Source organism: Sorex araneus, chromosome 2 (genome assembly GCF_027595985.1).
Source record: "Sorex araneus isolate mSorAra2 chromosome 2, mSorAra2.pri, whole genome shotgun sequence".
In the NCBI taxonomy this organism is placed as follows: Eukaryota; Metazoa; Chordata; class Mammalia; order Eulipotyphla; family Soricidae; genus Sorex; species Sorex araneus.
The window spans coordinates 74,993,066-75,114,961 of NC_073303.1; the positions used below are offsets into that span (position 1 = coordinate 74,993,066).

The 121,896-nt window shown below is 43.5% G+C and overlaps 2 protein-coding genes and 1 non-coding gene across 4 annotated transcripts; 1 reads left to right on the plus strand and 2 right to left on the minus strand.

Moving 5' to 3' along the window:
* The first annotated feature begins 53,259 nt into the window (after positions 1 to 53,259).
* SBSPON (somatomedin B and thrombospondin type 1 domain containing) lies at positions 53,260 to 83,056 on the plus strand. Its single transcript, XM_012936086.2, has 5 exons — positions 53,260 to 53,558; positions 64,695 to 64,889; positions 77,448 to 77,538; positions 79,127 to 79,303; positions 81,583 to 83,056. The coding sequence occupies exons 1-5, from the start codon at positions 53,342 to 53,344 to the stop codon at positions 81,698 to 81,700; spliced, it is 798 nt and encodes a 265-aa protein (XP_012791540.2). The 5' UTR covers positions 53,260 to 53,341; the 3' UTR covers positions 81,701 to 83,056.
* Positions 83,057 to 86,848: 3,792 nt separating this feature from the next.
* Positions 86,849 to 119,419, minus strand: TERF1 (telomeric repeat binding factor 1). 2 transcript variants are annotated; one of them, XM_055129478.1, is made up of 10 exons: positions 118,930 to 119,417; positions 115,817 to 115,912; positions 113,987 to 114,108; positions 111,016 to 111,102; positions 108,787 to 108,936; positions 105,613 to 105,725; positions 102,935 to 102,994; positions 100,103 to 100,182; positions 97,049 to 97,146; positions 86,849 to 87,311 (listed from the first exon to the last, which is right to left on the minus strand). In XM_055129478.1, exons 1-10 carry the CDS (start codon positions 119,234 to 119,236, stop codon positions 87,135 to 87,137), a joined length of 1,290 nt encoding a protein of 429 aa, XP_054985453.1. In that variant the 5' UTR covers positions 119,237 to 119,417; the 3' UTR covers positions 86,849 to 87,134. The 2 variants fall into 2 exon arrangements, with proteins under 2 accessions (XP_054985453.1, XP_054985454.1); XM_055129479.1 differs by lacking the exon at positions 102,935 to 102,994 and having other exon boundaries at positions 118,930 to 119,419.
* LOC129402930 (small nucleolar RNA SNORA71) lies at positions 107,723 to 107,853 on the minus strand. The gene has a single exon (XR_008628944.1). It is a non-coding gene; the product is annotated as a small nucleolar RNA SNORA71 (small nucleolar RNA).
* Positions 119,420 to 121,896: the final 2,477 nt, after the last annotated feature.

A 121,896-nucleotide genomic window follows, 5' to 3' on the forward strand; every position in this document is an offset into this window, starting at 1 on the left:
AGGAAATTATTTTACTTAGCTTAACAGCCCCAAGATTTATGTTATTGAAAATGGCAGGACTTCCTCTTATGGCTGCTAGTACCTAGTGTGCATGTGTGTGAGTGTTTGCGTGTGTGTGTGTGCATATGTGTGTGTGTATGGAATAATTACAATAATTTCTGAGTGGTTGACAGGGTAGTGCTTCTCAAGCTTTTGTATTGAACATCTGGCCAATTGTTGGGGAAAAAACAAGAAAAAGAACCCTTGTTCTTATTATTGAAGAAGCAAAAATACTACTTTTTCCCAAAAAAATTCCCACACTCACATGTGTGCTGTTAGTGATTTAGAATTTTAATTTTAATGCAAGCAAGCTATATTTCTTTACATTTTTTTCTTTTTGGGTCACATCTGGTGATGCACAGGGGTTACTCCTGGCTCATGTACTCAGGAATTACTCCTGGCAGTGTTCAGGGACAATATGGGATGCTGGGAATCGAACCCGGGTCGGCTGCATGCAAGGCAAATACCCTACTCACTGTGCTATCGCTCCAGCCCCAGCAAGCTATGTTTCTTTGCTTGCATATTTCCACTCTGGAGAAGCTGATTCTCTCATAAACACATTTTCCCTCTTTCTTTCCTCTCATATCTTCCTAAGCAACTTTCATTCAATAAAAACTACCTTACTTCACTTAAAAAAATAAAATAAAATAAAGGAAAGAAGGAAGGAAGGATGGAAGGAAGGAATGATGAAAAAAAGAATGAAAGAAAATGCTGCTGCTTCCCACCTGACTACTTCCTAGGATGATTCCAAATAGTCGCTCCTGAATTTAGAATAATTGCATGTATATAGCTACATTTTTTTTGTATCTTATATAAATTTTATTGAATCACCATGTGGAGGGTTACATAGTTCTCTCAGGATTATGTCAGTTATACAATACTCAAACACCCTTCCCTTCACCATATAACTACATTTTTATTCCTTCTCCCAAACGAACACTCAGGTTGTCCCTACACCCTGGTTGCTTTCACTAATGTTGAAATGCTACAATAATTATGAAGGTTTACAAATCTAGTGATGTTATAAGCAGAATTAGTGGATCATATGGCCATTCTACTTTAAGTGTTTGAGGAATCTCTTTGTTGTTTTCACCTGAAACCTTATTTCTTATCACTAAACACTTCCATTTCTTTTTTTCACTTTCCTGGCTGGACAAGGGGTTGCTGGTCATTTTCCTCTCTTCTCTTGCATTTGGTTCTGCCTTCACAAGTCTCATCAGAAGTGGCCCCTCCTGGTCAGGTCCCCAGGCATCTTCCGGTTTCCTGTGAGAAGTGTTTTCAAGTAAAGGAAATTGAAGAGATCGTCAGGAAGAAGCAAATACAGGGCTATGAAACTGCCATTTCTGACCCAGAAGTCCTAACTGAATGCCAGGTCTTGTGGGTCAGGAAAGCAGTTTAACTTTTCTCAAAATGATCCTCAAAGATACAATCACAAGCATAACGGATATTAGTTCTGTCAACTTCCCCACTTTCCTGCCTGCCTTCCTTCCTTTTATCTAAATGTCATAGTTTTGTTATTGTTATCGCTGTGTTTGGGGAGACCCACTGTTGGTGCTCAGGGCTCATTCCTGGCTCTGTGCTCAGGAATCACTCTTGGTTCTGTGTTCAGGGCTCACTGCTGCCAAGGCTCGGAGGACCACGTGGGTGGGGCTCTGGGGATGGAGATCCTGAAGGCTGTACTGTCAGCGCCAAGCGTCCCTGTTTCTGACAGTGACATCATGGAGCCATTACTCTGAACTGTCTCAGCCTGTGCTTTGCCCACATGTCTAATTCCTGTCATCTGACAGGATGAGAACTGATCATGGGGTCAGGAGATTTATTGTAGAGAAGCCCAGGGTAGGCGCTGGGCAGTGTGACCCAGCTTGCGCTGGCCGGGATCTGCACTTCAGCAAGAGGGCCCTGTGCTCTGCCCTGCTGCCCTGCACTGTCTCCACCGGGGGGCGCTATCTGCTGTATTCACTGCTCTGACTTTGATACTCATTGACTCGAAAAAGTGAGTAAAAGATATTCCCCAATTCTTTTTTTTTTTTTTTTTTGCTTTCTTGGGTCACACCCAGAGATGCTCAGGGGTTACTCCTGGCTTTGCACTCAGGAATTACTCCTGGCAGTGCTTGGGGGACCATATGGGATGCCGGGGATCGAACCCGGGTCTGCCGCGTGCAAGGCAAACGCCCCGCTGTGCTATCACTCCGGCCCCTTCCCCAATTCTTGACTGAGCCAGATTATTGGATTTTTCTTTGATTACTTGAAGAGGTTTATTGTATTATTTAACTGTAATTCTCCTTGCTTCCCCCCGCCCCACCCCCTGACTCCCATAATCCTTCGGGAGAACCGTTGCATGTTGCAAAGGAGCAGAAATCAGAAGTTGCAGCTGTTAACACCAGCTTTTCATGAATTGTGCTGTCCTGTCCAGTCCGTCTCGCCTCTGTGGTATGAGGGTGGTGCAAAATGCAAACGGAGAAAAATTGACAGCGGAGGCTTCCGGTCTCCCCTGCTTGTCCCCAGCATCCCACAAAGGCTGACAGATGCGTCTCACAGCTTCTTTGCCAACCGTTTGCAGGTCAGTGGGGTGGCTGGGGAGAGAACACAAAGAGCTGGCGCCCATGTCTGGCACATATGAGGCCTTGAGTTTGACTCCTGGCGCTATTATGCACCTCCTCCCCCAAGCACTGCTGGAGGTAACTTTGGTGCACTCCTCCCAACCCCAAGCATCACTGGGTGTAGCTCTCGAGGGCGCCTAAACACTGCCAGGGTGGCCCCTGCTAGGATAGAGCAGCGTGTCACCCGCCAGAGCACGGAGCCCTCTGACAGCCAGGCCAATCAGCGCGGAGAACAACTCCTAGGACCCCCCTGGGGCATTGCCCCTCCAAGTAAAAATGAGCAAAAATAACAAAACCCTGCAGGATCTAGGGTCAAGAGAGTTGCAGCGATTCTGTTTGGTCCTTTATCTACTTTCAGTGGCAGGAACGTCCTTGGCTAGTGGAGATGACTGGGAGTTGTTGTAATGATGGCTTAACCAAGCACACTGAGGCCATCTACGGCAGGGAAACAAGGGGGTCTTGACTAGATAGGCTGATCAGTGGATCTAGGCTAGGCAAGTGCCTGAAGCCTTAGACCAAGCTCAGGGGTCCAAGAGTCTGCTTTCATAGGGTGTGACTGCAAACTCACTATCACTTTGCTTCATGCTCAAGCAATGTGGGGGTACACACTCGCTCGATGGCATCTTACCAGTACGGTGACAGAGAGTCTCCTAAAATCAGCTTATTTTTGTCAGCATGAAACAGGGAAGTTCATCCCAAGTGCAGACAGGGAGGGCATCTTTTTAAAAACTTTTCACCCGCAAGCCAAATCATCACTTCAAGGTATATGCTATAAATCAATTACAAAATTTAAAAAATGCATATTATAAATAACAGACTAAGACATGGTGACTAAGGACCTTAAATCTAGTTCGCCTCCTCTCCAGAGCTAATCTTCTCTTGGCTTTCTCTTCTGTTTGTTCGCTTACTCTGCACACAGAGCTTTGTCTTCTTTATCCCCCAAACGTCCCTCCTGTTCCTCTTACACCCATATGCCCCCCGAGGCTGTGTACCTAAGGGGTGTCCAACTCTTCCCACACTCTAACACCCAGTTCAAGATCTCCCCATCCCCAAATTTTCCTGAAATCACGAACCCCACCCAACCCACAGTCTATCACCTCATTATTTTCACACCAAACTGCAAGACTGAATATCCAGCTTCATGTAGTTCTGTAATGACGTTTCTTAGGCTTCTTTCCCCTCCAGTGAAAATGACTGGAGCATGGTCTGTGCTCCGCACCCTTGTTTCCCTCTGTGCTCATACTCTCCTGGTTCCTGTTTTAATGTCCAATAAACACTTGATTGGTCAGTGATGTTGCTTCTTGTTCTGTCAGTGTGTTGACCACCTGGATACTACTTAGTTGACAATTTTTGGTAGACTTGAGGAATAAGGTGATGTCCTTTTTTTTAGACATAACTGCCTCAGTTCTCTGCATAATTCCAAATGCAGCTCATCTTCTGTAGGATAGCATTGGTTTGTCCTTTCTGCCTTGCCACAGGGAGCTTAGGTTTATTGGGTTACTCCCATCACAGTGTTCCAGTTCCTCTGTGTTTATTTGTAACCTCTTTCTTTGTGCTCTGCTTTCCCAACTGGTCAACCCACTTTATCTCCTAATCATGCTCTGTTAACTTGTAAATATTGCTTTTCTCTTCTCCTTAAATCCTTTGCGTAGTTAATTCAGAGCAATGTCCTTTTATGTATAGACATAAGAAGACAGTTAATGCTATGCTTTTGTAACTTGGGAGTTAATTAACTTCGAATGATAATCACTCCTGGGCATCTGTTCTCTGGACTTAAACATCAGTTGCCCTTACTTCCTAGTACCCCCAAAACAGGGTCCCGACAAGAGACTGGATGGACCCAGGGGTCTTCCACCTGTAGTGACTAGCATTGCCTACAGGGAAGTGTGTTTTCTGACCATCACATGGAGAAGTATTCTTTTTTTTTCCAGTTTCTATTTTTTTTATTAAATCACTGTGAGATACAGTTACAAAGCTTTCATGTTTGAGTTTCAATCATACAATGATCAAACACCCATCCTTCCACTAGTGCACATTCTCCACCACCAATTTCCCCAGTATACCCCTTCTTTCCAATCCTCCCCTGCCTCCATGGCAGACAGTTTCCCCCATACGTTCTCTCTACTTTGGGGTATTATGGTTTACAATACAGATACTGAGAGGGTATCACGTTTGGTCCTTTATCTACTTTCAGCACACAGGAGAAGTGTTCTTGTTCTGTAGTTAATTCAAAAATTCTTTTCTGCTTGTGTACTGTCTCTTTTGATGTACTTTAAGAACCTCAAGTTATTGGAACCAGAAATTGTGTTGTGTTCTCTCTCTCTCTCTCTCTCTCTCTCTCTCTCTCTCTGTGTGTGTGTGTGTGTGTGTGTGTTTCAGCCATGCTCAGTGCTCAGTGATGCTCAGGGGTTACTCCTGTTCTGCACTCAGGAATTATTTCCTGGCAGTGTTTGGGAGACCATCTAGGATGTCAGGGAGTGAACCCAGGTGGGCCATGTGCAAGGCAAGTCCCTTACCTGATGGACTATCTCTCCAGCCTTGGAACCAAAGATTTTTGTCTATGGACCTGAGCTTGTGTGGTGAGGGGAGTGGGTGGGAGGGATCCTTGGTACACTGTCTCAGGAGGCAGGATCTCTGGTGATGGTGTGATATTAGAATGATAAATGGAGGGAAAGTATGATTAACTATTGTAAATCCTGGCACCTCAATAAAAATGGTTAAAAAATAATAAATGACCCTTAAGTGCATTATGAATTTTCTAAATGTGTTCTGGCCTGTGAATCCTAACACCTAGAAGTTTGAGTATTTTTATTATTAATTAGTTAAAAACTAGTTAGGCAGCATCAATGAATGCTTTACTATGAAATTATCTTCTAGTTTCTCAAATCTCCCTTCCAGATATTGTGACAATTATTTTTATTCCAGTTAGGCAGAGTTAATAACACTTCTATCAATTTTGCAATCCAAAATATCCCATGATATCAGTCAGAGTTTTATATTTAGATGGAGCTCAACAATAGTACCTTTATTATAGCTTCATCATTTCTGTGTTCTTTATTTTGATTTATCTTTTTGATACCCAGATTTCATTTCATCAAAAATCAGTACTTGGGGGCCAGAGTAGTGTAGCAGGCTGGGGTTTGAATCCTGGCATCTCACATCGTCCCTTGGGCTCAGGCAGGTGTGATTCCTGAGTGAAGAGCAACAGAGTCATCCCTGAGCACTGTTGAGTATGATCCCCCAACAAACAGCAACAGAAGAAAAAATCAGAGCCAGAAAAATAGCACAGCATGTAAGGCACTTCTCTTGCATGGGGCCAACCTGGGTTTGATCCTCAGCATCCCATATGGTCCCCTGAGTATCACAGGAGTGATTCCTGAGTACAGAACCAGGAGTGACCTCTAATTTTTGCCGGTGTGGCTCAACAACATCAACAAATTTCCTTGTTTGGATGTGTGTGTGCGTGTGTGTGTGCACCTGCACCCACTCCTGCTAGTGGTTTTGTGGGGCAAGTTCCAACTTGTTGCTCTAGCGTGAGTCACTCTTAGCAGTGCTTGAGGGAGATATGGTCTCTGGGGAGGGAACCAGGGTTTCTTACAGGCAAGGCCCATGCTCCAGCTGGCAGAATCATGGTTGTAAACCTTTTAAAAAGATTTTTTAAAAGAGAATTTAGTCAAACAATATAAGCTTAGTTGTTTTACATTGGGATTTTTTCCTTGCCTTTATTCTCCTTTAAAAAATACTTTAGCACCATTTTAGGACCAGAAAGATGGTTGAAAAGGCCAAGGTAGATGTGCTTGTGGGAATTTTAATTCGCAACAATTCATGGCCCCGCTGGACATTGTTGGCTGTGACCTGCCCCCAGATATAGAAATAATTATTTTATTGTGATATGGCATTATACTTGCTTTAATATAATTATTTCGTTATATTAGTTGTAGCATAATGAATCAATGCTTGTATGCATTGAAAATGACGACCACAAGAAACCTACTTAACCATCAAATCCACTTAATATCCATTGCCACAGAGAGTGAGGGTTATTTTTCTTACGATGAGATTTTTATTTCGATTTCATCAGCAAGAAGCCGGTCGATGACAGGGAGTCCCTATTATATTTTTTCTGCCATTAACAGAAATACCTACACCAACAACTGAATTCAATGCAGCCTCCTGATTGAGTTTTAACCTAACCTGCCACTGAACTCAGGCTGGCCTGGCCAGGGAAGGCAGCTGACCGTGAAACTGTGGGTGGTGGTTGCGGCGGAAACATAGGGCAGGGCTGGAGTGATAGCACAGCAGGTAGGGCGTTTGCCTTGCACGCGGCCGACCCGGGTTCGATTCCCAGCATCCCATATGGTCCTCTGAGTACCGCCAGGGGTAATTCCTGAGTGCATGAGTCAGGAGTGACCCCTATGCATCGCCAGGTGTGACCCAAAAAGCAAATAATAATAATAATAATAATAATAATAATAATAATAAATCCTTACGTTTATAATGATAATTTAAAAAAAAACAGGGCAGGGGAGTTTGGAGCGCGGTCAGCAGTGCTGCAGGCCTGGACGGCCAAGAGAACGGGCCTCAGCTGCAAACTTCCAAGGTATCCTGGGAGAGAGGGTGGGGTACCCTGAGCACCAGGTTTCCCAGAGATCCTGTTCTGTTTTCGCCTCCACTCACCGAGAAGGCAGTGACTTGAGAACTGGAAGCTTGAGTTGGAAGCAGCACCGGGTATTGTGTCTATTGCCACTGGAGACTTGGCTGGGGGCTGCCATTCCTGAGGTGAGCCACACCTAGCCTGAGTCAATAGCGGAGCACACTGGCTTTTGATGGACACTTGCTTCGCGGAGCCAACAGACCCTGCCCACCCCGCCCACGGGTGACGGCTAACAAGGAGCTAAGTCTTCCAAAGCATTTCCAGCAAATAAAACGCCAAGTTGCCTACAGAGACATTCAACTCCAGAGGGCAAGTGTGGGACATGGCTAAGTCCGGGTCACCTTACAACTTACCTACCCACACACAGACCTCTGCAAACACAGGGTGTAAAGGGGAATACCAGACTCTGGTGATATAAAGCCCCAATTGCTACCCAGACCCTCCCAATATGAGTGCTCAAGTACAATGGGCTGTGTGAGACTGGAGCCTAGACCTGCCCGCGTGTGCATAATCACAGTCCCTAGTCCAGATTTGGCTTCATTTCTGCTTGCCAAACACCAGAACTCTGGGCCAGCCAGATTTGGGAACTGTAGCTGCTATATTGCGTGCAGCCGACCCGGGTTCGATTCCTCCTCCGTCCCTCTCGGAGAGCCCGGCAAGCTACCAAGAATATCCCGTCCAGATGGCAGAGCCTGACAAGCTACCCATGGCGTATTCAATACGCCAAAAACAGTAACAACAAGTCTCACGATGGAGACGTTACTGGTGCCCGCTCAAGCAAATCGATGAACAGCAGGATGAGAGTGCTACAGTATATTGTACTTTTGAGCACAAATTAATTTACAACAAAGGAATGAGATGCAGTAAGTGGAAGAAGGAACTTTTCTTCCCCGAAAAACGAATGGAAGGAAGGAAGAAGGATGGAGGAAGTGAGGGAGATGGGAAAGACAAGAAAGAAAGAAAGAAAGAAAGAAAGAAAGAAAGAAAGAAAGAAAGAAAGAAAGAAAGAAAGAAAGAAAGAAAGAAAGAAAGAAAGAAAGAAAGAAAGAAAGAAAGAGAGAGAGAGAAAGAAAGAAAGAAAGAAAGAAAGAAAGAAAGAAAGAAAGAAAGAAAGAAAGAAAGAAAGAAAGAAAGAAAGAAAGAAAGAAAGAGAGAAAGAGAGAAAAAGAAAGAAAAGAAAGAAAGAAAGAGAGAAAGAGAAAGAGAGAGAAAGCGAGAGAAAGAGAGAGAAAGAAAGAAAGAGAAAGAGAGAGAAAGAAAGAAAGAAAGAAAGAAAGAGAGAAAGAGAGAGAGAGAAAGAAAGAGAAAGAAAGAAAGAAAGAAAGAAAGAAAGAAAGAAAGAAAGAAAGAAAGAAAGAAAGAAAGAAAGAAAGAAAGAAAGAAAGAAGCTGTGAGATGGGAAGGAAGTAAGGATGAAAGAAAGAAAGAAAGAAAGAAAGAAAGAAAGAAAGAAAGAAAGAAAGAAAGAAAGAAAGAAGCTGTGAGATGGGAAGGAAGGAAGGAAGCAAGGAAGAAAGGAAGAAAGGAAGGAAAGAAAATGAAGCTCTATCAAATACCATACATAAAAATGGATTAAAGAGTCAGAGAAATAAAACTTCAATGGGCTGGAGTGCATGCTTTGCTTGTAGGATCCCTGAATTCAGTCCCTGGCACTGCATGGCCTCCCATGAATCACCAGGAGTGACCGGAGCACAGACTGAGGAGTAGTCCCTGAACTTAGCTTAACGTAGCCCAAATGCAGAAAAGCTAAGAAAAGAATTTAATCTATTTATATTATACTGGAATCTCTAAAATACATTAAGAAAAACATAACAGAATTCTTTGTGACGTGTCACAAAAATGACTTGAGACGCATCATCAAAAATTGGTCTCCACTGGCAAAGATAATAAAGGCAAACATAAACAAGGGGGACACAACAAATTAAAAAGTTTCTACACACAAAAGAAACTACAGCTCAATGCAAAGACACTATGCTGAAGGAAAGAAAATGCTCATGCACCATGTATCAAAGGACTACATCCAAGATACAGAAAATGCCCCAAAAAACCCATAAAACACAGATACCTATTCAAAGACAACATACACATGACCAACAAATAGAAACATGAACAGCTTCATCAGCAATAATTATTAAGGAAATGAAACTCAAAATGAGAATGATATCAGCTCAATAGTGAGTAGCAAATGTCAAAAAAAGTCCAGAAAAAAAACAATGCTGTGGAGTGCGGTGGGGGAAGTGGTGAGAACAGAACCCTCATGTTGGTAGGGCTGTCATTGGCTGTGGAGATTCTCCAAAATTTAACATAGAACTTCCATATATAAATGCAGCTATTTCATGCCTTGTATCTACACCAGAGACACAAAATCATAAATTGATAAAAATATGTGCACACCTGGTGCTGGGGCAATAGCACAGAGGGTAGGGTATTTGCCTTGCATGCAGCCAACCCAGGTTCGATTCCCAGGATTCCATATGGTCCCCTGAGCATCGCCAGGAGTAATTCCTGAGTGTAGAACCAGGAGTAATCCCTGTGCATTTTTGGGTTTGACCCCAAAAAAGCAAAAAAAAAAAAAGTGCACACCTATGTTCCTGCAGTGCTCTTTCTAAAGCCAAGATCTGGTAACAACTCAAGAGTCCAGCTAGCTGAGTGCACAGAGAAGTTGTGGTGTATATACGTAATGGATTCCTACTCAGCTGGAAGAAAAAGATGAGATCTTGCCTTTTGTTGTAACTTGGATGGAACTAGAGGGTGTTAGGTTAGGTGAAATTAGTCAGAGGGAAAGGACAGAAGCCAGATGATCTCATTCATCTATAATATATAAAGGAACAAAGCAAAGAATGGACAGTATCCAATAAAAACAAACCTCGTACGTTGACAATAGAACTGAGGTTACCAAGTGGGGTGCAGGGGAGAGGGCCACACCTGGCAGTGCTCACAGTCTCCAAGGTTACACCCAGTGATGTGTGAGCAACCTTGCAGTACCCGGGGCCCAACGGGGTTGGATTTGGATGCATGCATTGCCTCTAATTCCTAGGCTGTCTCCCTGGCCCCTAGATGAGTTTGGGCTTTGATATTCTAATGCGTGAGGCTTGGGGGGACCTAGGATGGGGGTGATACATCCTGAATAGGCTGGTCATGGATCTTTGGGGGACACAGGGTAGACTCTGGCCTGAAAAATTATTCCCTTACCAAGATATCTACACTGTAATTTCTGGAACTTTTGTCAGTGTCACAAGGTACAGCCTAGAGAATTAAGGTTGCAAATTTAAGCAAGGTCCTTCAATAGCTGACTTTGAGATGAGAGACTCACAGGTTATCTGGGCGGGTCCAATCTCATCACACTTGTGAGAGAAGTAGGATGGGAGATGGAAAAAGCACTAGACCAAGTGCTCCTGGCTTAGGGAATGGAGGGAAGGGGCCATGAGCCAAGGAACGTCAACAGCCTATAGCAGAAGAAAGAGCAGGGGAACGGTCTCTTCCATTGAAAATCCAGGAATAAATGCAGCATTGACTTTGCTAGTGGAGGTCCGACGATACCACCCAGTGGCACCTGAATCAGACTTATTTTTTTTAATTTTTTTTATCTTATTGAATCACCATGTGGAAAATTACAATGCTTTCAGGTTTAAGTCTCAGTTGTACAGTGCTGAAAGAACCATCCCTTCACCAGTGCCCATATTCCACCACCAAAAAAAAAAAAAAACCCACTAAAAACCCAGTATACCTCCCATCCTACCCACCCTCCCCAACTGATAAATTTCACTTTACTTTCTCTTTGCTTTGGTTACATTCAATGTTTCAACAAAAACCTCACTATTATTGTTAGGAGTTCCCCACTAGAGTCAGACCTGTTGTGAAGAGATATATCGCGGCTGCGCGATTTTGGATTTCTGTATTTTAGCAACTAAGCCCAGGGAAATTTCTTCCAGATATTGGATCATTGCAAGCTTGTAACTCTCATCTGTGGTTCTCATAATATGGCGATCGCCACGCCCTTCACCCCCGGCAAGGAAAAGGCGCGCGAGAGAAATACCTTTCCCCTCCTGGGCAGGCATGGGGCCGCGGCTTAGTTCTCAGTCTGGAGACATTCTGCAAGGAGCTGCCCTGACCTACGGAATCCCAAACTTATGTTTTTTGTTTTGTTCTCTGGCTCCCCCCAACAGTGCTCAGGGCTTACTCCTGGCTCTGAGCTCAGGAATCACTTCCATTTTTTTTTCTTTTCGTGTCACACCCAGAAATGCTCAGGGGTTACTCCTGGCTCTGCACTCAGGAATTACTCCTGGTGGTGTGCTCAGTGGCCATATGTGTTGCTAGGAATCAAATCAAAGGGTTGTCCTTGTGCGAGGCAAACGCCCTACCTGCTGTGCTATTGCTCCAGCCCCTCAGAGATGACTTCTGTTGATGCTCAGTGGACCATGTGTGGTCTGGGGTTCGCAGATACAAACAGGGGTCTGCCATGTGCAAGCAACTTAACTCCTGGAGTATCTTTTTAGCCTCTTTGTTGTTGTTCTGAGTCACTAAGTTTGAGGTAATTTGCTGCAACAGTGATAGAAAGGGGATATTTTGCTTATATTAGAAAACCTGGAAGCTTACTAAAATATAGACAGCTGAACCTCATCTCTTAAACTTTCCAACTCTGGTATCTTGTTTGGAACCTGAGAAGCTGCTCTCTTGACAAGTGCTCAGGACTGCTGTACCCATTGGGGAACCACATTTCGGCAACCTGTGCTTTCTCTCACTGAAGCCCTAGGTGGCAGCAGGTGCTTTGGCTCCCATCAAACCCCATTGTCCCGAACCATCTGACTCATCTGTGTCTATGGAATGACATGACAAGGGAATAGAAGGCGTTGAAGGTGAGCAAGCCCTTGGCCCTAGATTGCAGACTGAGATGGAAAAGCCAGGGCAGTAAGAAGAGATGCTCTGGAGGTAACACAGGCAGCAGGGCCCGGGACATGGAACATATTGCTGGGGTGGAAGCAAGGTGTCTGTATACTTATAAACTACGGCGAGAGCCAACACTAGTGTAGAGACCCAAACTACAAGAAACTTGCACGTGTGCCTGTTAAGAAGGTGGGTTAGGGGCCTTGGGAGAGGGAACCTGGTGATATCCATGGACGGATGCTGATACTGGTGATGGCACTGGAGTTGGAACATTGCATGCGTGAAACTGTTATCGATAGCCTTTAAATTGTGGTGCTTAAATAAATAATGTCATCACTGTCATCATCATCACTGTCATCCCATTGATTATCAATTTGCTCGAACGGGCGCCAGTAACATCTCCATTTGTCCTAGCCCTGAGATTTTATTAATTTATTTTTTTAAGTTTTTATTTTATTGAATCACCGTGAAAAAAATTACAAAGCTTTCAGGTTTAAGTCTCAGTCATATACTGATTAAACCCCCATCCCTTCACCAGTGCACATGTACCACCACCAAGAACCCCAATATACTCCCCTCCCACCCACCCCCACCTAAGTAGCTAATGTTCTTCACTTTATTCTCTCTATACTTTGAATACAGTCAATATTTCAATAGAGAACTCACTATTATTGTTTGGAATTTTCCCCCAACAATCAGGCCTGCTGAAAAGGCATCATTTAATAATTTCTTTTCATTGCTGAGAGTGAAGACTCTGAGTTCAGAGTCTGTCGCGGCTGCGTGGTTTTGGGCTTCTGATATTTTAGCTCAGTTCACAGTCTAGATGCATTTCTGTAAGAAGCTGCTCTGGGTGCCAAAATGGGTTAGAAGACCTCTTGATCATAGTCTTTAGGAGAAGAGGGTCCGTTTCTCGCGCCGCAGCTCCATATCTTATCTGGGCGGAAGGTGTGCTGGTAAAGCCCTGAGATTTTAACAGCCTTTCTTTACTCATTCTTTCCAGTGGTGCTGCATTGAAGGCTCTTTCAGGATAAGGGGAATGAGACCCATCATTGTTGCTGTATTTGGCATATCGAATATGCAACGGAGAGCTTGCCAGGCTATGCTGTGAGGGCAGAATGCTCTTGGTACCTTGCCAGGCTCTCCGAGAGGGAGAACTCAGCTATAAGAGGTCGAGCGCTTCCAGGAGTGTTGTTTTATAGTCTCTGGATCTTGGCAATTGAGCCAGGGGAAGTTTGTGGATGTGGCTGCCAAGGTAGCTGCAAAATGGGGGATCTGGGTGGAGGAGGTCCCATTCCCATCTGAGCAGGCTTGGAGATCTCAGCCCCGGGTCCCGCACAACTGGGTTCTTCTGCAGGTTCCTTCATATGTGAGGCTCGTCCGAATGTGTGGAGAGGGGCCTTGAGCATGGCTGTGGCTGGGTTCCGGAGGTCTCTTGTCTCTGTGCCTGGCTGTCTTCACTGGGGCCCTCGGAGCAGGGCAGGTTGAGTTTCCCTCCCTGTCCTGAGCAGAGCCCCGGAGATAGCCGAAATAAATAATAAAATGTGATATAGTCTATTCCAGTCATTTATATTCTTTGATCTAAGAAATACAGAAATGGAGACTGGATAGACAGTATAGAGGTTAAGATACTTGCAGAGGACCCCCCCAGGACGACCAGGAATGATCCCTGAGCACAGAGCTAGAGTAAGCCCTGATCACAGTAGGGTGGGACTTCCCTCAAAGCAAGAAAGAAAGGGAGTAAGAGAGGAAGCAAGCAAGAAAGCAAGAAAGCAAGAAAGAAAAAGAAAGAAAGAAAGAAAGAAAGAAAGAAAGAAAGAAAGAAAGAAAGAAAGAAAGAAAGAAAGAAAGAAAGAAAGAAAGAAAGAAAGAAAGAAAGAAAGAAAGAAAGAAAGAAAGAAAACCCATTTGGCATTTGGGTATCATAAGACCGTTTGCACCCCAGCACACACACACACACACACACACACACGGCCGTTTGTAGAAGTCACCGAAGGCCCTGGCAAGCTTAAGTGTGGGTCAGGCCCCCCGTTCGAGAGCTTGATAGCGGCCCGTTCGAGGAGGTAATTAGAGATAACAACATCTGTCTGTGTTATGCTGCTCACAGCACAGACCCGCAGCCAATGGCCTCATCACTCAGCACGACAGTCATCCCTGGCACGGAGCAAAACGGAGCAGTGACTCCAGAATGACAACATTGATCTTGAGACCGAACTGATCTGGGAGCGGCGCTGTTCTCGGGTTTCACTGCATGCCTGGATTTGCACACATTCTTCAGGGTTCCCTGCTCTAAGTGGGCTTCTTTTAAAACGCGAAAATAGCTTCATATCCTGATGGAGCCTCTGACCCAATGCCAGGCCAACGCCCGGGGGACCGGCTGGATTTCTTGTTGTGGCCGGTGGGCTGTCCCAGGAAGGAGAATCGGCCATTGTCCTCCGTATTAATTTTCAAAGCACATTCAGAGCTTTCATCTCATCCGATCTGTCATAGACGGTAATGACAGAGCCAGGAAGAGAGCCCAGGTTCTCTGACCCGAGCCTCCCCTGTCCTCAGCATCACGTGATGATCTTCCACATATATGGAGGGCGAGAGACAGAGAGACAGAGAGACAGAGACAGACAGAGAGACAGACAGAGAGCAGGAGTTCATAAAAAGAATGAAACAAAAACAGGAAGGGTAAAAAGAAAAGGAAGCAAAAGTAACATAAAGAAGAAATCGACTCCAGGGACCTGTAAGATAATACAGCGGAAAGGGTTTCAACCTTGCAGATCCGACCCTGGTTAGACTCCTGGCACCCACATCTGGTCCCTGTATGACCCCTGAGCACAGGACAAGGAATAGCTCCTAAGCACTATGGATGGCCCCCGCACTCTCCTCACCCCCGCCAAAAAAAAAAAAAAAATCAAAAAATGGCATCGAGTGCCTGGAAAGATAGTACAGTGTCTAAGGCTCTTGCCTTCCATACATACAGCTGACTTGGATTTGATCCTGAATATTGTATATGATCTGCAGAGCCCAAGCAGAAGTGACCCCGAAGAACAGAGCCAGGAGTAAACCCTGAGCACTACTTGAGTAGTGTACAAACCTAGAACAAAAGGAAACAAAGAAATGGACTCTGAAATCCCCAAAGCAGTATTTCTCTACCAACATCCATATGTGTGTGTATATATATATATATATATATATATATATGTATATATATATACCCCAAGGGAGAGACATAGGTAAAAATTATATAAATAGGCCCAGAAATACGTTACAGCAGACAATACACATGCCTTGCCTGGCATGTGGTCATCCCAGTTTGATGCTTGGCACCATATATGGTTCCCCAAGCACTGCCAGGGCTCACTTCTTTTTTTTTCCTTTTTGGTTCACATCCAGCGATGCACAGGGGTCACTCCTGGCTCATGCACTCAGGAATCACTTCTGCGGACCATATGGGATGCTGGGAATCGAACCCAGGTCGGCCTCGTGCAAGGCAAATGTCCTACCCGCTGTACTATTGCTCCAGCTCCCCCAGGGCTCACTTCTGAGCAGAATAAGACCTGAGCACCACTGGATGGGATCCGTCCCCCTCCCTGTCCCACCACCACCAAAAGAAAAAACATATTGCCAATATCTACATCTAGAAGTTTTTTTCTTAAAGATTTATGGTAAATTTGTCAGTGACTTATAAATATGCTATTTTTTTAATCTTCTGTACAAATTCCAATGTTTAGTTTATTTATTTTGTTTTGGGATCACACCTCACCAGCACTCAGGCCTGCTTCTGTCCCTGCACTCAAGATTGCTCCGGTTGGGGCTCAGGGATCATGTGGGGGACATTGGGATCAAACCCATGGCTGCATGCAAGGTAAGTGCTTTATCTGCTTTAATAATGCTCTGGCCCAAGATATTTTTAATATTTTAACATTCTTATTAAAGTTGATTTCAACAATACAATCTGAAACCTAACCTGGTGACCATTACCAGTGTCACTTATCACTTCATGACTTATAACTGAAAGGACATGTTTTTTGACACTTCCAGAAAACTAAACTACTTCAAACAGAGCAAATACAGCTATGGCTCCAGCCCCCAATATTTATTACTATGTTTTTGTTTGGGACCATAACCAGTGACACTTAGGAGTTACTACTGGCTCTGCACTCAGAAATTACTCCTGATGAATATTAAATGCCTGTAACAAACCATTCCGAACAACTTCATAAACCACAGTGTTTCTATAAAGTGTAGGGGGAATTTACACAAGGACTTACCTATTCCCTGTAAATGCCAAAATACATTAACACATAAATGCTTTAAAAGTTTATTAATGACAGGTGAGACATGATAATTACCATAATGAGATCCATGCATAAAATAAAACTTAATATAATATACGTTAGATTCCAGAGTTGAAAACTTACATATGTAAATGAGAATAGGCATTTTATTATATTGTATTAAATGGCTTAATTTTGTTATTTAAATGGGTCAAAATCATATAATAACAACAAATTGGTTCCTATGGATATATTTTCTGATCATTCTACTGGCCATTTCTAAAGTTTTGTTGGAATAAACATTATAAAGCAGATTTGTTATGTGTCTAAGGGGGCAGTTTGGGATTGGGAGGGAAACTGGGGAGACTGGTGAAGTGAAGGTCACACTGGTGGTGTTGGAACTCTAAATACTTAAAGCAACTGTATAATGAACAACTTTATAAATCACGGTGCTTTTAATTCAGATGAATTCTTTTTTTAATGTAATAAATTACTCTTCATGGTGTTTGGGGGACCATATGGGATGTTGAGAACTGAACAAGGATGGGTGCACGCAAGGCAAGGAGCCTGTCCGATGTATGACCTCTCCAGGCTCTGTTATTTAGCCACAGCAGTTTGCAGGAATTCTTTTTTTGCTTGTTTATTTGAGCTTATTTTATTTTAAATGTATTCATTTTTTAATTAAATCACAGTGAGATACACAGTACAGTTACAAAGTTGTTCATAAAGTTTCAGTCATAAAATTCTCCAACACTCATCCCTTCACCAGTGTACATTTCCCACAACCAATGTCCCCAGTTTCTCTTCCACCCCCCCCCATGGTAGGCTCTCTCTCTCTCTCTCTCTCTCTCTCTCTCTCTCTCTCTCTCTCTCCCCTCCCCGCCTTTTGGCCACTATTGTTTGCAGTACAGATACTGAAAGGTCACTAGGTATATCCCTTTACCTACTTTCAACACCCAGTTCCTGTCCAAAGTGATTATTTCCAGTTATTATTATTATGTTGGTCTTTTCTCTATACTAATTGCCCCTCACCCCACACACATTAGGGCAAGCTTTTGCAGGAATTTATTATTATTATTTTTTGCTTCTTTTTGGGTCATGTCTGGCGATGCTCAGGGCTTATTCCTGACTTTGAACTCAGGAATTACTCCTGGCGGTGCTCAGGGGGCCATATGGGATGCTGGGAATCAAGCCCGGGTCGGCCGCGTGCAAGGCAAATGCCCTCCCCACTGTGCTATCACTCCAGCCCCCTGGTAGGACTTCTTAACCTGAATCCTTGGGTGCACAGCTGGAGGCTCGTGAATTTCTTGCAATTGTGTGCCAAATGGAAATGCTACAACACCCACAGGTGTGCTGCACACATATGTCTATAGCTTTTATCAGATTCTTTTCCTAGTTCATGATCCAATAAAGTTACAGAACTCTTGGCCCAGAGTGATGAGAGTAATACTTTGCACTCAGCTCAGAGGTGCCTGTGTGAAAACTTTCCCTATGCTTCCAAATTTTAAACTTCTCAAACTTTTATTCCTAAATTCCCATAGTTATGTGACTCCACACGTACATTTTTAAAAATTCAACATATTTACCGTAAGAGCAATGAGAAAACAGTAGCCTGAAAGACTTGTTAAAGCAAGAATGAAATACTGCCTCCATAGCAGTAAAACAAGAAAAAAAAAAGCCCAGAAGTGGACTCAAATATGTAGATATTCAGGGAACCTTTACAAACACAGCTAGAATCTTTATTTTGTTCTTCTTTCTCTAAAGGTTTTATGTTTGATTTTTTTTTTTTTTTTGCTTTATGGGTCACAGCTGGCAATGCACAGGGGTTACTCCTGGTTCTACACTCAGGAATCACCCCTGGTGGTGCTCAGAGGACCATATTGGATACTGGGAATCGAACCCGGGTCAGCCTTGTGCAAGACAAATGCCCTATCCGCTGTACTATTGCTCCAGCCCCTTATGTTTGATTCTTGAATCTGCCAGTTCTCTTTCACTTTTAAAATGATTTTTACTTATAACTTAGATAACACAGTTAATGCAGTGTTAACATGTATGCAAAAAAGCGTGTGAAATTACTGCATCCCAGCACCAGGAAAGCAGTACAACGGAAAGCAGTCATGCCTTTGGTTATCTGCCCTCTTCCTTCCTCGGTTAAAAAGAAGTTCTGAAAACTAAAGCTAGAAGGAAGCCAAGTGTCCCTCATGACGGACAAGCTTTCTTACACCCAAGTCAGGCGAGGGGCTGGGCTGGCAGGTTTTGCTAGACCCTCAGACACGGACACTCGGTTCCTGCTCATCTCGATTCTACAGGTCAGCGAGCTCCATCTGAACATCTCTTTTCGGCTTAGCGACTCACAACACGATTAACTGTTTAAACAAATTCCAGAAAGCACATCAATTATTACTAATGAATTCCAAATCAAATCATCCAGAACTACAAAGGGACGCCAGATGTTCCAGACATGGACAAGAGAGGGGGTAGGAGGCGCAGGGAGAGGGAGGATTTTTTCCCACCGCCCTATTAACTAGGATCTGAAAGCTATAATTTATCAGGCCCCCAACCTCCATCGACCTCACACACATTGAAAAATGGTTTCTTAGAGACGGCTCCAACATTGATTTCGTTGTGGAATATTGCCTTGTTTCGATACCAGACCTGGCACAAATTTCTCAGACCTCATCTGCATACAGATCTCATTTTTCTGCCAGGGGGAGAAAATCAGGGTTCTGACTGTATTCCATTTTTCCAGAGGAGCAAATTACAGCCAACAGAGGATTGTTTGTGTTTTGGAAGGGCAGTGCTGTCGCTTCAAAGCCAGATGTTCTGAGAGTATTGTTGACACTGTCATTTCAAACAACCATTGAGCTACGACATGTGAAAACTTTCCGAGGAATCAGACCCCCAGTCCCATATGAAAGAAAGTTGCCCAATGGGTTAATTTAAGGTACGTATCTGACTGAGCTACAAGTCAGACAAGGGATGCACGGGGGCAGGGGTGGGGGGTGGGGTGTGAGCCTAAAGTTCAAAGGGAGGAAGGGGGGTGACCACGGGCAGTGGAGGGTCCCCAGTGGCAAAGTTCCCTGGTAGGGGGACAAGGAGTGGAGCCTCTTGAGGCCTCAGGATGCCATCAGCAGAGACGTGGGAAAGTTTTTGCATCCTGCATCAACTGTTGTGCTCAGCAGCGGCACAGCTGGTCCCTGAGCTGCTCAGCTTCCCCCAGAAGCTATTCTGTCCTCAAGGAGAATGCAGATTCCACTCTAAAACCAACCCCCTTCAAAAGGCTGTGGCATCGGCATTATGCCAAATATCCGTGACTTCTGTGTGGACTTGGGAATGAGAAGTGGGAATCCATGGTATGTGATACCTGTAAGAGAGCAAAGAGAAGTGTGTGTGTGTGTGTGTGTGTGTGTGTGTGTGTGTGTGTGTGTGTTGGCGGTGGTGGGGGAGGGGGAGAGAGGGAGCAGCCAATACCACAAGTAAGAGACTTGGGTACCAAGAAAGTAAGCAATTCACCAAGGGCACACACATTCTTTCAGATAGGGAGGGATCCAATGTCAGTGAAGTCAGTGAATTGTTTCCTGCTGATACTTTTATTCTAAAGTTTATGGATCTTTTAACTATTCCTATACCAGATGGCTTTAAATATTTCAAACATGTACACAAAAGTTGGAATGATAATGAATAATAATAATAATGAATAATAATTAGGTTAATTTCTGTCTCTCCCACTACAGATTGGTTCGAATAATCACATTTTCCTCAAGGGTAAGGAGAAAAATTCAAATAATAATAGAGTAAATATTATTTACTATACAAATTTACTATACAAATAATAATACGGTAAATAGTAAATCTCTCAAAGGGGTCCAAAAGTGACAGAGTCACTAAAGGCAAAGTCTTGATAGCTACACGTTGTTTTCACTGTGCAAAGACTGCTGAGTAAGACTGAACTTTTGTTTGTGAGTGCATTTCATGCTGCATTCCATGCTACAATACATCTCATTTATAGACTCCAAAAAGAAGACATAGTTAGAGAAAGATGTGGGCTTGGTCAGAGGGAAAGTAATGGAATAAACAATCTCTTGCACTCATTAACATTCCAAAAATCATTTTTCCAAGGTCATTATTTAAGCCAAGGACAACAAAAATCATTTTCTTTCATTTGCACCTCATGGATAAATATAAAACTGAGAAAATCCCAACTTAGTCAAGATGTATTTTTTTTGTTTGTAACTTTCCAAAGATTAACTTTCTAACCATGCGTTTGTTTTGGAAATAATGGGGTGATTGAACAAATAAAACAGAACTTTGCCAGGCAGGAGCAATAGTAGGATGGGTAGGGCGCTTGCCTTGCATACTGCCAACACGGGTTCTTTTCCTATCTATGTAACATATATGTCCCCCTGACCCACACCAGGGGTGATTCCTGAGCACAGAGCCAGAAGTAAGCCCTGAGCAGTGCCAGGGGTAGCTTGGAAACCAAAACAACAAAAACTTGCTTCTTTCCTTTTTCTTCTTCTCTTCTTTATTGAATTTTAAAAGTTACATACATATTTATCTTTGTTTGGTTTTGGTTTTGGGGGCCACACCCAGCTGTGCTCAAGGTTTACACCTGACTCTGCACTCAGGGTGATCGATCGATCGATCGATCGATCGATCGATCACTCCTGAGACTCAGGGACCTTCTGAGGTGCCAAGAATTGAATGCAGGTCAGCTGCTTGCAAAGCAAGCACCTACCAGCTGTTCTATCGCTCTGACCCAACTTAAGTTTTAAAATTGTAAAACCAAGATAGACTTTAAATTATTTTTTTGACATTTAAAGTATTGAACTTGCAGAAGTTTTTGAAAGAAGTACATCAAAATGTAAAGAAAAGGCAATCTCTATCAAATTCTGTTCCGACAAATACCATAGGTCTCTTCGCCTCTACTGGGGCCAGTGGTCAAGTATTACGCTTGAAGAAACCCAAGTCTGATACTTCTGTAGTGTCATGACTTTGAAAGATTGTGCCAACTCGCCTGCAAAACACAAGTGCTGAGTGAGGGCACCAATCAGGCTTTCTGAAAAACCTAAACCTGGTGCCTACTTCCAAAAGGGCAGTCATTCAACAAACATTTTTTGAAGTGTCAGGCAGGAGCAAGTATGAGACACGTTTCCTGTTTAGTGGAAGGGTTCAGTCCCAGAGGGATGGAAGGATGGTCTCAGCCAGGAGAGATCAGATAAATGGACATGATAGCTTCACACTGTAACAAGAAAATTAAGAAATCTGGGAATAATATTTACCATGTATGGAGGCTTATCAAGTACATAGCATTGGACTGATAATATTCATGGTGATAAAAAAATATCATGTAGCCTGATATCAGATATCATGTAGCCTGTTTCTCCCTCTGGGAGAAACTGGCAATCTTCTGATAGTTTCCTGCCCACATGGGACAGCCTTGAAAGCTTCCCATGTTGTATTCATATGCAAAATCTAGTAACAAGCTGGATCTCATTCCCCTGACCCTGAAGAGCCCCCAGTGCAACATCGTTAGGAGGGCCGAGTCGAGATGGATTGCTAAGATCTCAGGGAAAGAACGAAATGTGATGTTACTGAGCCCACCCAAGAAATCGGTGATTAACGGGAATTTTGTGATTCGTGAAAAAAAAATAGAGAGAGAATGGGCAAGAATAGTTAGGAAAATAGAGCACTTGTATCTATGAAAGTTAACGGAAGAAATGTTAAATAGAATAGGAAGCAAGGGTAACATTTTAATGGATTTAATGGCACCAAGTATTTTCATTCTCTCAAATAACTAGTGTTTCCATTTTTTGGGGGGGAGTGCATGCCTAGTGATGCTCAAGAGTCATTCCTGGATCTGTGCTCAGGCATCACTCCTGGTGTGCTCAGGGAACCGTGTGTGAGATAGGGGGATGAAACTGAGTCACCCACACTCAAGACAAGTGTCTTAACTCCTGTCCATCTCTCCAGCCTCACCGGGATATTTCTGAGAGAAATGAGCATCTGGAATGGACCAAAATGTCATTGGTTGAGCCAAACACTGGCCTGTGTAATGTCCTTTTTCATCCACCACAAAATGTTCCAGATCAAAATGGCTCTGGAATCACACGGCTCTTGAGTCTAGAATTACATGGCTATTAATCAGTCACATTTTAAAATGACATTTCTTTAAACTCTATAGAATTGGGTTCTAAATCCCAGATAAGCTCTCTAGCATAAATTTTCTAACCCTCCTCTTTTTTCCAGTCTGCAACCCAGTGGGGTCTACCTAGCATATGATCCTCAGAATCTGCACATAACCATACATAGTTGTTTTCTGTTCACTCTTTGAGCTCTAGAGAACACCCCAACATCCTGACAACTAGTACCCACCCAGACTTTCTGATCCCTAAGTTCACTCTGTGTGTGTGTGTGTGTGTGTGTGTGTGTGTGTGTGTGTGTGTGTGTCCTGGCATGGAGCCCAAGGAAAAGGAAACAACGAAGTGAATGCAGTTTCTCAATTTGGCACTATTGGAATCTGGATGATTTTTTTTTTGTTGGGGCACTCTAGCATGTATCTAGCATCCCATCCTTTACCCACTATGTTCAAGTAGCACCCCCACCTTAATTATTGTAACTTAGATATTTCCAAAGATTTCCATATATCCCCTAGTGAACATATCTCCCTCATCTCCTTGAGAACCCTGGCTCTATCCAGTGAGCTCGCCCACCTCTTAATGCAAGTCAAATAAACTCTGAATGATGATTTACTGAACCTAGGTGGGTCAACACTGTGTTAAAGTCTTTCTGAGTAAAAACAAAAATAACCCAAAAAAAAATCAAAAAACAAAACCTTCAAACATCTTGCAGTACTAGGTCCAGGCTTTCTCTCACACTCAGTAGCTCAGAGCACCTATTTTTTGAGGTCAAGTGTTGCTTCCAGAATAATTCCAAGCTTTGTGATTCAACTGTAACTCTTCACAAGTCAGTTCTCCTTCCTGCACTGTGTGCAATGGCATTGCCATGCTCTCATTTCCCCGAGCAGACACACTCTTGACCTCTTTCTTATTCCTCAGGATGTTCCTGTTCTCCAGCCCCCCTTTCCCCCCACCTCCCCTTCCCCCGCCCGCCCCAGCTGAAAGAGTCACCCACATCCTTCCTGCCCCATCACTTGTCTCTTGCTCACAGAACCTTTTCCAAACCATACTCCTTGGGGACAGCTGTTGTGTGGGTCTAGCAGTTTCTCTTCCCTCCAGCAACTTTCCCAGTGATTATATGTATCTATCCTTGGATGGAACAGACTCACACCTGAAAAGACCATTTGATCACATGACTAGCAGAGTAACAGGAAGTCTCGTGAAGTACAAGAAAAAATATTTGCTGTTCTCAGCCTCCATCAGAGCTGGGTTTGTGAAATAACACTTGCGAATTTGTCTTTGTCCTTTGGCCAGTGACTTCCTTTTTCATATACAGATTTCAATACAGATGATTGACTATTTTAACAAAGTCCTTTGAATATCAGGTAAGCTACAGAATCAAATCAACACCTGAGGAATTTTGCTTTGTTTCTGTTTAATTTATTTGTGCTAATTTGCTTTCTTCTCTGCTCCCAATCAATTTTATTTTCCGAAATCTTTCCTTCTTTTCTCACATTTAGTTTATAATAGTCTCATACACCTCAAATGTTTAATTCTTAAAAATTTTAATTTCTTATTTTTCCCCTCTGAGCCACACCTGGCTATGCTCATGATTTACTCCTAGCTTTGTGTTTAGGGATCACTCCTAATAGGGCTTGGGGGATCAAATGTGGTGTCAGGGATCTGAACCCATGTCAGCTACGTGCAAGGCAAATACCTTACCCACTCACCTTCTCTCCATGCTCACTTCAATTACTTTAGCACTCTATGAAATTATTTTTTCAATTTTTAAATTTATTTTATTTTATTTTACCTTTAAAAGTTGTTCACAATTGAGGCTGGAGCGATAGCACAGCGGGTAGGGCGTTTGCCTTGCACGCCGCCGACCTGGCTTCAATCCCCAGCATCCCATACGGTCCCCCAAGCACCACCAGGAATAATTGCTAAGTGCAGAGACAGGAGTAACCCCTGTGAAACGCCTGGTGTGACCCAAAAAGAAAAAAAAAGAATAGAAAAGAAAAAAGAAAAAAGTTGTTCACAATAATTTGTAACATTTAACATTCCAGCACTAATCCCACCACTGTTACACCTACTCATCACCATATTTTGAATGTTTCCACTCCGATCTTCAAACCCTGCTCCTAAAGCAGGACCTAAATAATTTGTTCTGTATTACTTGTTATAAGTTATCTGCTAAAAATGATCTAAGAAATTTTTAATGATGGAAGAAGCCTTAAAAGAAAGGAAGAGTGGGCAAGAAGAAATAGATAGCTCAGCAATAGTGCACTTGACTTGCGTGTGTGAGGTTTCATCCAAGAAAGAAAAGAAAAGGAAAAAAGGGGGGAAGGAAGGGAAAGAAAGGATAGAGACAAGATAAAAGGGGATATAAGTAGATGGAACAATAGAGACTTAGGGATAACAGTAACTCTTGCTCATGACTCACGTATGTTAAAGCATATAATGTTTTCAGTTTTGTTAAGGCATTTCACTGAGCCCATAACATCTTCAAAGGCAAATTAATATAGTATCATCAGGAAGAAGTTTGGACATATCCTGTACTTAATGATTCAGATAGGTTTTTTTTTTTAAGTTACTCAAGTTCTATTCATAGCAGTCTATCTTCCTGTTCTAATCGTTACTGGAGGTATGAGTTTAACCTGCTCTGAAAGCCAGATTTTAGATACAGTTAACAGAGAAAAACTTGGAAAGAAAATGGTTGTCTCCCTTGTCAAATTTTTCCAATATGCACTTGAGGTACTTTATGATAGTACCCTCTGGTGCTTGCATCAGAGAATCTGAAATATCAAGCTAGGCAGTAATTAAAAAAAAATTTTTTTAAGGATGGTACTGGGGGGTAGGATTGTAGAGCACTTTCCTTTCCTGTGTGAGGTGATAAGTTCCATCCCTGACACTGCAAATGAAATAAATCAAAAGAGAGGTTAGCCTGGGTGAGAGTTGGGCCTTCCGCTCATTTTATCAAGGTCAAGGCTATAAACAGCTCCCGTAGAAAAGAATTGATTTCAGAAGCGTTTGTTAGCTAATGCAAATTTACCTCTTCTCTGCCAACTTAGAACCTCTGAGATTTGGGGGATCTGTCGATTCAGCCATAAAAAGCCTGTTGACAGCCCAAGTTCCCGTGTTACTCCTATTTCCCACCATGTCCTGTTTCCAGCTCTGTGTCAGTTCAGCTTAGCTGCCTTTGATATTGCCTCAAGCTCCCTATTGCTGCTCTGTATCACTTCCAATTTCCTACCTCCCGGCTTTGCTTGTTACCCAGTTTTTATGACTCCACTTGCCCAAATGATGGCTAAGTGTTCTCATCTTTATCATTTATTCAACTCACTGTATCACTTATTTACTGTATCACTGTCATTCCGTTGCTCATCGATTTGCTCAAGTGGGTACCAGTAACGTCTTTATTGTGAGACTTGTTGTTACTGCTTTTGGCATATCGGATACGCCACAGGTAGCTTGCCAGGCTCTGCTGTGTGGGCGAGATACTCTTGATAGCTTGCCGGGCTCTCTGAGAGGGGCAGAGGAATTGAACCCGGGTCAGCCGCATGCAAGGCAAACGCCCTACCCACTATGCTCCAGTCCAGTCTTCTCTCTCTTCTCTCTCTCTCTCTCTCTCTCTCTCTCTCTCTCTCTCTCTCTCTCTCCCCCACTCCTCCCCCCCTTTTCCTCCCCTGCCCTTCCCTTTCCTTTTGGCCATTATGTTGTGCAATAGAGATACTGAAAGGTTTATCAGATATATCCCTTTATCTACTTTCAACACAGTACTTTTCTAATTTAATTTTGAGCTATTACTATTAAATTTTTTAAGTTAATTAAATAATGAGAATGCTATTCGGGTATTCCAAAGAGGGATCAAAAGAGATATGCTAGGAATATCACATTTCACTCAAGTGAGAGAAGGAATCCGGAGTTCCGACCTCCATCGACGGTCAAGAATCAGGGACGCTGTCTTGTTTGCCAAGGCGTCAAAAATCAGATGGGCCGGACATGTAATGCAATTCAGAGATGACCACTGGACTAGAGCTGTTACTGGCTGGATTCCACGGGACATCAGGAGACTGCGTGGCTGGCCACCAAGGAGATGGTCAGACTTCTTTGTCAAAACCCTGAATGAATGGTTTGAGGCTCTTCCTGTTCCTGGAGGGAACAGATACCATTGGGCTACATTAGCAACAGGGACGAATGGAGATGTTACTGGTGCCCACTCAAGCAAATCAAAGATCAACGGGATGACAAGCGATTCAAGTGAAGAAATTAAAAAAATAATAATACCCGCTTCTTTGTTTTATATTTAATTCGGACTGAGTGCCAACATTCTTGGCCAGAAAAGAGGAAGAGGATGGAATTGAGAAGGCTCCTGTGGAGCCCATGAGACCCTGCAGGACCCTGGCTAGCAGACTGGTGCCAGGGAAGGTGCCAGGAGAAGAGAGATGGGGTGTGGGGATTACTTGGGAAGCTGTCTCTGCTGAAACACAACCCTGGAATGCAAATTCCTTCCAAGGTGTGTGCAGCTCCCAGTCAGCTATAAGAGTATTAAGGTTTAAGACCAAGGAGGCAGCTTAGCAGTAGTGCCCAGTATGTGCAAGATGAAAGACCAAGGTAGTAAGACCTCCCCGAAGCACTAAACGTATTTCTGCACGATGGGGTACGGCTTAGCCGCCCCATCATCACCAGTTGGGCTCTTCTCAGAGAGGACCTGGGCTTTGCCAGACAGATGCTCAAAGGATATTGTGTCTATCTTTTTTTCCTGCCTTCAAGACTTAATTCTCGACCAGAGTGATCATTTCTAACTAGTATTGTCATAGGGAATCCTCCTCTATCTTAACTATCACCCATCTCCCACACCATTGGAAAACCATTGATCACTCCTCCTGGCCCATTTTCTCTGGCTTTGAGTATTAGTGTCCTACTGTGTCCTTTTTATTTTAATATCCCACAAATAAGTGCAGTCATTGTATATCAGTCCCTCTCCTTCTGACTCATTTCACTCAGCATAATAATCTCTAGGCCACCTATAGGCAAATTTCATGACCTCATTTTTTCTAGCAGCTGTATAGTATTCCATGGTGTAGATGTACCATAGTTTCTTTACCCATTCATCTGTCCTTTTGAAATGTTTGCTAGCTCACTAAGAGACATGCAGGGCTCCACTATCCTCTATAGCCTAAAGCTTTGTGTTAATCCTGTCTTAGAGGTTCCTTAGATAAAGCACTGGTCCCTTTCTTGCTGCTCTTTGGGAGAATGTTCTGACTAGCTCTAGAGTCGCCCTTTCTGTTGTGGTTCTCCATAGCCCAGTCCCACTGAGCCACGGGACTAAATCACAAAAGTCAAAGACATGTTTTTTGTTTGTTTATTGTTTTCATAGAAATATATAGAAAAAATTGATTAAACATAAGAACTTGGGTAATGCGAAACTCAAAATAGCTTATTAAAAATTTTTTTGTTTTTGTTTTTGTTTTTGGGCCACACTAGTGAGTGCTCTGGACTTAGTCCTGGCTCTGAGCTCAGGGATCACTTCTGGCTGGCTCAGGGGGCCGTGTGGATGCTGGCAACTGAATCTGGGACTGATTTGAATAAGGGAAGCACCTTACCTGCTGTACTATTCTTCCAACCCAAAAAATAGTTTAATTTTTTAAATCCAATTGCTGTCTTAAAACATATATGATCTGTGTTAGTGCGATAGCACAGTGGGTAAGGCACATGTCTTACAAGCATCCGACCGGGATCCGACCCAGCACCCCATTTGGTCCCCTCGATCCCTGCCAGATTTAATTCCTGAGTACAGAGCCAGGAGTAAGCCCTGAGCACTGCCAAGTACGGCCCCAAAACCGAAAAATAAAACACTCTAACCTGGAGACAGGCCCTTGCATGCGTAGGGCCTTAGGTTCTATCTCTAAACACCTCAAAACCAAAACCCAAACTCCCTGAAACCTCCTTTCCGTGACCTTTGGGATAGTTCCCGCTTTTAAAAATACAGATCCAAATTATTTAAAAAGAAATAGGAAGTCTCTTATCCAAATAAATGAGCTCTATTATTTTTATTGAGAGTTTCTCCAACGAAATAGCTCATTAAGCTAAGTACCTTTCCCTGCACCTCCCCCCCAAATGAGAGTCTCTAACGTAGTGATCTTCAAAATACGTCTCATGCTCACCTCCAAAGGACATTGACAGACGTCATAACCCTCATTTCTGAAAGTGTTTGCACAGGGGCAGCGAGGCAGCACGAACGGCTGGGGCACTGGCTGGCTTTGTGCACAGGAAGCCTGGGGTGGGTCTCTAGGCCCAGGCTTTTTCTTCTGGGAAGCAGCCCAGGTTCGTCTTGAACACTACCCCTCACACCCCTCACATTAAAAAAAATAAATTTCTTTTCATGTTTTCTAATTTTCATCTATTTAGTTATTTTTGCATTATACCCAGCGATGCACAGGGGTTACTCTTGGCTCTGCACTCAGGAATCACTCCTGGTGGTGCTCGGGGGACTATATGGGTTGCTGGGAATAGAACATGGGTTAGCCACATGCAGGCAAACTCCTCACCCACTCTGCTATCACTTCAGCCCCCTATAAATTTCTTTTTAAAAACAAGACAGGGCCTGAGTGAGAGTACAACAGGTGGGACCCTTACCTTGAATGCAGCCCAACCAGGTTTAATCCCCAGTACCTCACATGGTCTCTGAGTACCAACAGGAATGATCCCTGAGCCAGGAGTAATCCCTGAGACCGCTGGGTGTGGCCAAAAATAAATATAATTAATGGATTAATATAACCAGACACACACACACACACACACACAAACCCAAAGCAATCTCTCACCCTACGTGGTTTCCTGAGCACTGCAGGAGACCCTGGTGTGTGGCTCAAAAAACAAAAAAATTCTGACATTTAAAATTATTTATCATTGATGTAATTTGGTACACAGGACCAAGTTTCATGGTAATGTATGGATATTAGTAATTAAAAAAATAGCATTAGGGCCCAGAGAAATAGCATAGGAAGCAGGTAAGTGCCTTACCTCCTTGCTATTTCTCTGGCACCAATGTGCATGCAAATTTAAATGTTTAGATTTTTTATGTCTCCAAGACTGTACGTGTTTTAAAAAACTGAAGTGGAGAGAGTTTTCAAATATAAGGATTTGCTTTACCAAGAAAACATGCACATTGGTCTTGTTTGTAGCTATTATCATTGGAAATACAGTTCAGAGAGTTTCTTGCTTCTTCCCCCATGTCTTCTAACCATACTGGTGGCAAGGCAAACTTCAAGAGAGCTTCTTTCCCTTTAAAATGGAACTGGGTGGAGCCAGCATGGAAAAATCCCTGACTTGGGCCCCAAAACCTGCATCTCAGACCTGTCCCAATTGTTCTCGCTTCTAAAGGTCATTTCATTTCCTTTCGTCTGTTTCCCATCTTTGTAAAGTCGAGACAAAGTGCTTCCTGTGCAGAGTTGTAGAAAGGGTCACCAAAAAGAATGTCAAGATGCCTTGTATGCATTAAAAACAAAATGCAATTGTTAATTACTGTTAGTAAAAGGGAGAAAGGCCTTTTCAGAAATGTTAGCCTCTGAATCCCAGAATTTAAATTTTGATGTGATGCGGGGTGGGGGATGTGATGCGAGGTGGGGGGAGGGGGGAGGTATACTGTGATTCTTGGTGGTGAAATATGTGCACTGGTGAAGGGATGGGTGTTTGAGCATTGTTTAACTGAGACTTAAACCTGAAAGCTTTGTAACTTTCCACATGGTGATTCAATAAAAGAATAAATTAAAAAAATTTTGATGTGATAATTATAAGGCTGGTTTAATAGGCTCTGTCTGATATCACCTTAGACTCCCCGGTATACCCAATAAAATAAAGTAACTTTCACATCTCCCATCCGGAGCAATACCTCCAACCATCATTGACTCACTGGTCCCTTCTCTATCCCAACAGCCTTCTCTCCCAGCACACAAGGCAGGCTTCCAACCATGGAGCAATCTGACTAAGGACCAAACATGATGGCCTCTCAGTATGTGTATTGCAAACCATAATGCTCAAAAGTAGACAGAGAGTAAGAAGGAAAGTATCTGTCAGAGGTGCAGGGTATGGGGTGAGGTAGGGGTGGTGGGAGGAATACTGGGGACATCGGTGGTGGAAAATGTACAATGGTGGAGAGATGGGTGTTCAGTTATTGTATGACTGGTGCTCAATTATGAAAGCTTTGTGACTGTATCTCACAATTACTCAATTACAAAAAAATGTTCAAAAGAAGAATATGTCTTTCAGGAATCCTTGTAGTAATTTTAAAAATTAAAAAAGAAGAGAATTCCTATAAGTCTAAATAATTCAATGCTCTAGCTCAGTCCCCACTAGGACCTGGACACCACCAATTGTCCAACCAAAAGGGAAGTTGTGAGTGGCTGAGTGACCCTCCCTGCGCATGTGAGCAGGCAGCGTCTGCTCTAAGGACTTTTCCTCTTAGACTCTTAGGTTTTAAAAAGGGAGAGGGGGCGGGGGTAGGAGCTATAAAGGGTAAACAGACACAAGAAAACGCACAAACGGGAGAAGGGAAACTAAAATACAAAAATGTAGCCTATTTGAGGTCTCCCCATCTTGATCCCATCAGCGGGTCCCCTGGGGCGTGTTTGTGCCGGGGCGGGTGGCCCCGCGGAGGTGGAGGTGAGGAGGTGCCCGCGCTCCACCCCTAGATCCTCCGGCTTCGCTCTGCTTTGAAGTTGACCTGAACAATCCTTTCATCGAGTTTTCAATATCACTGTGGCTATAATTTAAACTTGAAACAGGAACAAAGTGTTTCTACTGTTAAATAAGTCCTCTGTTAGAAGAGCAGCTCTCCCCCCGCGGACGGGTCCTCTCCTCTCTTCTTGGTGGCGGTGCATTTGGCCGACACACTTCAACACAAAGTCTGGGAATCACTCTGTAGAGCAAGTAAGCACAAAGCACATCAGGACTGACCATGGAGTCTAAATCCCCAAAGCACCATTTCTGGATCCAGAGAGAGTACAATGGGTAAGGCAGCACGCAGCCCACTGGGGTATCCACCCAGCACCCCATATGGTCCCCTGACATTGCCAGAAGTGATCCTTGAGCACAGAGCCAGGAGCAAATCTAGAGCACAGCCAAGCGTGGCCCAACAACAAAAGCAAAAAAAGCACAATTTCTAAATCCTTCCTTCTTTCATTCCCTCCTCTCCCTCCTTTTTTCCTCCTTCTTTCTCCTTCCTTCTTTCCTTTTTTTATCCATTATTGTTTCATTTTTCTTAGAAAGCATTTTATTTTGCTCTTGCATAGCACAAATACAATAATTCTACAAATGTAGCGATCATTATAAAACATGAAGAAAAAAAACACAGGTGATGGGGCCAGAAGGATAGTACAGTGGGTAGGGTGCTTGCCTTGTACGCAGATGATGCAGGTTCGATCCCCAGCATCCCATATGGTTCCCTGAGCATCAGCAAGAGTAATTCCTGAGTGCAGAGCCAGGAGTAACCCCTGAGCACTAATGAGTGGGGCCCACAAAGACAAAAACAGCTCTCCCCACCCCCAATACGTGTGAACATACACAAAAGATGAATAGCTTTCTGAACAAATGATCTCAATTAATAGTGTAATGGAAAATTTTCCTGACCATCTACCTATCTCCCTTTTTAGTTTACCTATGTATGTTTAGATCTGAATGTGTTATGTATGACTACATAGAGGAAGAGCTGTCACTGTCACTGTCACTGTCATCCCGTTGCTCATTGATTTGCTCGAGCAGGGACCAGTAGCATCTCCAAGTGAGACTTGTTGTTACTGTTTTTGGCATATTGAATATGACACAGTTAGCTTGCCAGGCTCTGCCATGCAGGTGAGATACTCTCGGTAGCTTGCCAGGCTCTCCGAGAGGGATGGAGGAATCAAACTTTGGTCGGCCACATGCAAGGCAAACGCCCTACCCGCTGTGCTATTGATCTAGCTCCAGTAGGAAGAGCTACTCTCCTAGAAATAAATTTTCCTGACAATGAAAAGATGATAACTTTCATTTCCCTAAATCTGATCCAATTCTGAATAAGGTATTATATTTATTTTCCTCAGCAGAAATACTTTAATTTTAAGGAACTAACTCTTGGAACATGTGATGCAATCCGATGTTCAGATCAGGGTTATCTGAGAATATCAGTATTGCAGTTTTTGTTTGTGAGAGTTTGGTGTTGATATTTAAATGGGACCCAGTAGGGGCTGAAGCCAAAGCTTTCAGAGCAGGTGTGCCTGACTCTGACCTTGTGTAGGATGACAGAAATATCCTCCCCACCCCACAACATGTCCATCAAGAAGAACCTCCTCTCCCAGCCTCTGGTCTCTATGCTTAAGGACACTTTAAAAAAAAAATTTGGTCATAGAGGGTGTCACACCTGGCCGTTCTTGGGGCTTACTCTTGACTCTATGCTTAGGGATCAATCTTGGTAGTGCTCAGGGAACATTATGGGGTGCCAGGGCTGGCTGCATGCATGCGAGTGCCCTACCCACTGTACCATCACTCCAGTATCAAGAACACATGGTTCTTTGTACTATAGAGGCTCTGCAATACACTCAAGTGGAAAGAAGTCTGTTGACAGCTGTTCCACCAAACCCTCACCAGGCATCCCATGATATTCTAATTCAGAGCAGGGCAGCAGTGTCTGGGAAGAGAGGGAGAGGTCAGAGCGGAGAAGATGAGGGAGAACAGAAAGTTAAAGAAAGTTAGGAGAGGAAATTATGATCCCCAGCCCAGGATCTTCCTCCAATGTGATGAATATTCTGATAGTAAAGAACAGAAACCCACCCAACACACACACAGAGACACCACTACATACAAGAATAGAAGGAGAGTTTTATTGGAAATATCCAGTCTTACTGGAAATAATGGGAGTATGAAATGAAGGACTGCAGGTCTTGGGTAAATTGCCAAAAAAGAAAGTCAGAAACTGCAGTACCTCTTCTTCTTTGCCTCTCTTGTTCCTCTGCCCCTCAAGCAAGGACTTGGAATTTCTCTCTTGAAGTTTGGCCCCAAGTGGTCTCGGGTCCCCTCAACCCAATATCCGATACAGTGCCCCCACGCCAGACAATTGTTCTGTTTCTCGTCATTCAAATGACCTAGAGCAGGACTCTCAAATCTATTTGCTGGCTGAAATTCCTTGAGGATTTAAAAATACATATACAGATTCTTGAGGCTCCGTCCCAAAGAATGGAATCATAATCTCTGTTTGGGCACATATGACATGGCCACTGATTGGTTGCCCTGGAGGCCAGCCGAGGACACTGGGTGGGTGGGCTTCGAGGGGTTCATGCGGGCACCTCAGGATTGTGATCAGGGAAAACAAACACTCGGAACGCATTTATCACAGTGCTCCTTCCAATACAGCCTGTAGTTATGTCTAGGGAGAGAAAAACATTTTAATACATGACTTTTTCCACACTGAAGAAGGCTTTTGTTCGTCTTGAACATGCAGCTCACCTCCCAACCCTTCCCTGGGATTTCTTGGAGTAAATTTCTCTAAATAAGACTGTTTCACTTCCATTGCCGCACCCCAACTTTAATACATACTATATGGTCAGATGATGCTCATTCTGACTTCAGATGACTCTATCTTTTTCGCTTTAGGAATGTGGGCCACGCTGGTTGGTGTTCAGGGAATATTCCAGGCTCTGTGCTGAGGAATCATGGCTGGCAGTGCTCAGGGAATTGGACAGAGATCAGCAGTACGCAATGCAAGAGTCTGACGCCCTGTACTATCTCTTCAGCCCAATTTTCTGTATTTTAAGATAGAACTGTAACACTGTATTCCCGTTGCTCATCTATTTGCTTGAGCAAGCACCAGTAACGTCTCCATCGCGAGACTTGTTACTGTTTTTGGCATATAGAATACACCATGGGGAGCTTGTCAGGCTCTGTCATGCAGGTGGGATACTCTTGGTAGCTTGCTGGGCTCTCCAAGTGGGACAGAGGAATCAAACCCAGGTCGGCCACGTGCAAGGCAAATGCCCTACCCGCTATAGTATTTAAAGATAAAAATCAAAATCATTTACGTGGTACACAGAAGAGAGTGAGAGAGCTCTGAGGGCTGCAACAGGAAAAACTAAATCAGCAGAAGGGCGGTGGGGGGGTGGTTAGAAACAAATCTTAGGATCTAGGGACCTGGACTCTGGTTTGGCAACTGTACGTGTTAGTCCTGTAACTCTGCCTCTGACTTCACCGAAGAAGTTTGCATCTGGACAGGATGAGCTCCAACTCTCTCAGCTCTCGCATCCCAAGGGCGCGAATCTGCGCCACTATCCAAGCACAAACTGCCATTCCAGGGAAGCAATGAAGGCCGGCTAGGAGCACCTGGGTCCTTCTCCTCAGCATCTGGGTCCTTCACCGCGTGTTCATTGACAAGATGTGACTGAGAAAGGACTGGCAGAAGAGGGTCCCGTGTGGAAGACCCTGGCTGAATAAATTCTGCGTCATAGACCACATGACACCCACCGCCTCCACCCCGCCCCCCCACCCCCACACACTCACACATGCATTGTACAAACCTGTTTCTACTCTCTCAGGACACACACACACAAAAAAAATTCAAGTGAGCATTGCAATTCTGAGACGGTTTTTCCTTTGAAAAATATGATTTTTCTTTTTATTTCTCCTTTCTTTCCTCCTTTGCTGTGATGATGGTGACCTGGTGCACACCTTTGACTTGGCGCTTGCTAAGGGTCACACGCTGGGCTGCAGTGCTCACCGGTTGCCTGCGGGTGTGACCCTGGGCCTCTCGGATAAAGCAGCTGCGGATGGAGCGTGGGGCAGTGCCGGGAGTGGACTCGAGGGACAGGGCAGGGGCGCGGGGGGGGGTCCACTACTGAGTGCTCCCGGGGCCCCCTCTGAGCCTCATCTTTCAGAGGATGAATTCTAATGCCCGCCCACGCGTTTCCACCAGGGCTCAGCTCCGTGAGTATAAGGCGAGTGCTGAAATAATTCTGTCCCAAACACACTGAGAATGGATGCAGGAGGAAATGATGTGAAACTAACTACCAGGAGAAAATGAAAAGTTTCTCTGGATGATTGGACACACGGCGGCTCCGAACAGTCCTGAGTAGAGAAGATGAAGTAGCGTGTCAACAATTCATTGGTTGGATGATTATAATGACTCTTGTAAGTGGATGAAGAGGCTGAAATTGCAGTTTTAAAAAAGCAAGTTCAGAGATACTTTATTTCTACTACACAAAGGGCGTGTCCTTGAAGTCAAAGATAACACCCATCACTTTAATGTACTTGGGTCGTTCATGAATTCAAATGAATCCATAGCAGCAGCTTCTGCTTGGATGGAATGGAAGATGGAATGATTGGATGGAAGGCTGCAAAAAATAGCCTCTCATTTGGCACCCCAATTGTGTCTCTGCCTACCTCCAGCTAACCACACACTTCTCTGCTGCAGGCAAGTCTTTCTCACCCTTCAACTTACTAATAAATCATACCTTTAGGTAGAATTGGTGTTGGAATATTGAATGTCTGTAACAAATCATCGTGGACAACTTTGAAAACCACGGTGTTTAAGTAAAGTGGGGAAAAGGATAAAAAAGAAAAAAATAAAGAAATTATACCTTCACCAAAAATAATGTCCTTTATTTGATGGGTCCGGGCTGATGACTCCTAAATAATTATTCCTTTTCTGTGCTACCATAGTATCTTATAAATGTCACGGTGATTTAAAGACTTACAGTATTAGTTATGTCTGCCTAATTTTCTCTGATTTTGGTTTTGCGGCCATGTCAGGCAGGGATATGTTTCTGGCTCAGTGTTGGGAGTCATTCTTGGTGGTGCTCAGGGGACTGAGCTGAGCGGGGATTAAACGTGGGCCTCCTGTGCAAAGAGCATGTGCTCAGCCCATTGAGCTATCTCTCTGGCCTCAAGGCCATATGTTTCAATAGAGCAGATATTATGACTCCTCCTCCTCCTCCTCTTTTTGGGTCACAGTTGGTGATGCACAGGGGTTAGTCCTGGCTTTACACTCAGAAATTACTCCTGGCAGTGCTCAAGGGACCAGGTGGGATGCTGGGAGTCGAACCCTGGTTGTCCGCATGCAAAGCAATTGCCCTACCTCTTGTACTATAGCTCCAGCCCAGGTAGTTTATTTTCTTATAAGGACTTTGATTTTAATTTATTTTCAACTGTTAACACTACACATTGACAATGAAAATATAGGAGAACACAGTACAGTGAATATTAATGATTGACACCGCTATGTATAAAATTCGTGTTTTGAATGTCAGTGGTTAAGAAAATTTTTTTTAAATAAAATAAACTAGTTCAAATTGAAGAGAGTGAGAAAGAGAGTTCTACAGTGATTTTATGCGTCACTTATACTTGTAACAAATCCTAGTTTTCTTTCTTTCTGTTTGTCTGTCTGTTTTCTTTATCTCCCTCCCTCCCTCCTCCCTCTTCTTCCTTCCTTCCTTCCTTCCTTCCTTCCTTCCTTCCTTCCTTCCTTCCTTCCTTCCTTCCTTCCTTCCTTCCTTCCTTCCTTCCTTCCTTCCTTCCTTCCTTCCTTCCTTCCTTCCTACCTTCCATGACGCTGTGGATCCAAGCCAGGGCTTCACATATGCAAAGCAAGTATTCCCAGTAACATTTCAAAGCACATGGACTCCATTGCCTTAGACAGGCTCATTTTTATAAATTCCCATTATATATAGGACAATTTATAGACTGATAGGGCAGAAAAGGAAAGGGTAGATGAGAGAATGAGAACAAAAGGCTGCTTTGAGATATGTATGCCAGTTGTAAGGAGAGAAAAGAGTTATTATGGGTTGAATGGTGGAACCACCCCCAGTTTATGTTTAATTTATAGGCTCTCACTCAGAATGTGCCCTATTTGAATATCACAGCACTGTGGATGCAATTGGTCCTTAAAGGGTGCCCTAATCCAATGCAACTGATGTCCCCATAAAATGGGGGGAGGGGCTGGAGAGATAGTACAGCAGGTAGGGCTCTTGCCTTGCATGTGCCCAACCCAGCTTGGATCCCCAGTACCACATATGGTCCCCCAAGCCCTGGTAGGAGTGATCCCTGAGCTCAGAGCCCATGCCACAGATGTGACCCCAAAACAAAAAAAGGCGGGGAGTGATGAGGCAAAATTTGGACAGAGACACACAGCCAGGAAGAACACCACGTGGACAAGAAGACAATAATCTCCAAGCCAAGGAAGAGCAGGTCTGCAACAGATCTTTGTCTCCCAGTCCTCAGGGAATCAACCTGCTAACACTTTGGTTTCACATCCAGGACCATAAAACCATAAAATTTCTGTTTAGGTCACCAGCTTGTGGTACTTTGTTATGAAAGCGTTAAAAAACTTTTAAGGAAAAATAAGAGTTTTTGTATATATAAAAAGAACAATTTCAGTCGGGCCCGTGCTCGGCTCCGGCCGGCCGGGTTTTCGGCCCGGGCGCCCATGCCCCTGCAGAGCCGGTGGATGTGGAACAAGCGGGAACCAGAGACAGCTTTAGGAATTGGTTTCTGGCAGAATTTTCCCAGGACTTTATACAGAAATCCAAAACCGCGTGGACGCTGCCACGTCCGCGCGACTTAACATTTATAATTGTCATCAATGTGAAAGGGTTCCATTTGAACAGGTCAGACTTGGGGGGGAAACTCCAAATAATAACAGTAAGTTTTTGTTGAAATATTGAAGGTTCTTAATGTAACAGCCACCTCTGGACTATGAGCTAAGCAAAAGCCCCACGCTGGCCAACGTGGCGTGGAGTACACCATACTATGAGGCGCAGGAAGGGGGATGAGGGGGAAAAATTAAAAAAAAAAATGGAAAAGGAAAAAGAGAAAAAAAAAGAGAGAGAGAGAGTTATGTCAACTATAGTGAGTTTTGTGTTGAATTATGGAATGTAATCAAGGTAAAGAAAAAATGAAGTGAAATTCATTAGTTATACAGTAGGGGGTAGGGGGTGGGGGCGGGGGGTAAACTGGGGTTTCTGGTGGTGGAATTTGGGCACTGGTGAAGGGATGGCTGTTTGAATATTGTATAACTGACATATAAACCTGAGAACTTTGTAACTTTCCACATGGTGATTTAATAAAAATTTAAAAAAAAAAAAAAAAAAAGAACAATTTCCAGGGTTGGAATGAACTGAATTTCAAAACACAGGTATGAGGCGTGGGAAAGGACTCGGAGTCAATTCACAGAGAGGCCAGCAGGTGGCGGTGTTGATTGGCACCTCGCGGGTGAGAGGAGGAACCAGTTTGTCTTTGAGTTTAACACCTGCCCTTGGAGGAGCCCAGATGTGGCAGGAGCTGCAAAGATGTGTGACAACTGCTAGGCTGAGTCCAGCATCCTCTGTGTTTCTGAAGGCTGCAATAGGAGCTCAAAGAAAACTGCTCTGGTGGTTACAATGAAATTTAAACCTTTGCTACATCCGACAGCAATGGAGCTTTAGAGAGTTTGTGATGTGCTGTGCCAGTTACCACGGGCTGTGCCTTTTCCCAGCATCGCAACTAACACAGCATTAAAATGTGATTCTTCTTGACGACAGTGATTTTATTATTTTAAGTTTGCTCAAAGGAAATATATCCTTTTTTCTTAAAATTTACATTGTTAAGCCAATAATAATGTATTTGTGTTCACAACTTGTGTTTAAATCTTTGAGACATTGTTTTGTTTACTTATAATATTATCTGACTACTTATTACTTATTACTTATAATATTATCTCATTTGCCAAGGCATCGAAAATCAGATGGGCCGGACACGTAATGCAATTTAGAGACGACCGTTGGACTAGAGCTATTACTGACTAGGCTGTTATGGGATGTCAAAAGACCATGTGGCCGCCCACCTATGAGATGGTCAGACTTCTTCCTCAAAACCCTGAATGAACGGTTTGAGGCTCTTCGTGTTCCTGGAGCAAGCAGATACCATTGGGCTACACTAGCACATGACAGGAACGAATGGAGACATTACTGGCGCCCGCTCGAGCAAATCGAAGATCAACAGAATCACAAGTGTTGACAAGTGAAGTGATAATATTATCTGATAGTATCTCAATAGAAAATTGTGTATGTACACACACTCACATATACTATAAAGAAGATCATGTATAAGGCTGGTATGATAGCATCTCAGGTAGGGTGCTTGCCTTACATTCAGCTGACCCAAGTTCAATCCCCAGCATCCCATATGGTCCCCAGAATCCACCAGGAGTGATCCCTGAGTGCAGAGACAGGAGTAAGCCCCAAGCAGAGCAGGGTGTGGCCCCAAACATCATGTATATAAAAATATAGGAATATATATAAACAATCCAACCGTGACCAAGAGATAACAGTGTTTACCAAGTGCTTCCCATGAGAACCCCATGGCGTTTATCAGGGTTGGTCTCGCTGCCCTAGTTCACAGATGAAGAAAAACTACTAGTTTAAGCAAGCACATGTAGAATGTAGCAAAAACAAAGCCAGAATTTTTTTCTTTAAACACTCTCACCCTCAATTCAATTCTCCCTCTTCTTAACTAAATGTTTAATAATTTACAAAACTATTGGAGCTGGAGCGATAGCACAGCGGTTGGACGTTCGCCTTTCACGTGGCGGACCCGAGTTCGATTCCTCCGCCCCTCTCGGAGAGCCCGGCAAGCTACCGAGAGTATCGAGCCCGCGCGGCAGAGCCTGGCAAGCTACCCATGTATATTGGATATGCCAAAAGCAGTAACAATTAGTCTCTCAATGAGAGACGTTACTGGTGCCTGCTCGAACAAATCAAAGAGCAACAGGATAACAGTGACAGTGACAAAACTATCAAAGATGAGTGGGTGGAGTGATAGTACAGCGGGCAGGGCAATTGCCTCGCATGCAATGACCTGGGTTCAATTCCTGGCATCCCATGAGGTCCCTCCAGCACCTCCAGGAGCAATTTCTGAGTGCAGAGCCAGGAGTAACCCCCGAATATGGCCAGGTGTGACCCAAAAAGCATAATTAAAATAAAATAAAATATTGAAATGTTTCTGAGACAAGTTTTAAAAAAACATGATTTTTGTATGACTGAAACTCAAACATGAAAGTTTTGTAACTGTATCTCATGGCAATTCAATAAAAAAAAGTGACTTAATATTTTTAGATTCTCAGTGGATTCTACCCTATTGTTATAGATATTTATCTTAAGAAGCCTGTGAAATTTTACACCATGATAGAAATGCATCAACGGGCTGAGCAGATGCTTTGCATGCAGGAGGCCCAGGATTGGGGGGGTTTATTGGGGTAGGGGTGGAGAGTGTCACTCCCAGCTGTGCTCAGGGCTTACTCCTGACTCTGAACTTAGGGATCACTAGTAGAGGTGCTCAGGGGACCATGTGGGGTTCCGGGGATAGAACCTGGGTCAGATGCGTGCAAGGCAAGCACCCTCCCCACTGTATTATCACGCCAGTCCAGAAGGCCCTTTTTAATTTTTCCTTTTCTTTCTTTCTTTCTTTTTTTTTTTTTGGTTGAATCACTGTGAGATACAGTTACAAAGCTTTCATGTTTGAGTTTCAGTCATAAAATGATCACACGCCCATCCTTCTATTAGTGCATATTTTCCACCACCAGTGCTCCCAGTTTACCGCCCCTTGCCAATCCCTGCCTCCATGGCAGGCAATTTCCCCCATACTCTCTCTCTACTTTTGCGCATTATGGTTTGCAATACAGATCCTGAGAGGTTATCACGTTTAGTCCTTCATCTACTTTCAGCACACATCTCCCACCCCAAACAATTCCCCCAACCAGCATTGTCTTAGTGATCCAGGAGGGCCCATTTTAATCCCGGTCACTGCATCTGGTTCATTAAGCACTTCCTAGAGCAGCTCCCAAATTGAGAAAAAGCATCCTCAGCATTGCCAGTGTGGTGTCCCCTCCGTTCCCCACCCCTGCCATCCAAATCCTATGAAATGTTAATAGAACTCATGTTCTCTGAGTAGAAAAATAAAATGTAGCCTCTTGAAATTGCAAATCAAGGGTTTGAAAACCTCTAGTTTGGGTGAATTGTTAATGTCATCAAACTTCTTTTTTTTTAATTGTCAAAAATTAAATAGTAATGTTGGCTTCATAAACCTCCACAAAAATAAGATGCTTTAAGTATGTAATGTCATAACTGGTACAACCGGGTCTGTTTAAATGGTAGCCCCATTGTTCCCCCAGAGTGAAAAACCATCTGAAGGCTTAGCGTGCAAAGAACATGTTTTTGCTCTAGCAAATGTCTAAGATCAAGGTCAAAGTCATAATATGCAGCCTCGGGCTGCTTTCACGCCCACACAGGGCTGCCGGCACGTCAGCAAGCAACTCACTTCCCACTTTCTGCCTAGGACTACCCAGAGTAGGAACATTCCTCTCCCTTGAAGGGGCACATTTCTCTCTGGTTGGTCGTGCGGGAGCCAGTTCTTAGGGCTCTGTGCCCTTCTCTGACAGTGGGAGTTCTGCATGTAGGAAGAAAGAACAATTTGCTATAAAGATCCCTGCTGTGCATCAGAGAAGGCGATTTTACCGTAAAAGGAGGAAATTACACGACTACTTTAATGTCATCCAGATGATTTTTCCTTTCTATTTTTTACGCTTTGCTTACAATTCCGTGGCATTTTCCTAGCAGCACAGGCTGAATTTGGCACCAGCTGAAATTGCACCCGTCATACACAAATTTTGCAGGGCATGAGTTTTCTGGTTGGGCCTTTTACATTTCAGAATTCCGTCTGTTATGCATTTCTTACTGAGAAGTAAGATGCTTACCCAGCCACAGCCATCCTCAAGGCTACTCTCCACATATTCGGATGAGCCTCACGCCTAAAGGAACCTGCAGAGTAACCCAGGTGTGCAGGACCTGGGGCTGAGATCTCCAAGCCTGCTCAGATCGGGACTGGGCCTCCTCCACCCAGATCCCCCATTTCCCAGTAGCTTGGTAGCCACACCCACAAACTGCCCCCGGCGCCGTGTAATTCCAGCAATGGCAACGATCCAGAGACTATAAAGCAGAGACTATAAAACAAAGTTCCCTTATAGCCTAGTTCTCCCTCTTGGAGAACCTGGCAATGTACCAAGAGCATCCTGCCTGTACGGCAGAGCCTGGCAAGCTCTTTGTGGTGCATTTGATATGCCAAATACAGTAACAATTATGGTTCTCATTCCGCTTACCCTGAAAGAGCATCCAATGTGGCATCACTGGGAAGAACGAGTAAAGAGAGGCTGCTAAAATCTCAGGACTAGGATGAATGGAGACATTACTGGCGCCCGCTCAAGCAAATCGATGATCAACAGGATGACAGTGATACAGTGATACAGTGATGCATTTCTTACACATGGATGAAAGCTATGTCGATGACAAAGTGTTTGGTGTACACTGCCTCACAGTTTTAGAAATATGCACTGATGAGGAGTCAGTCAGATATCTTCTCCTTTAAGATCCAGGTAATAAATATTTTAGGCATTGCCAGTTCTGGAGTTTGCACCTACAGCAAGTGGACAGCTCTGATCATGGAGCATGGAAGCAGCCACAGGCAAAGGTAAACAAATGGACAAAGTTATGTGCCAATCAAAGTTTATTTATAGGATGGGGAGATAACTCAAAGAGCTGGAACACTTGCTTTGCCAGCAGGAGGTCCACATTCAATCCCCTGCATAATCCGGGCTGGAGAAATAGCACAAGGGTTAAGACACTTGCCTTTCATGCAGCCAATCTTGGTTCAATCCCTGGCTCTACCTGCCACTAGAATCAGCATTGTCAGGGAGAACTCCTGAGCACAAAAGTAGGAGGAGCCCTCAGCACCATTTGGTGTAGTACAGCTCCCTAATTAATTAATTACAAAACTTTCCAGGCTGAGAGATAATCCATAGATTAAGGCATATGTATGCATCTGACCCGGGTTTGATCGTCCATGGTGGTCCCTCAAGCATTGCCAAATGCAGCCCTGGAATCCTTTGAGCATTACCTGTTGTGACCCTAGGCCCCAATAGCCCTGGTCATTTCTGGAACATTCTCAGGGTGTTGCGTAGAGCTGCTGTCCCAGAAGTTTAAGCCTCCTGAGCACCACTATTGAAGAACCTCCCCAGATTCTCTGCACTGCAAGTTCCTACCAGGACTGATGTCTGAGCACTGAGGAAGGAATAATATCTAAACACTACCTCGTGTGGTTCAAACAAAGTTTATTTATGAACACTAAAATTTTTCTAATTTTCACATTACGTAGAATAATATTTTAGAAATGTTTTCCCTTAGTTCACAGTTTGTACAGAAATTAGGCATGATTTGCTTATCCATGAACTTAAAGGTTGTGGTCATAGAATCAGAATTTAATCTCTGTAAAGCTCACTGAACTTCTCAAGGCCCTTCATTAGTGAACTGCAATTTGGAGCATAGAGAAATTAAGTGCTTTGCTCAACATCATAGAGCTAGTCAGCTATGAAGCCGAAACTTATAGGCCCTACATCCTGCTTCCTAGATCAGATTATTTTAAGCCATGCAATCAATAATCTCTATGCAAGCATCTGGGATGAAACTGAAGTTAATCTGTGACTATGACTATGCTTCCAAACTAGTTATTCTGGGGCTGCAGAGAGAGCTCAAAGATCTAGGCTGATTGCTTTGTGCACTGGAATTGGTCCCCTGCATCATGCTTGCCTGTGGTCATCCAAAGTGACCGACAACATGAAGCCGGAAGTGGCCTCTGAGCACCACTAGGACTGATCCTAACCCCATTCCCCAGTGAATAAATAAATAAAACTCAAATTCGTTATTTCGACCTTTTCATAGAGAGGTTTGAACTCTGCAAATTGACTTCCTCAGCTATATGACTTGAAGACTACTAGGTCAAAGAAAACATGTGAGATCATTCATGACCTAAAATGCTACTGAAGTTGAATATTAAGAGTTTTAAATTTAAAGAGTCTATGGAGATTTTTCTTGGCTCACACCATTAAATTATATGAGGGAAATTGAGGTCCCGAGTACCAAAATGAACTGCCCACGATCACTCCTTGGCAGGACCTGGGAGCCAGGTCTTTGAACTCCTAGTTCCAGAGCTGTTTGAATTGCACCATAGAGCCTGACACAATCGTTTATAAAAAGGCATCTCATTACTCATAATTAAGGCATGCCTTTGTGTTCAAGTTCAGAGAACAAATATAATAATTGCCATTAATAATCAACTCATTCTCATATATCCATATATAGGAACTATACTAGACCTACCTACAGAAACACAATGCAATCCTTTTTGTGCATATTTTCATCTTACAGATGGGGAAGTGGAGGTTGAAGAGCTGACAATAATTTATCTCATGGTCACATAGCTATTGAATGACAGAATTTAAAGTAGTTCAAATCTACTTTAAAATCTGAGTTCTTCACTTTCCAGGGCACTTCTGTTGATTGACAATGCTAAGTCACAGAGATCACTATTGCAAAACTGGCATAAATTGGAAAAAGAATGTATTGGGACAGATAGTTGAAAGGTGGGAGTGTGACTTCATGTGTTATTCAATCAAGGTTTGCGATGCCTACTTCGGTGGCCTGATACCCAAAATCTCAGACTGGATTCACATTGGTCACGTGCATCCTCATGCTCTTCCAGGAATGGCAAAGGTAAAATGGAATCACCAATTGAGATAATTGGTCCTGATTGGCCCGATCCTTGAATTCCACAACTGACTCATGATGAAATTAATTCTCAGAGTTCATCCCTAGAGTTCGGCGTTAGAATAATCCACCCAAAGATGTGAACTTCTGTTACATCATTGAGAAAGGGGTGCCTCCTTTGGAAGGAAATCTTGGGGGGACGGTACAATGGGAAGTTAGAAAAAGAAGGGCAGAATAAATGCTGATAGGGAACCAATGAATTGGCTTTACCATCTCCATAGCCATACAACATTTACCTAACAAAGAAGTGAAAGACAGTACTGGTATCATAATCCTGAGCTCTGGCATCCTTGACTGCAGAATATAAGGTAATAGCAAAAGACTTGCTCAAAGTCTATTATACGTCAATCTTCCCCTTTCCTATTTGCTGCTGTGTTGAGTCCAGGGTCACACATGTGGTTGGTTGTGGTGCTCACATACTTGGTTATGGTGCTGTTGCATGCTTGCACCTGTGCTCAGTGGGGTTGCACTCACATAGTACATGCATATTCTGGTTGTGGGGCTCACCAGGGACTGCAGTGCACAAATATTTGCTTGTGAGGGATCCCAACGTCTGGTCATTAATGTTTGCCGGAAGTCCACACTCTAGTCAAGATCCTTGCACACACTCAGCCAATCAGCTGTGTGCTGGAGGTTAAACACTCTGTGATGCTGGGGTCCCAGACAGCAGAACCATCGGGACTGTATTTGATGCAAGTGAGTAGCAGTAAGGATCAAACTCATGGTCTTATGCTTGCAAGGCAGGAAATTCTAGCCTCTTCCCCTCCACCAATCTTTTCTTTTGGAAAAGAAGGGCAAAGGGGAAGTGTTGGGACACACTCAGCAGTGCTCAGGGATTACTCCTGGCTCTATACCCAGGGATCGATCCTAGCAACCCTCATGGGATTGAACTGGGATTGGTCATGTGCAATGTAAATGACTAAACTCCTTTACTATATCTATGGTCTCTTTATGCCACATTTTGTTATTGTTTGTTTGTTTGGGGCTTTTGTTTTTGTGGTCACATTGGCAATGCACAGGAGTTATTCAGGAATCGCTGCTAGCGATGCTCAGGGGACCACATGGGATGCCGGGGATAGAAGCTGGGTTGGTCACATGCAAGGTACATGCCTTAACTACTGTACTATCTCTCTGGCCCCAGTGCTACAAATGCTAAATGAATATATTTGGATATTTGTCTGCATTTTTTTAGCACTACTTAATGACTAGGGACCAGCCGATATCAAGGCAGGACCTGCTCACAAGTTATGCTAGATCTTCTTAGAGTTTCAATCTGCACTTTACAGGGAGAAACAAAAAGAGTTAAGAGTGAGGGGGCTGGAGCAATAGCACAGCAGGTAGGGCATTTGCCTTGCATACAGCCAACCCAGGTTCAATTCCCAGCATCCCATATGGTCCCCTGAGCACTTTCAGGGGTAATTCCTGAGTGCAGAGCCAGAAGTAACCCCTGTGCATCGCCTGGTGTGATCCAAAAAGGGAAAAAAAAGAATTAAGAGTGATCTGATCCCTGTCTTTATAAACCAAGTTCAGTCTCCTCTTGTCTTCCCAACTCCACTATCAGACACTTCAGTCTCTTTAGTGAAGAACATTTTACCATTGTGCTTTTTGCCTTGAGACTACATGCAGCAGAGATCAGGAGTGCTCTTGTTCAACAACCCAAGGTTATCCTGGAGGCACTCGGACGACCAGATAGAACCCAGACCTCCTGCCTGGAAAGCATAATATCAATCCTTTGAGCTCTCTGTCCAGCCCATGAGGAGTTTTTTGGGGGGAGGAAAGAGTCACACCCAGATGTACTCAGGGCTTACTTCTCTCTCTGTGCTCATGGGCTACTCCTGGCAGTGCTCAGGGAATATATGTGGTGCCCAGGATCAATCCAGGACTGGCGCAGTGTCAGAATTAAACTCTGACCACCACTGGGTGTAGTCCCAAACCAAACAATTGCAGGGTGGGGGGCAGGATTGGTTGCATGCAAGGCAAATATCATACCCCTGTAGAATATCTACTCTCCAGGCCCAGAAACTGTTTTTTCATTTGTTTATTTTGTTTTTCAAACCCATTTTTGGTCCTCAGTTTAGAGTAGCCCCTCACCCACAGGACATGAACAGCTACAACCCAAAGAAGCAGTAAATACAAGCTAAAAGATAGGACTGGGTTTGAACCCATGGAATACTACTAACTAGGGAAGTTACTTAGCCCTGGTAAACCAATCCTTCCTCAAATCAAAACAAATCAAAACAAAACCCAATATCAACTGCATAGAATTTTCCCAAAAACATAATCTAAAATGTAGTGATGAAAATGCTATCTTTCTATTTATTATTAATTCTAAGATTCACGTTTTCTCTTATTTTAACACCTCTGAAGCTGAGATCTACTTTTGGAATGAACTAAATTTTACATCTCCCCAGTTTCAGATATTGAAAACAAATGCCAAAAGGTATCGGAACTGACTCTAAAGAAATTAAGAGCGAATGGGGCTAGAGATACAGCTCAATGGGCTGAGCATGAGCTTCCCAAGAGGGAGGCCCAGTTTCATGCTCCCCAGCATTGCATATGGTGTCCCCGGCGTGACAGGAACAGTGCCCCGACAGAGCCCAGAGCAGTGCCTAAGCACTAGCGATTGTGGTCAAGACAATTTTTTTTAAAGAAAAAGAAATAAACTAAGCTGGATTCAAAACTTAAAACCAGAACCAGGCAGCGGATGTTGGGAATCTATAGAATGTTCCCCTTATCTTAACCTTCAGATAGCATGCAGGCTGAGCCCTTAGTCAGAAATCCTTGTTTTGAGTTCCAGATTCAATGGATTATGTCTCAGGAAACCAGCACACAGAGGAATTTCTTTGCCATCCTGGTGCCCACCAGCTTGCACCCCACCCCTTCTAAAAACACCCCCTCCTTTCCTATTAAAAATGCTTCCTGTTGGTCATGGAGAGTATCATGTTAAGTGAAATGAGTCAGAAAGAGAGGGACAAAGAATGGCTGAACTCGTTTGTGGAATATAAAATATCATAATATGAGACTAACACCCAAGGATAGTAGAGACAAGGGCCAGGAAGATTGCTCCATGGTTGGGAAGCTGCTTTCCAAGAAGGCAGCTGGGATAGAGAAGAGATCACTAAGGCAATGATGGTTGGAGGGATCGCTCAGGATAGAAGATGTGTGCTGAAAGTAGATAAAGGATCAAACATGATGGCCTCTCACTATCTGTATTGCAAACCATAATACCCATAGGTAGAGCGAGAATAAGTGAGAAATTGTCTGGCAAAGAGGCAGGGGGAGGGTTGGGGTGGGAGGAGGGATATGGGGAACATTGGTGCTAGAAAATATACACTGGTGGAGGGACGGCTGTTCGATCATTGTATGACTGAAACTCAAACATAAAAGCTTTGTCACTGTAGCTCACGGTGATTCAATTATAAATAAATAAATAAATAAATAAATAAAAATGCTTCCTGTGACTCAGCAAATAAGATGGTTCTCAGTGAAGTGAATCAACCACCCTCCAACCTACTCCCATAAACAAAACTCTTCTTGCTCATATCCTTTGGTTTTTTTTGTTTGTTAGGGGGCCATACCTGGTGGTGCTCAGGGATTACTTTTGGCTCTGTACACAGGAATTACTCCCAGTAGTGCTCAGAAGACGATATGGCCATATGGGATGCCTGGGATTGAACCTGGGTGGGTTAGCCACTGGCGGGGCAAATGTACCATCACCTCGGCCTTTTGACCATATTCTCCTGCTTCATTGAGTGCCACCCTCCCCCCCACCCCCTCCCCCCCACCCACCATGAGAAAGTGAACTTCTGCTGCTTAGCGTATGAAGAAGTGGGATCTTTTGGAGGAATTTAGGTTATGAGGATGGAGTCCTCATGAATGAAATAAACGTTTCTGTGAAAAAGCCGTCTCTTGTAAGGTTAGTCCTAGAAGGCATAAGGTCCAGAAAGCCAGTCCTCACCAAATACACAGCTTCTAAGCACTTTGATCTTAGACTTCCCAGCCTCCCAAATTGTGAGAACTGAATTTCTATTCTTTAGAAATCATCTAATTTATAATATTTGTTGTACAGAAGCTCTAACAGACTGTCAGCCTGAAATCTATTTATCAGTATACACCATGTGTTCACAGCACTTTTTATTATGTTTTGTGCACTGTATTATGCTATTATAGAAAATAATAGTGAACTTACAATCAATATATTTGATAAAAATTATTTTTATCAACACCTCTCAGCATTTTGTCTCTACACAGGTCCCAGAATCTGCCTCAAAATCAATTGCTCAGTCAAACTCATGGGACTTTTGGGAGTCAGCAATGTAATGTGAGTATGAGGCTGCTTGCTTGCCTTTTTTCCTTCTTCCTTCTTCCTCCCTTTTTCCCTCTCTCCCTTGATCCCCCCTTCCTTCTTTCCCCTCCCTTCCTTCCTCCCTCCCCCCCTCTCTATTTCTTTCTGTGTTTTTTTTTGTTTGTTTAGTTTTGGTTTTGAGGTCACACCCGGCAATGCACAGGGGTTACTCCTGGCTCTGCACTCAGGAATTACTCCTGGCGGTGCTCAGGGAACCATATGGAATTCTGGGAATCGAACCCCGGTCGGCCACATGCAAGGCAAATGCCCTAACCATTGTGCTATCGCTCCAGCCCTCCTATTTCTTTCTTATTTTCTTTAATTCTTTCTCTCTCTCTTTTTTCTTTCATTCATCATTCTCTTTTCTTCTTTTATTCCTCTTTTATTTTCTCTTTCCCTCCCTCCCTCCCTCCCTCCCTCCCTTCCTTCCTTCCTTCCTTCCTTCCTTCCTTCCTTCCTTCCTTCCTTCCTTCCTTCCTTCCTTCCTTCCTTCCTTCCTTCCTTCCTTCTTCTCTTCCCTTTCTCCTTCTTTCTTTCTCTCTCTTTCTTCCTTTTTTTCTATCTTTCATTTAGGGGCCATAGCCAGCAGTGCTCAGGATTTATTCTGGCTCTGTGCTCAGGGATGACTCCTGGCAATGCTTGGGGAACCACACACGGTGCTGGGGCTGGGGATAGAACCAGAGTTGGCTGTTGCAAATCAAGTGCCATATTCACTGTATTGCCCCTGCCCTCCATCTTTCATTTTAAATGTGTTCAAACCTTTTTGGAAATTACCTGCTTTTTTTTCTTTTTATTTCTATATGTACTTGTTAGCACTTACCCTGACATGTCTTTATTTTCCATTACCCTCTCACCACCATAATCAGGCTTTAAGTAATGGGAAGAACTTTGCAGAATTTTGGCAAGACTAACTTGTTTTAATTCTATGTTTTTTTTTTTTACTAATTAGCTACATGCCTAATCTCCGTCATCTGCAAAATGGGGATGTCAATATTTTCCTCGCGGTTATGCAAGTTGAATGAGATCATATATGTGGATATCCTTTAAAACTGCCATGTTCTGGAATGTGATGAACAGAAGACCTCCATGCCCCTCTGTAATTCGCCAGTCCTGGATGGTCTCCAAAGGCAACACGTAAGAAGAAAGGGTGTCTTTTCAGATGCACTTGATTACTTCCTATCTTCGACCACAGACTCACTAAGATGATTTTTGTTCTCCCAACAGCCATAGGACATGGAAAACACAGTGACTGATTGTTGTGTTTGACTGCACCCAGTCCTAGACAGGATGGGGACTCCATTACCTTAAGTAAATGTTAGTGTCCCCTGGCTTTGTCTGGTCCTGCAGGGACTACTTCCTTTGCTAGGGCCCGCAGGGGAGTCTTATCTTGATATTTCAAGACGATACAAGCTTAAACTCGAGACTGTGAGTTTCTTTCAATATTTTATACAGGAGGCAAGCTTTTATGTTCTGACATTAAAGTAGTAGGCATTTGTTTGTGATAGTCTTTCCCACCCCTCCTCCTCCTCCTCCTCCTCCTCCTCCTCCTCCACCTCCTCCTCCTCCTCCTTCTCCTCCTCCATTGTGTTTTCCTCTGTTTTTGCCAGCTGTTAAAACTCGTGTATGTCTCTTGCTTGGTTTCAGGCTTCCTTCATGGAGTGTGAGTAGGGGACCACGCCAGGACACTAACAGAGATGCAACACCTGCTTTGTGCTCATCACACGTGCTGTGACTGCCTTGCTCCCAACAATCTAGGAAAGACTTACAACCTGTGTTTGACGGCCTGTGTCATCAAAGAATCAGAGCTGATTTCTGAGCACTTCCAGAGCACAGAAATCCAACATCTTGCTTTTGAATTTTTGATTTTAGCTTTATCCAGGTACAAGGAAAAGGGCGAATGAGTGGAAAACAGTATTTGAGCAGGCAAAGGGCATTACATTTTTAATTCCCTGAAACTGAAGGTCATCTTTCACTGTAACTTAGTTTCACGTGTTATACTTAAAAATCAATAGATACATAGATCCTTTTCCTTGATATTTTTTCTAGAATAATACCAGATTCTTATGGCATTATAGAATAAGTTTCTAGCTTAAGGCATTCCATAAATCAGACAACCTTAGGGAAGGAGTAGGGCGTAAATTACCTGAATGAGTTAGTACAAAGCTCATAAAACCTAGAATACAGGTAAAAGACAGAGTGTATAATTTGCTGACAACACTATTTAGTATCAATGACTAAGAAGTAGAGATCTAAAAATAAAGTATATGTTATTTAAATTGCAAAAGTGATTTACTTAAGGAGGAAAAAATGATTCCAACCCCAAAATTTATTTGTGTGAATAATCATGTCTTTTCCCCAGGACAATAAAAAAAGAGAATCCATTCTACAACTGATCAGACTTAGTTATTAAAGATCATAAGTTGTAATTTTTTTTCCTTTTTGGTTTGTGAGCCATACACCACAGCTCAAGGGTTACTCATGGATTCACCGGGGGTTGTTCCTGGCAGTGCCAGGGGACCAAGACCCTGGTTGGTGCCAAGGCCAACCTTCGCGTGCCTTCTTCATGCAAAGCATAAGTTGCTTCCAGGTAGTAATTCTTAGGCATTTCAATCGTTTTATTTCACAAGTTCCTGGTTTACTTCCTATTTGATTATTGTGTTTGGGGGTTTTTGTTTGTTTGTTTTGCTTTTTTGCTTTGCATTTATGACTTTTATGGTAAAATATTTTTAAACTTTAAAAAAAATTTCTGAAGAATACAGGACAGTTTTCTGTAAGTCGTTAGAGAAAAAGGGGGGGAGATCATATTTGAAACTAATTAGATCTCTTAGATTCACAGAGAGTGTTTTCTGTGCCTGGTTTCCCACAAGGATCAATGGTTTAAATGATTTAAGGATATAAGATAAAATAAAACTTCCAGGATAATTTTTGGCTAACAAAAAAGTGTTGCGGGGGGCGGAAAAATCTATTTGGAGAGGAGGAGAGAAGAAAAAATACGTGTGTGTGTGTGTGTGTGTGTGTGTGTGTGTGTGTTTTATATACACAGACACATACCAACTTAGGCAAGCACTTTATTAAAGCGGATGTTATTTCGTTTACAATTAAGCTGGATTTCTTTTGGGAAATGTACTTTAGAGCAGAGCACTGTTCCTATACTATTTATCTTTGCCTTCGCAATCATTAATTGCCTCTTAAAGTGAAGCAGAGAGCAGTTTTCCCGGGGCAGGGAGAAAAGGGGGCGCTTTGGGCCATGTGTGCTGCTCTCTGGGCTGCTTCTGGGCTCCCCGGGACCCGGCTTTAGGGGTATAGTCAGGGTGACCTGGACACTGGCTGCCCATCAGATGTCCTCGCTCGGGCGACCGTGCCCTCCGCTAAAGAAACCCTCGACGTCAGGAAGCAGGAAACGGGGTGTCCCCGGAGTGGCAGCTGACCGGCCCCGCGGCTGCCCGCGCCGCTGGGACGCCCCCGCCCCCGCCCAGCACCTGCTTCTCTGCACCCTCCCGGGGACACCGGGCGGGCTTGGGGGGCGTCGGGGGCGCGCGGACTCCCCGAGGGGAGGGCTCAGGGGTCCAGAGCGCCGATCGCCGGGCGCCCCGAGCCCCCCACGCGGGGCAGGGGCCTCCGCCGCACCCACCCGCCTGGGTGGGGAGGGGCGGCGCGGAGGGCGGGGGCCGGCGCGGGGCAGGGCCGGGCGGGCTGCACGTCGCCGGCCGCTGGCGCTCGGGCCGCCGCTCTGTGCCGCGCTCCGCACTCGGCCCGCAGCTGTGCAGTGCCCGGTGCGGACTGGCCATGGGCGGCCTGTGGATGGCGCTGCTGTGCGCGCTGGCAGGGCTGGTGCCCGGGGCCCGGGGCGGCTGCTTGGAGAGGGGACGCTGCTGCCCCGGCCGTGACCCCACCTGCTTCGTCCAGGGCTGGAGGCAGGACAGGGTCTTCGGGAAGTGCTACTGCGACCAGGAGTGCCACCTCATCGGGGACTGCTGCTTCGACTACGACAGGGCGTGCCCAGGTGGGTGGCGGGGCCCGGGGTGGAGCACTTACCTTGAGCCCGAGGTCAGGGGGTGGGGGATCCCCGCAACCCAGTGCTGCAACCTATCTGGTGCCAGGGGTTCTTCAACCTGGCCTGTCCAACCTCCTATCCGACCCACCCTTTCTCCAAGCCCCTCGCCCAGTTACGCATGACTCTTGCATTCTAGAACCTTGCAGTCCTTTCCATTAGCGGACAACCAGCTCCCTTATACGAAGGCCCTCCAGACCTCAATGATACAGATACCCCATCCTAGGGTCCTAACCTCGCCGTCCTGGTATCCCCAACTCCGTCTATCCTGAAGCCTTCCAGCGCCTTCTGTCCAGATGAAACCCAGATCTTCCATCCTCGGGCGCCTGGCCCCTTCATCTATCTGGGGGTCTCCAAGCCTCTCCATCTAGACACAGAGCCGGGGTGGAGGGGCTGAAACCCTCATCCCCCTCCACCTGTGCTAGATGAACTCTACCTTAGAGAATTCTGTCTTAGGGCCGGAGGCTGCTTACCCCGCTGGGTGAGTGCTTTGAAAGCTGGAAGTTGGGGCGGCAACATCCTTGGCACCATGAGGACTGACCCCCTAGCTCTGAGCTGGGAGAAGGCCCTCAGTCTGTGGCCCCCAAACCAAGTCTAGCTAATAACTAAGGTCCTCAAGCCAACGACCCCTGGAGACAGGAACTGACACCTGCGGGGCAGTACCCACATGTCAGCCTCCACTGCTGTCATTCAGAGGGATTTTTAGAATCTGGTAAGGGTAGATGCGGGGGAGAAGGAGCCCTTTTCGCACTTGGTGCCTAGAACTTGTTCTGGGAGGCTACTTTCTCCTTGGAGAAAGAGTTCTTTGAGACGGTGTAGTCTTCTTCTCGGGACACCAGCATTGAGCATCTCTCAAAGGGAGGTGTCTGTCTTCTTGGAATTCAAAATATCTCTCGTGCCCCCTGGGGTATGTGGGGAGAGGGCATTGGGCAGGCCGGGAGGTATCAAATTACGTAGCCTGGGGAGGTAGCATGCCCTATAGACACTCTGATTTCAGGGACCCCCCATTATGTCTTCATCATGCTGACCCCTTAAGGCCAGTCTTTTCCGTGTTTAAATTTCTCATAGTCCCTGGTAAGGGCTCCATAGATGGTGTGATTAAATCAAAAGATATAGGAAGAAATGATGCGTGTAGTCGTGAGGAATGATGGGTGCTGATGGGTGCATGAGGGAAATAGAAGTGACCCCGAGCACAGGGTCAATCACATCACTCCAAACCCCACACATAGGAGAGGGGTTGGCCTCAAGTTCTGAGTGGGACTCTCAGTATGTTCTGGGTAAGCTGCTTGGGGGGGCCTGAACAAAGGAGCCCTCCCTGCTTCTCTGTTGCTGAAAGAGGCCGCCAATACCACTGAAAGAACACAGTTGGAAAACATTAAGAATTTTTGATGCTGGACAAAAGCTAATCATTTACTTGTGAATACTGATCTTTTGGATAAAGTTCCTTTCTGTTTGTTTTTTTTTTCTTCAAGGGCAGGGTGTTTCCTACTAAAACAAGGCAAAGAGTAAGTTAGGAAATGCAGCAACCTGGGGTCTGGGGTCCTCTCCCTACCAACAACCTCCCCCCACCCCCCAACACACACCGCCCCATCTAAGTGTCTGTGTAGGCCAGAGACATTGTTTGATGCATAAGGCACTCACTTTGCAAGGTGGTTGGCCTGGTTCAGTCTCCAGCACTGCCCAAGGCCCCCCCAGCATAGGGTACCACTGGATGTGAGCCAAATCCCAAACCACCTCCCTCTTCCTACAGAAAAACGAAATGCCTGTTTGTCTATTACCTATTTCTTTCCGACAAAGCTTCACTATGGCGGAATCTCTGTCCAGTCAGGGTTTGCTTGCATTTTATTATTGGGTGGAGGGGGACTCCCAAGCAGTGCTCAGCCATGGGTGTGTGTGGGGGGGGGCCTCCCAGTGATACTTCATCAACTAGACTGGATGCTTCAAAGCTCAGACAAAGCGCTGCTCAGGCCCAAGGTGTCGGGGACCTCCAGGCACCATGGGAGGTGCTGGGGATTCATCAAACTCCCCCAGCACGTGCACCGGCCCCCAGAACTATCTCACAGGCCCTGATATCCTCTAGAGGCAAACACAGATCTCCCGAGTCCAGAGCCTGTGAGTCACTGTGCACAGAGATTCAAAGGTGAGCATGGAGTGTGAGTCCTGGAGGATTACAGTTGAGCAGGAAAGCACACGCAGACTCCAGTGCAACAGGCTTAGTGCCCAAATAAGGGAGGCAGGAGGCCAGAGAAGGGAACACTCAGAGCACCCAGAGAACGCATGAAGATTTCCCCAAGGAAGTGAAGGGAATGGGTGAGTGTTCTCGGAGTGGGGGGGCATGAGAGTGTTTCTGACAGAAAAGTGAAGCCAGTAAAGTTCAGAGTCACCTACAGGTGTTAATTTATTTTTTATTTTTTATTATTATTATTTTTTTTGCATGTCAGATATTAGGCTAAGCCCAGAGGTGCCACCAGGGAGTTGAACAATGACATTCTTAGCTGTGGAGTTCCCACCCAGGAAAGAGATAGAGGGAAAAACAGGCAAGTGTCATGAGAGGAAGTAGCTTTCTAGAGGGGCCATCTGTGTTGGAAGGAGGCTCAAAATCTTCAGGGTCCTTTTGGGTCAAAAACACCCCTTGTTTTCAATCCAGGAGGTAGAAATACTGAGACAAAAAGTCTCTCATTTCAGAGTGCAAATGTATCAGGGAAGGAGAGAAGCTTTCCAGCTCAGGGAAGAACTCAAGCAAAATAACAGTAACCTGGTACCTGGGAATGGCAAACAAAGGGAGCCCTGCCAGAAAAAGACTGGGCGTCCGTCCGGGAGAGTTTTACAAGGAGCCTGAGGTGCCTTTCCCTGGGGATGGAGTGGGACACACAGGCCTCGGTGGGAACAGAGGCTCCTTCCTGGTACGGAGTTTCTCAGGAGGGCACACTCAGAGGCAATTGGAAGTTGACCACTTGACCAGAGGGTGCCTCTTCTCACCTCAGCAGAGGGTGGACGTGAAAGGCAGAAGAGAGAGACGCCTCGTCTCCTCAGCCTGTGCTGAGTCTGGAGTCTGGGAGAAGGTGTGCGGGGCTGGTGTTAGGGTTTGACTCAGTGGGCTGTCATTGCTCAAGTCGGCTGAATGTGAGCTCACTCCGAGCCACAGCTGCTGGCCTCCAGCTCTGCAGCCGCGAGCACTGTGCCAGGCTATTATTTATTCGGAGATAAGTCAAGGTTCAGCCGCTTAGAGCCTCAGGTCACTCGTTATAAATAGAATCATTCGGCCTCTTGGCCTCTGTTCCTTCCCCATTGCTGTGCTAGATGTTGATACCACCTTTCAAAGGCCTTTGATTTTATTTTTCAAGGGCCCTCAATGTGAATGAAAACTATAACTGTGTAAAATGAACAGAATATGACTGTGTACACCTTACTTCTTTCTGATCTTTTTCATCTTGATAAACAACTTCTGTATTTTTCTGCTGTGGCTAAGAGAAAAAATACAACTTTCTCTTTCTAAGTAGATACCATTTTTTTTTATTTATTTTTAACTCACTGAAAATGAAAATTAGTTAGAATGGCTAGACTGTTCCATGAAAGTCTGTTCTGAAATGAATTCTCCGGGAGATCTTGAGATAATTAGTATGGGGCTCAGTGCCAGGAATTTATCTTCATCTTGATCTTCATCATCATCATCATCATCATCATCATCATCATCATCATCATCACCACTACCATCACCACCACCCAAAAATGAACAGAATTTTTTTCATTGGTTGTGCCAGGGGTCTGGAAAGGTAAAGCTGAGGGACAGATCCAAGTGATCCAGCTCTAGAAGAACTTCTTTGAAGTCTTGCCTAGAGCATTTGCTTTGCATGTGATCCAGGTTTGATCCCTGACATTTTATATGGTCCCCTAAGCCCTACCAGGAGTGATCCCTGAGTGCCGAGCAGGAGTAAGCCCTGAGCACCACTGGGTGTGGCCCCCAAACAAAAACAATAGAAGTCTTGCTGAGCAAACTTATAACAGCGAATTCCTCCACTAGTACCTAGAATGTGCTTTCTAACATCATGGAAATACAGCAGTAGATCTTTGATGAGCAACTTATGAAAGAAAACTTCAACCTAAGTGAACTAGGACGGAATCAAGCTGGTCTCTTCTCCAAGATCTATAGGAACTCTAAGAAATAAACTGGCCCAAATCTGCAGGCATCTTATATGGAAGAAGGGGCACGGAGTGCAATGCTTGAAAAGAGGGACTTCAAAACCCCTCCAGAAGAAGGATATCACAAACAGTGCTGAAGTAGAGAGCTGAGGCTTTGTTGGTATCAGAGTGCCCAGGGGTGACAGCATGTGGCTTCTCGGCCTTTGTCTCATCAGCAAAATGGAGCTGGTGCCAGTTTCAACCTGACTTGACTTCTCAGGATTTGGTTGCAGCCTTGGGTGTGCCATCCAGAGGGGACACTTGTCAAGACTTCCTTAGCACTTGCTCAGTGCCAGGCCCTTGCCTATGGCACAGTTCTTTTTATTTATTATTATTATTATTAATGAATCACCATTACAGATTTACATATTTTCGTGCTTGTGTTTCAGTCATACAATGCTCGAGTACCCATCCCTCCACCAGTGCCCATTCTCCTCCACTGATGATCCCAGTATCCCTCCCAAACCCCCCATCCCATTTCCCTCACCCCACCCCACCTCTGTGGCAGGGTATTCCCTTTTGTTCTCTCTCTCTTTTTGGGTGTTGTGTTTTGCAATGAAGGTATTGGGTGGCCATCATGTTCAATCTATAGTCTACTTTCAGCATGCCTCTCCCATCCCGAGTGGGTCCTCCAACCACACTTTAGTTGGTGTTCCCTTCTCTCTCTGTGCTGCCTTTTCCCCCAGCATGTGAGGCTGGCTTCCCGCAGAATGTGAGGCTGGCTTCCAAGCACAGTTCTAACCTAACTACACTCTCATGATATCCTGACTTTGATCTTGATTCACAGATAAAGTAACCAGGACAGTGAGAGGCTAGGCAAGTTGTCCAAAATCATGCTATCAATAGAGATGCTGCAAGATTTGAATCCCAGCACTCCATACCTCAGCCTACACATCAGAACAAGATTGCTTTTACTGCTCTAGACAAATTAGGGCTAATGAAAGTAGGTCCTAGAGAAATGTTCATAGAGTGAGCACATTCCCTGTTTGTTTCTCAAGGACCAAAAATGTGTCTTGGGATCAGAGATAAAGTACAGGAGTAAAGTGCTTGTCTTGCATGAGGCAGACCTCAGTTTGATCCCTTACAACATCTCTGGAGTACCACCAAGAGTGATCCCTAAACACAAAGCCAGGAGTAAGCCCTGAGCTCCACTCAGTGTACCTCAAACATCACCCCACCCCCCAAAAAAGGGTGTCCTGTTCCTCTTTGGAATCTCAATGGGTGTCTGGTACTGCTTGATAACATTTGTCAAAACATGAGCAGTCAGATCACCTCAGGATGTTATCTGTGGCTTCATCTGTGGCTTCAAAGGGCACTGTCATCTGGGGTGTATTCATAATTCATTTTAAAAATAACATTTTCCTTCCCTGTCCATAAAATGTGCGTGTTGCAAAATATAGAAATACGCGTAAGAAGATAACAACACACCATCCAGGAAAATCAATATTATCTTTTTGATCTGCCTGGCTTTTGTGTGTGGAGTAGGGGTGGGGGTCCCGCAGTCATGCTCGGGAGTTTATTCCGGTGATATTTAGCCAGGTTTGCTGCTCCAGTTCTTGGCTCAGTGGTGCCTAGGGCCTCTGATTGGAGGAGGCAGGAAATGCGGGATCAAACTTCAGGTCTTGCGCGAGGCATGTGCTCCCAGCCCTATGAGCCACCCCCCACTGTATTCCTTTTATTTTCTGGGTTTATAGGGTGCTTAAAATTCTCATTTCCTAAGGAAGCAGACCATGCTATTGTTTTGCTAACATTTCATGAGTATATCCAGTTAATGTCTCAAAAGAAAAAAAAACCCTCTATTATGGTTCTAATCACATGGTTTCTGAAGAGGGAAAAATGAGTTGACCGTTTTATTGGAGCTCTTTGAAGGATAAATTGGCACTTGGACATTGTGGTCACATTCAACTTCTAAATCTGTTCCAAGTTTCCTAAAAAAATAAAAAATTTACACGTGGATAGAGAAAAAAAGAAAGATGACATGAAAATGTGTCAATGTGTGTGTGTGTTTGTGTGTGCGTGTGTGTATAAAGGTGTTGGTTTTTCCCCCCTCCTCCATGGAATGTCAAAAAACACAGTTATGCATAAATAGTTCTGCTGTGAGTAAAGTGTAAAAGAATATAACTTCAGAATGAGTACGACTCTCTGAGCTTAACAACCTGAGAGAGAAAGCCCTTGATCGTGGGTGGTCTTCAAGTTTTAGGTGGCAGAGAGCCAAACAGACAGGCCCAGATTTCAACGGCTTGGGGGATGGTCTTCACTCTGTGATTAACCAAGGAGATTCTACTACCAGAGAATAAGGGCAAGACCTTACAGGAGGAAGAAAACATCCCAAGTACTCTTCGGAAAGAAAATCTCTGACAGTCAGCAAGGGGTGGTGCTCTTGGTGTTGTTGATGATATGTGTGTGTGGTGGCATCATCAAAAATAAACTGTCCTAAAGATGAGGATGGTATGCCTGGTGCTAGGTGCCCCAACTCACTGAGGCTGTGACTGGGCCTGGAGAAAACCTGTGACTTCTCTGAAGGGAAAGTGCCCAGAGGAGCGAGGGAAGGGAACAGTAAGCCCACGACAAAGAGAGATAAAAAACAAGCAGATTTTATGTCACCATCTTCTCAAATTCTTTTTTCCAGCCATGCCTGGTAGTGCTCAGGGCTCCTTCTGGCACGCACACGGTGTTGGAGACCAAACAAATGCCTTAACCCCTATAGTATTTCTTTAACCTTTAAATTTTGTTTTGTTTTGGAGGGCCACATGTGGTGTTGCTCAGGGCTAGCTCCAGGTGAGAGTGAGAGTGAAGGTGTAGACACAGGTCTGGCCACAAAGGACCCTAAGGATGGATACCAGCAGAAAGTTTGAACTTTATTCTGTTGATGAAAAACCACTGTTTTTTTTTTTTTTAAAGAGTTTTAAGGTCAGGGACAGAGTGTAAAGGGCAGATGCATCCCGTGCATGCAGGAGGCCTGGGTTCACTCCCCAGCAATGCATGATCCTCCAAGCACAGCCAAGGAGTGATGTCTACTCATCATACTGGGAGCAGCCCCTGGCCTTTTCACTCCTCCTTGGGCTGGAGAGATAGTACAGGGCTTAAGGCTCTTGTCTTGAATGCAGCCAACCTCAGTTCAATTCCTGGTTCAGAACTGAGCACAGAAGTAACCCTTGAGTACAGAGCCAGAAGTAAGCCCTGAGCCTTGCCAGGAGTGATCCCAAAAACAAAAATAAAAGATTTAAGGAAAATAACCACCCCTTTTTTTAAATCAGTGGTACATTTTTAAAGGTAATTGCAGTAAGTTCTGCCTGTTAGGGCGTGTGAAAATGTGCCCTACCCTTTGCCTAGTTTTATAATTGCAGCACCGAATGTACCTTCCTGTTCTGTCCCATTTGTCTTGTGATCATGGTGGGAACATCTGAGGAAGGGGAGAGTGGCTGGCACATCAGTGATCTGATCGTTCCCATCACACTGGCACCATCCATGAGCTCACTCACTCCTCAGTGAGCTGAGAGCCAGAAGGTCAAACTTAGGGGTCTAATTTATCTCTCCTCTATGTCTTCTCCTGACCCTCTCCTCCAATCCTTTACTTGGCTCTTGGTACCAACTTCCAAAAGACTTGCTAGCATTCAAACCCATTTTTTCAGGATTCAACTGCTGTGGAAACAACTTGAATATCATTTTGAATTTAAACAAAGAATAAGGCTAAAGAAAAAGCTTGTTTAGCTTCTTGGTGCTCTTTAAATCTAGATCTCTCTTCCCTAAAAGAGTTTTTATAGGGTCATGAGGTTTAGGTTTTTTGTTGTTTGACTTGGAGGCCACACAGAGTACTGTTCAGTGGCTACTCCTGGCTCTGTGCTCAGGAATCACCCCCTGGGGTGATCAGGGGATCATGTGGTGCTGGATATCAAACTTAGATCCCCTGCATGCTCTTCCCTCTGAGCCATCTCTCTCACCCCAAGAAAGAATAGTTTGATATGCTGTATACAGACGCAAAGGTGAACTCTAGAAGGAAGACAGTAGAATATTAATGGAATAGTTCAAAGGAAATGTGTGTCAAGCGGTGAATATATGACTTGTGGTAATAAATCTGCCAGAAGTTCCTGTACTTTCCCTAGCCTCCATATCCAAAAATCTCTTGTGAATCTACAAGAAATTATAATTCAAATATAATCAGAAGTTCATAGTTAATCAAGAATAGAATCATTCATATAGCATAGAATAACTAACTCAGAATATTTTGTGCAGTGTCTTTTTACATGTAAAATTCTAGTGAACTATTTATTTTTGTCTTCAAATAAGACAATAAGATGACATTGTTCAGAACATTTTGCTTGTCCTTATGGGGTGTTAAAAATCATAACTTGGAAAAACAGAATATAGGATTTTACCAAGGTCAAATCTTTTTTTTTTGTTTTTGTTTTTGGGTCACACCCGGCAATGCACAGGGGTTACTCCTGGCTCTTCACTCAGGAATTACCCCTGGCGGTGCTCAGGGGACCATATGGGATGCTGGGATTCGAACCCGGGTCGGCCGCGTGCAAGGCAAACGCCCTACCCGCTGTGCTATCGCTCCAGCCCCCAAGGTCAAATCTTGACCAATAGGAATCACAACTGATTAATTGAGTCTGTAATTTAAGGACTTTATAGATCAAACCAATTAAAAGAATTAAAGCTTGGACATAAGTGATACATGCTAAGGAAAAAACTAAGAGAAAAAATATAGTCATAGAACTATAAAATTAAAATTGAGTTATAAAAATGTGTGAAATTTGTTTTTTTTATCTTTTTGGGTCACACCTGGCAGTGCACAGGGGTTACTCCTGGCTCTGCACTCAGGAATCACCCCTGGTGGTGCTCAGGGGACCATATGGGATGCTGGGAATCAAACTCTGGTCGGCCTCGTGCAAGGCAAACACCCTACCCGCTGTGATATTGCTCCAGCTCCAAAAATGTGTGAAATTTGGGACCAGACTGATAGTACAGCAGTTGCCTTGTTTGTGGCCGGCTTATATTTGGTTCCCGGCATCCTGTATGGTATATATTTGGGTTCTGTCTTTCCCTCATGTTAACTTTTACCAATCCAAAGTTCAGGCCAAATTTCATTTCATATAACATTAACCTTTGATGTTGGTAGCACTCAGAGCTTTGTCCTGGCTATGTGCTCAGAGATTACTCCAGCTCAGGTGTGTGATACCAAAGGGTTGAACCTCGGTCAGCTGCATGCAAGACTACACCTTACCCACTGCACTATCTTTCCAGGCCCCAAGTGTAATACTAAAGTGTTATTCTAGTGCAACTCATCAGGACAAGGCTAGTTATACTCAAGGACAAAGAGATATTGGGGAAGCATTAAAGACAGAAGGAGTCTTTCTCAATCAGCTCCCAGCCTGCCCTTCTCTTTAAATGCTTTTGGATCTGTGGGCCAATTAAATCCTGGGATCACGAAAACCAAAAAGAAGGAGTCAGCATGTGCAGCCGGAAATGACCCGTGATGGGTTTCCAAAAGACGTGTGCGTGACAGATACCGGGAGCAAATGCAAATGTGGTTCATTCTTGCTTCTTAGGCTTTAACTCCAGACTTAATAATGGAGTTTGTAGATGATTGATAAAAGGATGCTTTAACACAGTTGGCAATTTTTGCACCACGGACAGATGTTCATGTTGCATGTGACCCTTTCCACGGCAGGAGTAGCCTTGTGCTGCTAAGATGTTTTCCCAAAGCATGAACCCTAAACTAGTAAGCTCTGGAAACTGGGAGCTTTCAAGCACAGAGAGAAGGCAGACAGGTCAGGAGAAGTTAAACTGCGCTCTTGGTGAAGACCGTGGAAAACAAAGCATGTGAATGATAGGAAAGAGACATTCGAGCTTTCCCCCATCTTGTTTTTCACCTGGACAGGGTTTTCACATTGTGGGAAAGGCTTAGTGTCTCCTTTCAAGGTCCATCTCCTGTTATATTCTTTCCTCATATTCAATGTCTCACCTTGAGATAATTTGATTTTAGAATTTATTATAGGTGGTGTCAGGAAGTGAACTTCATGCTTCATGCAAGAAAAATGCCTTACCACTTGGACTACCTCTCTGACCCTATTAGAGTCCTAAAAGACTTCTTATGTCTATTCTCCCCCTACTTCCCCACAATTGTGGAGGGGGGACACCTCCAAATGGTGCACTTGGTGGGGGAGAAGTCACTCCTGGGGTGGGATGTGCAGTGCCAGGGATCACAACCAGGTTGCCCGCATGCAAAGCCCGCATTCAGTTCTTTGAGCTATCTCTGTGTCCTCTTTGGGTCTTTAATGGGGAAGTGAAACCCATTAACTTCACCACTTTTACAGTGATGGCCAGGAAATGGGCTCGAGCCATTGGCCTGACCTTGGCCTGACTCTGGTACCTAGGTGCAGTCCCTACCGCTGCTGGCTCGGGCTGGCCCACCTCTAGCTCCAGTTCCAATAGTTCATGATTGTGGACACGGTAGAGAAGAAGAGAATATTCTAGAGAAGCCTAAACTAGCAGGTCCTTCCCGTGCCCTCCTAGATTCCCATTTGCTGGGATGTGGTGATCCAGGTAGGTGATAGGATTTGAGGTGGGGGCGATTTCCTCTCCAGTATCCTTCCCCCCCCTTCCCAAAGTCTGCAGTGCAGGATGGACGACTGCGACCCGAGTACCTGGGCTAGGCTGGGGAGGATCAAGTTAACATCAAGGAAGCAAAAGACCTGATCTCAGCCCGCGAGTATGAGGAAGTTCCCTGCAGGCACGGTCTCTGACTAACGCCCGTTTCTGGCTCAAACTAAACTAAGCCCAGGATCCTGGAAAATCCTCCCTTCCACCCCTTGCCACGGGTTATCAGTTGCCCATCAGGGCGGGGGAGGCGAGTGGCCCCCGGCCGCCTGACTCAGGCTGCGCGCCCTGGGTGCTGTTTTGCAGCTCGCCCGTGCGTCGTGGGAGAGTGGAGCCCCTGGAGCGGCTGCGCGGACCGGTGCAAGCCGTCGACCCGCGTCCGCAGGCGCGAGGTGCGGCAGGAGCCCCAGAACGGCGGCGAGCCCTGCCCGGCCCTGGAGGAGAGAGCCAGCTGCCTGGAGTACACGTCGCCCCAGGGCCAGGAGTGCGGGACCGTCTTTGGTACTGAGGTTTCGGGGACGGCTGCCTTGGGGGATGACTTTCCACCCCTTGGTCCCAGAAGGGGCGGGCTCGGGGTGGGGAGGGTGGTTGCGGGGGCGGGGAGGGAAAGTTCCTGGCGCTGCAGGGAGTGGGGTGGGCCGGGCTGCCCCGTGCAGATAGGGAGCTCGGGAAATGCTTGGTAAAGGAATCAGCGGCGCCCAGCTGTACAAATGTCCCCCGCCCCACCCTCTCCCGGGTGTTTCGTAACCGAGGCCCCTGCTCACTGCGCCCTGCTGGCTCCGGAGGGCTCCTGCAGCGGCTGCTCGCCCCTGCGGCGGCCCCCGAGGACTTGGGGTAAGGCGACAGTATTCCACACGGATGCAGAGTGCCCTGTAAGCTGGGCTCTGTGCCACTGCCGCTCGTCGCTACGGCGTGGAGAGGCTCCTGCATCTTGGAATGTCAGACTGAAAACACCTGCCTCCTCTTTCTCCTTTTCTGCCTCTTCCTTCTTTCTTTTTCCTTTCCCCCCTTTTTTCTTTTTTCCTTCTCCTTCTTTCTTTCCCTTTCTCCTTCTTTCCTCTCCTTCCTTAGTCTCTGTCTCTCTGTCTCCTTGCAGTGCTTCTGTGCAGTGCCTGGGACCCAACTGAGCCACTGAGCTATGTCCCCACTCCCCACTGCTCCTATTTTCTTTTCTTTTCCATTTAAAACGTTTTCTTTTATTTTATGAGGTGGTTCACAATATTTGATTACAATTAATATCCAAACACCAATCACATCACCATTACATCTTCCCACCACCCAATTTGAGATGTTTCTATTCCAAGCCCCAATCCCTGTCTCAAAGCACAACTGAAACAGTATATTTTGTATTATCCGTTATGGAAGACCATCTTATGATGTGGCACACAGCCGTCTTGGTCCAGGAGTAGTTCATGTGGATGTGAGGCTCAGGCCGAGTGTGTGGGGAATAGGCTGGATGCTGGCGGTGGTTGGGTTCTAGAGGTTTTTGCCTGCTAGGGCTGGGTCCCTTGGGGCAAGGACGGCTCTCACCACCACCCTTGCCTCTGTGGCGCCCCAACAAAACAGCCTGACTGCCCCTATTTTCAACTCAACTGGATTGGAGCAGGTGTGATCAGATTTATAATTTGAAAAAAAAAAAACGGGCCAGAGAGATAGCACAGTGGGTAGAGTACTTGCCTTGCATGCAGCGAACCTGGGTTCAATCCCAGCACCCCCTACGGTTCCCTAAGCACCGCCGGAAGTATCACTGGATGCGGCCAAACCACCACCACCACCACAATAGAAAAGATACATAATTTGAGAAAATCATTTTGGATATGGGGTGGCCAGTGAAGAGCCAGGCTCCTGAGTGAGCCGAGAGCCATACGAATGAGCAGAAGGCCAATGCCCCATGTTGATAAAGATGGAACTTGATAGGAAGACATTCTGACTTCTCAAGATCACAAAGTCCTGTGCTCTTCATAAGAACATGGAAATTCACACCAGCATGACATACCATTTTGTCCTTGCTCCTTTAAGAAATTCCACATATACACATTTCCTTAAAATCAACTTGATGCCAGGCACTATAGGGTCACAAAGACCTGCTATCACATAAATCACAAAAAAATCCAGTTGCCATTTGACATAGCTGGTAGCAAATAATGGGAGGTCTGTGGAATTTGGGGTGTGTAGAATTAGCAGATTTCCCCTAATTTGGAGGCAGGGGAAGAGCTGGATTGGGAAGAGGGAGCCAAGGATCTCAAGGATACAGGGAGGCAGGGGTGGGCTGAGAAATGTCACACTCGCAGGCAGAAACCAGCAGAGACACTGGGAGGGGAAGCTAAGAGGTCTGGGGGCTGACCTGGAACAAGCATAAGTTCAGGGAGCACGTTAGCTTTATTAAATGGCATTACCTGAACGGCAAGCAGGGGCTGGCCCAGAGGCTTAGGCTGTGCAAGGAAAACCCCGGGAAGACGAGGGCGAGGCCAAGGCGCTTACAGAAGACAAGGAAGAAGTAGCTAAAGATGGGACTGACATTTTTGTTAGTTTTGGTTTTGCTTAAGGGCCGCATGTGGCAGTGCTCAGGGCTTACTCCTGGCAGGGCTTGGGGGACCACATGTGGTGCCGAGGATTGAATGAAGTTGCCTCATGCAAAGCAAATGCCTCAGCTCCTGTACTTTTTCTCCAGTTTTGATTTTAGTGATAGCACAGTAGGTAGGGCGTTTGCCTTGCAGGCAGCTGACCTGGGTTTGACTCCTCCATCCCTCTCGGAGAGCCCAGCAAGCTACCAAGCATATCCTGCCCGCACGGCAGAGCCTGGCAAGCTCCCCGTGGCATATTCGATATGCCAAAAACAGTAACAAACAAGTCTCACAATGGAGTTGTTACTGGTGCCCACTCGAGCACATCTCTGAACAACGGGACAATAGTGCTACAATGCTTAAAACCTACTCTTGATCTTCCAGAAAAGGGATGTTGCCCTTAGTGACAAGAGATTCAGCTCTGGAACATCAGCCTTCAGAGCCTCATCCTTCTTAGGCAACGGCACATCCTTCTACCAACCTTCCCTTACCACTCTTTAAAACAGTACAAGGCAGTTTGCCGGAAAGGAGGGGGGAGGGCAAGAAAATCAATGTAGATACTACAGGGTGGGGTCAAGAGCAAGCAGGGGGCATTGAAACCACCAGGGCCCCAAGGGCCTCATCTCCATTTGACGAGGCCATTCCCTAATCCTCTGACTGGGCCAAGTCTCCAAGCTACACGCTGCCACATATCCTGACATTCACAGCTACCCCTCACCTACGCCTCCTCCTAAGCTGCAGAAGAGAATTTTATCTGATTGATTTCTCAAGAGGTATTAGCGACCGTGACTCAACACCAACAGGAGAGATTGTGCTCAGGAGTTACTCTAGGTGGTGTGCAGGGGGCCATCTGTAGTGCCAGGAATCTAACGGGGGGCGGGGTCATCCCACCTGTGCTGAGGGCCTCCTTCTCTGATGACAGACAGAATCTCCTCATCTGAAAGGCCACAGCTCCACGTGGCATTTACAGCTCTCATTTGCATCCCAAGCTTGACCTTTTTGTAGGTAAAGGAATGATGACCCCTGTCCCAAGTTTGTAAGGAAGGACAGGACTCCTTGAATACCCCAGTCTTGTGGTCCTTAAACTGAGTCCTCAGAATTCGACAGCAGCCTCCGGCTCCCCTGGGAACTTATTAGCAATGTAAGTTCCTTTGCCCCCACTTGCACCCCATCAAATCAGCCCCACAGCGTCCCAGGTCCCCACTGTGGTCCGAGCCTGGGTACCTCTCAGCTCCCTGCATCATCATTTGCTGGTTCAAGCGGCATTTTCCAGAATGTTCAACACCCCTTCCCCCCACCCACCAAAAAAAGACTGGGGGAGGGTTACTCAGGAAAATGTGGAATAATTCAGCTTAGTTTCTTTTCTTTACCAAACACTTTTTTTTCGGAAGCTCCCTGTTCATGAGTATTCCCATTCTATAAGGGGGCAGGTAGGAAATGGAGTGTTGGAGTGTTTTCCCGCTTTATTAGACTACCTGGCCCTTTTCTCCCCAGGGCTTCTTTGCCAAATTGCTCTGTGAAGTGATAGGAAACGAGGGGGAAACAAGAAGAAATGAGCAAGAATGATATGAAAATCCAAACTAATGGATTCTCCATGCCTCCGCCCTCCATCCCGTTTTACCAGCGATCCTGTGCCTTCAGTGATTTATTAAAGACACAATGAGGGGCTGGAGCAATAGTACAGTGGGTAGGGCGTTTGCCTTGCACGCGGCTGACCCGGGTTCGATTCCCAGCATCCCATATGGTCCTCTGAGCACCGCCAGGGGTGATTCTTGAGTGCAGAGCCAGGAATAACTCCTCTGCATTGCCAGGTGTGACCCATAAAGAAAAAAAAAGACTGAGCAGCCACTGCACGCCAGCACGATGCACGTTTGGGAATTGCAAACTTAAGCAACACACATAGCAAGCTGTAAGTCTTGATGATGGCAGAGCCTCGTGCAGTGTGTAAGTTGGCGGAGCATAGATGAGGGGCACCCACCTAGAATCTCTCAGTCCTGCCACTTGGTGTGCCCACTGTCTCTCCCACTGCACAGAGGAGGGCCTTTGTTGCACTCCTGTGCCAAACACCTACAAGCGCTGGGCTCTCAAAAAAGAAACTTTCCCAGTCACACGTCAAGGGAGCTATTAAGATCAGTGGACCAGCTGCTTTCCCCACGGTGAGGCTGAGCCTCTGCGCCCCGATGGGCTGGCCCTGCCACTTCCCCAAATGTGGGAAACGCCACAGAGTTGTCTGTGGAAGTGGGGAGCTGCGTTAGCGCTCTCTGCTGGCTGGGGTGGAAAGGAAATAGACATTTCCAAGAGGCCAGGGGAGGGGACTTATAAAGGACAATAGAACCTTATGGAAGGCTGAACAAGGGGACTCGTGAGCTGGAGAGATTGAACAAGAGTTAAGGTGTTCCTCTTGCACACTGCCAAAGATTCACTTCCATCCCCTGAGCACTGCCAGGGGTGACCCCTGAGCACACAGCCAAAAGTAAGCCCTGAGCACTGCTGGATGTGGCCCAAGAAAAATTAAAAAAGAAGGAGGTGGGGGCGTGGGCGGGGTTGTGTCTGCAGCACAGGACATGCTACCCGGGAAGGTGGGTTGACTCCCCCAGCAAACCTGATTAAAGGTTTGAAGCTCTCTAGGAAGTGACTGGGAAACAGCTGTCCAATCAGGCAGCTCTGCTCCATTGCCAGGAGATGCCCCAGAGCTGCCACTGGCCAGCTGATCTGCGCATGCCTGCGCGGGGGTCCGCAGCAGCCCTGCAGGTGGCGCATGCTCAGTGGAGATCAGGGGCACATGGACTGAGATTTGCTCTCTACCGCCTTCTGTCAAGGCCTTACAGCTGGCAGATTGCGAAAGAGCCTGCGATGGAAAGCCTCCCTGCTTTATCGATTAATTAAAAAAAAAAGATCAGCTTGCCCGGAAGAATTTGCAGTCTGAGCCACATTTTGCAGGGTCAAATCCAGTCCTCACTGTGTCTCAATATGAATCCTTAACATTTGCATGGCAGAGCTTCTGATGAGTTATTGATTCTAGTCTTGTTAGCAGCTCTCTTGTCACTTGTCACTTGTCATCCCATTGCTCATCGATTTGCTTGAGCGGGCACCAATAACGTCTCCATTGTGAGACTCGTTGTTACTGTTTTTGGTATATCAAATATGCCACGGGTACCTTGCCAGGCTCTGCCTTGTGGGCAAGATACTCTTGGTAGCTTGCCGGGCTCTCGGAGAGGGACGGAAGAATGGAACCTGGGTCGTCCACGTGCAAGGCAAACGTCCTACCCGCTGTGCTATTGCTCCAGCCCTAGCAACTCTCTTTTCTGTGGCTGCTTAACAACTCACCACAGACTTCGTGGTTTGAAAGAGTCCAGATGTATGGGGACAGAGAGCTCGCTGGACTGGCTCGGTGTCTGCTTCCTTGCGGGAGGCCTGGGTGTAGTCCCTGGTACCATATGGTTCCCCAGTACCACTGGGTCTGGCAAAATAAAAAAATAAATAAAAGGCAGCACAAATGTCTTATCTTTCTGTCCCTGTAAGACTTTCAACACAGTCTTGTAAGTTTAGAATTGATGTGAGCAATCCAGGTTTCTTGTAGTGCTAGCAGCCTAAGAAGGTAGCAGACTTGTCCCCAAAAGATACCTCATCTGCACAGACAGAAGAAGCAGCTTTTAGGGCCAGAGCAATAGGTAGGGCATTTGCCTTGCACGTGGCCAACCCCGGTTTAATTTTCAGTACCCTGAGCCTTTCCAGCAGTGATCCTTGTGTGTGGAGCCAGGAGTAATCCTGCACACTGATGGGGGTGACCCTAAAATAAAGCAAAAATTTTAAAAATAAGCAGTTCTTATAGAGAAAGATCTGGGATGCACATTTTTATCAAGGGCGGGCTTCAGGCTGGTGGATGCCACAGTAATGAATAAATTCCCTCGAACTCTCTTGAAGCATATTTCATCGGATCTGTAAACCTAAGCCAACGTTTTTGAGTAAGGCATCAACCTGCCCTTATCTAGGGCTTTTGGGGGAAGGATAAGGCAAGGAAAATCGTTCCTGCCCAGAAGAGCTTGTTAGTTTCTTCATTTTGATTTCAGCTCTGTACTTGGGGCATTAGGGGAGGTTGCAGTTTCAATCTGTGCAAAAATCAAGGGGTTACCAGGCTCTTTTATTGTGTGCTGGGGGTAGCAGGGGCAGAATCTCTGTCCTTGACTTTTCGTGGGAGAAAATGGATCTTGGCTGTCTAAGAGTGGAAACTTTACATGGGGAAAGTAAACCTTATAAAGAATGAATGAGCACACATATTTAGCGGATATTTCCAAGTTAAGTGTTGAAGGCTGGTCTGGCTTCTCGCTGCTGCTTATAGTAAAATGAGAGTGTAAAGAATTAGATGGAGGGAAGAACAGTTAATCCAAACAGATCTGATGAGTTCTGTTAAAGTGCCAAAGGTTGCTAAAATTAAGGCAGTCACTCTCCAGAAAGCATGTTCTGGAAGGTGGGTGGGGCATGGGGGAACCCTAAACCCCATCCACACTATGGCTGCAGGATCTTTTGTCAGTAACTCCTGAGGTTAGAGTTAATAGATGAACTCAAACTTCTTAACCCAACGCGTTGTCTTAGCTCCACACCTAGAGTGAGAAATGGACCTCAGAGGGATGGACTCAGGGGAGGGCGGGGCTGCATTCCTTCCTGGAGGCTCTGGGGGAGAACATGCTTCTGGGCAGTTGTCACTGTCCCGTGACTGTCCCTGCCTTTTTGCTCCGTGCCCACAGTCAGCAGCGTTGCTTTTCTCTGCTCCTTCCTTCCCTCCACACCCCTTCTTCTGATCCTCCTCTGCAGCCACGCTCAGCCCACCCGGATAATCCAGAATTATCTCATCACCTGCCCCTGCCGCAGTCAGCTACAGAGCTACCTTGGATGCCATTTGCAACCTTATCTCCCTTTGCCGCATTCCCCACTGCAGTCACAGGTTCTGGCATGGGGGACATGGACCGTTATTCTCCACAGCCCGGGTGGGAGGCAACACGGCTGTCCCTGAGTGACGCGAGGGCATTAGAGGTGTCAGGGGGTGATGGCGTCTGTGAAGGTTCCTGGCACTTCAACCTGGATCTTGTGGCTGCAGCTACGGTCCCCAATCCCTCAACCCCCAACCACAACCCATCAGTGTTATGCTGCTGTCAAAAGGCAAAAATTGCTATTATAGATCCTAAAAACTAAGTGGTACGAGAGCTCATGAGGCCACACTCCTGAAGTGCTCTCGTGAGTGGCATTTCTCTGTTGCGTTTCAAGCACAGCAAGCATGACTGTATTTTTATTGTCAAAACAGGTCTAGAAAGTCACATTGTTAGGTTTTGTCACACATTTGATGATCTCCATGCCTATTCCTTCTGAAAGGACTTCAACCTGTTTTATAAACCAAATAAATGCTTCCAAGCTGGCATGAGTGATCAAATGTGCATTCTCTCCTCCCCTCTGCTATCTCTACTGGCCTGTGATCTTGTTGTTGTTCTGTTTTGGGGTCACACCCGGTGACTCGCAGGATTTACTCTTGGCTCTGCACTCAGGGATCACTCCTGGAGGGGCTCAGGGGACCAAAGGGGTGCTGGGGATTGAACCCTGGTTGGTCACATGAAAGGCAAGTACTGTGCTATCACTCGGGGCCCAGGCCCGTGATTTTAAGCCTGTGTTTGTGACACCCCATTGTGTCACAGAATTTATGAAATTAATTTACTTTCATGTTCAAAGAAATTGTGTGTGGTGCCACACCGTTTGAAGTGGAACTTTTGTAAAGTGAAACAATGGGTGGTGGCGAATAGGATGCCAGGAGAGCTGGCAAGCAGCCTGCCAACAAAGAGTCTATTTCATTTGAATATTGTTGCCAGGAAGAGAATCAAGCTTTTATGGTGAGCCCGTGTCCCGGGGCGCTGGCTCCATGCTTTCACACATATGCAGAAGTGAACCTGTAGGCAAAAATCATTTCCAAATTATGACTCTTCATAAAAAAGAAACAAATTATGACTCTTCAGTAATGAAAATTTGAAATTATGGGGAATATTAAAAAGAGGTGCTGGTTCAGAGAGCCACAGGCAATCTGGCTTCTGGTCTCATTTCTGAAAATGAGAGGGCAGAGAAAGGAGAGAGGGAGGGAGAGGGAGAGGAAGAGAGAGAGGGAGAGTGAAAGGGAAAGAGAAGAGAGAAAGAAAGGAGAGAGAGAAAGAGAGAGAAGAGAAAGAGAGAGAGGAGAGAGAGAGAGAGAGAGAGAGAGAGAGAGAGAGAGAGAGAGAGAGAGAGAGAGAGCACTTCAAAAGAACCTGCTGCGGAAGCAGGCCAGCCTGGGGTTGGGCCAGCCAGAATGTAGGGGAGACAGCTTCCAAGAACACACCCTTGCTTTTTTTCTATATGTACATTTAATTAATCATTTAAAATTTATTTTAATGAATCATCATGAGATACAGTTGCAGACTTACAAACTTTCATGATCACATTTCAGTCATATAATGTTGAAGTACCCATGCCTCCACGAGTGTCCATTCCCCACCGCCAATGTCCTCAGTATCCCTCCCGCCACCCCACTCCCTTGGGTGGGAGACAGCCTTGCTTTTATGACAGGTCCTAGCCGGGCTTGGCCCCGAACATGGAGAGTCAGTTGGTCTGAAACAGAAGCTTTCTTCTTCGTTGATTCTTGCTTCGCTGTGGACCCTTTCGCCTTCATCTTACCTCGTAGAGCCTAATGTTTTCTGATGAGCAAAACTGTCCCAGTAGCTTTCCAAAACTCTGCCCTAGTTTTCATTGTGGGGGCCACATCCTGAAGTGCTTGGGTTGTTCTTGTTTGGTTTGGGGCCACACCCAGTCGTGCTTGGGGCTTACTCCTGAGTCTGTTCTCAGTGATCTCTCCTGATGTGTGGTGAGATACTAAACCCGGGTTGGCCGTGTGCAAGGCAACCAACTTAGCTGCAGCACTGCCTCTCTGGCCTTTGGCCAAGTATCTGTATAAAGTTTGGGGGGCGGGGTGAAGGTGAAGCACTGTGACGTGAGGTAAGCAAGGCTGCCGGCATGCAAGCTGCCCTGTCCTGCTCCCCAGGAGTGTCCCTCACCCTCACCCGCGCCACGTGCCCCAGCCCCAGCACCTCATGTCTCTGCATCACCAACCTCTCAGGCCTGTCTGACAGGACTGGCCACCACACGTCCCCATCACCTCAGGCTGGGGCTCTTCATGAGATTTTTTTTCTATTTTAAAAAATGTTTCTTATTGAAGTTTCTTATCATTTCTTTATATCTGAACACTTTTTTTTTGTGTGTGTGAGTGTGTGTGTGAAAAGTTTAATTTTGGTCACATCTGACTATGCTCAGGACTTATTTCTTGTTCTGAGTTCCGTAATCACTCCTGGGGGTAATCGGGACCAAATGGGGTGCTGGGAATCGCACTTGTGTGAACTGCATGCAAGGCAAGCACCCTACCTGCTATACTGTCACTCTGGCTCAGCAAACCAAGTGTCTTCTCCCCTTCAGTATCTCTCTGGCCCTGTTTTGTACTTCTTTCATTTTTTCTTTTTTTGCTTTTTTGGGGCTGGAGCGATAGCACAGCGGTTGGGCTTTCGCCTTTCACGCGGCCGACCCGAGTTTGATTCCTCCCCCCCTCTCGGAGAGCCCGGCAAGCTACGGAGAGTATCGAGCCCGCTCGGCAGAGCCTGGCAAGCTACCCGTGCGTATTGGATATGCCAAAACCAGTAACAATAAGTCTCTCAATGAGAGACGTTACTGGTGCCTCAAACAAATCGATGAGCAACGGGATGACAGTGACAGTGACTTGCTTTTTGGGTCACACCTGGCGATGCACAGGGGTTACTCCCGGCTTTGCACTCAGGAATTACTCTGGCAGTGCTCAGGGGACCATATGGGATGCTGGGAATTGAACCCAGGTCGGCCATGTGCAAGGCAAATGCCCTACCTGTTGTGCTATCGCTCCAGCCCTGCTGTTCTGTATTTCTTAACTAAAAATTTTCCCCTGACCTATCTGACAACTCCTTTGAACTTTTATAATAACATATGTAAAACAAAAACAAATTAGGGATCAAAAATGTTTGGGCTACATAAACACTTTTCAACAATTTTAAAGTTTATAAATGTATATAATTATAAAGTTTAAAATTTTTAAATGTGACGCGGACTTAGCAGTAGATATACTTTTTTCACAGTGTGACTTAGGCACATAAATGCATCAAAGCAGCAGAAATGGAAACAATATGTGAGAAAATAAAAATCTTTAAGCCATTTGTGTTTCTGATAATTAGGGCTCAAAGACAGAGAAAAAGATCTGAACACAAATGCACTCACTGGTTCATTTTTATTCTGTCAGTGGATTTGGGAAGTTCAAAAGCTACAGTCCCATTTAGAAAGCCTGACATGTTTTCTTTGGAAACAAACATATTAGTGCAACCAAACCGCGCCACACAGCTGGGTCCAAGGCTGGCTCTAGATGGGGATAACGCTCATGCTGGAGAGATTAGGAGCCCAAGCAGTTGAGATAAATAAGCACGGTACCGCTAACTCTTGGGAACAAGTGGCTACCAGCTGCGGGGCAGCTCCAAGCCTCTGGTAATGACTCGTTAAGAAACGTTACACGAGAACCAGGGCTGCCACCTAGTGGCAGTAAGTGGGCAGTGATTTACATTTACATGCCGTACCTTTGCTCCAACTCCACACCTTTGAAGCCTGCTACCAGCACCCTCAAACCATTTTGTTGTGTTGCTGACCTTGGATTCCCATACACCAACATAAGCTGGTTTCCAACACTCCAGTTTCTGAGAGGAAAGATTAGGAACCTGGACCATCTCAACTGAAGTACTCAGTATAGGAACAGGAGACAGCGGGGAAATTGAGCTTGAGTGTCATTCATTCATTCATAGATGCATTCATTGCATTCATAGCTGAGTGCATAAATGTGTGAGGATGGCAACGATGAAAGGGCCAGGATCCCTGAGCCTTCTCCTAGCTCCATACAGTGACGGCTGCCTCTCAAGCCGTAGAGATGAAAGGAGTCACGGAAATGAACCACAACCACACAGGGATGACAGGTGTAAGACTTGTTCTTCTTTTCTTCTTCCCTTTCTCCTTTCTTCTCTCCTTCCTTTTTTCTTTGTCTTCCTCCCTCCCCCCCTCTTCATTTTATTGAGGGAGAATTTTTTTTCTAAGGAGAATGTGAAATTCTACATCAGAGGAAAAGATGAAAGGCTGAAGTCAAGGCAATTCATGTCCTTAAAGAAGACCCCGGGCACCTCACCCCCCACTGGAGTTCTGGCCCCTTTCCTGCCCTCCCACCCTGAGTACCAGGGTTTGGAGAGGGAGGAGGAGAGGATGAAGAATGGGTCACTTTGCATTTTCATCCAAGACTGGCGTGGGGTGAAATAAGTGCTGGCTGGTTATATCTAGGCTATGAAATTGGTCTGGAAACTTCTAGCGTTCTGGGAGACCAGCTTTTCATGGGAGGAGTCCTCCTGGCTTCCTTTGATTTGATTTGTCCATTTTCCCCCTCCCTTATCTCCTCTTTCTGGATATATCCATATAGCTCATTGACCTACCTATTCAGTATATGTACGTACATATATATACATATAAATATATACATATATACATACATACATGTATACACACATCCATATATACACTCATATAAAATTATAATAAAATGTTATGTGTAATGTTATGTCATAAACATATAAACACACATGTACACATAAATGTTATATTTATATATACATACGGGTAGGGCGTTTGCCTTGCATGCAGCTGACCTGGGTTTGATTCCTCTGCCCTTTTTTGGAGAGCCCGGCAAGCTACCAAGAGTATCCCGCCCACACAGCAGAGCCTGGCAAGCTACCCATGTCGTATTCAATATGCCAAAAACAGTAACAACTAGTCTCACAATGAGGTGTTACTGGTGCCCACTCAAGTAAATCGATGAGCAAAGGGATGACAGTGATACAGTGGTATAATGAAATATATATATATATATATATATCCATTTCCTTTTCTCTTTTGCCTTCCCTTTTTCCCTTTTCCCCTTTGGCTACCTTACTCTTCCTACCTTTCCTTTTCCTTTCCTATTTTTTCTTATGAACCAACTCTCTTTATAGTTTCTATCACCTCCCTCCCTCCCCATTATTTCTAAAGCTTCTTATCATTTCCTCTTGGGTGTCCTTCGTGTTCTTACCCAGTGATACGTGTTACCATGCACAAGCGTGCTGCCAAGCGTCTGTGCGTCCTCCCTGATATTCAGAACTGCTTATGGGGACGTGACCCGACCTCACTTCACTCAATGGTGAGCACAGACTTCTGGTTTTAAAGATGAAGTTTATTTTTACTTTTTTTGTGGCACCAGTGGTCAAACCTAGATGCTCATATAGGCAAGGCAAGTGCTGTACCACTGAGCAACACTGCCTGCCCTAGAAGGAGGTCTTCAGTGGGAGTGAAATCCCATGGAAACCAGGAATGTGCATCTCCAATGCTGTTCTCCATTTTCCAGTCCCCGCCCTTATAACTACCTCTGCATTCAACAAGGAGAGGATGAGAAAAATCCCATCTCCAAACTGGTCTTCACAGCAAGAAGCTCCTGGGTAATTTAATGTTTTTCTTGCTTTTATTTTGTTTAATTAACTTCTTGCATTCGTTTAATTTACTTCTTGCATGTGGTCAAATCAATAGATAGGGTTTCTTCGGTTGCTTTGATTATAACATGATTCTTCAACACACAGTTGGAAAAGTCTCCTGCTTGTCTGGTAGGGACAGAAAAAATTTTCTGTCTCTGAGGTCTGCTCTCCAATAAGAAAAACAGAGTATAAAAAGAAATTAATTCAAAGTAAAAAAAATAATTATCACCCATTCTAAGGATGTTCTTCTTTACAAGTCTTTACATGACCAAAGAAAGTTTAATACACCATGATCTGCTTTGTAGATGCAGAGAAAGCTTTTGATATTCGTTCCTGTGGAAAACCCTCCACATTATACATGAACTTCTCTCAGTATCGTGCAGATTATGTACAACAAACTCACAGCTAACATTATCCTTAACAGGAAAACTGAAAACTTGCCCTCTAAGATCAGGCCCCATATACGAATGCCCATTCTTACTACTATTATTCAACATAGCATTAAATAATCTTGCCACAGCAGTTAGGCAAGAGGTGGACAAGGGATAATGATGGAAGTTCTTGGGCATTTTGGTGGTGGTGGTGGTAAAATAACTTCATTCATCAAGATCATAAAAACTGGAGCTGGAGCGATAGTACAGTGGAAAGGACATTTGCCTTGCACACGGCGGACCCAGGTTTGATTCCCAGCACCCCATATGGTCCCCCAAGCACTGCCAGGAGTAATTCCTGAGTGCAAAGCCAGAAAGAAGCCCTGTGCGTCACCTGGTGTGATGCAAAAAGCAAAAAAAAAAAATCATAAAAACTAACACTATTATGACCATGTCACTTAAATTACAATAAAAATTGTAAAAAAAAAAGTAATAAAAAAATTCGCCCATGTCAGGATGCTGCCCCTGGACCTTCAGAATCCATGGTTCAGAGCTCAGCTTCCTTTAGCTCAATGTGTATGAGGAAAACTAGCTGCTGTCATAGAAAAACTTCTCTCAGCTTCCTGTTTCCTTTTAACACTGATGCCCAGCATAACCTGGATGCTTGACTTCAAGTCCACATGAGTTTTCTTGTACCAGGTCGTGCCAGGGAGCTGGATGAGAGAGTAGGGGACATTTACGGGGGAGAATAACATGGTGCTGGTGTGGGGTGTCACAGACCCTCTCCTGGGACTTGTATGCTCTCAGGCCTGAACAAGTACTTGTTCAATCTCTAAGATAGCAATAAAGTTATCAGGGGTGTCTGCCCTTGCAAAAGGTGCTTTTACATGCAATTTGGTAGACTAGACAGACTATTTCTATAAATTCATATGGACTAGATGAATCAGGAGCTGAAAAAACAAAAACAAAAACAAACAGAAAAAGGCTGCAAGGCTGCCTGCAAATATTAGTGAGACACCGTTGGGATTGAGAAAGTTGCAAGTTTCCCAGCCTGCCTGGGACCGAGAGGTTCACTGTAGCAGCGCTGCCTTCTCTGGAGTCAGGCATGCTTGGGAGTCGTCATCCTGACTCCGCAATATCGTCTAAACACAGCCAGTGATTTGTTCCATTCTGGTTTGCTTTAGCTACTGTATGGAGTTCAGGACAGAATCATACACATCTCACTGCAGTATGGAAAACCGACCCCTGACTCGATGGATGCAGTATATCCGGGAGGGGTACACAGTCTGTGTTGACTGCCAACGCCCTGCTATGAATGCTGTGAGCCACCGTTGCTCTGGAGACGGCCTGGACTCCGACGGGTAAGGGAGAACGTGGCTGAAGAGCTTTTCTTGTTATTATGTTTTGGGCCACCCTGGGCTGTGCTCAGGCCACCATATGGGATGCTGGGGATGGAACCCAGGTCATCCATGTGCAAGGCAAGTGCCCTACCCACTGTGCTATCACTGTGGCCTTCTTGTTGTTCTTTTAGACTCATCCTCTCTGTGTGCTGGAGAGTGATCTGTGCACTGATCTGTGGGAGGGATCTGGGGAGTAAGATGGTAGAGTCCGGACAAGTGGACAGGTCCAGTTCACTCTGTGGGACTCCTACTTTCTACCAGAGACTAGCGAGTAAAGCTAGTTACTGGGATCCAGACCCATCTCTCAAATGATCACCTAATCGTACCAAACCAGTGTTAGGTTTTGTTTGTTCTGTGGTGCCAGGAATCAAACCCAGGTCTCGTGCATGCAAGGCCTAAGCTTTACCACTGAGCCCTGACCCTAGAAGCAATGATTTAAAATTTCCTGAGACCCACTTAAGACTAACAGAATCAGAATTTTTTTTTGGGGGGGTCACACCTGGCGATGCACAGGGCTTACTCCTGGCTTTGCACTCAGGAATTACTCTTGGTGGTACTTGGGGGACCACATAGGATGCTGGGAATCGAACCAGGGTTGGCCGTGTGCAAGGCAAACTTCCTACCCACTGTACTACTGTTCCAGCCCCCAGAATCAGAATCTTTGAGGGTAAATTTTTAACAATCTTCTAGAGCAGAGGACTGCATATAGTAAAAACATTTTAAAATTTCTATTTTTATTTTTAATCAGGGCGTTACAAAAATAAGGTGGGCTGGATTTGAGCTGGGGGTCCTACTTTGCTGAACCCTGCCCAGATGATTCATACTCACAAAAGTTTCAGAGCCTCTGCCCAATGGGGTAGTTGGGAAAGAATGGCCAGGATGGGAGTCCGCTGAGCCTTGTGTGACTCTTCAAAGGGTCACAAATCTATAGTTGTCAAAGGAATTGAACCTGAACGTATTTTATTATGGAAATCTGTCCCAGTCCTGTACTCATTTATTCAGTTAAATCAGTAAGACTTCATAACTAAGTAGCAGATCTCATACTGGGCAGTTATTGGACAAAGGTCATTTGGAGTCACACATGGATTATGGTTTATTTCTTTTTTAAAAAAGAATTTAATTGAATCACCGTGAGAAAGTTTATGGTTTTATGGTGAGATACAAGATTATAGTTTTAAGTATGTCAGATGAAATTGGTAAAGGCTCAGGTTAGAAAATAAGGACCTTTCCTGTCAACCATTATCCCCCTGGTATATTTTAATATTTAATGATCTAAATTTATATTAGTCTATAGTGCTTAGGTGTTGAGTACATAATTTGAACAGCCGAGTTGGTAATTCATATCAAGTAGAAACTTAATATTTACTTAATATTTTTTTTCTGAATGCCTTATTCGTATTTTAAGGTGTTTTTTTTTAATTGAATCAGAGATACACAGTCACAAAGTTGTTCATGATTCGGTTTCAGTCATACAATATTTCAACACCCATCCCTTTACCAATGTCCATTTCCCACCACCAATGTCCCTAGTTTCCCTATTTTGAGTTTAAATGAATTTATAATTTAAGTTGTATCCGTAAGTTGTCTTGAGCCTTGAATGAGGTACCAGTGCTTTTATTTATTTATTGCCTTTTTGTGTGTGAGTATGGGGGGCGTCACACCCAGTGATGCCTTAGGGGTCACTTATCTGACCTACAATGTTTACTCCTGGCTCTGCACTCAGGAATTATTTCCGGTGCTGCTTGGGGGACCATATGGATGCTGGGGATGGAACTCAGGTTGGCCGCATGCAAGACAAATGCTCTACCGGCCGTACTATTGCTTTTTAAAGGAATAATTTCAATGATCTGACTGTTCTTTCTAGTCCCATTTTTCATTATGGAATCTAGTGAAAAGGATTACAAAAGATCATTTGATAAAGACCCTTATTTAATTTAAATATACATGAAGTAAGTCTTTTCCTTGACACAGCTATTCATATATTGAGACCGAGAGGAAAACAAATATAATCTCAAATTACTCTTTCAATGTGAGGAGATACTCAAGAATGGATGCACTGGCACCTTGCTTTAATAGAACCCCAAGAAGAGAGGCAGATTCTTTTACCAAAGCTTTTAGTGCACTTCAAAATCCATGCGTGATTACCTATTTTTTTAAACTTCAGTGATACTATTGTAAATTAGAATTTTCTTTGGTTTTTGCTTTCAATGGTAGCTAACATTTTCAAAATATCATTTCAGAAGTCAAACTCTCCACTGGCAAGCTATTGGCAATCCTCGATGTCAAGGAACTTGGAAAAAAGTTCGACGAGTTGACCACTGTTCTTGTCCAGAGGTCCACAGTTTCATTTTTATATAGAGTGTCACGTAAATATTTCAAAATGTTTGCAAACATGCTCTACAGATGTTGTCAAGTTATATTCAACACTTCAAAAACCTGCCCAAAACTGTTCAACCCAGGTGGTTGAATGTGTCACTTTCCCCCTTTGAAATGGAGAAGGAAAATATAGGGCCTGGTTCCCAAGACACACAGTACCTTAATTGTTATTTTTATGTTTATTGACTTGAGGACCCTGCTGAAAGCTTCTTGTCCCCTTTGTGGCTTGTGTTCCCCTTCTTCCCCTGGTGAGTTCCCATTCACTAGCCCACACAGATGCAGAGTATTTGTCTATTTGCACTAAAATTACCATAATATCCTTTTTTTAAGTTGGTAATTTATTGTTTAAGTCATTGGTGCTTTAAATCTTAATTCTCTAATTTCTAAAAATATTTTCTTTTAAATACATAGATATATCCACAGTTTTATGCGTCCCCATGTTACTCCATAAATTCTAAAATAATGATTTTAAGAAAACTGCCACAAACTATTTCCAAAAGGGAGGTTAAGACTAAAAGCATTAGAGTTACAAAAACTAAGAGGTGAAAAATATGTATTCTGAATAAAGACTTTTCAATTAAAAAGATCAATATTTATTCAAGTTTGCTTAGCTGTTATAATTTTTATAAAGAGCAATTTTGGCTGCAAAGAATAAAACAATTGTTTTAATTGTGATAATTCCATCAGCAGTATCACCTAAGTTTATTTTCAAGGTTTAGAGCCAGAGGAGCAATATTTTCACTGTGTCTTCATTTAAATGTCAAAGTTGCTTTTGTGATAAATTTAACTCCTCAGAAATTAATAAACATTTTGAGTCTCATCAATGTTAGGGACTTCAAGTTTACTATTAACATTTTAAGGTCATATTAAACTTTTTGGGGGGTTAGGGCAGGGGTCCATTCCCAGTGATGCTCAGGGCTTACTACTGGCAGTGCTCAAGGAGACCATATGAGGTTCTGGGAAGCTGTAGGCAAAGCAAGTACCATAACTTGGTACTCTCTCCAGCCCATATTAGAAATATTGTTAAGCAATTTTGAAGATACAGCTGAAAATTTCCAATGTAACCTAAGTCTTGTTATAATAAATAATTTTTTATAATTCACATGTTAGAAGCTTTGTGTTTTTGCTATAAAAATGAAAAAAAAATGAATACCATTCCAAATGAATACCAGTGGAATAGATGAATACCAAACAGGATGAGTAACATTTCACCAAAAAAAATAAAAAGCCAAAAAACCCTTCAGACTTGACAGGCTTAGATTTGAAAACTAAAAGATACAAATATTTATGGTTCTAATATGTTATCACATTTAACATATTTGACTTGCATAAAACCAATTTTTACTTTAGTTGTCTAGCTTTTAGTGAATGGCCATCAATGTTAAAGTCTATTTTTGTTATTTATGTTCTTCAGAAGAATTTTGTAGGCTAAAAAGTCTTGACTACTAAATAATGATTTTGAAAGCTTGTTATTAATTCCAGCAAAACCTGAGGAAACAGTTCAGACTTGAAACATATTGTCCAAGTGATTAATGAAGAAATCGAAAGTTTTTTTCTGTTCAAAGTTAAAGATCAAAGAATTTAAGACTGCTTTGGTATTCTTTTTTATTCTACTTTAATGAGTACCTTAGAGTTCGGGGCCTTCCTCTGGGCAGTCTACAATGATTTACGAATCCCCAAATTACTTAACAGACTTTCAAAAGTCCATATGGAAAGTAATTTGAACAAAAAAAAAATAATAAAATAAATGTTCCCATTCAGAAAAGAAGGGGAGGGAAATTAGTATGGTAAGAAAAGAGGAAATGGGTAGAAAACAAACCAGGCAAATTATAATCACGTGATCCCCTTTTCAGGGCCTTGTTTATTCGTTCGTGTTTGGGACACACTCAGTGGTGTGCTGCCAATGGAAGTCCCTGGGTTTTGCATATTACCTTGGCACCAACCTTTTGGAGCTACCTATATCCCAGGTTCCTGTGCTCTAGCCTTTTGGGCTAGCTAGCTACCTTCCTAGTCCCCTTTTGGGTATTTCCTAGGAATTTATTTTTATTCAAGAGTTTTGGAATTTAGTGGAAATAGCACTGGCAAAATTTAAGTTGCTTTTGATGCAAAATAAAACTGGTTCTGCCATCCAAGTTTATTATTGTTAAAGGTTCACATGCAAGATTGTTAGCTGACTGATTAAAAAAAAAAAACCCTGCAAATTCTGAAGTCTAAGCAATCAGGTAATGAGCATACTGAAAGGAAAGTGAAACTTCTAGGTCAAATGCCTGATGAAAGCACATATTTGTCAACCTTCTCTCCTTCCTCCAAACCCATGGAGATGCAACATTTACAAAAGAAAAGGTTCATAACAGAAAAGGAGGTGAAGCAGCAGAAACCAACCTAAGAGTTAAAATAATGCTTTTGAAGAAAAAAGCAAATGGGTTACTACTGGTGGATAAGCCAGACTGGAGACCATACCCTTAGGAACATGTAGAAAAGGTGGCATCAAAGGTAAGTATTGTTCCAGGGGTGAGGAGGTCCCACTGGGTACCAAATATAAATTTTCCAATTCCTACCTTAGAAAAATACTTTTGTGTGTTTGGGGGCATGGACTGAGTTTTAGGGTCACACCAGGCAGTGCTCAGGACTTACTTCTGGCCATCTGCTCAGGGATCACTCCTAGCAAAGTTCAGGGGACCATATGGGGTAGTGGGGATTGAACCAGGGTGGGTGTGTACAAAGTGCTTTAACCTCTGTATTATGTCCCTGGCCCAGTTTGTGGAGTTTTATATCAATAAAGAAAAGATATAGAGCTAGGGATGACTCCTGGCAGTGCTCGGAAACCCTAGGTGGTACCAGGTATCAAATCACGGTTGGTCTCATGCACATCAAGTGCCTTAATCCCTGTGTTCTCTCTGACCACTGGTTTGATGTTTTGTTTGCTCTGTTTTGAGGTCACACCTCAGGGGATGCTCAGGGGTTCCTCCAGGATCTACACTCAGAAATTAATCCTGTCAGTGCTTGGGGAAACATACAGGATGCTGGGAATCAAACCTGGGTCAATAGCATATAAGGCAAAAACCTGACCTGCTGTATTATCACTTCTGGCCCTGTTTTAAGTTTTTAATTAGATTCCAGAATTCCAAAAAGTCGATTCTAAGTTTTGACCAGCTTAATGCTTGTATTAGTAGAAAAATACTTGGAGCTTTTAAAAGAATACTTACAAATAGTTACATATTAAATCGGTGGTTGCCAAGGAATGAAGGAAGGAAAGAAGGGCAGCATGAAATATCTGGAGCAAGGTATTCAGTATCTTGCCTGTGAATACATAAGACCACATAAGTGATGTTTTAGAACAAAGCAGGCATCAGAAGCACTATAAAACTGGGGAAACTTGAGGAAGATTGGTGGCTTTTTATCATTTTCAATATTCTCAAATGACATGCTATTATAGCTTTCCACAGATACTTTTCTGGCCACAGCCAGCAGCGCTGTGTTCAGCAATCACTCCTGACAATGATTAGACCATATGCACTCCAGCAATCCAATCTGGCTGGCCAGGTGCAAAGAAGCACCCTTCCCCGACACATACCTTTTCCAGAGATCTAGAGAAAACAAGACCCTTACCATTTCTTACAACTGCATGTAGCCCTATAGAAATAAGAATTTCAAATTTAAAAATTAATTCAAAGATTCAGACTTCAGAGGAGGCAATTTTAAGGATGATTCAATTTTTTTATAGAGGCCTCCTCAGCAGGATTTGGGGCTATGTGGCGCATGAATAGACCTTAAGGCCTAATACACTCAAGGTTTGTACTCCACCCATTTGTGCTATTCTAATTCATGCCTGACCCAATTTGTTTTAACAGTCCTCCTAATGAGAACATTTAAGAACACTATACTAGAATCACTATTTTTTTTCTGCAGAACCAGAAAGCAAACCCAGGGTCTCATGCAAGCAGTGCAAAAGCTTTATCATTGGGCTATATCCCTGGCCCAGAGACAGTGAATTTTGGGGCTGGAGTGTGTTGAGGGGAGAGACTGGGGATTGGGTCAGATGCTGCAGTACTCCGAGTTAACTCCTGACTCTGTGCTTAGAGAACACTTCCGGTGATGCTTGCCCTCACAGGGTACTGATGACCAAAACTGGGTCAGCCACGTGCAAGGCAAGTGTCCTGCCCACAGTACTGTATTTTGGAATCTTACAGTGATTTTTTTTAAGTCATAAAATCATTTGAGTATTTACTGTTAATAACTTAGATTTAATGATTTATGGTAAATGGTATAAAGACTTTCAAGGCATTTGGTAAGCTTTTTTACTACTAGTCTACATCGTAACTAGTGACAAAACAATAGTCTGAGCCGGGAAAGACAGTAAATACGCACGTTTCTGTTTATCGTGACAATTGCAGGAAACAAATCCATAAACAAATAATGTATAAAACTTTAAATGGAAACTAAATACATATTATGAAATACAGCCGCTTAATTTCTTACACAAATACTTCATTACTTCAGAATTTTCAATTCTAAGGCAAACGTAACTTGAAATGAGAATTAATTCTACTGGCTAAATCTTTTCTTTGATAAAATCCTCTAAAGAACAAAATGTTAGAAAAAATGGTGAAACTGTCCAGAATGGTATCTGTGCCCAATTATCATAGATACAAAAATGATCATAGTTAATATCAACTCAAGCATTTCAAGAATATCATTTAAGTCCAATGTTTATATACAAAATAAAAATAATTTTTAAGAAGACCCTTGATATCCCAGATTATACTTTATGAAAAACCAATTTTATCAAAGTTTAACACTGAAGAAAAGTCTAATGAACTGAGACATGATGCTATTCTTCGTAATTCAATTTTGTGCTACTGTGTGTGTATGTGGGGGGGGAGATTACAAATTCTTTCTATTATATGAAGCTACTGAAGATCATTAACACATATTCTGTACATTTATCATTCTATAAACAAGTCTTAGTAATATACTTAGCAATATGTTGAATTCATAAGTCAAGTCAAATATATTTAGTAATATTCTAAATTCATAAATTAAGTTACTATTTACCATGTCAAAGGCATAGTATCCACTAATTTAGAAACTTCCTTTTTCATGTACTATTGAGTTGAAGTCAGACACAAGTGAAAAGAAAAATAATTTTTTAATCTTACAAGATTTTCAACTTTTAATTGGAACAGGATTTGGAGGTACGAGTACTGCAACATCAAGGTTCAACATATTCATATTTTATAAAGGTGTTCATAAATACAATGATGACAGACAATCTTACTCATATACAAATTCACATTAAATGACTGTAAATGCTTTTAACAAAAAATTTGAAATATATTAATGATCACCAAATCTCAAACAAAATAGGATAGACAAATAGTTAACTGTCCCTTTATCAAGTGTTTGCAAATACATTTCAGCATTCATTGTCTACAGAAACCAGTTTTAGTTTCTTCATAGTTCTCCATCGGTCCTTTAACATGACACTTGTCCGGTTGTTGAATTTATAATGTGACAGTATTTTAGACCAATTTCCTTCGCCATACTTCTTCACGCCATATCTCAGATTCTTATCTTCTTCCCAAATCCATGCCTTTTGATAAAATGTAGAAGTTATTCACAGAAAAAACTCTGTAAACAGTGTTTTACCCACATAAATGCAGTTGCTTTAAAAAAAAAAAACCCTAAACATTAGATTTTAAGGGTAAATTATTTCCGCATTTCTTAGATTTCTTTTAAGATCTTTTACTTACCACAAGATTTGTTTTGTTTTCATGCCACACTTAGCAATGCTCAATGTTGTACTATCGGTCTGGCCCGTATCATAAGATTTTTTTAAATTGAATCACCATGTGAAGAGTTACAAAGCTTTCAGGTTTAAGTCTCAGTCATACAATGATCAAACACCCATCCCTTCACCAGTGCACATGTTTCACCACCAAAAACTCCAGTATACCTCACATCCCACCCCTACCCCCCCGCCTGTGTGGCTGATGATCTTCACTTTACTTTCTCTTTACTTTGATTACATTCAATATTTCAACAGAAACTCACTATTATTATTTGGAATTTCCCCCCAACAATCACACTTGCTGAAAAGGCATCATCTGAGAATGAAGAGCATATGAGGTTGCGTAGCCGCTGTCAAGGCCATGTGGTTTTGGATACCTGGTATTTTAGTAATTAAGTCCAGAGAAATTTCTGCCAGAAGTCGCATCACTGCAAGTTCGTACCTCTTAGTGGGCCTTATAAGAGAGCAGTTGCCACACCACTGCTAAAAGGAAAGGCCGAGAGAGAAAAACCTTTCCCCTCCCGAGGCGGCATGGGGCCACAGCTTAGTTCACAGTCTAGAGGCATTTCTCCAAGAAGCCGCTGGGTGCTGAAAGTAGTTAGTGGGCCTCCAGGATCATGGGCATTCAGGAACTTGAGGAGCCATTTGTGTGCGCCCGCTTTTTTTGCTTTTTGGGTCACACCCGGCGATGCACAGGGGTTACTCCTGTATGTGCTCGGGGGACCATATGGGATGCTGGGAATCAAACCTGGGTCGGCTGCATGCAAGGCAAAAGCCCTACCCGCTGTACTATTGCTCCAGTCCCTGACTTTAATCCACATTATCTCTTAGAACATTTTTCCTACAACCTTAACAGATGGTATTTCTTAAGCCAACATCTTTAGACAGATCTAATGAACAGTTATTTAACATTTCATGAACTCAATAAGAATCCCACTCTTCCTATGATGGTGGAGTGTGTATATATACATATAAAATACAGGAGCTCGAGAGATGGTACAGTAGGTAGGTGCTTGCCTTGCATACTACTGACCTGGGATTGGTCCACGGCACTCCACAAGGAGTAATTCCTGAGTGTAGTGCCAGGAGTAACTCCTGAGCACAGAGACAAGGCCAGGTGTGGCCCAAACTCACCATCCAACTCCTGCTAGGATGGGGGTGGGGAAAATTCACCTTCATCATGAGTCACAAGAGACACCATATAATTTCGTTAATATAAGGTGTTTATTGTAGTCAGGTATAGAAACAAAGCAGAGTGTGCTTGCCAGGGGCAAGGGAGGGGTAAAATAAGAAATAAGTTGTTTAATGGCTACAGTTGCCAGAAGATTAAGTTCTGTGGATTGGCTGCACAGCAGTGTGAAATGAGCTTAATGCCACTCAATGATACACTTAAAAATAAGTGTTATATGTTATCTACAAAAATTATTTTAGGGCCAGGGATATAGGAATTGAGGTGCTTACCTTGCATGTGGCCAACCCTGGTTTGAATACCCAGTATCCATAGAGTTCCAAGCACCATGGAGTATGGCCCATCCACTAAATTTTTATAAACTTAGAAAAATTTTTAAGAGAAAAACATATGGGTAGGCATAAACAAACAAAAAAAGGCGACGGAGGCTTGGCCAGAGCAATGGTATGGCAGATATCTTGCCTTGCACGCAGTTGACCCAGGTTTGATCCCCGGCACTCTATATGGTTCCCTGAGCACTCCCAGGAGTAAGCCCTGAACACTGCTGGTTGTTGCCTAAAAACTAAAAAACAAACAAAAACCTCACAAAATACACAAATGGGTAATAAACACATGAAGTGGGGTTCAATATCACTATTCTTTAGGGAAATACAAGTCAAAACTACATGGAGATACTTCTTATGCACATAAGAATGTCGACTACAAAAAAATAAAAGCAAAACATAATAAATGTTGGCAACTGGAAGAAACTAGAACACTTATGCACTGCTGATGGGAATCTAAAGTGGTATATAGCAGCCTGGAAAACAATATGATGGGTCTTTTAGAATCCTAGTGGACATTTGGTATGCCTTATGCCTGATTCCTTGCTATTTCCTCTGGTTTGGGACGTGAATCCAAGACATCTGTTATTACACCTGCCTGTGTGTAATGCATCTATCGCAATTTCCAGCCTACAAGAACACACACTCAATCTCCGGGGACTGATCATCTTCTACTGTCTTAAAAGGTCCTGATCAACCAAGAACGCTTCCCTCTCCAGCCACTGCCCACGAAGTCTCACTACATTGGTTTGTCAATAATGGATATAAAACCAAGAGAACAAATTTTGTGAGGAGTAAGATGAAGGGTTACAAAAGAAGGAAGGTGAACTCATGATTAAAACAGGAGGATGGGGACGGTAGAATGACAGCACTGTGGGTAAGGCATTCGCCTTGCATGTGGCCAACACAGATTTGATCCCTAAAGAGTTGGGTGTGCCCACAACTTCCACCTCCCAAAATAAAGTTGAAGTGGGTTAGTAGTTTTTAATTGAATAAAACATACTTAGAAAGATGTAAGATAGGGGGAGGAAAAACGAGAGAGAACATGACCTTGAAAGAGCAAACAAGCCAAGAGATGTAGAGAGATACGTGTTCAAGGAGAACACGGGCTTAAAGAGCAAGCCTGAACTTCCCTTTAAAACAATAATGGTTTCGGGCTGGCGCCCGTACCTGGGTAAGACATTTGCCTCATACGCAGCTGACCTGCTTTCGATGCCAGGGACCACAGATGGTCCTCCAAGACCGCCAAGAGTGATCCCTAACCACAGAGCTAGAAGCAGGCACTGAGCATTGCTGGGTGTAGCCCCCAAACCAGAAGATGATAAGATTAAAAAAAAAAAAAGTTTCCACTGTCCCCAACTTAAGCATCACCGCTGGATGAAAAATTGTCACACATTTACTCAGGTTTAAATTTGTAAACATTTGTAGACAGTATTTTCTTTCTTGTTTTAATTTTTAACTGGACTATTTTAAATATTTAATACAATACAAAAACTCATTTTCCTAAAAATAAATAAAGCTTTCTGCTTGAATCCTCTTTAGTTTCTATGTACTGATAAGTAAAAAAGTTTAAACAATGTTTTCCAGTGGATCATAGACATTACAAGTAGGAAACCTTCTGCCAAAATGCAGCCCTAAGCTGCTTGCATGACCCAGGAACAGTGTGTATGTGTGTGTATGTGTGTGTGTATACATATACACCCTATTTTAGGTATACCTGAAATTTAACTAAAAGTAGATCTTACTTTATAAAAAATTTTTTTTTCTTCTTTGGGTCACATGTGGCTGTGCTCAGAGCTCACTCCTGATTCTGTACTCAGAGGTCTCTCCTGGCAGTACTCGGGAGTGGAGTGGCGAGGATTAACCCTGGTCAGCTGCATGCAAGGCAAGTGCCCACGCTAACGTTTCCTCATCCCCCCAGAGCAGGCATCATAACCCTCTGAGGTATCTCCCCAGCCCTGTATGCTCTGCATGTGGCAGCCCTAAGTTAAATGCCTGGCACCTCACGGTCCCGAGCAGTCAGGAGCAGCCTCTAAGCAATGAGCCAGAAGTCCCTGAGCACTGGCAGGGACCATCGCTCACTTCAATCCCCTCGCCAAAGAATCACAGAAACCCAAAGCCATGCCCACAACATAAAAGATACCAATACTAGAGCATATAGTAATTTAAAATGCACCAACCCTTTTCTTTCCTAACGGTAAAAATTTATATGACTCATACCAGAAAATTGCATGGCATGTCTAGTGACGTTTAAAAGAAAAGCAATCCTTTAAAATGATACCATTCAGGTGCAAGAGAGAGAGAGACAACGCAAAGGGACAGCACACAGGCCTTACATTAAAGATAAACAAACGGGACTAGATCAACTAAAAAAGTTTCTGCACTGGGGCTGGAGTGATAGCCCAGTGGGTAGGGCGTTTGCCTTGCACGCGGCCGACCCAGGTTCGAATCCCAGCATCCCATATGGTCCCCTGAGCACCGCCAGGAGTAATTCCTGAGTGCAGAGCCAGGAATGACCCCTATTCATTGCTGGGTGTGACCCAAAAAGCAAAAAAAAAAAAAAAAAAAAAAAAAAAAAAGTTTCTGCACTGCAAAAGAAACAGTGACTAAATTAAAAAGATGCCCCCACCTGGCCAGACTGGGACGAAGTATTTGTCCACCACTCATATGATAAAGGGTTAATATTTAAGGTATATAAAGCACTGGTAGAACTGAACATCAAAACGAAACAAAACAAAAAACCCAAGGAACCCCATCAAAAAGTGGGGGAAGAGATGAACAAAAACTTCCTCAAAGAAACATACAGATAGCCAAAAGATGTTTAAAAAAAAAAAAGCTCTGCATTACTTATCATCAGGGAAATGGAAATCAAACAACAATGAGTTATCACCTCACACCAGTAAGATTAGCACACATCACAAAGAACAAAAACTACCAGTGCTGGCATGGATGTGGGGGCATAGGGGCCATCATTCACAGCTGGTAGAAATGTGGATTGGTCTAGTGTCTTTTGAAAATACGGACACTTTTCAACAAACCAGGTACTGAGTTTCCACATGACCCAGAAATTCCACCTCTTGGCACTACCCCAAGGGCTCCAAAACTGTTCTAAAAAGACACTTGTACTCCTATGCTCCCTGCATTATTTGCAATAATGCAAATCTGAAAACAACTCGAGTCCAAGAACAGATGACTGGATAAAGAAACTATGGCACAGACACACAATGCAATACTACTCAGCTTTAAGAAAAGATAAAATCATGCACTTTGCTGCTATATGGATGGATCTGGAGAGTATCAGACTGAGCTTAGGGAAAGACACAGAATGAACTCTTACAAGTGGGATATAAAGAAGCAAAGCAGGGGTGTAGCTAGTGACCAAAACCAACAGAAAATGAGAACTGATCCTAAGTAGAAAGCTTACTACAGGCATGGGATGGTGAAAATAAGACAGGTGGGTAGGAAATCTGGGGCTTAGGTGGAGGGTGTGGTCCTGGGATGAGTTATTCATGAAACCCTGTCATTCAGTTTGATAAGCTACAATACTTAAAATAAAAGAAAAATAAAAAGGCCCTAATTTTGATCCTTGCAACAAATATCCCCAAACTACTGCACAGTGCCAGGCTCTAGCACTGAACAGGCCTGCACTATCTGGCCAGTATCAACTAAATTCTATTCTTCTCCACCAGAAATGGCTCCTAGGCTCCCAAACGCTGCTACGGAGGGCTCTATGAAGCAAAAAATCAAAAACCAAAAAACTCAAGGTTAAAATACAGACAGGGCGCTCGAGAGATAGCACTATGGGTACAATGTATGCCTTGCACATGGCTGACACACATATGGCCCCCCAAGCACCACCATCACTGATCTGAGCACAGGGCCACAAGTAAGCACAGACATCACCAGGTGTGGCCCCCAAACCAAAAAAATAAATAAAAATTCTAATCCCCCAAACAACCCCTTACCTCCCCAATCAAACAAAAGAAATTGTTAAATTGTTAAATGGGAAATTCTGTTGTTGAAAGGCATTTACTTCTGTTCTTCAACTCAAGAAATCTGCAAAAAAGAAGGCTCTTTTTAATTGGGATAAGATAGGGGCTAGAGAGATAGTACAAACACTACACTTTTAGTGTTTGCCTTGCCTGGGGCTAATCTGGGTTGAATTCCCAGCAACCCATACTACATGCCTGATTCCTGCCCCCCACCCCTAAGTCTCACCAGGAGTGACTCCAAAGCCAAATAAATAAAAATTTGGATAAGGTAGACAGAAAGACCCTTGTTGAACAGACAAAATGCTGTGAGAACAAACACTAATAGGCAAGAGTACTGCAATAAAAATGTTTAAAGAACCAAAATCTCAAACAGACTAAAATCTGTCACTCATCTAAAACAACATGTCCAACCAAAAAGCAAATACCAGAAAGTTAAAAATAAAACCAGACACTTGTGATAATCACATAATTCTTTTTTGGCACAGTCAGCAGTCAACAGACAATACCAACTAAATTCTATTCTTTACAAGCAGCAGTACTGTTTTAATAATGGGGATACCATTATTTCTGGAAAACCTTGTCTGTAGGCAATTTCACCACTGTGCAAATACCAAAGAGTGCAATTACACTAATTAGCTGCTATAAACCTACTGTTCACTGAGGCCCGAAGATCTAGCCTCAGTGGACCTCATCATTGAGGCAGTTTGTTACTGAACTTAATGTCATTAAGGAATGCAAAACTGTGGTTGATATCCCCTACTTTGTTTCAAATGCAAAAAAGAGAAAAGGCTTTCGTGATTTCCATCTATAAATAACACCTCACTTCCATTTGCAATTGCTGCCAAAAAAATATAGGGAAAGATGAACGAATCTAGGAGGCAGATACTTTTGGCTGGGGGGACATCCTCGTATGAAAGGAGCTTAACAAAAGAAAGCCAGCAACACGTCTCAGACCCACTGGAGCATTAATATCACAGGACAAATTGCCCTGAAGTCGGAAAGTAAGTAGTTATACAGAGTTTACAAAGAGAAGAAACGTCTAGCTACAGCCAGTATTGGAGGGACACTTCACTGTAATGACTGAACTGATAGACTCCATATGACAGCTTGAGTTAAAAATTTCGGGAGCACATTAGTGGGGATGACAAACTATTGTTAAGTTGTATTACCTAGAAGCTGCCCCTGTTCTAAAAGGGAAGATTCGAGAAAAATCCCCTTCTGCTTCCAGTAAGGAGAATGGAAACAAGTCACATTGCAAAACATCTTGCAGACTGTTTTCATTTAGGAAGACCACCCGTAAATAAAACTAATTTTCAAATATCTCAGTGGCCTGACCTTCAGCACTCCCTCCCCGTGGCCCCCAAAGCCTCATATGGAAGGAAAAGGAAATATCCTTCAGTACTCCCCAGCTTTCCTATCTCACTCAGGAGGAGGAATAAAAGTTGAGAAGTACACATGATGGTCTTAAGTCAAGGCATAAGCTCACTAAAAGAATAAGACTGAATGACAAAACTATCAAATGTTTCCTGACAACTATCCCCAACCCTCGGTCCATCTCAGCACATTATTTGGTCTCCTGTATAACTGCCCCAACTGAGAAAGCTGTGTTCTCGCCTTACTAAGGAGACTGAGCGGAAACCCAAAGCCAGAAAGGGAGACCAAAACAAGGAAATTTTAGCCTGTGATGTAAAAACTACATCAAACAATATTTAAAAAGCCTAATAAACATAAAACATCATAGTAAAGGCCATTTTACCTCAGTTCTTTTTACCTTGACACATCACACTTAGCAGTCACCAAGACATTTTAAGGTATTTATTTTCAATTTAATGACTAAACCAGAAAGCTGGATGAATACTCATAAAATCTGCCCCAAGACAATGGAAACAAAGAACATGAGAAGTGGAAGTCAGTAAGAGGGCTCGGAGATAGGACCTGGAGCGGGCAGTGACTACAGCGAGGGAAGGTCCATGGAAGCAGGAGGCAGTGCCGCACGGTGGCAAAGTGGTAAGTGCAAAATCCTAATGGCAATAGTACAGTAAATCACAAAGCAAAAGCAGCTTTTTTTTTTTTTTTTAAAAGTGCCCTTTGTAGAGAAGCAAACTAGTGCTGGTGGTGGAGTTGTGGGGGAGGGAAATAGGGGGAAACTGATGAAGGAAGTGGGCTCTGTTCAAGGGATTGGTATTGAAACAATGTATACCTGAAACCCAATCACGAATAACCTTGTAATTTCTTGGTGACTAATAAAGCAAAAAATAAATTACAAAAGTACATGTAAAATCTTTTAGGTGTAGGAACATCTTACAACAAACTGTAAAACATTTAAGATTTTGAAAAAAGTGACTTCCAGTTTTAAATCATAGCATGAGGTGTGAATATTTCCTAATTCTCCTTTGGAAATTTATCCAATAAGAAATGAAATCCCAAATTTAGATAAAATTAAGAGCTCCCCGTGACCCGGGTCATAATATAGTGTGGCAGGTTTGTGTCATTTGTGGAAACTGACAAAAGGTTTATGGAAAGGCAGGGAAAGCCATACTGTCCCCCAAGCTCAGAAAGGCTGCTCCACGCACTCACTCTTCCAAAGCGAGGAACACACCCCGAACCTGCCCGATCCCCAGCAGGAGCCTCCGTAATCTGCTAGTCTGCACCAGCTCCAAAAAGGAAAATAAGGAATCACGCAGAGGAGCAGGATTTGTAGGAAGTGAAAAAGTGGTAGCTATCTGCCCTGCTCACCAGGGGGAGAAAGCAAACAAGAAGCTGGCAGAAGAGGTCTCCAAAGTCCTGAAACTTGCCCAGAGCCATAAACTTCAACATGAACATTTACAAACAGCTTATAAAAATAAATCACATTGAATAATAAGAGGATCAATCACTATCTACTTCACCTATATTAGGCTAACAATTAGAGGGAGATTTATTTGCCTGAAGTAAACAATTAGAATACTAGATGAAATATGTGGAACAATAGCTTCGGACACTAGACAGGTGAACTCAAGACTAGAGGGGAAAGAAATAGTTTTAAAACAGATCCACCTTAACTTAAAAAAATCTCATGTAGAGGCTGGAGCGATAACACAGTGGGTAGGGCGTTTGACTTGCATGAGGCCGACCCGGGTTCGATTCCCAGCATCCCATATGGTCCCCTGAGCACCGCCAGGGGTAATTCCTGAGTGCAGAGCCAGGAGTAACCCCAGAGCATCGAAGGGTGTAACCCAAAAAGAAAAAAAAAAACCAAAACTAAAAAAATCTCATGTATTTTATGGGTTATTTTATTATTATTATTATTATTTTGCTTTTGCTTTTTGGGTCACACCCAGCGATGCTCAAGGTTATTCCTGGCTCTACACTCAGGAATTACCCCGGCAGTGCTTAGGGAACCATATGGGATGCTGGGAATCGAACCCAGGTCAGCCTCGTGCAAGGCAAACGCCCTACCCACTGTGCTATCGCTCCAGCCCCATGGGTTATTATTTTTAGTACAGACAAACCTTAAACTGAATCCCTATTAGAAAGATATGAATATAAAAGTTAATAATGTAGATTTAAGTCTCACCATACATTTGAAGTACTGATTTTATGACAGCATCACAATAATTCTAGCTATTAACAACACTTATCTTAAGACTATTTTAAATTGTGAAGTATTGGGGCTGGAGCGATAGCACAGCGGGTAGGGCGTTTGCCTTGCACGCGGCCGACCCAGGTTCGATCCCCGGCATCCCATATGGTCCCCCAAGCACCGCCAGGAGTAATTCCTGAGTGCAGAGCCAGGAGTAACCCCTGAGCATCGCTGGGTGTGACCCAAAAAGCAAAAAAAAAAAAAAAAAAAAAAAAAAAAAAAAAAATTGTGAAGTATTTACTTGGAACTTTGAAAAAGCAGACTGATCAATTTTTTTTTTAAATGATGAAACCAAAGATGGCAAAGAAAACATTTTACACTCAAGGCTTTAAAGAGCTTAACAGAAGGTGAACAATGACAATATAGCGATTTTAATATTTATAAAATATTAATTAAATATAATAAACAAGTACCTTTCTTTTCCTATTACGATTTTTCTCAGGATTTCCTAGCTGGTTCTCTAAAACAGGAGTTGTTGCTCTGGTGGTTCTGTTTTCTACCTTTCTTCCACCTAAAGTAGATATAAACTGTCATTAAAAAAACCTTTCACATTGAAAGAGTAATTTTATTTCTAAAGTGAAATAAAAGTGAAATACCATGAAATACCATGAAAGTTCCACTCACTTAATATTAAAAAAAAAAAAAGACAGAAAAAACCTCTGCCCCCAGCCCCCTGCACTCTTCAACCTGGAAACAGCAGAGCACAAAGCTCAGCCTTTGAAACCAGAGGGTATTCTGAATACTGATTGATTCATTTATGTCTCTACATAAATCATCTCCCAGAATCTGTCTTTTAAAAAGAGATTTAAAAACAACAACAACAACAACAAATCAAAGCAACAGAGACACATACAAATCCCAGTTTTCCAGTAGCTTGCTGCAGAGATGCCTCCAGAGTCTGCAATAGGCCACTTTCACCCGGCCACTCCAGAAGGGAGCAAGCACCGTCACCCCGCCTGGCCCCTAGGAATCCTGGCAGCCGCCATCTTCTAGAATGCCACAAAAGCTCCAGGCAGGTACATGGTGGCAGTGGCAGGAAAGGCCAGGCCTCATGGGACAGTGGAGAGGCAGGCCCTTCTCCCCCCCACACACACACCCTGATGGGACTCTGAGGTGACGCCCACAAACGGCCACCAGCTACTTAAGCTCCCATGAGGCCACGATCCAGAGACAGACACACAGACGCACAGACAGACATACACAGACACACACACACGCGAGCAGCTCCCTGCAGAGATCTCTCCAGACCATAATTAAATTCTTATATTTTATCCATGAGAAGCAATACAAAACAAATTGTCTAGCACTGCCTTTTTGGCAGGTTTGAGTGGTGGTGGGACTGGTATTGAAATACTGAATGCAACCAAAGTATAGAGAGAGTATTATGCAAATTGTCTGCCAGACAGGGGAAGGGGTGGAAAGGGGGGGAGGGGGTAAGATACTGGAGAGTTTGGTGGTATGGAAAATGTGCACTGGTGAAGGGATGCGTGTTTGATGATTGTATGATCGAAGCTCAAACATGAAAGCTTTGCAACTGTATTTCACAGTGAATTAACAAAAAGGGGGGGAATTTAAATAAAATAAAATAAAAAACCAAAGCAACAGTATTATTTACCTCCTAAGATGACAAAAATTCTCTTAAAATAACATTTAGAGTAACTGTAACACTGTGTGAACAGCTGTCCTTGCACTATGGATGGCTACAGGAACAATCATCTTTTCCTTTCAATAGGAAATCCTCATCTAACTTTCACTCCCCTACAAACTACAATTCCTTGGTGTTCCTAGAGTATTAGACACTGAAATTCACAGTAATCAAGTTTAGCAGGTCCCCCATGTTCCACAGAAGAGGAACCTGTTACTGGTTAACTGTGAATATGGAGCCTAAGGAGGGCCAACGCCAGTTATTTTAAATGTGTGTTTAAAAAGGATCAGGAAGATAGTACAGTGTCCAGGGCCCTTGCCTTGCACATGACTGACCTGGTTTAATCCCCGGCACCCCACCATATGGTCCCCTGAACACTGCCAGAAGTGATTCCTGAGTGCAGAGCCAGGAGTAAGTAAGCCTGGAGGCCCTCCGGGTATGGCCCATAAACCAAAAACAAATAAATTAACAAAAACACATGTAAAAATGTACCTATGCACCTCATTATGTGTTGCTTTAGGGTCAACTATATATTCCTTTCGTCATTCCCACTTTTTAAATTTAGTTTAGTAAGATAACAAATAGAGTTGAGGTTTTCAGCAGGAAGCTTCCCACTGGGGCAGGGCTGGAGGACAAGTGAGGAAAGGGAACATTAGGACAATGGGGGAGGGGAAAAGTGCCTGCCACGGAGGCAGGCTGGGAGGCGGGAGGGAAACGGGGGCTATTGGTGGAAGGTATTGGGCACTGGTGAAGGAAATGGTGTTGGCGCAATATACGCCTGAGATGGATCATAAATATATCTGTAACTTTGTAATTTATGACGATTCAACTAAAAAAAACACAAGCAATATAGAGTTGAGGGCCTAAGAGAGAAATTCACAATTATAGCTGAGTATTTTTTTTTTTTTTTTGCTTTTTGGGTCACACCCGGCGATGCACAGGGGTCACTCCTGGCTCATGCACTCAGGAATCACCCCTGGCGTTGCTCAGGGGACCATATGGGATGCTGGGATTTGAACCCGGGTCGGCCGCGTGCAAGGCAAACGCCCTACCCGCTGTGCTGTCACTCCAGCCCCATATAGCTGAGTATTTTTAATACTTCTCAGAAAATGCAGAACAAGTAAGCAAAAAATATGTACACACAAAACACCTGAGCAGTAAGCATTATGAATCAACCGACTGACATTTTCTTTACTGGGGGTGTGGCATACATTCAGAGGTGCTCCGAGGCCACAGAACAGCTCTGTGATAGGGACAGAATGCCAACTCCCACAGGCAAAGCATGTGCTCCAGCCCCTGGTGCTACTGAACATTTTATAATACTCCACACATAGCAGAGTTCATAGTCTTCTCAAGTTCACAGGACTGCTAGATACACTACATTCTGAGACAGAAGTCTTCAAAGGGAAAAGGGAAGCTTAAACAACTTTTAAATAGCTCACATATAAGAGAAAAAGTCTCAGAGCAGGTTCAATCCCTAGAACTTGGTCCCTGGAGCACAGCTAAGTACTGCTGGCTGGGGCTGGACGGCCAGAAAACAACTAAAAAACACACAAAAGTCAAGAGTCTAGAGAGATAGTATGGAGCTAAGGTTCTTTTCCTGCATGCAGCCAACTGAATTCAATTCTAGCATCACATTATGATTCCCTAAGCGCTGCCAGGCTACTCCTAAGCCAAAAACAGAAAAGGGAACCAGTACTCACTGTACTATCCCTCTGGCCTTCAGAGTGGCTCTCTCAGGCCATTCCCCAGGCCCAGTGAGCACTGCTGGGTTATGTGCCTCTTCCCTCCAGTCACATACAAAAACACACAGAGTACTCACTTGGAAGAGTTTCCTTATTCTTACTAAAACCTTCTTCATGGCTCCTCTGTTTTAATTTGGCTAAGAGATCCTTGTGAGACCTAAATAAAATATGAAAGATGTGATTGGTTCTACAAAGACTGGAAAAACTGTTGAAAGATAAACAGCCTGTCTTACCTGCCATTCTAGCACTTTCTACTGGGCCCATTTCCCTGTGTTCTCCTTGCTAAGAGCCCCATCTTCACTTCCAGCCCCTTAAGATTTTTATTGGCATCTGTCACTCTTTACTATTTTTTTTTCCCCATCCCAATTCATCTACTCAGAAATCATGAATCATTACGCCTTCCAATTAGACCAGTTTCCCAAATTGAGCAACACTAACCCATCGGCCCTGGGCTGAAGGGAGGGGGTGCTGAAATAATCCCAGGCATCTATAGTAGTCTCGGGTGTATTTGGGGGTTGCTTTGTTCAATAATAAGTAGATTTTTGGGGGGTATTTTTTTTCTGACAAAGGCAGACACACTTGGGGGCTTCAGAATTAAATGTATTAAAATCCAGAACATTCTCTGACTATAATGTTTTTTTTTTTTTTTTGCTTTTTGGGTCACACCCAGCGATGCTCAGGGGTTACTCCTGGCTTTGCACTCAGGAATTACTCCTGGCGGTGCTTGGGGGACCATATGGGATGCCAGGGATCGAACCCGGGTCGGCCGCGTGCAAGGCAAACGCCCTACCCGCTGTGCTATCGCTCCGGCCCCCTATAATGTATTTTAACATTCCTTTTTTCCCATGACTTATAAGTGTATTTCCCAAATAATATATAATGAAAAGTATCACTTTAACAGGCTGGAACGATAGCACAGTGGGTAGGGGGTTTGTCTTGCATGCGGCTGACCCGGGTTTGATTCCTTCACCCCTCTCGGAGCCCAGCAAGCTATTGAAAGTATCCCGCCCGCATGGCAGAGCCTGGTAAGCTACCCGTGCCAAAATGCCAAAAACAGTAACAACAAGTCTCCAATATGCCAAAAACAGTAACAACAAGTCTCACAATGGAGACATTACTGGTGCCCGCTCGAGCAAATCGACGAGCAACAGGATGACAGTGATACAGTGATCACTTTAATATCATTAAAGTTTCCAAGGTATCAAAGGGAAGGCTGATAGAAATTATAGGATATGACATAATATTTGGACAACATGCAGTTAGTATTATTCCAGTTTTCTGAGCATATCAACATGAAAAAAGGAATTCCTATAAGCCTCGGAAACTATGTTACCATCACCTAAAAAATATTTTTATCTTGGCTAGCTCTTCAAGCCCATGTTCTCCTTAAACAGGTATCTTGCTTGCTTATTTATGTCTGCTTATTCAACTCTAGAGACATCTGTGTTTTTTCTTGAGTGCTTATTCTTCTCTTTCTCTCCCTTCACATCTAAATGTTTCAATAAAAACTATCTTTCTTCACAAAGGTACAAACCTCCATATTCTCGATTATTTCCATATTCGATACAAACTGCCAATCCTTTTCCTTCTAGTAAAGTGCTCTCTAGAATGTCATTCTCAAACTCTTCACTAGTCCCTTATTTCTTTATCTTGCCTGAAATACAGGCCTCTCTTGAGGACAATATTTTTTTGTGTGTGACTTTAGACTGGTTTAATCCTCCTTGAAGCACAGAGTGCCAGAGGTGGCTCTCCACACATTGTTTTCTAAAGAATGTCACTTTCAGAATTCTGCTTACAAAGAATGCTCAACCATGGAGGGCTTATGTGTGGTAATACCTCAGGGGTATTACTATCTATCATTCTTTCTATCATTCAAGTGTTTCATCAACAGCCACAAAACTTTATCTATACCCAGGTACCACTATAAAGAATTATTTCAATTCTGGGACTGGAGCAATAGTACACCAGGTAGAGTACTTGCTTGCAAGCAGTTAACATGGGTTCAATCCCAGCATCCCGTACACTCCTCTGAACACTGCTGGGAGTGACCCCTGAGCACAAAGTCAGGAACAAGCCCCGAGCACCTGTAGGTGTGGCCTAAACCCCACCCTCACACACATAACCACACAAAAAAGCATATTCATTCTCACATGTAAGTCATAAAAGATAAAATCCTCTCAATTTCTTATTTCCAATGACCCAGGACATATCAAACCAGGCATTCTCTACCATAATTGCACTCAATATACTATTTTGGAAATTATTCAGATTTTCTGTTTGAGCTTGATATACAGCCCACTGGGCCATTTATATAATACAAATTTTCAATTAATTTCATGAAGTCAGAACTCAGGCCAGTCATAAGTAGTGTAATCTTCATCCTTTACCTGCTTTTGCATCATCCAATCTTTGTTTCTCAGAGAGAATAAATGTTTAACGTACCTGCTTCAAATTTAAGTATTCTCTATATTGTGCACTCAATAATGGCCTTGTAGAAATATTATGAAACAATCTAGGATACCTGAAGCAGGTTATTAAACCTTGGAATTCCAATATACACTAGGGCCTTGGATATCCAGTGAGGTAAGAAGGTTCCAGGGGTAATCTTTCTTTTGCCTTTTCTCTCCTCTCTTTTCCCTTCCTTCCCTCCCTCTTTTTTTTTTTTCCTTTCCCTATTTCACAGCTTTCCTTTCTTCTTTTTTGTGGTGTAGGGATAAAGAGGAAATGAACCCACCACTTCACACAGGAAAGGCAGGTAGAGCACATCCGCAGCCCCCCACACTCCCTAAGTCTTTAAATCATACCATTTAGATGGCAGTCAAATCATTTATAAATAACTGTATCTTAAGTCCACATGAACTATTTTAAATCAAGATTTTTAAAAGGAGAAAAATGTCAATTTACTTCACCTCAGTATGGCTACTGTACCCTCTGAGGATTCAGCTACTGCACAGTGTTTGGCATTAACACTTTAAAAGAAGAAAAAAACTATTAGGACGTAAAGAAAAGCAACTTCATAAGGATAGTACTTTTCATAAAGTCAATCATATTTTAATTTATAAAAAGAACTTCTTTGGAAATCCTGGTTACCTAAGGAGATGTGTGTGTGGGTATGCGTATATCCTAATATATAAGCATGCATATATCTACACATATCATGTCTGTTATTACTGGCTAGTCGGTAGAAATGTACTCAGACATACATAAATACAGAAATATCAAAGCACAGAGATATACATCAGAGAGACTATATCACACTTAACCACACAGAAGTTAAAGCAGAGTTAATGCTAGACTTCAGCATTCATATCATGCTTAAAAAAATTTCTATGGATCACTAATCCTATGAACTTAAATTTAAATTCTTATTCTGCCTACGAGTCTCCAATAGAATTTTTGAGTTTTCTTTTCTTTTTTGTTTTTGTTTTGAGGCCAGAGCTGGTAGGATTCAGGGCTTACTCCTGACTCTGTGCTCAAGGATCACTCCCAGCGTGCTTAGGGAACCAAATGTGATGCTGGGGACTGAAATAGGATCAATTATAGGCAAGGCATGCACCCCGATCCTGCAGTATCTCAGAGATACTTGAAGTATCTCTTCAGCTCTCAGAGATAGCAATTCATTTTTAATAATTTCTCTCTGCTGTCATAAAAATTAGTTTATAAGATGACCATTTCTACTCCAAGCTGTCAGTGTAACTATTCAACTCTGAATAAAAATCTTAATCATCTTTCAAGGCCTTGCTCAATGCTTAAAAATGAAGCTAACTCCTTAAATCTTAAATTTAGTTGTAAAAAATAATGGAAATGCTTACTACTGTTACATATCAACAATTCTTGCTGCTTAAAACAAATTATAACCATTACTTATTATCTTATTACTGATAATAGGAGGGCTTTGATTTTTTTTTTTTTAAGCATGCCTGACCTTCACAGAATCTCGTTTTATTTTCTTCTGGCCTGAGGATGACACCTGGAGGTGCTCAAGAGCTACTCCTGGCTCAGTACTTGAAAGTCACTTCTGGCAGTGCTCAAGGGATCATGTGATACCAGGAATCAAACTTGAGCCTCAGGCAAGCAAAGCATATGCTCAGCCTGCTGAGCAGTCTGGCCACCCTCTGATTTGGTTTCATCTGTGTTCTGTTGACTTGTGCCCCAGTACTATAAACACTAATGCTTTATTGCCCTGTTTCTATCTACTTTCAGGATGAATTTGATATTTGTTTGATATTGGACCTGTATTTCTAGTTTTGATTTTTCTTCTTTTGAGAGCAATGTAAATTCTAATGCATACTGTTAATAAATTAGACAACAAAGGTACAAACCGGGATGACTCAAAGTTAATTAAAACCTTCCCATAATTCTTAATCTAGGGAGTGATACAGATATAGACATGTCATGGAATTAGACACGTCCTTGAGTAGAGGTTGACTCAGTGCTATGGTGACACAGAAATAATGACCAGCCAAAGAGCTCAGCAAGACTTCAAAGAAATGATTTTTGAATTAGTCCTTGAATGGCAAGTAGCAGCTTGCCTTGGAAAGAAGTATAGCGATATAATTATGGTTCCAAGAAGAAATCAGATTACATCCATTGTCAACTACTATATCCAGGCCTGAGCAATAGTACAGCAGATAGGCCACCCACCTTGTACATGGCCAACCCAGGTTGGACCCCTGGCATCCCATACAGTCCCAGGAGTAACCCTTGGGCATTGCCAGGTGTGGCCCGAAAACAAGAACAAAACACATCATCCAAAGATGAAAAGGTTTTGACTCTCTGGTCCTGTATTAAGGGTGAAAAAACAGAGAGAAAAGGACTATGGGTTCAAAAGATGTTTTAAGAGTAAAATTTTGTTTTCCTCTGGAGGGTTAGCTTCTACAGCCAAAGAGTCAAAAAATCTGCAAAAATCACCCTTGGAAATCCCTAGAAAACTTTCAGGCTAATCACTTGCCTCTAAATATGTAGGTCTGCCAAAGCAAATCACTATTTTTTCAGTTGAGGCCGAGATGCAACAGTGAATTTACCCTTTTAAAAGAGAAAATAAGGGGCTTGAGCAATGGCACAGCGGGTAGGGCATTTGCCTTGCATGCGGCTGACCCGGGTTCGATTCCCAGCATCCCATATGGTCCCCTGAGCACCTCCAGGAGTGATTCCTGAATGCAGAGCCAGGAATGACCCCTGTGCATCGCCAGGTGTGACCCAAAAAGCAAAAAATAACAACAACAAAAAAAAAACCCAAAAAAAACCAGAAAATAACCCTCAGTACAGTGCAATAGTCACATAATGAGGACATAAGAGATATGAGAAGTTTCAGGCACAAGTGACTCAGGTTTTCAAGCTCAACCCTGATCAAGCAAATGTTCGTAGAAAATGGAAAAAAACAATTACTACACCACATTGCATTTTCCCCTCGATTTTGAACTTGCTTGTCACAGAGTTGCACACATTAATGACTAACAGAGTTTTCGAATATCAAAACGTCAGACACCAGTAAGGCAATAAATCGACAATTAGTTCTTATTAACTATGGCTTGCTAAATTACCTTTACATAAATATAGTACATTAAAAGATAAATGATTCACAAACCTTTTTCCCATATGCAAATTAATCTCATTTTCCATTTCAGCATTATTACCGTTAGGTTCATTGTGAGAATCTATTGCTCTGTTTTTTTTACTTTCCACTACTTTGGTTGCTGCCTTGAAAAATGGAATTGTAGGAGAGGAAAAAACATATTACACAACTGAATAACTATATGTAAATTTTCCTTACATATACATTATTAAGATACCACGATTGACATAGATATTCATTGCTGAGTTTGGGAGTACAATGCTCCCACAATTTTTATTTCTGTGGTGGTAGGGATTGAATTCAGGGCTTCATATATACAACAGAGATATCCTACCACTGAATTACAACCCGATCCACATTACACCATTTAAACATCAGGCCAAGTATTTTCATTCATAAGTCTCATTAAATTTAATTTTATCGTCATAGCCAAAGTACTCATTCACATGTTTAATAAAGGACACTGCATTGTTATTTTTCCCAGTACTTTTTAAAAACAGAATCACTGATATACACTTACAAAGTTGTTAATGATTAGATTTTAGCCATATTGTTCCAATATAGATCCTTTCACTTCCCACGACCAATGTCCCCAGTTTGCCTCCTGCTACCCCCACACCCCAAGCCTGCCTCTATGGTACACACTTTTCTCTCCAGTACTTTTATAATAGTATTAGAAACTACTGTAGTGTGACCAACTTGGTTTGTAATATTATGGGGTCTTTTCTTGTCAACAGATTTGATACAGTGCCCTCTAAGCAATTTTTTGTTTGTTTTTGTTTTCTGCTTTTTGGGTCATATCCGGCGATGCACAGGGGTTACTCCTGGCTCATGCACTCAGGAATTCCTCCTGGCAATGATCGGGGGACCATATGGGATGCTGGGAATAGAACCAGGGTCGGCCACATGCAAAGCAATTGCCCTACCCACTGTACTAGCGCTCCAGCCCACCTCTAAGCAATTTTTAAGAGAAAAAGTACTTCAAGGAAATCCAGACATTTTGGGGACCAGAGAAATAGTACAGTGGGTATGGTGTTTGCCTTGCATGTAGCCAACTGAGGTTTGATTCCTGCCATCTCATAAGATCCCCCAAGCATAAGCACCACCAGGAATAATTCCTGAGTACAGAGCCAGGAGTAACCCCTGAGCACTGCTGGGTGTGGCCCCCAAACAAAACCACTAACACACACATACATACCACACATACACACACACACACCAGAAAAATCTAGACATTTTGAACACACACACCCCAGAAAAATCTAGACATTTTGAAATAAAACCTCAAAGTAATCAAGATTCTTCATTAAAACATATTAAGTTAAAAGTCAAAGATTGAGACAAAGAAAACATAGAGATTAAGGTACTTGCCTTCCTATGAAGGGGACCCCAGTTTAATCCATGCCACGTGCTCCCCTGCACATTGTCACGTGCAGCCCTGGAGGCCCCTGAGCACCCCAAGGTGACATGGGTAATCCCTAGCACTGCTCGACCCTCACAGTGAACCCCTGGCCCAGCAGGCAGAGGATTTCAAGGAGGGGTGTAGGCTTCTGTGTGCTGTGCGGGCGACACCCCCACCAAAGCTTGAGGTCAAGTGGCCATGCGACCTTGATCCCCCAACACTAAAGGGGCTGACTGAGTGGGGGTAGCTCAGCACTCTCAGGCCCTCACACTGAACCCTTGGGGGAGGCTACTCCGACCACCAGAAGTGGCCCTGTCCTCTGCTTAAGAGCTCTGTGCCCATTCCACAACACCAATCTTTTTCAGGTCAAGAGAAGATTAGAAACTTCATTAAAAAAAAGTTAGGGCCAAGGAAATAGCACAAGTACTTGAGGCGACAAACCCTGGTTTGATCCCCAGTGCTGAATATGGTCCCTTGAAGCACCACCAGGAATGATCCTTGAGCACCACAGGGTGTGACCCAAACACCAAAATAAAAAAATATATAAAAGGACGCTCTTCAATCCTAATTTTACTTTAAAAAATGTTAAATACCCTTTCAAATTTTTTTTTTTCAAGAGACAACCTGGAGGGCAGTGGCTGCACCCTGCGGGCTGTGAGCACCTGGCAGGGAGCAGCATGGGAGCGAGGAGCACCCTGCAGGGAGCAGCGTGGGACAGACTGTACGAAAGCACCAGGGTCTGGAAGGGACAGGAGACCCCCCAAACACGGGGAAAGGCTTTCATCAACTTCTCTTCCTGCACTATCAATGACCGGGGCACAGGCAGCCAGCGATCACTTTCGAATACAGGGGACCCTTTCAAATTTAACTAAAATATTCTTCTTACTTTATTTTGACATGCTTTCTCAAATTTTTATGTATTTATTTATTTATTTATTTATTTAGTGAATCAAGTCGGGCTGGAGCGATAGCTCAGCGGTAGGGTGTTCGCCTTTCACGCGGCCGACCCGTGTTCAATTCCTCCACCCCTCTCGGACAGCCCTCACGGCAGAGCCTGGCAAGCTACCCATGGTGTATTCGATATGCCAAAAACAGTAACAATAAGTCTCACAATGAGAAACCTTACTGGTGCCCGCTCAAACAAATCGATGAGCAATAGGATGACAGTGACAGTGAATCAAGTCAGTTCTTATTGGAACTTATTTAGAAAGATGTGAGGGGAGAGAAAGAGAAGTACAAACTCAGGAGAGAACATAGGATTCTCCAGAGTGGAAGAAAAAGCAAATATACATGTTCTAGAAGAACACAGGCTTGAAGAGCAAGCTTCAACGTTCAACTTTAAAAATTTCTGCAGCTTTTTAAAATTTTATTTAATAATTATGAAAATAAATCACCAATAAACTCTTTAAATTCATTAACTGTAAGACTTTACCACAACCTTCTACCAACTGCCCCCCGCCAAAGTCACAAATTTATAAAATTCTTCTATTAGTCTTGATGGTTTTTTTGGGGGAGGGGGAGTGGAGTTTTGGGTTGTACCAAGTGATAATTAGGGATCAATCCTGGCGGTGTTTGGGAGACACTACGTGGAGTTGGGGATCCAATCAGGGTGACAGTGTACAAGGCAAACGCCCCCGTGGCTGGCAACTATTTTAACCAACCCCCTGTACTAGTTGCCTGCGCCTCATAATAGTTTTAAGATTTCTACTTCATGCATTTTCCTTTCTTATTACACAATTTCTCATAAGTTTCCTGTTTCTATTGACTCGATGAAATATACACACCTTCATTAGAAAAGATGATGATTTTTCAGTTAGCACACAATTCACATAAATCTTAACTTTCTCCATCAAGTGGTTGTAACTAAAGTGTTGAAAAATGGAATGGAATGGTTCCTTCTGAGAGATTACCATAAGCAATTTCCTTTTTAAAGGCTAAGGAAAAAAGAAGAAATGTATTAACACAAAAATCATAAATATAAGATGTCATATATTAAATAGCAAAAAATCACTTTGTAAACCCAATAAGATTTAAGATTTTTTTTAAATATCTCACCAATAATATTCTTTCTTGAAAATATTTTAGGTTCTTTTATAGATACACACTAGGCTTTAAAAATTATCTTAAATATTCATTACCCAGTTTAAAAAATAAAATGTTATCAGTACAGCTAAAATTCTCAATCATTTTCTTCTTCAAGGTAACCTAGCACAGCTAGGAATAAGCACTGAGCACCACCAGTGTGCCTGACTCTGCCCCCACCCCTTTCTCTACCCTGACGAAAATATTTAGGGCTATTTTTCTTACCTTGTTATGACATTTTTCTACAGTTTTACTGGGCACCATTCAAGTTTCTTTTTGAACAATAATCCTTTCAATGCTGGTTGCACAGTAAAAGCTATGGAGAACTTAAACCAAACTTCTCATTCTGTCCCATCAATTGTCCTACTGGGGCCAGGTTTTATTTGTTTCGTTTTTAAATATTTTAATGCACTAAAAATGTACAGAAAAAGACCAGAGAAATAGTACAGTAGTTAGGGCTAGTATGCACCTGACCTGGGTTGTACTGTCCACTGAGCATGGCCCAGGAGTAATTCTGGAGTGCAGAGCCAGGAGCATTGCCAGGTGTGGCCCCAAAACAACAACATATGTACAGAAAAGGTGAAAACAGCTACTTTATGGTATTTACTTACAAGTGGAATTGCTGGGATGCATGCTCAGATTATTGAAATGCTTTCCAAACTTTAAATACCATTTTACATTACTAAGTGGAAGCATGGCAACCTAATTACTGTGTCAGTCAACTTTTCATATTTAAAAGATTACTTTAAGATTATTTCCAGACCGATGTATGGAAAATACTACTCTAATACATAACTTGGCATGCTCTGATTACTAATACTAATGCACTTAGGCTAAGTATTTTCTTCTATTTTATTGAATATAGGTTTCCTCTTCTGTAAAATGTAAACAGAACAGAGTTTTCAATGATTAACAAGCAAAAATGTATGGCCAAGAAATCCAATAAACATATCGTGTCTCAGCTAAAAGCTCTGAAGGGTTAAACCCTGAAAGCAAAAGCTTAGAGGACCATATGCGTTGGAGGGTATCAGATTAGGGTAGGCCACCACAAGGCAAGTATCTCTGTATTCTATCTCCCACCCCAGGTGAATTTCCTTTCATAAAAGCACACTAACTTATACATTCTGAAACTTGTACTAGAGGTACTGAACTACAGGTTCAAAAGAAAGTCCACTGAAAAGCAAAACAACTAACCTTTTCTTTCTTAGCATTAGCTTAATTTACTTCATTAACATTTTGTTTTTAAAACTGCAAAGTGAAGTTCTATTTACCTCAACATTATATAGAAAAAATTATAAAGATTACATAAGAAACTTGTGGATAAATAAGCAGTAACTGTCTTCTTTACCTGCATTGCTCAGTATAGTACTCTTTAGTCGCACCTGGTTATTATCCTTAGAATGTGTATGACCTGGGGCCAGAGTGACAGTACAGCAGGTATAATGTTTGCCTTACAAATCCAGGTTTGATCCCCAACATCCCATATGGTCCCCGGAGTCCAAGAGTGATCCCTAAACACAGAACTAGGAGTAAGCCCTAAGCACTGCCAGGTGTAGCTCCCTCCAAACAAAAATAAATAAAAATCAAAAACAAAATGTTTGAGACCTGAATTTTGACATAAATGTACAATGTATGTTTTACAGTTTAGTATAAAGGGGGAGTGCAAAAACAATCTCACCAATACTTTAAAATTTTTTTTTTGAGAAATATAGGGTGAAATAAAATGTTATTAAAATTAGTCTTACTTTTTCCAAGTTACTTTTTAAATTGGCTATTAGGAAATTTTAAGTAATACGAGACATGTATCATACATCTACTGGATGCTATTAAAACTCAAAGCATTTATTTTCTCAAGCGCTCTTTCTTGATTTTATCGTCTCCAATCTACATAAACAATCCTGGAATTCTATGATTTTTAATTTAATAATTACCATGAAAGAATTTGGGTCGCCAAATATTCTTTCAAAGACTTCTTCTGCTTCCTTGAAATTGCCATTTTCCATACAAACACCTATAGCCTAAAAGAGAAGGGTAAATACAAATTTTAGCTTGCTTCTTAAAATACCAAATTATTTAACACTAAAATAACATAAGTTTAAAAGATTTCAATTTTATTTTCATGGAACTCAATCATTTCTGACTTGATAAATGCTATAAAATAATTTTTCAAAGCTGAAACTTTTTGAAAAGCCAGGAACTGCTTTCCTTGACCCCATGCACATGTACACACAATAATTGTCTCTATAACTTAGCCGAAATAAATTATGATCTAAGTTGTACATATTAAGGCCCACCTAAGTATTAGTTTTGAGCAAAGGGGTAACGAGAGGGGATAGACTGGTTTTGTGATTGTGTCTTAACATATATTCAAATTTGCTAATTAAAATCCCTGGAATATTTCTAACAGAAACCTAGGAAGCCAAATGCCTTTATACTTGTTTTAGGGCCACACCCTGGGTTGCTCTGGAGGTGACTTGGAGCATGCCTGAGGGACAATATACTGCTGGTAACTTAACTGGCCTTCCACATGAAAAGCATCTGCTTAGTTTATAGAGCTATCTTAGGCCTAAAACCAAATGATTCTTTTTTATTGGGGGGGGTACAAGGCATAAAAATATTTTTATTTAATTAAAGAACCATGATTTACAAAGTTATTGATTGTTGAATTTTAGGCATATATTTCAACAATAATCCCACCACCAGTGTCAACTTCCCTTCATCTGTGTTTCCATAGTTCCTCCCCATTCCAATCCCCACCCATCCCCGCCTGTCAACTTCATAGGCACATTACATCAGTGGTTGCAGCTTAGATTTCATATCATCAGTTTTGTAGAGCCTGTGGTTTGAATATTTATTTATACCACATAACTAGTATAACCTAAGCATTGAGCCATGAACCAAACGATTCTTTTAGGCATTTTTTTTTAAGTGGTCTCTTTCTTTATGGATGATAAAATGCTCGCTATTTCCATCTGAAGAGCTATGTAAGCTTGGGATCTCTCACTCCTGCAGTGAATTTAAATGTATGTAAAAAGGTAGAAATAATATTACCTTATTTCATAGGGTTATTGTACGATTAAAGAATTACATATATGAGGGGCCAGAGAGGTATTACTGCAGTAGGGTGCCTGCCTTGCATGCGACCAAGCGGGGTTCAATCCCCGGCATCCCAAATGGTGCCCCGAGCACAGCCAGGAGTGATTTCTGAATGCAGAGCAGGAGTAACCCCTAAGCATCACTGGGCATGGCCCAAACTGCCCTCCCCTACCCCCTCAAAAAGTAGTATATATAAATGAAAGTGTTTAAAAAGCCTCTGTCAAAGTGTAATTACATGGTTGCTACTGACTGAACTTTTTCTTTTGCTATGCAGTATATAGTCTACTACAAAATACTATAGCATATAATCTCAATTCCTACAATGTGGGTCGCAACCATCTATGAGATCTGAATGTGAGTATCATGAATATCCAAGGACCAACAAAGCATTCACATGTCAACACTAAGGTATTTCTGGCAGTGCTTGCCCAGGCTGAGTCTCTAGGTCAAAGAGGTTGTGAGTGAAAATGTTTAAGCAGCTCCGGTGTTTAGTCTATATTAACTAGATACTACGCTATAGTATTAATATATCAGATACAGCGTTATATTAAGCACGGTATCCCAAAAGACATGTTCAAAACTTGATGTTCACCACACTAACAGTAATTCTTGAGATGGTGAAGAACCACCTGGATTTTCTTTTCTACTGAACGAGTAAAAATCTGCTTAAAAATGAGATAAGGGGGCTGGAGTGATAGCACAGTGAGTAGGGCGTTTGCCTTGCACACGGCCGACCCGGGTTCGATTCCCAGCATCCCATACGGTCCCCTGAGCACGGCCAGGGGTAATTACTGAGTGCAGAGCCAGGAGTGACCCCTGAGTATCCCTGGTGTGACACAAAAAGCACAAAAAAAAAAAAAAAAGAGATAAGGCCTTTTAAGCAATTTTCTCAAGAGCCATGGAGAACAGTTCAAAGGGCTGGAGATTTGAACAATTCCTACCCCCTGCTACCTTCATAATTCTGTTTCTTAGAAAACAAATTTCTTTGCTCCTGTATCTTAAATGACATTTTGGTTTCTAATTCTTTAATAGGTTAGTCCTAAAGTTCTCCATATATGGTTCAAATTTTACATTCACTTGATTATAAATATCCATCAGCAGGCTGGAGAGAGCTCAACAGACTGAGTTCTTGCTTTGCTTGCACAAGATTCCTCGGCAACATATGACCCCCAAGTCCCCAGGACCCCCACAACTCTACACTCCCATGCCCCCACCCCCCAAAAAAAATCAAACCAGCAAACAAAAATCTGCTAGTTTCTTTCAGCAATTAAAAAAATGGCAATTATAATCTTTAAATATAAACCAGCTTGGCAAAAACTATTAGTTCTTGAGAACTGGTGATAACTTCAAAAAGATGTCACCCATTTCCTAAAGTGGGGGCAGGAGATGTTTAGGCAACATTAAATTCCAGCTCTTAGTACAGTTATATCAAAATTATTTCTAAAGAGGGAAATTCTGCCAAGTACACTTTAGAGTTTACTGCTCAACTTCCAATAAATGGTGCTTTAATGATGACTTTTTAAAAAAAAAATTTTATTAGAAAATCACTGTGATGTACAGTTACAAACTTATGAACTTTTGTGTTTGCATTTTACTCATACAGTGATCATTTACCCATCCCTCCACCAGTGCCCATTCACCTCCACCAATGATCCCAGTATCCCTCTCACCACCCCTATCCCATCCCCCACCACCCCACCCTGCCTCTGTGTCAGGGCATTCCCCTTTGTTTTCTCTCCTTTTGGGTGTTGTAGTTAATGATGACTTAATTTTTACAAATAAAATTACACAACGTGATAGTGGTACCTGAATTTTAATTAATGTCTCTATTTCCTCATGAAGTTTGTCGTGTTCCTTTTCAATTGAAGCCCAAATCATCAGAGCTGATTCCAAGGGTGTAATTCGCTCATCAGTTTCAAACTGTGCATCTTTTAAAGACCAAACAAAAAAAAGAACCTTTGGAGGCAAAGTGAAACCTTATTTTGTCACTTTAATAAATTAATTCTTTAATATATTCACAGAGTGCACATACCAAACACTGCATTGATACATGAGGCAATTTAGGGAAACTATGATTTTCTTCAGTAAATTTCCACATTAAAATCATCATTCAAAATAGGGACTGGAGAGATAATATAGCAGATAGGGCACCTGCCTTGCACACTGTAGACCCAGCGTTTGATCCCCAGCACTCCATAAGCTCTCCCAACCCCCATCAGGAATATTCAGGAGAGATTCCTAAGCACAGAGCCAGGGGTAAGCCCAGAGCACTGAGTGTGGTCCAAAAACAAAAACAAAAAATCAGCACTAAGAATGGAAAAAGGGGAAAAGGTCAGTGAAATTGTAAAGTGGGCAAAGTATTTGCCTGGCGCTAAGATGACTGGGTTCAACCCTCACACCCCAGATGGTTCGCCAAGCACCAAGAGTGATCATGAAAGCCTGCCAGGAGTATGCCCTGAGCAACACCAGGTGTTGGCAAAAGAAAATTTTTTTAAAAAGAAGGGTTAAAAAAAAAAAAAGGAGAAAGAAAATGAAAAAAATGGGGCCAGAGAAATAGTATGGGGTTTGGGGGCTTGCCTTGCACATGGCTGACTCTGTTCAATCCCGACACTGCCTCTGATCCCATAAACACTCCTAGGAGTGATCCCTGAGCACAAAGCCAGGAAGTAAGACCTGAGCACAGTTTACTATGAACCTCATTTCAATCCCTGGCTCCACTTATGGTTCCCAAAGTGCCACCAGGAGTGATCCCTCAGCACAGAGCCAGAAGTATAGCTGCTGAGCATCTTTCCCTTGTTCCTTGTAACATCTCCATCATGAGACTTGTTACTGTTTTTGGCATATTGAATACGCCGTGGGTAGCTTGCCAGGCTCTGCCATGCGGGTGGGATACTCTCGGTAGCCTGCTGGGCTCTCCAAGAAAGGCGGAAAGGTGGAGGATCAAACTCGGGTTGGCAAGGCAAATAAATGCCCTACCCACTGTGCTACCGCTTCAGTCCTTGAATTTTAGTAGGCTTCCTAATAACTATGAAACAGGGTAAAGTTTAAGAACCACTGTTCTATAAAAAACAGACAATTTTTAAAATATATCCTTTTTTTGGAGGGAAAGAGGGGGTTCTACTAAATAGCACTCAGGAGCCTTGGGGTCATTTTCAAAAACACTTGGGGGCACCTACGGCTATAACTGGTAGCACTCAGGGCACCTTTTAGTTCTGAGGGTCGAATAAGGGGTCTTAGGTATGCAAGGTATGTGACCCTGACGCCAGAGCTATCTCTCCTGCTCTTTTGTTTTATATGCATATGCCAAACATATATGGCAAACGCTTAAAAACAACTGACAGCTTTCATGTTTCTCCTTGTCTTACCTTTAGTAAAAATTAACAGCTATTTCCAATGCAAGATAAAAATACAATGGACAGAGAGGTCACTTAAAGGGCTTAGTGCATGGCTGGAGAGAGAATACAGCAAGTAAGGCAGATGCCTTACACATGGGCAACTCAGGTTTGATCCCCAGCACCTCATATACTCCTGATCCCCACCAGGAATAATCCCTGAGTGCAGAGCCGCGAGTAAGCCCCGAGTACCTCCAGGTGTGGCCCAAAACCAAACAAAAAATAATAAATTAAAAATACTTACCAAGGGCTTTTCCTGCAGCAATTCTTGCCAAAAACTGACATATGTATACAGTTTTCAGTTGGTAAGTTGTTAAACTGGAGAACCCATGAATAACAGCTAAAGTAACAAAAAGTAAAATTTAAGAAAACCAATCAAACTAATCCAGCATCCTTCTTTGTTATCACATAAAAATTACCATAGGTTCAGAGCTTTATACTCTATAGGCACCTAATCATAATCATAACAATACTTTCCCTACAAAATAAGACTAACAGTTTACATACAAAAATATCTCAGATTACTTTCAGATGTAACATCTATAGTAATGAAAGAGAAATGCTGATCAACTGTGAAAGGTGTCAATGTTTGACACTGTCACTTATTAAAAGCTTATTCTATACTTTAAAAAAATTCCTAGTATCACATGAAGTATTTTGTTATTAAATACTCCAGTGTTGTCGCAATGAATTTCTTTGGCTGAAGACGCTTTATGTTATTGTTTTTGTTTTCTGGGCCACACTGAGAAGTGTTCTGAGGCTCACTGCTGACTCTGCTCCCAGAGAACACTATTGGTGGGGCACAGGAGACCGTATGGGTGCCAGCGAATGAACCAAGGAGTGAGCACATGCAAAGAGAGTATCGCTCCCGCCTCTAAGAAGTTTTATTTTAAAATTATTATTAATTCACCAAATATCTGAGTGCTTATGTAGATGTTAGGCTATACAACAAGTACATGTAATAGCAAATAATAATCCTGAAGCTCAGTGAGTCATTACAATGTAGAAATCGAAAATAGAGAAAAACTAAAGTAAAACTATGGAGAACCTGAAAAAGGTATATGATTATGTATGTTCCATTTTTAGCAAAGAACATAAACCTAAATAAATCGTATCATAAAATCAGAGATTCAGGACAGTAGATGAAGCACTTGCCTTGTACACAAATGACCTGAGTTCAATCCCTCAGCAAAACTAAGAGATCCCTGAGCAGAGAAGCAGGAGTAAGCCCTGAGGAGGCAGGAGGGAGGGGGCGGGGTGGGGGAGAGACAGACACCCTAGGGGCCGTAGTGATAAATCAGTTGGTAGGGCACTTGCCCAGCAACTTGGCCAACCTGGGTTCGATCCCCAGTGTCTCCTGAGCCCCACTAGGAGTGATTCCTCAGTGCAGAGCCAGGAGTAAGCGCTGAGCGCAGTCAGGCGTGGCCCCAAACCCAACAACAACCACCAAAATAATAATAATATATATATAAATAGGAAAAGAAAAAAGAAACCTTATAGTGTATTATGTAAATTTTTGGAGAAAAGAATTAAGGAGGCTTCTCGAAGAATAGTGTTTAAACTAAGAATGGAACATGCTATTGTTAGCATTATACTTTGCTGAATTTGCTTCATGTATATTAAAAGGTTACACTAACTGGGCTCGTTCTTCAAGCCCAAGTTCCTTCAACATGTTTCTCGCTTGTCCCTATCAGTCACTGATTAGCAATGTAAGAAACAGTTCACTCTTTGTGGGTTTCAGTGTCTTTACCCTTAAAGAGAGTGGTTTGATTATTCTCCTGATCCAAAGGAGTTAATTTATTTTAGTGAGCTTTAACTTTAACAGGAGGTCAAGTTTACAGAATTATAAAAATACCAGAGTTCCCATTTCCCCTAATTAAGTTTATATGTGAAATCAATGACTCAACAGCAACGTTACTATTAAAGCTCATGCTTTATTCAGATTTCCTTAGTTTGTGCTTCATGCCGTCTGGCTATTGCAAGATCCTATCTCGAACATCAATTATCTTAAGTCACTATGCCCTAGGCACTTATTTTGATGATCTTCACAGTTCTGAGGAGCAACAAACATAAACTTTGTAGACTCTCTGTCTATTGGGATACGTCTGATGTTTTTCTCATAATGCCAGCGAGACTCGCAGGTTCTGAAGAGAGGTGCAAGGAAGACTCCAGGCCAGGAAGAAGGCTCAAAGGGCAGAAGGGCACGCTTCTCAAGCTGAGAGCTGGGGACTGATTCCCCAGCACCACACGGTGCCAGGAACTCTGCATCCCGAGTGACCTCCGGAAAAATACACACGGAGCCCACACAAAAAAGTACCATTCCATTTCATCACGAGACACCAGGCTTCCACACCACCAATTAGTCCTTTGGATGACCAACCCTCCTCGCTCTCGGGGCGGTGGTATTTATTAGGCTTCTCCTGCTGTGACACTATCCTCCCCTCCCGTGCCACCCCAGGGACCGGGCGCGAGGCTCCACCAGCCTGAGAGCAGCGGGGGGGTCTATCCATGAACTTCCCTGCGCGGGGCACTGGCCTCTTTTCACGTGGATCCGTGTCCATAGCCACTCACGGGCATTTATCTTCTCTCTGGGTGGGCTTCGAAGACGACGTATTTTGCCTGCGTTGTTTCCGACGGGCCCTGGGGAGTCCTTGCATAAAGACACACCCCCCCTGCCCTGCCCTGCCCTGCAGTGACGGGCACTTCCTCGCTCTCCAGCCTTCCCTCGCCCGTGTCTGGTTCCAGATCCTCGCACAGGTGCGGTTCCTCTCAAGGAGCCTGGCTTCCCCACCGGGCTCGGCAGCCTGGGTGGGTGGTGGTGGGTGGTGGGGGGGGTGTTCCACGGCCGGAGCCGCGTTTCCGCAAGTCCCACACGGGCGCAGAAACGCGGCTGTGTCTGCGCGCGGGAGCAGAAACATGCCCAGGCTAAGCTCTCTAGATGCCCCCCGTGAGGCTGAACAGCACAAAGCTCACACTGGCTGCCGGGCTGACCGTCGGGGCCTCCTTCCTGAAGAGGAGGTTCAAAGAAGCCTGAAAACGGCGCCTTCGGGTCAGCACTGAGCCACGTCACTCGACGATCATTGATCCCCGTGGCACGCACGCCACTACGGGATCCCTCGAGTAACGGACACTGAAGACAAACGGCAAAGGACGGGGGAAAAGGAAAAGGCTCTGGGGGGGGGAGGGGCTCCTTGCTGTTGCAATTTACGGCGGGGGGAATAAAACGGGGGGACTCCTACCCGAAGGCGCAGGATTGGAAATCAACGCGCCACTCGGCCCTCCCGACACCCCCCCCCCCCGCCCCAAGGAGCCGGCGCGGGAAATCGGCGGCCCCGGGCCCGCGCGCCCCTCACTCACCCTCAGCGCTGTCGCGGGTCCGGCGAAAGTCCTCAGAGCGGCCGTCGCGGAAGGCGCGGCAAAGGGAGAGGCAGAAGAAATCCAGCATCCAGCCCGAGGCAACGGTCTCGGCCTCGGCCACCAAGGCCGCGTCCTCCACGTCCGCGGGATTCCCCGCCGGCACCGGGACCTCCAGCAGTTCCTTGATGTCGACCCGGTCCGGGTCGTCTCGGGTCGTCTGTGCCACCAGCTCGTCCCCAGGGTCTGCATCTTCGCCGTCAGCACGGCCGCGCGAGCTCGAGGGAGCTGGGGCAGCGTCCTCCGCCATGTTAAAACGCTCCCGCGGGTCGTGCGCAACTACGGACGCCGAGCGGCGATTGGCTCTCGGGGTAAATCTGGGGGCGTTGCTCGGCTCAGCCTCTTCCGCCTACGGGATAAACACCAATCACGGGACGAGGATAGGCCTGAGACTCGAATCTAACTTCCGATTGGTCGAGATTTGGACGGTGAATTTCCTGCGTGAACCTGGCTCTGTGGATAAACTTGTTCGGAATGGGCGGGGAGAAAGGAGTCGGGAGGTTGGAGGCTATGTTGTTAACACTGGCCCAGGGAAACCACAAGGGTTGGTGAGATGGAAAAGCGTTTTACAGGCAGGTACTTCTAAAAGAGATGAGCGATTAGAATTTGTCACCATTATCGAAGCTTTGTATTGCAAACATTGAAATACTATTAGTATTCTAACAGCTACTACGCCAGCATGAACCCGTACTATTCCAACACATTTATAGCTGTGCTGCTTCAACCGTAGCCTGCATCCCAGTTTCTGCTCAGTATGTCCCGGTTGCATTTGAGTTCACAAGTTTAACAAGTTCACAGGTGATGCTGAGTCTAGGGATGCATTTCGAGTATGATTACTCCATGGGAATGAATGACAGTAGAATGTACCTTGTACTACAACAATTAGTGAATAGTAAAATTTTTGAACATGAAACTCTTCTTTCCTTCTCATTTTTCAAATAAATCTCTTTGTCTCCTGAAATTATTTTTCTGCTAAGGAAGATAACAGACCTGGAAAACCTGGGTACAATTTAAGACTGACTTTCCTTTCCTGCAAAGAACAATTCCCCACTCCAAACAGTTAGTTCTGCAGCTCGCTAAGAAAACAGACTGCAGGGACCATTTCCCACAGCAAATGTGACTGGGGTGGGAAGTGTGAATGACGTGTGGTTTGACAACTACTACCTGGAACTGGTGAAACATAAGGTCTTGTACCTTGTCAGTGGTCAAGCCAGACTTCCACCAATTTTAAACTTGCTCAGGTAGGCGTACTTTCTGGGGTGCCCGACTTGGGTAGAGAGGAAAGTGGCTGACTCCCTCTCTCTGAACCACAACCTCTCTTCTCCCCAATTCACATAAGTAAACCGCAGGGAAGTAAATAAAAATATTCACTGTCACTGTCACTGCCATCCCGTTGCTCATCGATTTGTTCGAGCAGGCACCAGTAAAGTCTCTAAAATAATTAAAATATAGATTCTTTATTAGATACATGGTAATCCTCAACAAAATTTCAGTCAGTGTTACTTCAGTTATATACTCTCTTCTCCATCCTTTTTTCTAACAGATATTTCATTGAAAACAACCTTGGAGTAGAAATTTTTACTTTTAAAAACCTGCATAGGATAGATGGTAAATTTCTTCTGAAATAAAACCTATCACCATGACCTAAAACTTCAATGTGAAAAGTATAAAGCAGCCTTTATACTTATTAAAGCAACTTTTACACATTTTAATATGTATAAAAGATGTAAAGTTACAACACTATATAATTTTATATAAAATATATTTACGTACATATTGTTGGTTTGTCCTGTCTGGAGGCCATCCAGTGGTGCTCAGTGCTCAGAATCACTCTGTGCAGTATGAGGATTGGATCCAACCTTCATACATGTGTCTATGAGGCCCGTTGAGCTATCTCTCCAGTCCTGGTGTATGTATATGTACTTACTTATTGGCTGATAGATTTGTAATGAGTATTTAGCATTTTTTTACACCCTCTTCAGTCAGAAAAGTGTCCAACAGCTGGCAAGAGAGCTAGTACAAAGGTTAAGACACTGCCTTGCATCAGCCAAGGCTTTTGACTTACTGGCACTGCATATGGTTCCCTGAGCACCACCAGAAGCCAGGAATTATAATTCATTCCCTGAACACTTTGTGGGTGTGACTTAAAAACTTAGAAAAAAGGAAAAAAGTAAAACATCCAGCAGTAACTTGAGCGTGCGTGCATGCGTGCATGTGTGTGTTTGTGTGTGTGTGTGTGTGTGTGTGTGTGATTGGTGGGGTCATTTCCAGCTGCATGGCAATGTGGTTTTTAAAAAAAATTTTGTTTATTTTTTGCTTTGTGGGCCACACCCGGTGAGGCTCAGTGGTTACCCATGGCTCTGCACTCAGGAATCTTTCCTGGTGATGCTCGGGACCATAGGGGATGCCGGAATCTAACATAGGTTTGGCAGCATTTAAGGAAAATGTCCTACCCTCTGTGCTATGGTTCCAATCCTGGCACTGTGGTTTATGAAGAAAATGTGGAGAGGCCTTTGATGGTTCCTAGACATGATGATTGAGTTGTGCTTGACTTGGGTCACTGCTAATGTTCTTAGTATAATCATTAGTTTTTAGATTTACATCATATCTGTTTGAATTTAATGGATTTTTTTTTGCTAGTATTTTGTTGAGGACCTTTGCATCTGTTTTCATCAGATGCAATATAGGCCATTATACTGGCCTATAATTCTCTTTTTTAATGGTGTTTCTGTCTCAAATTTAATGGATTTTTTTCAGGCTGCTTAATGCTGCGAATGAGAAATGCACATATGTACCTGCTGTGTTGATACTCATTCCTAAGACAAGTTCAATGCAGTTTGACACCTATTAGTGTTATGAAATAAACATTTTTTATTTCTTTTATGGAAAGCGAAAAATAAAAACATATTT

What these genes read in the sequence shown, in the direction of transcription:
- TERF1 (XM_055129478.1), bottom strand. Translation starts at nt 119,236, where the DNA reads ATGGCGGAGGACGCTGCCCCAGCTCCCTCGAGCTCGCGCGGCCGTGCT. An exon ending in CATCATCTTTTCTAATGAAG is followed by an intron (nt 105,726 to 108,786) that starts GTGTGTATATTT and finishes CCATTTTTCAAG; the next exon opens with GCAGCAACCAAAGTAGTGGA. An exon ending in AATTTGCATATGGGAAAAAG is followed by an intron (nt 102,995 to 105,612) that starts GTTTGTGAATCA and finishes CTTCTTTTAAAG; the next exon opens with TGTTAATGCCAAACACTGTG.
- SBSPON (XM_012936086.2), top strand. Translation starts at nt 53,342, where the DNA reads ATGGGCGGCCTGTGGATGGCGCTGCTGTGCGCGCTGGCAGGGCTGGTG. An exon ending in CTACGACAGGGCGTGCCCAG is followed by an intron (nt 53,559 to 64,694) that starts GTGGGTGGCGGG and finishes GCTGTTTTGCAG; the next exon opens with CTCGCCCGTGCGTCGTGGGA. An exon ending in GACGGCCTGGACTCCGACGG is followed by an intron (nt 79,304 to 81,582) that starts GTAAGGGAGAAC and finishes ATATCATTTCAG; the next exon opens with AAGTCAAACTCTCCACTGGC.